General features: G+C 43.6%; 3 protein-coding genes and 1 long non-coding RNA gene across 18 annotated transcripts; 3 read left to right on the forward strand and 1 right to left on the reverse strand.

The window, feature by feature from the left end:
• Positions 1-5434: 5434 nt before the first annotated feature.
• On the reverse strand, positions 5435-24940 carry LOC119144675. The gene is made up of 5 exons (XR_005103184.1): positions 24452-24940; positions 20581-23468; positions 19441-19513; positions 11188-11625; positions 5435-11095 (listed from the first exon to the last, which is right to left on the reverse strand). It is a non-coding gene; the product is annotated as an uncharacterized LOC119144675 (long non-coding RNA).
• Positions 24941-25267: 327 nt separating this feature from the next.
• Positions 25268-41846, forward strand: PABPC1 (poly(A) binding protein cytoplasmic 1). Of its 3 annotated transcripts, none has more exons than XM_037380300.1 (15): positions 25268-26035; positions 30773-30966; positions 31068-31183; positions 33199-33338; positions 34692-34786; positions 36377-36514; positions 36614-36709; positions 37132-37404; positions 37592-37685; positions 37865-37975; positions 38842-38996; positions 39323-39407; positions 39584-39714; positions 40004-40099; positions 41405-41608. In XM_037380300.1, the coding sequence occupies exons 1-14, from the start codon at positions 25843-25845 to the stop codon at positions 40094-40096; spliced, it is 1914 nt and encodes a 637-aa protein (XP_037236197.1). In that variant the 5' UTR covers positions 25268-25842; the 3' UTR covers positions 40097-40099; positions 41405-41608. The 3 variants fall into 3 exon arrangements, with proteins under 3 accessions (XP_037236197.1, XP_037236199.1, XP_037236198.1); XM_037380301.1 differs by having other exon boundaries at positions 25843-26035; positions 41387-41846; XM_037380302.1 differs by lacking the exon at positions 36377-36514 and having other exon boundaries at positions 41405-41512.
• A 6731-nt stretch (positions 41847-48577) lies between these two features.
• Positions 48578-79351, forward strand: SNX31 (sorting nexin 31). Of its 10 annotated transcripts, none has more exons than XR_005103173.1 (15): positions 48578-48730; positions 48806-48880; positions 55190-55304; positions 56380-56444; positions 56740-56839; positions 61751-61779; positions 64588-64698; positions 67684-67774; positions 69436-69523; positions 71393-71462; positions 72010-72102; positions 72665-72919; positions 73448-73543; positions 73664-73809; positions 75369-75447. XR_005103173.1 is itself a non-coding variant. In XM_037380151.1 (15 exons), exons 1-15 carry the CDS (start codon positions 48665-48667, stop codon positions 79257-79259), a joined length of 1428 nt encoding a protein of 475 aa, XP_037236048.1. In that variant the 5' UTR covers positions 48578-48664; the 3' UTR covers positions 79260-79351. The 10 variants fall into 10 exon arrangements, 9 of the variants coding, with proteins under 9 accessions (XP_037236048.1, XP_037236049.1, XP_037236050.1 ...); XM_037380151.1 differs by lacking the exon at positions 73664-73809 and adding an exon at positions 79164-79351 and having other exon boundaries at positions 75369-75446; XM_037380152.1 differs by lacking the exon at positions 73664-73809 and adding an exon at positions 79164-79277 and having other exon boundaries at positions 72716-72919; positions 75369-75446.
• Positions 79352-80810: 1459 nt separating this feature from the next.
• Positions 80811-102622, forward strand: ANKRD46 (ankyrin repeat domain 46). Of its 4 annotated transcripts, none has more exons than XM_037380225.1 (4): positions 80811-80939; positions 94155-94503; positions 95809-95967; positions 100546-102622. In XM_037380225.1, exons 2-4 carry the CDS (start codon positions 94193-94195, stop codon positions 100760-100762), a joined length of 687 nt encoding a protein of 228 aa, XP_037236122.1. In that variant the 5' UTR covers positions 80811-80939; positions 94155-94192; the 3' UTR covers positions 100763-102622. The 4 variants fall into 4 exon arrangements, with proteins under 4 accessions (XP_037236122.1, XP_037236125.1, XP_037236123.1 ...); XM_037380228.1 differs by lacking the exon at positions 80811-80939 and adding an exon at positions 80984-81006; XM_037380226.1 differs by lacking the exon at positions 80811-80939 and adding an exon at positions 81323-81444.
• The last annotated feature ends 39736 nt before the right edge of the window (positions 102623-142358 follow it).

A 142358-nucleotide genomic window follows, 5' to 3' on the forward strand; every position in this document is an offset into this window, starting at 1 on the left:
CTCCATAGACCCTGCCCGCAGTGACCCCCTGCCCACAGACACCTCGGGGCCTCCAGAAGCTATTTCTTGCCAAAAGCATAATCTCTGAATAGAACAGAGGAGCTGTGCAGATAATAAACCCTTGATGTTTCAACCTGTCATACACACCCAGCGGAACGCTAAAGCAAAATGACATGCAAAGCTGCCACGAGTAAGTATTCAAGCGGAAAAAAGTATTCAGGGAACCTGCAAATGGGACCTGGGCATGTTCTTATCATTAATTCAAAGCTGTCTGCAGCGAGCTGATGCTATGTGCAGGGAGTGGTGCACGTCAGGACGCTGACCCCCTCTTCACCGCAGAGCAAAGGGAAGGAGCCGCAGTCGCCCGCGCGCAGCCGCCCATCAGAGCGGGTCACTCCAGTCCCAGAAGCCAGTCCTGCTGCTGTGCTGTGCCCCGTACCCGATGGGGAATGAGCTGTTTCTCAAAAAAAACAGGGTCGTGCTGCTGCCTTTCAGAGGAACTGGACTGGAAGCTCAGCAAGGCAGAAAGCACGTGTCACAACTGAAAAGCAAAAGTACCATGGCTAATGCAGCCTGATTTGCAGCCCTGCTGTGTCCCTCGACTGGGCTATTGCGGTTTCACAATCAGAAAACTGATGCAGCTGAAAACTAATTTTTATTCTCTGCTGGCTGGGGTCCCTGATCGCAAGGGCACAAAGACACCAGTATCAACACTGGGAGAGCGCGGGGCCACCTTTCTCGTCACAGCCCGTTAGGAAACCGCAGCCTGCACGCAGAGCTTGAGCCTGCAAGGGCTACGTGCAGTACTCGGCCTTTCCATCCCGTGGAGCAAAGGTGTGTTTTTTGTGGGCATCTATGACCTGAATGGGTCTGACTCATCCAGGAGCCACCCCTGCGTGAAGCAGAGGTCATGATGCAGCGCTGAACCCTGCCCTGCACGCTCGCTGCTCCTGTGTAAGAAGTAAATAGTTATCGAGCCTAAAAATGTTTACATTTTTTTCTATACCTGAAAAGAAACTAGGTTAGACAGTAAAGCAGCACATCGCTCTGTCTTTCCCCACGCCCACCCCCGAGGAGAGGGGAAGGTAAACTCTGTTCATAGACAATTCAAATAAAGGGTTTTCATCTGTGAGTTTACCTCGTCCTCGCGTTGCGTTGTTACTTGAAGGTAAACAGCGCGCTGATGAGATCTCGTAACGTTTGCCGCAAGATTATGGCTTTAGTAGCGTGCTGCTGTGACCGTGATGAGCTGGAGACAGAAGCCAAGCGAGGTCTGTAAGGAGGTACCACGACGTTGTATCGGACCACGTGTAGATCGTAGTTGCGGGGCACAGTGTTTCTCAGTGCATTTTTACTTGAGAATCTCTCCCTCGCACACGGCCAGGATCCAGGGTGAATAAACTGAATTTTACAGTTTCCAGCATTTGCTGTCTCCTACCAGCTCAGCTGGAGGACAGGGGATGGGAAAGGGAGAGCGGGGAGTTAATGCGGTGTCCATTACCCAGTGATCTTTTTTCTTAAAACACTTCACCCACCACAACCCTATTGTGCTGCCCAGAGTCCGGTGACTCTTCCAGAAACAACATGGGACTGTTCCCACTCACTCCCATTGCTCCCCAAAGCTCATGGCATGGCCAGCAGCTGCCTGCAAAGGGGGGTATCGCTGCCTGTCAAGACAAACCATGGTAACTGGAGAGAAGAAAGTAGTCTCTGGGGGTTCTTAATATTCCAAAATTCCTGAAGTACATCTGCAGTAAGATAAAAAAAGCCTAATTAATTTTGCATTTGAATAAGTCCTTTGGCGAAGAGCTTTGATTTCCTGAATCAAGAAGACTGGTGACAACTGCTAAACCAGTCCAAGTACAGCAAGATTTAGTGGCCCCACTCACTTGAGATCAAAAGACAGCCTGAGAAATCACCATTGAAAACACGGTGCTGGAGGGAAAGGTACAATTGAGACATCATTTTTCATTCTTTATAAGCATGATCATACAGGAGCTTCAACAGCTGATGTCCTGATTGCAGCCGCTCGGCAGATGCCACGCTAAGCTGCTGCGGCTTTGGGCAAGAACTGCTTTAAGCAGACCCTCTCCAAGACACCGGTGGGGATATGCTCCGTGGGCTGATGCCGTGGTGGAGGCCTGGGGAGGCTGCTGGGACGTGCTGGTGCCACGGGGTGCTCCATCACTGGCGAGAGCCGCGGCCGTGTTGCTGCACTGAGGGTTACTGAACCAGACATGCTCATATTGGAATTAAACCCAAACCATTAGCAATAGCTTACACCGCTGAAAAAGAGATCATGAGATCATCTGAAGTTGTCTTAAAACTACACCATTTGGGATGCAATGAATACTGCTCACAAAGATTTGGGCGACCGCCTAGGAGTTAATATGATTAAGGTAATTTATTCCTTTTTGTAATTCTAAGAAAGCTTTCAGGTTCATCAAGTAAGTGGCTTCTGTTTCTTTTATTCTGAAATGGGTACACCTACTAGAGCTCACTGCATGTCACTTTGACAAAACACATTTTCTGAGCCTTATCGACATGAAAAAAATCCAGATTATTATAAACATTTCTATTCACATCAAAAGCATTTTTATTTTGCAAGCATTTCTTTGTTATTTCCGACTTAGACTTTGCTACTAAATCACAGCTGCTGAGAGGGGAGCTGGCACTGCTGCTTAGCCTTCCAACCTACCGCTGCTGCACTGGTGGGTTTCGGTTCCTGCATGGGGACATCAGGTCTGCCATCGCTGGCCCACAGACATGCACATGCTCAAAATAACCCCTGGACCATCCAAGCTCAGAGCTTCAGCCCCAGGAGGGCCAGGAAGTGCTGCAGGATCCAGTGTCCCTGTATGGGGAGACCATCCTTCGCGCCCCACCACAAGCACTGATGACCAGAGGTGAGAGATGGCCACTGAGACCTCGGCAGGGAGCCAGGAGGAGAGCAAGAGCTGGCAGCACCCCGGCTCCCACCAAAATGCGAGCTGGCCTGGCAATGTGCAGCCTTCTGTGCCGGCTAGGCATCGTGCCCCCAGGCAGAGGCTGCAGGAGAGGTGCTGGCAGGCGATGCCAGCGTGAACGGGTGCTGGGTGAGAAGCCACCTTGGTGCTGAGCGCTGTGCTGCTGGGACAGGGCTCAGCCTCACGCCTGTGGAAGCAGGGGAGGCCAGAAGCTCCAGAACTTGCTCTGGCACTGGGAAGGATGAGCTGATGTGGCTGCTGGGGCCTTGCCTGCACAGCTGAGCCGCAGTCGCAGCACAGGGGTATGGGTGCTGCTGCAGGACAGCGGGGTGGCACCTGGCCTGGCCACACGACTCCCATGGCTAACCCTGGGGGAGGGTTTTGGCAGCTTTTTCTTATTCTGCCAGTAGCGTACTCGTTCGCCGTTGCATCTCTGCAAAGACCCCGCAGTCGCAGGAGATGTTACATAAATCAGTTACTAATTTCTTCAGGGGCTGAAATACCAGACAGGCTCTGGAATGGCTCAGCTAAAGGAGCAAACCTGGTGGGGGGCAGTGAGGATGAGAGACCACCCCACAGCCCAGCAGGGCAGGGGCTACAGGCAGCAGGCACTGATGGAGGCTAAGCTGAGAAAAGGGCTTCCACCTGTCCAGGGCTTGTCAGCAGGAGGAAAAGCTAACCCATCCGGCATGTTTTAAGCGTGGCTGTGAGCCTGCAGGGCACCGGGCAGCCAGGTTGACCCCGAGGCGCTCCCTGTGCCAGCGCACCGCTCTCCTCCCCCATGCCCAGCGAAGCCCACTTTGGCTCTCGCTGTAGCGACCACGTAAACTCATTGGTGCTTCAGATCCGAGCGAGGCAGGCAGGCCTGCCAACTCCCTGGGCAGAGGCAATGCCACCTCCTGCCCCGGAGGAAGAATAGTGCCCGGGGGTGAAAGCAGTCGGGCTAAACGTGGGATGGTGAGGCCTCAGCAGCACACAGAAGCTGAGCCAAAGGCTCCTGGAGGGCTGTGCCTCGCTGCCAGAGGCCATCTGCTTCTGCCTGGAGCCTCACACTGTCCTCATCCCCGCGGGCTCTGCGTGTGGTCTGGGTAAGAGGATGGATCGGTTTTGCCAGGGGTCCTGTGCAGCCCACATAGCCCTGTGACAGCCTGCCAAGGGCTCTCCTGGGTGTCTGCAGCGTCACAGACTGGCTAATAACCGAGTAATTGTACGAGGTAATTACAGGGTTACTTTTACCCTCTAAAATAAAGCGCTACCTCGTAATTAAAGATAAAGAGAATGGCAGTCCTAATTATTAGGTTTTCATTAGGCTGACAGAGGCACACGAGGCACTGCAAGGACTGTTCTTTTAACCTGCTCTCAGTCCCCACCCACACCTCTCCACGATGCTCCCAGGGAAGCCCAGGGCAAACTCTCCCACTGAAAACGGGGGGTAAGAAAGCCATTCGTCTCCACATACACCTCACCAAATGCCATGCAGATCTGAGGAACAAGAGGAACCTGCCCTTGAGCATCCCTGAAACTTTGATGCCTGCTGCAATCCAACCTGCAGGCTGCTGCCGATGCTCAATCCTCAGCCACCTTGGCAGCTCGTGGTGCCTTGCAATTTGAACACAAGAATCATAAATTACACTGCGTTTCATCTGTTCACATCCACACGGAAGATAATCATAGCCTGGTATCTCTTCCTGCTTAAAATACTGCAGCAAACAGCCCGTGCTGTTCTCAGCTCTCCCCGAGCAGCCTCAGCCCCGCACCCCTGGCAGGCTGGGGAAGGAAGGGCTGCATGAGGCCATTGCAGGCTGCACCTGCTGAGGTGCCAGGTGCAGGTGGCTTCTGCTGGAGGTAGGAGGGCTTCAAAATCTCTCTTGAGTTCAAGAGCAGCTGTAAGTCTTGCTCCCGCTAATAATGAAGTGACAAAATATTGTGTTAAAAATGCCAGTCTTGGAACCGCAACAAAAAAATAGTAAGCACTTCGGTACTGTTAGCAAAGCACTGCGGAAGAGATACCAGGCTGTTCCCTTCCAGCCTTTCTCCCTCCATCTCTAGTGCAAGCCAGCTTCAATTCAGCCTTTTGCAGTCACTGGCCGTTGCAGACCATCTCTTTACATCAAAACAGTTGGTCTGGCTCTGACCAGAGAGGTAAACCAGAATTTCTCCTTGAAATCTCTTCTTGTGTCCCCACTCCGCCAGGCCAAGAAGTGCAAGAGATCTCCACAAGCTCCAGCTCAGAGGAACCATCAAAGCACTAACAACCTCTGTGGGGGTGGTGACGTTCAGAGGACTCAGCACCCAGCAGAGCCAAGACTTGTCAAAACTGAGTAGTTCAGAGACCCCTGGCTGTCACCTGGTCATCTGTCCCCACTGAAAGCAGGGACAAGTTCAAAGTCAGACCAGGCTGCTCAGGGCCTTGCTCAGCTGAGTCTTGAATCTCTCCTAGGATGGAGATGACACCACATGTCAGAGCAGCCCCTGCCAGTGCTGGACCACCCTCTGAATGAGGATTTTTTTCCTTGTATTAGTTTGCATCTTGCCTCTTCTCTTTTCTCCATGCACCTCTAAGCACCACCTTCTCCGTGCTCTCCTTGGAGGCATCTGTAGCCAGCTTGGTCCTCTTATCTCCACCCTGGACATCCCTGGCTCTTGCAGCCTCTCCTGCTACATCCTATTCTCCAGCTCCAGAACCATGTCCGTGGTCTCCATGGGATATGCTCCCATCTATCAGTCCTCCTTTTGGCCCAAAGACCCCAACACTGGACACAGTCCTCCAGGCGCAATCTCACAAATGCTGAATCCACCTTAAAATCCCACCATTCCAGGAAAGACTTTCGCAAGCTCTGGCTCTGCCTTTCCCTTGCATGGTAAAGCTTTGGCTAAGGACTTGAAGGGCTCAAATGCACGTCCCGCATGCAAGCTCTGAGCTGCACTGCTGCACTCAAGCCTCAGGGTGTGAAGGATAAAAACGTGGCCATCAGAGGCCTCTCGGTTTGGGCAGACAGCGACTTTGCCCATGTTCTTTCACGAGTCTCTTCAGGAGTACACACAGGTCCCATTCACCCACACCGTTGGAGCTTCCCACCAGCCACACCAGCCATTTCAACTGCTCGAAACACACCAGAGCTCCCTGCTGGATAAAACCGCATCCCCAGCCCTTAGTCTGTCACAAAGTGGATCTGATGAGACCTCTCAGCAGATGGGTCCAGACCTGCAGAGGCAACTCCATTTGCTGGGACCTGGGCTGGAGACTCTGACCAGAGGAGCCCCTATGATTCCGCGCTGCAGCCAGGCACCTCCGGGTCTGTTTGCAATGCTGCAATGGAAAACAGCCAAGCAAACCTGGGGCTGCTGCAGTGCTGCCTCTGCCACCGTGCAGCTCACATCGCTTTAATTCCTGGGTTTCAGCAATTAAGTACAAACATCTGAGAACCAGGGAGCTCTGAAATGAGGTACATCCCAAAGGCAGCCCTGCGAGCCAGCTCCCTGTGGTGTGACCATGCCTCATCAACCCTTTCCCACTGCCTGACCCTGACCCTGTCCTCCCACCCCTGCTCCCCATCCTTTTCTCCCCTAGCGCAGCCCCTGCCCGGCCCTGATGCTTTCATGCTTAATTCCCTACTTAAAAGCAGCCAGGAACAGCTTACCCCATGTGTCTGAGGCCATGATAGAGGTGCACCATGATCTGAATCACTCTCTGCTCTGGTACTCAGGGAGCAGGATTAGGTTACCTGAGCTAGCTTTCCTCTGGTTAATCAGTGCTAATTGATTGATTGGGGCTCACCCCCCACACACTTGCGAGAGGCAGCACCACTCTATCTCAATGGAGCACATGAAACATATTTGCCCTCAGAAAACCACAGGCATCCTTTTCAAAGCAGCCGGGCATGTTCCCCAACAAAACAAGAAATCTCATTTAAGTGAGACGGAGGGCAGCTGCATGCCTGCCAATTAAACTGACACCTCTGCCTGGAGTGGGACCGACAGTGACAGTGCCCAAGTGCTTCTCAGGTGTGATGGCCACGTGCTGTTAAGAGCCTTGAAACCCTCTTCCCCGACCTCATGCCACACCGAGGCCCCTCAGTGCATTTAGCATGTACCACTCAGGACAGCTTTTTCCATCATCCTTCCCCTGGGGATCAGGGGAAGGTAAGGGGAAATGGTACGGGGACCTGGTGTTTCTCCCAGGGGCTGGAGGGGCACTGGGGAGGACAGCAGGCGCCCATCTGTTCCAGGGAACGGGGCAGGGAAGGGGCCAGAAGGGAGGTGGGGAAGGAAGTGGTGGTTTCCATCAGCAGCAGGAGGGGAAATCCAGCAAGACGGCTGCTGCATCAGTGCCTGAGCCTCCCAGGGGGACGCGTCATCTTGCTGAAAAAGGAACTCGTGTGCTGGGAAAGTTAAAAATTGACTCAGGGGTTATTTAGTCACTGGCCACCAGCCACTACAATGGCAGTGGGAATACAGGCGTGACCATGTTGTATCCCCAGCACTCACAGCACCCAGGAGACAGGCTGCCTTTGCTTCCGCACACCTTGTCCCCAGCAGTGTGGTACAAGGGACATACAGTTGGTAGCCCTCAAAAGGCCAGAAACCCTGCCACCGTGCTCCCCTCACCTGCCACAGCAGCAGCCGTGCCCAGCTCTCCTCTGCCTGCACCCAGCCCCGTCACCCTGCGCATCACTGGCAACCCGCAGAGATGGGGGCTGTGCCTGCCGGACATGCCTGGTGACATGAACCACTGGGCTGGTGGGAAAGGCTGAAGCATTTTGATTCAGTTATTCCTGTCCAGCTGGGAGCGATCTTGGACCTTCCTCCAGGGCACTGCATGGTTTAGAGGTGAGGCTATCCTCAAGTGCCATCATTTTTCACATTTTAACACAGGAGAGCATCCCTCACCCTGTGCCACAAGCAGACGATGGCAGGATCCCAGCTCAGCCCTCCCTGGACAGAGGGGCAGCACTGCCAGGAAAATAAAGTGAGTTAAAAGATGCAGTGGCATCCTCCCTTGCTCCACAAGGGTTACAGGACACGACCCCATCAGGGTCAGCAAAAGGAAATCAGTCGTTCTGGACAAGCTTCCCTGTCCTGCTGTTAACTTCTTTTTAAACCTCTGAAGGGTGTGAAGCAGCAGGGAGGAAGCCAGAGAAGCAGTAAAGGCTCTGATCTGAGATCTGTGTGCCGTTGATTTGTTGCCACAGAATGGGGATGGCAATTAACTGTCTAAAAAGTGGAACATGAAGGAGAGCCCAAGGAAGGAGCAATTAGCTTTTTCACATAAAATAAGCTGTTTTGAATTGCTGTGGTCACCTACATGGTGAGACATCAGGAGACAAATAGTTGGGAAAGACAACCTTCTTACACTCCTTTTTAAGTTGCATACTGCAGACGTGGCTTTTCACCCCATTGTTTCAGGGGGGTGAGCTGAAGGGAGGATTCTGCCGCTTCCAGGAGAAAGGACCTCTCAGGATGTAGGCTTGTAACCGGCAGCTTAAATTCAGCCTGTTAAATAAACGTGGGTTAGATTCAGGCTGAGGCTGTACAGGTGAAATAAGAGAGGTCTCCAGATGCCACACAGCTCACACATTCAACCTGAGATACAGCAGAGCAGAGACTAGCAGCAGATTTTGGACACGAATCAGATGTTTCCAGAAACATATGCAATTTCTGACATCCTAGCTTCTGGTGCAAGCCCACCTATAATTTATAGATCTGCTTTTCAAAAGAGAAAACAGTGGTTTTGGGCAGAGTGCCGGGCTGGAACACTTCATGCTCAGCAACAGACCTTGTATGAAGGTAGGCGTGTTTCCAGCGACATCATTTTTTGGAAGGGCTGCCCTCTCTCCTTGCTCTCAGCGGATGGTCCGCTTTGGAATACCCACTGGCTCACTGTCTGCACCTCTATTCTTAAGATTTTGAATTCAAAACACCAGTTAGGACATACACCACCTGCGAGAGCATATTGCTGTGGCAAAGCCCATGAAACTGCAGGGAGTGTTAATTAGCTAGAAAGCTCCTGTGCCAACCTTCTGTAAATGGTGTCATAGGGCTATAACTCTCCATTCAGCTCTCTGGGCAAGCTCCTGCAGATAGGATCTTGTTCCCTTCTGGATTGTTAGCGGATTTTACTGAAACTGAAACTGAAATGTTTCAATCCTTGTTGCTGCCAGAGAAACTAATAACTAGACAGCCCTACCTGGCAGGCTCTGTCATACAGCACATCAAGTTCCCCAACCTGAGTCCAGCAAAGTGATGCCATGCCCCGGATAAAGCACAGGAAGATTCCCGTAGAAGCCCAGCATAAGGGGCCAGCACCCTCCAGATCAGGCCACCAGCAACCCATGAAGAAGAAGCCATCAAGTGGCAAATGCTGCAATCACTGGATACGGTTCTTCAGAGTGATGGTGAGTCATGGTCAATTCCCAGTCCATACACCTCTGGTATGTATCACTGGTTTTCACTGCAAATATTTTAAGTTTCTCCAGTATGTGCCTCGCCCTTCTTATTTATAGAAATTAGTGAGGTGTTTCATAAAAAAAATACAAAGGTGGCTTCCTATTAAAGCAAGGAAACAATGACAAAGCAAGAAGTATCAGTGGTAAAAAAAAAAATACAGCTTGCCTAGCAAAACAGCTATCCTATTGTCGCATCAACATGGCACAGACAGGAGAAATTATAAATAGCAGCAGTAGTAATGCCTGGGAGTTGCATCTCGGTACCGCTGCCTCTAGCCACCTCCTTCTGGCTCCCGTTCACAGCGACACACGAGGGCAGGGATAGCAGCTAGACAGAAGTTCCCCATCAGTTCTCTGACCCCGGACTCTGGCAGGGCAGACCCCAAGCTGGGAGCTCGCGGGGGATGCAGGGGACGCAGCAGGCAGGCGTACCCGACACTCGATCCCAGCTGAAACAGCAGTGGAGAACAAGGCTCTTTTGTTAGGAAACGCAGGGTTTTTTTGGTGCAACTAGCTGAAAGGCATAAGGGGAAAAGCCTGGAGATGGAGAAGGTAATTGTTTTTAACCGGTTGTCCAGTTACTTGAGATGCTGGTGTATAAAGCAGCCTTGGCTACAATAACCTCTGCTCACAACAGGGAGAAAGGCTTTGTGCCATTACTACAACACTGGACTAAAGAAAGGCAGAAGAACCAGGGGAGCCGCTGTGGGCTGGCTCTCAGACCAAACTGGGAACAGAGGATATCATCTGTTCATTCCTACTGGGAGGGCTTCATCAAGAGTGTAGCTATGTTGATGGAGGACAGCGAAGGAAACAGCCTGTGCACTTTCCTATTGCTTGCATATATTTTCAAAGACGTTGAAGACATGGATGTATATGAATACTTCATTGCGTGACCCTCGCACCCCAGGACAGGCACGGACCCCCAGACCCAGCCTGGTACTCCAGAGCAGTTGAAACAGGCTCCCACCTTCTTCAGGGTTTCAGACTAGCACACACCACTGGCGGCACAACAGCAGCTCAATCCCAAGCAATGGTTCGGCTGATGGACAGAAACTCAGCAGCTTTGGTAATCTGAAACATGTTACCTTGTTCAGGAACAGGCCAAATTCAGCAGATGAGATGGAAGTTATATATAAGGAAGAAATTTTATACTGAGGGTCGTGAAACACTGGAACAGGTTGCCCAAAGAGATGGTAGATTCCCTATGCCTGGAAGCATTCAAGGTCAGGTTGGATGGGGCCCTCAGCAATCTGATCTAGTTGAAGATGTCCCTGCTTATTGCAGGGGGATTGGACTAGATGACTTCTAAAGGTCCCTTCCAACCCAAACTGTTCTATGATTCTAACTTGCTAACTTGACTGCTTCAAATTCTGTGTCCCTAGCCTAAGATCAGTATTTAGCCAAGATACTCACTCCTGGCCCCACAGCCGAGCCAAACTTTATCCCCAGCACCTATGTGAAGGTCATCTACACAGGGCATAAGGACTTTGATCTTGTTGATTGAGTGAAAAGTGCTGAGCACATTTCCTCCAGCCCACTGCAGCTGTGGGCATATGGACCTCCTCTGGCCCACTACAACCATGGGCGTATGGAGCAGTTGCATATCCCAGCAGGACTCCAGCAGCGTAACCCCGCTTGCAGCACAGTCTGGCTGTCACAGCACTGCCTGGTTGCCAGCCACTGCAGAAAAGAAACGGTAACTGGGTCAAAAATACAGGACACAGCTTATTCCCTATGGACACCTTTGCTGGCAGGTTGGTTGTGATACATACTGATGTTCAGTATGGAAATCGTCCTTAGGCATGGCTGCATGGCACGCTCCAGTTCATGACCAGCACAAGCAGGCAGTGGGTGCTCCAGCCCCTTGGTGGGGCGCAGGTTGTTCTGCACCAAATACAAGACCAAGCTCAGACCCCTCTGCTGCCGTTTTGTCTTCAAAGCTGATTTCCTCAGTGACAGAGAAAGAAATCATGCAGAATCTCCACAATGACAGTAGGAAATGCTTCAAAACAGGCTGTGGCTCAAAACCACTGGCCCGGTAGCTGCTTGCAGGTGGAGGGCTGGGGCATGGCAACCCATGTTGCACTGTACAAGCTGGTGTTTACATTCCACAGCCACGTACTGGCCACAAACCTCTGTGCCAGCAGAGTGGGGCGGTGACTGAGGGGTCCCAAACAGCCCGAACGAACAGCCAGGGATCTGCCAGGAAGCTGAGAGAGAGAAAACCCAATAATGAAATTAAGAAAACAAAAAAGGTAACTGACAACAGGAAACTCGGGTGGGGCTTTTCTTCTGACCATCTTGCAAAGGGGAAAAGGAAGATGAAGTGATTTCATAGAATCACAGAACGGTTTGGGTTGGAAGGGACCTTAAAGATCATCCAGTCCAACCCCCCTGCCATGGCCAGACACCTTCCACAGACCAGGCTGCTCAAAGCCCCATCCAGCCTGGCCTGGAACACTGCCAGCGATGGGGCATCCACAGCTGCTCTGGGCAACCTGTTCCAGTGTCTCACCACCCTCACAGTACAGAATTTCTTCCCAATATCTAATCTGAATCTACCCTCTTTCAGTTCAAAGCCATTACCCCTTCTATCACTACCTGCCCTTGTAAAAAGCCCCTCCCCAGCTTCCCTTAGGCCCCTTCAGGTACTGGAAGGCAGCTGCAAGGTCTCCCCAGACCCTTCTCCAGGCTGAACAACCCCAACTCTCCCAGCCTGTCCTCATACGAGAGGGGCTCCAGCCCTCTGACCATCGTCATGGCCCTCCTCTGGGCTCGCTCCAACAGGTCCATGTCCTTATGCTGGGGGCCCCAGGGCTGAACGCAGCACCTCAGGGGGGTCTCACAAGAGCAGAGTAGAGGGGCAGAATCACCTCCCTCGACCTGCTGGCCACACTTCCTTTGATGCAGGCCGGGGTTCAGTTGGCTTTCTGGGCTGCAAGCAGACACTGCTGGGCCATGTTGAGCTTTCTGTTCAGCAGCAGCCCCAAGTCCTTCCCCTCCGGGCTGCTCTCATTCCATTCTCCACCCAGCCTGTACTGATACTGGGGGCTGCCCTGACCCAGGTGCAGGACCTTGCACTTGGCCTTGCTGAACTTCATGAGGTTCACATGGGCCCACCTCTCAAGCCTGTCAAGATCCCTCTGCATGGCATCCCTGCCTCCAGCATGTTGCCTGCACCACACAGCTTGGTGCCATCACCGAACTTGCCGAGGGTACACCCAATCCCACTGTCCATGTTTTCAACAAAGATGTTGAACAGTGCTGGTCCCAGCATGGATCTGCAGATGCCTGTGGTGTGAGCAGTGCAAGGGCAGGAAAGGGAGGCTGTAGAGAGCCCCAGCACCAAAATCAGTGCCGGCAGTGAGCTGAGCGACAGGTTTCACCCACCCAAGCAGCTGGCTTCAGCTCTCCCCATGGCCCTTCGGCTGGCATCAAGTGCTTTCCACAGGCTGCTCAGAGGTGCTCAGAGATGGCCTGAGACTCTGCCCTGCCTGCACGATGTGCCAGCAGCCTGTTGCCTTAGCCAGGACCCAGTATCTCCAGGAAATCTCTTTCCATGTTTTCTTCCCCCACGGCACAGCCAGGGGATAGCAGTGTGGAGAGAGTGCAGGGTGCCTGGCTGCTCTGACTTCCTCTGTTAAGCTTAACGGCAAACTCTTTCCTTTGGGGAAGGGAGTTGCACAGCTGCTGTATTCCTGCCTCTTGCAGCTTCTCACCACACAACCAGCCTTCTGACAAACCAGGCGGTACGTGTCAGGGCCCCTGCTTGCTCCCCAGTCACATCCTGGCTACAAAAACGGCAGCTTTTGTGGGGGCCCTGCAATAAGAACAAAGGTGGAAAGGGGATAGGCAGGAAAACTGAAGTGGTGAGATGGGCTACAGGTATGGGAAACTGGACATCGGGTACAGCGTGGGGGTAAACCCCTTTCTAAGATAACAAAATGCAGAAAAGAAAGCCTTTCACCAGGGTGCTACAGCTCCAGATAGCCACTGTTTGGCTAGTGACAGAAGGCTACATCTACCACAAAGAATGGAAGGTGGGGTCAAACACGTAGAATTATATAGAAAATCAGGAGAGCCAAAGCTAAGTAGCAGCATAGCTTCCTATGGAGCGGTCTGTGTGGGGACGCTCATGCCTTACAGGGGTTGGTCCTTCTGGAGCAGAAGACAGGACTGTTTTCACTCTTAAAATCACCAAGATTACTCACAATGTGAGAATGAAGAGCCCTGGGAAGCCAGCCCTGTTTTTCAGCTCCACATTCCCATAGCCCATGGGTAGCTACAGATACTTCTCCCAGAGAGCTGTTCTCAGTTTCTGTGGCAATTTTTGTGATGACTTCCAGCTGGATCTGGGGAGGTTTTGGATTATAATCTAGCAACATCCTGGCTGCACTGCTGTGGAGAAATTGAGCTGTTAAGTCTGAGCTGCCCAGCCAGGTCTTACGAGGATGAGGATGGGGAGGGGGATTGCTTTTGTGCAAAACACAAACCAGCCATAACTTGGTTTTGAAGATCAGTAACCTGGCTCCAGAGGCACTGTTGCAAGGAGGCAGAGGTTGTTGTTATCTTCCTTTTCACTCCAGGGAGGCTGTGCTGCTGCCATGCGAAGCCAGTGCAGCACTAGGGAGCACATGAACTCCTGAACAAAACCCCGGTGTGAGCCCCACAGGGCAGTGCTGTCAGAAAAGACACGGAGGAGTTAGAGCTCGCCCAGTCCTCCCTGTTCAGCTACACTAACATCAGCGCCCTCGGGCTTTGTACTTCGCTAACATGATATGGAAGATGATTTTGGATCCCTGTGCTCACTGTTTACTGCAGATCCCTTGGGAATCTGCCAGCGCAAGGTACTGGATACCTGCTTATTCATGCCCATGCAGTGTGCACCATAAGCAAAGAGCCTGAAAACAGCAGCAGCAGAGCTGGAAGGTGCAGCTGGATGAAATAGGCTTGTTCTTCCGGAGAAAAATAGCCGGCACAAAATAACCCCCAACTAGTAGAAACAAGCCTATATTCATGTCTAAGCCAGATCTTCATGACTATCAAAGCCCTGTTGTTTGCCTTTGCATTTCTGTCTGTCTAAACGAAAAGTGCATGTTCCCAAAGATTTTGATGCTCAAATCCTCTGAAGCACCCGAGTACCCCTGCTCTCAGTACTGAGGCACCTTGCAAGTGTCACAGCCCACGCTGACAGCAGGGGAAGACGGCAGCAGCAGACTCCTACCAGGTGAGGATTTGCACCAGGGTGGCTGTCCCTGCACCGGCTGGACATCCCCTCTGGTGCTGCATGCACAGCTCTGTGTCACATTTGGCAAAGGTGCCAGGTGCCTCTGCGCCACGGAATGCATCTACGCGGCTCAGTCTCTGACACCCTGCAACAGCCAGAGCTATTCACCACTCTTCTGTGCTCTGAAATAATTTTTAGTCTGCATTTCATAAAGACAAGAGACCTGTATAATCCCAAGGCCTGTCTGCCTGGTTTTTTTCCTGTATCCCCAGGTAACCTCAATCAAATTTAGTCAAGATGCCTCAGATATACTGGAGTTCCCATAAATCTACTGACAATTTGTGGCCAGGCAGAGAATAGACCTCTATCAGTGACCCTGTCCATGGAAAGGAAGGCCATGCTCACCTAGTAGCACCTAGGTTTGACAGCAGATGACATGCCATTTGGCACATGCACCGGCCACCCCTCAGCACATGGGCACAGCTGGGGTGGCCATGCCACCGCCTGCATCTGGCCTAGCAGCTACATCACTGGCAGCAAGATTTAGTGGGCCAGGCAGCTCAGGAGAGGTTGGAAGCCCAGTTTTCCCTCTTGCACCACTTAACAGCTTGTTTCCTGATGCTTTGAAGAAGTGGCAGCTTGCAGTGCATGAAAACACAGTTCCTTTTCCTATGTTCATTTGATATTTCTTTGGATTGTTTTTGCAATGACATTTTTAGTAGCTGTTTCTATTTATTTTTCCTCTCTCTTTGGGTTTAACTGTGCTCAAGCTACTGCTGTTAAGAATCACGGGCAATTTAATGGCTCACCTCTAATTTTAAGCTGTCACACTTACAGTATCGCTTGTCCACAGGACTCTGCCACATCCCTGGTAGCTGACAGCTAACGTCCTGTGCTTGTTCAGGGGGTTCTGCCAGTTGTACAGATAGAGCAAGTACAGATCTGGGGGGAAGGCTGTATGTGAGCGTGGCAGGAACAGGAACGGAAGAGTTTGCCTCAGAGCAGCTCAGGATGCTCCCCAGATTATGCAGGCCAAGCAAAGACTGTATGTACCACAGCTGTTTTTAAAGTCCTTGCTTTGAGCTAAGCCTGCAGTGCTGGACTAGGTGTAATCCCCTCCATGATCCCTTTCTTCCAGTCCCCTTTTGGATGAGTTATACACAGCCCTGATGTCATACTTTGTCCTCCCTTTCTCCTCCCAGCCCTTGGCTCAGTGTGGAACAGAGCTCACAGTGCACCACATGACACCCATGCGCACCCAGCCCTGGCCAAGGCTAAGTGAGGCTGACGTTGCAATAGGCTGCTGATGACTCGCTTCTCTGGGTCAAGTCATCTGCGTCTGGTGCTCTCAGTACTGCACTAAACACATAAGCCTAGGGAAGGATGCTCTCGAGTGAGCTTGGGTGGGAGTAAAACACCACCGCAGCTAAGGGTTTGGTATTTCTTACCAAAACAGCCATGAGATGAGCAAGCGCACGGAAGGTATGGATGGACACCAAGGTATGGATGCTTAGAGCAGGATGAACATTTCTAGAAAGCAGAAAACCACTGAAACGTTCAGATGCCCTCTCAAGCCACCCACGAGCAGCATTTGCCACAGCCTCCAGCAGCCAGCGCTCTTGCTCTGCTCCTCTGCAAAGACGACTGGGACCCACAGCAGTCCCAGTTCAACGCATGCTTGACTATAAAAGCCTATTTGTTTCAACTCCCCCCCAGTGTCAAAGTAAGGCAGTGAGTCGTCATCTTTCCTAAGAGGGGCAGGGAATTTGTGCAGTGTTAGGTCACTTGCTAATTTGTGCTTTACCTGGCATTTTGTTACCTGCCACCTTTGGCACTGCAGATGACCAGACTGGTTTGACTGCCATACTAGGGGGAGCAGGGTCCCTCTCAAGCTGGGAGGAGAAGCTGTTGAGGGCCAAGGATCATCCCCAGCAGGGCTCTTTGGCCATGGCGGGTAGGAGAGCTCCTGCTCCATTTCCAGCCCAGCTCTCCTCTTCCTCCGCTCACTGACTGTGTTTCTTTGCAGACTCATACAAAGCCCAAGGGGAAAGAAGGTAGCCTGTCAAGAGGGACGGAGGCAGCTCTGAGAGTCTAAATTGATGTCCTTACAAGACAAAAAAATTGAAGTGTGTTTTATATAACGCTGATAACATGGCAGCATTGGGACATGAATTAGGGCCTTCAGAGAAGCCAAGGTGCTTAGCCAGAGACGAACATCTATTTTCCACACTGGTTGGGCCCTGCCCTTCTGTGAAGAGAAAGAGGACAGAAGCCAAACATGATAGACATTAAATCCTGCCCTAGGCACCTCTTACAGCTCTTGGTGAACCCCACCTTGCTCTGGTGGGGGTCTGCTCCCCTTCCTCTGGGCAGTCCTTGAATTCCCCTTCCCATCAGATCACTTCCCAGCCCCAGGGCCTGAGGTCCCCCTTGATGCATCACCCCTTCAATCCTTTTACCAACACTCAACCCTTTCATCTCTCCCCTTCCACTCTCCCACTTCAGGTAAAACCAAACAATTAGTGCTAATTATTCCTCCAGAATTGTGCTGCAAAGGGTATGGTTTCACAGGAAGCCGTTAAGGCCAATTAACATTTTGTCAGCACTGGAACAGTTTCCCTTTGTCCCCTGGGCCACGCACTCTGCTGCTTATCTTGTGTCAGCTCTGACAGAGAGGATTTAAGTCACTAAACTACCCCAAACTAACTCACTGCCAAAAATAAGAAAAACGCCTTATAACCGATCAACCCTTAAGAGGGAAGCAGTCAGGGCCGCATGGGCTGGAGAAGGGGAGAAAACCGTGAGGACAAGGGAAGAAGGGACCAAGAAAGGGGAATGGTATTCTCCCCTCAGTGGCAACAAGTCACCGGGCACATTCAGCTGCCAGTGGAACCACAAACGGTCAGTCAGTGCCCTCTAAAGGATGGCCAGGCAGGGCCACGCTCCCAGTCTTCCAAAACCACCAGGTTTGGCCATGTTGGGTCCCAGCTGTAACCCAAAATGCATTGGAAGCCATAGATCCCACAAAATGCACCTGCACTGAACAGTTATTATGATATAGAACAGTGGCAGTACCCTGCTTCCCACTTCTTACAGTTAAGAGCATTATTAGAAGACAGTTATTGACTGCCAGTAAAATCCCTTGGAACCGAGCGAAGAATTCTGCTGTGGTGCCATTGGTAGAGAGGGGAACAGGGTCAGCTTTGGCTAGAAAGCCCACATCACGCTATGAGCAAGCTGTCTGGCTCCTTTCACAAGTGAGGGCCACAGTCTGATGATACAATAAATTGAGCTGTAATGTCCTAAAACTGAGTTAAAAGCAGTGTGTGACATGAACTCCTCCTCACGGTGGTCCACATTTGTCCAAACAATTGTGATAGATTTACTTCATAGCAGCAGGGCTTTACGCAGGTTCTGTCATCATGCGTCCAGGCCAGGGTTTCATGCCACCTTGTACAGCTACCTAGGAGGTTGCATCATTTGTTCCTTCTTGCTCTCCACCTGCCCCTTTAACATTGATGTCACCAGTTTCCTTCAAATGCAGATCCCTTCAATCCTGTTTGCAATTTTTCTCTACTATATGCAGCTCTCCTCCTCCCTCAGACCTCAGGTCTTGTGTCCAGCTCCTCCAGATGTTTGTCCAGACCCTCATGCAACTGTTTCAAGTCACCCTGGAAAGGTGAGCAGCACAGCACAGAAATTGTGCCGGCAGTAGGAGAGGGGAGCCCGGCAGGCAGATCTGCAGGGTCCTTAGGTGGGTGCAGCATTGTGGAGCTGATAGGCATGGACCAAGGTGAGGAGTTCAACCAAGCCAGCCCAGGCTCAATGGGAGCTCATTCGAGGACGACCCTCATTCTGAGGGTCCCATAAGGGCTGTCACCAGTCAACTCGTGCTGTGCATGGGCTGTTCCTCCATGCCCTGCATGCACTCTCCTCAGCAAGCATCCTTCCCATGCCACGCTGCCGCTGCAGACCCACCGCCACTGGCAGCAGGCTGCAGGAGGCACCGTGTGGTGGCCGTGCACAGAGACTAGTCCAGCCCTGCCACCCTGCCTCTCTCTGTCCTCTGCCTGGCTCAGTTTCACACAGGTCTGTTAATCATACTCTACTGCAGCTTCGTTTTGCTTTTTGTTTTCCCTCTTTGTACTTCATCTTCAAACAGTTCTTGCACTTTCCTTTGGCTCATCATGGGAGCCGAGATAATTAGTTGCAAGCTGCCAGGGCCTGCAGGGCTGCGCTAGAGGAGCTGCAGGCTGACATTTCAGAGACAGCAGGGTTTCGGCACTGGCTTAGAAGATGCCAGGCTACTGATTCAAAGGTGGCAGGGCTATGATAAAATGGTTAAAGGGTCTCAACTAAGACCTGTGAGAAAAGTTATGGGTGAAGTATCATTCATGGAGCCAGAAACACAGAAGTATGTCCTGCATAAGGGCAATCTCAAGTCATAGTGAACAGCTAAAGGACTTTATACATAGAGAAACTGGCCAAAGCATCCTTTGAGATTTGGTCCTTCCAGTTCTCATGGCAAATTAATTAACCGCAGCCGGTCCAGTGAAAGTTAATGTTTTCTCTCAGTCCACACACTCTTATGCTGCTGCCACCAGCCTTTTGCAAAGGGAATATGCACAGAATCTCTGCAACACAAAAGGGCTGGCACCCCATCATGCATGCGGTGTGCATGTGGCAGAGCAATAGCAGCTTGCTCTGGAATAGGGATCAGCAGACTGGTACATGCTGGCACAAAAATCACTATCAAGTATATGTGCTAATTCAGCAATGCCTATTTGAAACAGATTACCTCTTCGTGCCAGAGCTCACTCCAGTCTGAGCCAGCAGCACAAGACCAGCATGACCACTTTCCAATACATACCCTGCAAAAGAGACACAGCTTTGTCAGGAGAAAAATAGTTGGGGGAAAAAAAAAAGGAAAAACAAAATGTTCTGCACTTCCACTGGGGATAGAATGAGAAGGAACTGCAAAAATTATTTCCAAGGTAAGGAGAGTAAGGCCCTGGAATAGACTGCCTTAGAGACTGCTGTATTGCCATCCTTGGAGGATTTCTATGGAAAAGCTTGAAAAATCTCAGTCGGGATGATACAGTGTTGTCACTTGGGGAAAGAATGGACTAGGACACTTACAATGGTTCCTGCCTCTTCTCCCCAGCCCCCCAAGTATGCATCTTTAACAGTCTACAGTCTGTCATAATCTAGGTGTTTGCATAGAAATGTAGCAATAATTCTTTCCCCCAAGTATACAACACTTACCAGTCACTGTGTGGCACTTCAAGGGCACTCAGGAACAGCAGTATGATACTCAAAATGTTTTTACTTCAAGTACTTTGGCTCTTAAGGAAGAAATACCGTAGCTACTGATGAAGGGAGCAAGCCTCAGAGTTAAGCAATTTGGATTCTAGCTAGTAACAGGCAGAGGGAGAGAGAAACACCTAACCTGTTTTTCACAATACCTTCATTTGGTGCTTTCTAAGCAAGGCGTGTGGGCTTCCCCCGGGCAGAAGAGGACAGGGGAAACAGAGCAGAGGATGTGGCTGTATTAGGGATAGGGATGGAGCAGCATGAAAGCTCACTCTCAGGAAAGGAAGAAGGGGTGAGAGACCAGAACCAGCAGGAGACCAGGAGCAGCTGAGCCTGTCCCACAGGGCAGCCAGTGAGAGCCAGGCACAGACTCCACCTGCTCCTGCACTGCACTGTCCCCATCCCTCCAGAGCAAGCCTTCCCAGAGCAGCTCCATCCCCAGCCCCTGCTCTAGGACTTCTTCCTCTGTCCATCCATTTCCAACCCTGCTAGTGTCTCCCAAAGCGTAATACTTAACCAGAGTTCTTAGAGCGAGGAGGGGGAGTATACTCTTGAGGAGATACGAGGGGGAAAATGCTGCAATATTCCCGACCAAAGTCATCTCAGTACCTTCCCATTTCCTCACCTGCACTTAGCAGTGGAGAAAATCCCACCGCACAAACCTCTTGCTTTGTTTGCTTCAGGCATGTTATAAAGTATCTAATCATTACCTCTCCCATGTCACGACTGCCTGAGAATGACACTTCCTTCACTGCCAAAATGACTGCTCCTTCACAAGTTCAGTAAGGGAAACACATACAGTTCTTCGTGTGAGTGAAGAAACACTCTTCTTCAAATAGCCCCAAATACAAGAAAGCAAAACTGGTTTTGCCCATATTCAAGAAGATTCAAAATACAGAGCTCTGCAATGTCTTGATGTAGGGGGTTTTTTTTCCCTCTTTATTTCTTATTAAACAAATTATTCAATTTGGGATTGGCTCTGCTCAAAACATTATCTAGCACTGAAAAGGCTATCTGGGCTAAGTAGGCTACCAAAGGCAAACAGTGTTATCAGCTAGGCTCTCAGTTTAAAGAAACCAGCACGCCCTTCAAAAGGTACACGTTCTTCCTTATCTCTTTAGCACAGGCCACCAAGGTTTTAGCTTTCACAATGCAATTTTAGCACATGGCATTGCTCTGTAGCTAAACAGAAAAGGAAAACACTGAGATGTGAAAAAGATCATGCAGTTCCTGAACTACAAAACTTTTTTTTTTTAAATCAACTATCAGCTGTGATAATTAAAAAAAAAAATAACTTCAATATTAACACTTTTCGGGTACAATTTAAAAATGTTTCCTGTGGCTAACTATAAAGCTGGGTTTGTAGAATTTCCAACAGTTTAGTGCAATCCATCATGTATCAAAAAGTCATGATTCCTAGGCAACAGAAAAGGAAATTTATTGAAGTCTGAACACATTTCAATAACTTCCTTATTTCCATGACAGCCTAGAATAAAAAACAATTGCACTCACAAATCATAATACCACTGCCACAAAAGAAAATTCTTGTATCCACTTAGAGCTTTAAGTTACAAAGGATCTTTAACTTTGGCAGAACTTATGTTTAGAAAACACCTATCTGTGTAGTCTAACATTAATCAACTGCTGTAGTGAAAAGTACTGTGTAAACTTTGCTCTTTTTCACATTTGGTAGTTCTATTAACATTTACACGAAAGGAAGTAACACGTCCATCGTCCATCAGGTAAGTCATCTTATCTGGATTGCAAAATACTTCAAAGATTTACAGTTAAAGAATTATTACCCCTCATTCAATTCCTGTTTGGCATAGGTTCCCTGAAGGTGACAAAGGAAACGCTTGTGTCTTCCAGCTTAATCTCAAGCCTGGGGTTTCAAAAAAAGCAGTTTCTGTGAAGGTGGCCAACTTCTAGGCCCAGCCACATGTGTAACACCTGCAATGACAGGGTGTACGCTCGGGTCTGGGCAATAGGCCCAGCTGACCAAGTGTGCTACAGTAACTTTTATCAGCCACCACCGTAGAACTTGAAAGCAGCAGAGCTAAAGCAGATCTTGGAGAGAGACAGATGAGAATATCAGGTAATACGCAATAAGGGCTCTCCTGCCAGGACCCCTTCCTAACCCCAAACCTCAGTCGCGGCTCTGGACTGTAGTTCTGGGTGGGCAATCAGCAGAACCAAGCATGCAATCATCTAAGTCCTTGAGACTTAGTCATAATTGATTAGCAAAATGGACCAGCACCAGAATCTAAAGCATAATGCAAATCTTGTGCCTCAGCCACAAAACCCTCCTTTTTCTTGTTGCCCTAAATTACTCAGGCCACATTTTGAAAAGTAAGTTGAGCATGTTTGTTAACAGGAGGAGGACAAGGTAATTGTTTCAGGCACCATCAGCTAATTATACCTACCTCCTACCGTGAAGAGTTTTTTTTCTTATAAAGGATATCTAAAGTTCCCGTTTAACACTTAATGCAAGTACGGGGCTTTCACTAACCATTACGTCCTTGCTTCAAGTCAAAGCAACGGGAGTGCAATCTAGGAAGACAAGATCCAAGAAGTGTAATATTTTGCCAAAAGAAGAAATACTAGACATGCTTAATTAGAACGCTCCAGTGCTTTTGAGCAAAAATTTGAACTTTTCTGGATATCCATCTGAAGTTAAGAGGGCATTTTTACTGCCCTAATAGCATTTAGTGTTAGAAAACTCCGAAGCCATAGATTGGTAAGAGGCTAATAGTGAGATCACCATAAAGTCCCTCTCTGCTAAGCAGAACTTGCAATTATTTTTTTTAAATTGAGCAAGAGAGAAGAAATGCCCTACCACACTCTGGGCTCTTTCTTGTCATCATCCAGGAATGCTGAGGACAGAAATGGAGTGATCTAGCTCACATGACAGAGAAAGAACATGCCTAGGCAAAAAGAAATACGTAATTTGCCCAGGTGCCAACGACAGAGAAGTGCAAAAAACCCAGCAGTATGAAAAAGGACAGTTTGGGGAAAGGAGATGCACTGAAGAACAGAACTGGGTGAGAGCAGAAACTGAAACAGTACATTATACATCCTAGGGAGGGCATTATAAACCAGTATTTAAAGTAGAGGTATTTTTTTCCCTATAAAAATCCAGCTTAAATTTTAACACACGTCTCAAACCTCGCTATAAGATACTGTTGACTCTGGCCATTTGTTTTTACTCATCCGACAGAAGTAACCACTGCTATAGCAGGGCTTCCAGAAGAGGACATGCATTTGTCAGCTGCTCTGAATGCAAACTCAGCATCTCAGCTTGAAACACCAGTGCGGGTGGGTCTGAATGAAGAAGTCATACTTTGCCATGAAACAGATGGGGAGATGCCAGCTCTACTGTGGGTTTGGTGATCTCCAACAAGAGGCAGTAAAACTGCAGCAGCTGCTGAATGCAAGTGGAATCCTTCACATGTGACAGCAAAATTCTGTAAGTACTCCCTCCTACAGCTCTATTTAAACCTGAGATGGCAAACGCTGGTGAAAGAAAAATAAAACAAGATAGAAAATATAAAACAAGATATTAAAATGCAGTCAATTCTTCCTCTTTCTGTTGTAACTTTATTAGAAAACAAACAAACAAACAAAAAACCCCACAAAAATCCCACACAGAAGAAAAACTACATCAAACATAAAAGAGCTGTTATTTCCAAGACTTGTGCAAATCTAAGATCTGGCTTCTTTTGTACATTTGTACTAATTGTTTAGCAGGAATGAATCACATTTGATTTGATTCTACTCTTTTGTGAGAACCTAAAACACATATAATAAAGATCCGTGGAATTCTAAAAGACAGGAATTTTTTTTTTAAAGTCTTCATTTTTTTAGGACTGGGGAAGCTAGCTAAAAATAAACCAGCAGCATCCCTTGTCACAGGTTTTCTAAAATGCACAGGATCACTCTGTCTCTCTGAAATATTCTTTACCTGGTACAAATCACAATATGCATTTGACAAGCTTCTAACGGGCCATTATTGCCTTAAAGCATCCCTCCAAATTGCCTAGAATAACGGCAGATGCCTTCACACACATTAAAACTACAAAAAGATAGCCAGCTAATTCCCAACACTGTTTGATCTACAACCAAAACTTTAGTACCATTTTAAAGCAAAATATGGCAACAAAATACATTAAGCTTAAGGAATAAACTGAGCGGAGCTTAAAATGCTGTTTCCACTAAACCCAACTTGGCCAGTCTATTGACAACCCTGCTCCCAGAGATGCAGCTTCAAATTTTCCTCCAGCCTTTTATTGCTTCTTGAGCAAAATCCACGATACCGAAAAAGGTGCGGTTTGGGTTTGCACAGCTCAGGGGGTTAACGAAAGGCACCGCCGCCCCCCTCATGAGCCAGCAGGCAGGCTTGCAAAGCTTTTGAATACCGGTGCAAGCACATCGAGCCCGTGAGGTGATGCTACCCAGCGGCCAAATCAGCCCTGGAAAGAACCTGTAAAAAAACACACCCGAACGAGGCCCGAAGCCGCGCACCGGCGGCAGAAACCTCTCGGTAATGTTAATGGCTGAGGCCCCCAGGACCAAGCCCCGGCCCCAGCAGAGGCAAGGCGCTGGGAAGCACCGGCGGGTCCCCGAAAGGCACCGATAGGTCGCCGCAGGGAGGGAGGACGCCGGTTAACCCGTGCCCCAAGCCTTCACTCGGACCGGGGAGGGGCAGCCCGGCCCAGCCCGGCCAGGCCCCGCCGCGCCGCGGCACCGCCCCAGAGCGGCGCGCCCTCACGACACCCCCACCCCCAGCGGAAGCGGCCCTCCGGCGCGTGCGCCGCGGGGCCGGCGGGCCCGTCCCTTTCCGGCCGGCACGCGACCTTCCTCGCCCGCCCGCGCCACTGGCGGCGGCGGCGCACTGCACCGGCGCACCGCACCCGCACCGCACCCGCACGCGCTCCCCGCACGCGCTCCCCGCGCGGGTAGGGGCGGGGCGGGGAGCACGCGCGCGGCCGCTACCGCCCGCCCGGCCCCGTTGGGCCGCTGAGCCGCTCAGCGCGCACGCGCCCTTTGACCCGCCCGCTCCCCCCGCCCGCCGCGCACATGTGCTCGCACGTAGGCGCACGCGCCCTGGCGCCGAACCCCCCCGCCCCCGGTGACGTCGGCAGGCGCAGGCGCGCTCCCTCCCGGCCGCTTCCCCCGGCCGCCGCGGCGCATGCGCCAGCGCTGCCGTCCACTCGGCCGGGCGCCGGCGCCGCGCGTCTCCCCGCCTTCCCCCGCGGCGGCGCCTGCGCGGTGCGCGCGGTCGGTGCGTGGCGTGCGGCGCGGTGGGGGCGGCTGGGGGCGGGGCGGGTATATATAGTGCGCGGCCGGGGCGGCGGCCTCCCCCTTGTCCCCCGGCCGCCGTCGGAGCTGTGTGCGCAGTGCGTGTGCTCCGGACACCCGGACACGCCGGCCCGGCCCCGCCGCACCATTTATTACTAAAAATATTTAAAAAGCCAAAAAAAATCCAAAAATCCTAAAAAACCTTTAAAAAAAAATAATCCTTCCTTCTTCCACCTCCCGTCAACCTTCTGCAACCGGCCGGTTTGATATAAAATAACCCGGTGAAGCGAAGCCCCCGGACCCGGCGCAGCCGAGAGGAGACACAGAGCGAGCCCGACCCCCGCCGAGGCCAACAGCAACCGCCGCCACCTCCGCCAGGCCCGGCACGGAGTGAGCCAGACCCCCCGCCCCTTCCATCCGCCGCGCATCCGCCTCCCGCCGCCGACAAGTTTCGACTCCGTCTCCGGAGTGCCCCCTCCGCCGCGCCGCCACCGCCGGCCCCTGCCCTCACGGACCGCCGGGCCGCCGCGGCCTCCTCGCCTCGTCAGCGCCCCCCCCTTGCCCTCCCGCGTCGGGAGACGGCGGCAGGATGAACCCCAGCGCCCCCAGCTACCCCATGGCCTCCCTCTACGTGGGGGACCTGCACCCCGACGTGACGGAGGCCATGCTCTACGAGAAGTTCAGCCCTGCCGGGCCCATCCTCTCCATTCGCGTCTGCAGGGACATGATCACCCGCCGGTCGCTCGGCTACGCCTATGTCAACTTCCAGCAGCCCGCCGACGGTGAGTGGCGGGGGCCGGACCGCGGGGGAGGCGGCGGGCGAGGCGGCCTGAGGGGAGAGCCGCGGCGGCCGCCGCCGGAGAAGCCATGTTTCTCCCCCGCCCCCTACTCGGCGCGGCCGCCCTCCCCCCCCCCCCCCCGCCCGCCTTGGCCGCCGCCGCCCTGCATCCATTTTCCCCGCCCGGGCGCTCCCGGGGCCGGCGTCGGTGTTGCCGGGACGCGGGCGAACTTGGCGCCGGGCGGGGGGGGCGTGCGGCGGGGCCGCCGCTGCCTGACACGCGGCCTGGGGCCGCCCGCGCCTCGTGGCGGGGCAGGGGGGCGGGGGAGAGGCGCTTCCGCGCCCGCAACCGGCAGGCGACGCCGGGGGATGGACGGGGGGCGCCCCCGCCGAAAGCTCGTGGCCCGGCGTGGCTGCCCCGGCCCGGGGGCGGCGGGGAGGGGGCGGCCGGGGGATGGGGGGTGGGGGTGTGTGTGCAGGCGGCTTTCCCACAGGCTGGCACGTCCGTGCGCGGCTGCATCAGGAATCCGGGATGAAGGCTAGCTTCAAGAAAACACCGTAGTCATTAGCACCTTTTAACAACTACGCAGGAGCTGGGTGTGTATGCGTGATTAAGAGGCCAAAAGAAGGAAGTAGGACGTACCGGGAGGGTCTGGTACTTTCATAGCCGTCCAGCCAAGGCGTAATACCTGAAAACACCAGGCCGGTCTGTCACATGTGGGCAGGGGGTGAAATTACTTGCGTCTCCCCCCCTGCTTGCTCTCCCTTTAGTAAGCTGCTTTCTCATCCCTTTCTCTTCGCAGTAAACTCTCCGACGTTGTGTGTCCCAAGTTGTGCTTTTATTAAACTTGCTTTCCACGACGTCTTGCTGGCTCTCTAAAATGGGATCAGTAAAGAAACTTTTCATATAGTTCTGGTCGTGGCTGCGTTGAGTTGGGCAAACTGGCTTGTTCGTTTGGAGGATTTCGATACAAGAACCAAATGTGACCGGTTCTAAGTTGTATGGAGTCCAATGAAAAGAAAAAATATTTCGGCCAGCTAGAATGTATTTGATTTCAAGGAGAGTTAACAGTTTCCTATTATAATGGTTTTATTTTCAACTGTATGGAAGTGAGAGGCTTGAATTACAAACTTTTCAAGCAATTGGATTAACTGGCTTTCAAAACTGACTTTAGTATATAGCCATTATCAGATCAGGCTTTGCTGTACCGATGATATCTGTATGTAAGTAGTAAAAGTTACTGTCTCATCTTTTTAATAGGCAGATATTTCACCTGTTACCAGCTCTCTCACTTCAGAGAGCTAGTAATTTAATCAACTGTTGTTTAGGATAAGACGATTTGAATGCTGATTTTAACATACTGTGCTTTCACTCGACAAAAACCTATGGTACAGTTTATTCTCAAGAAGAAAAAGAAGGGGTTAGCCCAGTTCAGTACTGTGATGTGATGCGTCAGGCAGAAGTTGAAGGTGATTCAGATGCTGCTTCTCCTTTGTAATGACAGAATTCTGTAAGGGCCACCTTTATCATTGTCATTAGTTGAGCAACCTGTTCAACCCTATGTTTTGTGACTTATTTTGCAATTTCTGGGGAAAAATACAGCTTTTTCAGCTGAGCAGTGTTTGAATTTAGAGTTTGAGAATGTCCCTTTTACAAAAAAGCTGTTACTCTAAATGCTTACAAGTATTTTTCAGACTTCAGGAGGCACACATTGTATTCTACACTTGGTCCACTTCAGCTAAAAGTATTTGTCATCAGTATCACACCTGCATCTGGCACATATCTGGAAGAACTTCTTTAAAATATATGTAAATGATATTGTGTGACTACTGCAACATTTTTAGTGCTTTATGTTCTTGGCAAATACGTCAAAAGTGGTTTTGGTGATTATTTTTTTTTCCACAGATAATTCTGTCCGTTTACTGAAATGTTAAAATAGGAGCTCTGAGGATGAATGGTTATTCTTGCAGTAATACTGGTTTCATTTTGATTCCAAACTGACTGCCTTGTCTTGGTTTAGTCTAATTCTTAGCTACATCTCGGGCTATGCTTATTAAACAGCTAGTAACAACTAGTTTGGGTTTTGAAAAAGTCTTTGAAGGTGTGTTCAACATTACCGGCTGTCTGTAAACTGGGGATCTCAAAGCTGTTCCAAAACCTAATTAGACCTCATGACACATTTGTGAGGTATGCACACATTTCATAGTTGTGACTTTTCTGAATTTGAGTCATAGTCCAGAGTAAAACCCAGGCAGTCTTGTTTAATCACTAAACTAGAAATATTCTTGAGTAATCTGAAGCTGCACTTCCCCCTTCAGATTTTTCAAATGGCTGTTTCCAGAGGTGTATTATTTTGCAGCTCTTGATAGGTATGTTTAGCACAGTTTAGCATTAAGCGTATATTCTGTGTGATTTTGAAATCGGTACTGAAGTGGACTGTCCAGTTGCTCACGACTGAAATGGGAACTGGTGACTCATTCAATAAAGGCTTCAGCAGAATCAGCAAAAGTACAGCATGGGTAGGTAGGTGTGTCCACTTGGTAACAAGTTAACTGCTGAATGGAATTGCCTCCTGCAAACTAGCGGGTGACCTATAGCAAAACTGTAATGAAAGTAAGCTAGTTTTAAGAGTTGTGAATTTTAATGAGCAGCTTGTACCTGGTTGCATATGCATTCTAGTAATGGTTTTAAATCTGTTGTGGAATGACAGTGCGGCATTGGTTAAGCAGAAATCTTTTAATTTCTCGTACTTCTGCTCCATAGAAGAGATGAGAACTGGCGAGAGTTTCTGTGCTGTCCTTGCCTTTGTGGAGAAATGGCATTGGTCTAAGATACGTGCTCACTATAAGCTGAGAGTGGTAACATTTGCGAAAGCTAGTATGGACCTGCTTTGAGTCAGATGTTTGGGAAATGTGTCCAGGAACGTGCATTTTTGAGAAGTGTCAGGATTATTCTAGAAGCAATTAGCATGAATTAGAAAAGCCTCTTTTCTGGTAAAAGAAGCCCTGTTACTACTTCTGGAAATAATGAACTGTTTGTTGCTGGCACTTTTGCTGGTGCTGGCAGTAATAATTCTAATGACTTCCAGGGCAGTACCAAAGTGTTACATGTTTCTACTGTGGCCAGTGTGATACCCAAAGTTCTTTTTTTTTTTTTCTTTTTTTTTGTCCATCTTTGGTTTTTTTCTTTTGCAATTTAAAGCCTTCCAAGTTTGTGAAAGATCTGTTAATGTATTTAAAAGACTGGCAATGCTTGTATTTTTTCATGACTTCAGCTTAAATCTGTTGTTGACTTGCTACTGCCATGTGAATATGGTAACACTATCAATGGATGATTTTTTTCTTACAAGAAAGTGTTAGGTGTCTGTCTTGTAAACTTCTACAGATGCCTTTCAGAGAATATAATCTTTAAATTCACTTTTAATCTGAAAATGTGGCAAGAAAGAGTGTGAAACATGGTATATCAGTTGAACCAGAGGCTGACAGCAAATTTTCTTTGGCCATGATATCCAGCAACATGGCTAAAGCAGCACTTAAAGAACAAAAACATAAAACAAGGGTTTTCACAGTGTGAATGGCCCTTGGTCCTCTCCTAAGAAAAGCAATTAACTGACCTGGTTACTGTTTTTAAACTAATACTAAATGAATTTCAGCCTTGCTAACATCACATTGCTCTGCCATGCAAACTGCAGTGAAGTGAGCTCATATCGACGGGTGTGACTTCAGATATCTGTTGGGACTTTTTTCAGTGCTCTTCCAGACATACAGGAGCAACAACTGAAAGGAGCTAACGTAGGAGATAAAATATGTCTGCCATACTTGAGAACTGTTGTTCTTTCTTGCTTAATACCTTGTTGACTTAAAACATCAGACACGTCTTGTTGCTTTGAAGGAACATGTGAGAACTGAAGAAGTCCTGATACTTCCCTAACGAAATACACTGAGATCTTAAATTCAGGCTTTGGAAAGTTAGTTATGGAGTTCTACTGGAAAACCTGCTCCATTGGAGTAACAAAACCTGGTTCATGTTACTTCATATTGCTGTTTTAATGCTTGCTCCTTCATTGAGCTTGTATGTTTTTATTTCATCATGAGTTTTGAATATATAGTTTCAGATTTTCAAAATTAAGTGCTAGTTTACAATCTCTTTGCACTTGTCCCTTGCCTGGAAGTCCATCGCGGATCTTTTTTGTCACTAAGGAAGGAGTTGTGTGGAACAGCCGTCTGAACCAGGCTTGAACTCCACCTAGCAAAGAAATGTTGCCAGCTTAGAGGTATTATTAATTTAGGAGGTTTTGTGTTAATGTTTGTAGAAGGCCCCTCACAGGCACAACCTGTACCCCTAAAAACATTTTTATTGATACATCTACATGATGTGAGAGTGGCCAGCTGATTTTCCACAGATGTTAAAACTTCCCGTCCTGTCGAACAGGTCATAATTGCCATCACTTCATGTGTTTTCTCTTGTCACCGTACCATCTTTTCATAGTGGAGTCCAATCCTTTAGGCTACTGGGATTTCTGCAGCTTGTTAGCTGACTCGTGCTCCTTCCTAAGTGCAGCTTTTGCTGAGGAGTTTCTGCCAGGTCTTACTTGCATAAAACAGAATGGGGTTTATTTACACTGGAGGTTTGGGGTTGCATCTTGGTGGTGATGCTGGACTTAAAATAGTAAAAAATGTTATTCGTGTGCTTATTAAGATAACTTTAGCGTTCCCTACTAATCCTATGATGTTTTTCCAGCTGAACGAGCTTTGGACACAATGAACTTTGATGTCATTAAAGGCAAACCAGTGCGCATCATGTGGTCTCAGCGTGATCCATCTCTACGTAAAAGTGGTGTAGGAAACATCTTCATCAAAAACTTGGACAAATCAATTGATAACAAAGCTTTGTATGACACATTTTCTGCTTTTGGAAACATCCTGTCTTGTAAGGTTAGTGGAAAATTTTTCGTTTGTTTAATGGTTTGAGACAAAACCTCATTTTATGCTGGAAACATTCCACAGGTGTTACAACAGGGTTTTTCTTTAAATAGGTGGTGTGTGATGAAAATGGATCCAAGGGCTATGGATTTGTACATTTTGAGACACAAGAAGCTGCAGAAAGAGCTATTGAAAAAATGAATGGTATGCTGCTTAATGACCGCAAAGTGTAAGTACATAAATACGTAGTTGGGCATCAACAGATTGAAACTCATTTTACAGCAGACAAATATTTAAAGCTTACCTAGAAAAGACAGGTTGTTATAAAACCTTACAGTTTTAAAGAGGATTTAGAATTTCAGTGCTAAGAATACTATGAATTGTATCACCTGCCTATTCTAAAGTCAGAATAAGTTCAGAAAAGGCTAATAATGGACTAGGGAAAAAATTGTTGTGTTGGTTGTCTTACAAGCCAATGCAGTAATGAGGATTTGGGAACTTCTCTGGTTTTCTGATCTTACTGGTCTGAGATAAAATACAAGCCATCAGGTGTTCCGAATAATACTTCCTTTATAAAAGTTGTAAGGTAGGCAACATTATCCATTTTTTGGATGGAACTTAAAGCTCTACAGTTACTCAGTCCAGAATAGTGGTTGGATTACACAGATGTTTTTATATTAATGTCTGTTAATAGGCATATCTAGGGAATAGGAGTAGAAAATAAAACTTAGAGAAGTATAATGTTGTAAACATTATTGTTCTATACTGTAGGAAAAAAATTATTTGGCTTCTTTGTTAGTGATATCTGTTGGGGGGGGGCGGGGAGGGGAGGGGAAGGTGAGTGTGCCTGACAGCTATGCCCAAGGGATCATTATGGTATTTGGTATAGCTGCAAAATAATAGCTCTGCAAATACTTGAGAGGGTTTGGAAAAAGGATCACAGAAATCAGCATCAGCTTACCATCATGGATTATTTGGGTTTGGAAAAAGGATCACAGAAATCAGCATCAGCTTACCATCATGGATTATTTGGGTTTGGAAAAAGGATCACAGAAATCAGCATCAGCTTACCATCATGGATTATTTTTACATGTAGAGGTGGATGGATCGAGTCACGTACAGGGAGAACATGTATTTTGAAACTCGTTTTCATGCTTGTTCTGGTCTTGACTGGCATTCTGTGGATGTTTTTACTCAGCTTCCATCTTTATACGACCTTTTAAAATTAGTAAACAGAGGTCAGCATGTAGTCATAAAAGCAAATGGTTTACAAAACTTTGTTTGGTAAAGTACATAATGAGAATTAATTTTGCTTTGAGTATCTATTCAGGCTAGACTTTTAAAAGTGCATTGAAGTGCTTCACTCGCTATCAAGATCTGCTAAACACATTGCACTATCATTCTTACCATCCTTGGTCACTGTAAATTGGGTGAAGCTGTCAGAGTTTAAGAAAATGTTGAATTACAATATGCTACTTACTGGATTTGTCAGATCTGGAACTATAAAGTTGGACAGTACTATAAAATTAGAGAGCAAAAGTCTGCTACAACTAGAAATCAGAGTTAGATATGTTACGTCTGTACTAGAGCAGATCCTTAGGATGCAGAGTGTTGTGTTCACCTTCTGTTCTTTCTCTGATGGTATGAACTGATGTTTGGTGTTCCCAGCCAATTTGCAATGCTATTTAACTAAAGATCAAGCTGAACTATGTATTTCTCTGGCTATTGAAAAACAAACAAACAAAAACCCAACAAATGCCAAAAGCAAACCGAAGTCTTGCTCTTGATATAAGCTGCAAAGGTGTGTAAGGTAGTGGGGGAGGTTAGTTAAATACCCCTTGCTTAAAAGCTGGATCAGAGAGTGGTAACTGCTTTAAGGCTGCCAAGTTTTTAGTATGGCAGAGGGATTATGCCAATATCTAGAATTTCTGTTTAGCCACTTCACCTAGTATTCTTTTCCCATTGCCCAGCTTCTGTTGTCAAAGGCTGTTTTATGAGTGAACAATCTTGCAAAGGGCTTGAAAGCGTTTTTATGCTAGTAACTGATAAGCACACTGACGTAGCAAAGGATAGTGAAATTGTTTTTCTGATGGAATTTTATTGTAAATATTTTTTCTAAAGAATTTAATGCTTATAATGAACAATAAGACTGATCAAGAGTAAAGTATACCAGAAGATTAAAGTAAGTTTTTAAACCCTGTCAGACTTGCTTTAATCTACACTATTCTGTTCTCCTGCAACTAGATTTGTTGGAAGGTTTAAATCCCGCAAGGAGCGTGAGGCAGAGCTTGGAGCCAGAGCAAAGGAATTCACCAATGTTTACATCAAGAATTTTGGAGAAGACATGGATGATGAGAGACTGAAGGAACTCTTTGGCAAGTTTGGTAATGCCTTAAACTTTAAGTTTTTATAAACACAAGTGAACCTGAGCTTCTTACAAGGCACTGTACAGACAAGATATACAAGGAATCAGCTGGCTGGCTGATGTTGGTTTGAAAAGATAAAAAATAATAAAAGGTACTGAAAATTGTACTTAATGCCAATTTCAGATTCAAAATATGGTAATATCCACTGCAGAATCTTAAATAGGCACAATAGCATATATAATCCTGCCATCTTTGTTTCTGAACTGTTTGTTTCAGAATTGTTTCTGAAAATCTGAAAATGTGTCTAAATAGTCTTTTGAATGGGGCTTGCACATGTTTTTAAGTTGCAAATGAAGTGTGTCGTATATCAGTACAGATTGATGTTACGAATTCACTACGAGTGAATTCGAGTATGACATGAGTTTGCTATTGCTTTCCTTGACCTGCAGACTTATCCTTACTCAGCCTGTCTCGATTTTCGTTATTCTGTTGTGTTGGCAAGCTGTTAGTCTTGACCCTCAGTTATGCACAGGGCAAAATTATGGCAGGCATATATATATGATCATGATCTAATAATGTGTATGATGTGTCACCATTGAAATAGGAAATGGCAAAGTCTGTAATTCAGTTACAGATTCTTGTAGTGGGTTTTGGGGCACACCTATTTTATTTTCAGCCTCAGCCATTTTTTTGTATTTTCTTTCCTCCATGCTTTTGCTGTTCTCCAGTGGATATCATGTAAAGCAAGAGAAAGCCTTGTATATGAGATACTCTATAGTATGTAGTATATCATATGAAATGCTCTAAGCAGCATTTACAGAAAATTTCTTTCCACTATTGAAGTCTCTGTGGTTCAAACGGTAGCACGTTTATTTAGCTGCTGGTATCTGTCTCAGTTGAGTCTGTGTACTGCAGTTTTTCAAAGGCTTGGAATTGCTGAACTGGGATGGCCTTTTACTGGGATAAATGGTGAAGCACATACCTAATGTATTGAAAGGCCTCCTCTCTGGCTTTCAGTACCTGTTTCAAAGGATGGAAATGCTAATGCTTCTTAAATGTTGTATTTTTTAATGAGATAACAATTTCATTCACTTTGAGGTGAAGTTCCTACCCCATTTTGGTTGAAAATAGGTTAGGAAAGAAATTTAGCATCGCTGACTTCAGGCATAATGGCTGAAGTTCAGCATCAGGGTAGATCAGCAATTTTATATTAATGGATGATGCCTACTAGATACTACTATTGAAGCAGGAGTCCTTTGTAAAACAAGGGAAATAAACTGAATGGGGTTCTTCTTCTTCTCTTCACGTTTTGAACATCCTGTTCAGAATACAGTCTGTTTACGAAGCATGAGTGTTTCATTCTCTTTTTAGGTCCTGCCCTAAGTGTGAAAGTTATGACCGATGAGAGTGGAAAATCGAAAGGCTTTGGCTTCGTTAGTTTTGAAAGACATGAAGATGCCCAAAAAGTAAGCGTTTGGACTTAACTTTTAGGAATTCTGTAACTGAGACCCAAATTATGTGTTTCATTGAGTGATTTTAAATCCTGTGAATTCATTAAGGGTGTTGAATTGGTCAAGGACACTGCAAAACCAGGTGTCTTGCTTCCTGAATGACTTAGCATAGTTTCTGTCATTTAAAATGCTTTCTTATGAGCAAACGTCAGTTGATTTGAGGAGCCTGTTAAGTCAAGATACTCTTGAGAGAGCTGGAAACTAGTATAGAAGTAAGAAATACTGAATAATTGAATAACCTGTTGTAGTTGGGCTTAAAGGTCTCAGTGAGATTTGGACTCATTCATGCTAGGCAACATGCAGGTATAGTAAATTATTACATCTCTGCAAACCTCAGATGAATCATTGGATCCAATCTGGTTGCACAAAACATTTGTGCAAGGCAGAAAGGATTGTGTTTTCAGACTTCATCCCTGCAAAGTCAGCAGGAAAACCATTAGTTTTTATGGACCATGTTTGGCACAACTATAAGAAAATAGTCATAGAGCCCTGTGATGTTGCTTTTACTCTGAAGGGTAACTTTGGAAGAAGGGTCCTTTTTAATTTGTGTATATATCTATAACATGCTGTATAACTTAATTCTTTGTTAGCTGATTGCTTTAATGTATCAGTTGACTGTGGCAGTAGGGATATAGCATCAGGACAAAAACTCAGCACCGAACAAATCAGGGCAACAAACGAAGTTTGCTTTTCAAAAGGCATTTTGGTGATTTGTCAGTACTGCAAGTGTACAAGCAAGAGATTAGAACAAATCCTGTCTGTCTTACATCTACATTGTTCAGTCTTGCATACATTCATTTTTGAATTGTTTCTCTTACAGTAGTCTGAATCACGTGTTGGGTGTTTTAAATAACATAAAATTCTGATACCTCAGTAAATATGTGTTTAATGGCTTTGTTCATGAAGGTATACAATAAACTGGTGACTACTGGTTTTAAATCAATTGACTAAATCTGTGCCAGACGTTTCACATTTTAATAGCTGTAACTCAAAACAGCATAAAGGAAAAAAGTTGTTACTTTCATACTCTTTAAGTATTACATTAATGAAAGATTAAGAATTAAAAAAAAACCAACCACCCACATCTGCCAGCTGTAGCTTAACATACATTTCTTATCTTACAGCATAAGAAAACCTTGTAGATATATTTTCAGATGTTACTTTTAAAAACAGAAGTGTGTGAATTAGAGCTTTTCATCTTAATTTGCTTTATTTTCTATGCCTTTAGCAAGATAAGGCTGGAGAAATAGTTCTTAATTATGCGACTTGATTTCCACCCCCCTCTGCGGACTTTATATGAGAAGAGTGTTTTTCATCGCTTGTGACTTCTCTTTAACCGGACAGAACCACACTCAGAAATAAATTTCCATTTTACTTTGTGCAGGGAAGTCTTGGGGTACTTTGTTTCAGCTAGTAATATTTTAGATGGATTGGGTCTTTTTCTGGAATCCATATGTAACTTGTTAGAATTTAATTACAGGGGTTTTGTATGCCTAAAAACCACTGGAATACAAAGCACTGCTAACCTGTTGTTTATTAATGAAGGCTGTAGATGAGATGAATGGGAAAGAGCTCAATGGGAAACAAATCTATGTTGGCCGGGCTCAGAAAAAGGTGGAAAGACAGACGGAGCTGAAGCGCAAGTTTGAACAAATGAAGCAGGACAGGATCACCAGATACCAGGTTCAGTTTTAATTCAAGAGGACTAACTTTATTCTGAGCTATTTTTAGATTTACACAGACAATTTGCTTTCAAAAATAACTTGTATTTTTTTTATTTAGGGTGTAAACCTTTATGTGAAAAATCTTGACGATGGGATCGATGATGAGCGTCTTCGAAAAGAATTCTCCCCGTTTGGTACAATCACTAGTGCAAAGGTAAAGTTTATAATTATGCTTGTCCTTTCTCTGAAAACGGACAGCGATCCTTCATCAAGAAAGAGTGACTTCTGTGACTAACAAATGTGACCCAGTCACCACTGCTATATACGTGGACATATGCTTTCTTGATTATTTTACATCTCAGGTTAAAGGATCATCCTGTCTTAAAATAAACTAAGTACTGATATTCATGTGAGAAAAATGACGTCTTTTTGGTGCAATAATGTGCTCATTATTGCTTCACTGAGATTTTCATCTGTATTCAGTAAACAGCTATTAAGCAATTATTTCTTTTTATAAATCAATTCTGTAAAATAAACCTGTGATCTTACTCCTGGTATGTTGCTGAAAAAAGAAAGTCATGTGAGTTGAGCAGGTATGACAATTTCTTGTTTTAAAACTAAATTTTGTACTGACAGGTCATGATGGAAGGTGGCCGCAGCAAAGGATTTGGATTTGTATGCTTTTCATCACCAGAAGAAGCCACCAAAGCTGTTACAGAAATGAATGGTAGAATTGTGGCTACTAAACCATTATATGTAGCTCTAGCTCAGCGTAAAGAAGAGCGCCAAGCTCATCTCACCAACCAGTATATGCAGAGAATGGCGAGTGTAAGGGCAGTACCTAATCCTGTAATCAACCCGTACCAACCAGCACCTCCTTCAGGTTACTTCATGGCAGCTATCCCACAGGTACGTATGGAGATTAGTAACTAAATGCTTTGTACTGCTTATAAAATCTGTTCAGATTTAACAGTAAAAATAACTATTAGCATTTGTCTGTAATATCAGCATTCTGATTTCACAGCAGAAGGGTGATGGACTGTTCAGTGCACCCTTCAAAGATAACAAAGTTACACGATGTTTTTGTATTTGACAGACTCAGAACCGTGCTGCATACTATCCTACTAATCAACTTGCTCAGCTTGCTAGACCTAGTCCTCGCTGGACTGCTCAGGGTGCCAGACCTCATCGTAAGTCACTTTGCCTCTTCACAGTGATTGCGGTAAACTCCATGGCATTTACCTTTGCACTTTGATACTGTAATGCTGTGAAAATGTATTTAAGTCTTCTCTTTGTCATGTTAGTGGTATTTTCTCACTATTTGGTGTTTCAGCATGTGACAATAACTCTGTTTTTTCCTAAAATACAGCATTCCAAAACATGCCTGGTGCTATCCGCCCAGCAGCGCCCAGACCACCGTTTAGTACCATGAGACCAGCTTCTTCACAGGTTCCACGAGTCATGTCAACACAACGTGTTGGTGAGTTTGATTTATGCAAACTTTAAGTATTAGGCTTATTTTTTTTAATTTTGCTGATTCAGAATGATCTCTCAAAAGCATTCCTAAGTTCAATATCACATGTGGTACACTTCCTTTTCTGGCTCTTATCAAATAAATAAGTAAAGTTGTATCACCTCCTAGCAACTGCTTTAAATATTGTCCCAGCAAAGACTCCTGCTGTGGTCCCATCTCTTTAGCATGAAGCATTTCTTCCTTTAGTGTCTGCTTTAATAATACTGTATGACAGCTGCAGCCATTTCTAAACATGCTTGTGGCAATTGTAATGATAGGTTGCATGTAGGAATACTGAGATGATAAAATTTTAGCTTGTAGTATGTTGTCGTAGAATACTGTGAGCCACTATCACGTATGCAGAATCTGTACATCACTGAATGAACCAGAATTGATTCTAATGGAGTCTTAATTCTCTCTGAAGATCTTAGGCAGTAGTATTTTTTAGCTATCTACTTCATGAATGCATCTTTTTTAGGATGACTGTTGACATAATGTGCTCAGGAAATCAAGTGTCCTTTGAGGTTGGAATGAAATTAAATTAATACTCAACCAAAGTTAATGTTTTCTTACAGATCTTTTTTTCAATAGCCTGTAAGAAAAGCAATTCATTAGTGAAGTGACTGGAAAGTAATATCCAGTGAACTTCAACCTTCAAACCTTCAGATATGACCAGCAATGTGACAGTTGACAATAGTACTGAGAAAAATCTGTAATACAATACCTAAATTAGGTATTTAGTTTGGGCTGGTTGGTTGTTTTGGTTTTTAACTTGCACAGTATAGGCTAAATAAAATAATTATTCACGTATGCATTTATGTTATTTTTTTCAGCTAATACATCAACACAAACAATGGGTCCACGTCCTGCAGCAGCAGCTACTGCAGCTACTCCTGCTGTACGCACAGTACCACAATACAAATACGCTGCAGGTGTTCGTAATCCTCAGCAACATCTTAATACACAGCCACAGGTTGCCATGCAGCAGGTATGTCATTTTAGGAACTGGTCCATGCTTTTGCTGATGTTTTTTGCAGAGGAAGGTGGCCTGTGTTACTTTGTATTTTCCAGTTGCTTGATACCTTAGGCTGAGTTCTCCTTGTGTTTGCTCTCTACAGTGGAGTGGTTGATACTAATCTCCAGCATCACTCAGCTCTTACACCAGCACTATTTGATTAAATTTACTTAGTTGTAATTTATTCCGTGTTTCTGACAGTGTAGGGATTGTTTATGCTGAGTTCTGGAACATGGGATATTTGAAGCTGTGCCTAACTATGGACTAGAATTTAATTGTGAAATGGTGTTAATTTGCAGCCTGCTGTCCATGTGCAAGGTCAGGAACCCTTGACTGCTTCCATGTTGGCTTCTGCCCCTCCACAAGAACAAAAGCAGATGTTAGGTATGTATGTGATACCTTTCTTTATGCCTTGTAGCAGAAGGACAGACTAAGTACTTTTATCAATCTTAAAATGTGGAATAAATAGTTTTACCAGTAGAACAAGGTGCTTTTTTCCCTTCTGTTTAGGCTGTTTGTCAGATGAGATTTGCTGCTCTGATTAACTTCTTTTTTTCTAGGTGAACGTCTATTTCCTCTCATTCAAAGCATGCACCCTACTCTGGCGGGTAAGATCACTGGTATGTTGTTGGAGATTGACAACTCTGAACTCCTCCACATGCTCGAGTCTCCTGAGTCTCTTCGTTCGAAGGTAGGTGAACTTCTGCCTTAACTAGCTTTATCAGCAATTAAATTTACACTGATTCAATAGGTGTTTATGTTGGCACAGTGGAGTCACAGCAATGTGACAGTGGCCAAGGGCAAGAGGATAGAATATCCTTTTTCAAAGGGTGGCAGTGACTTATGTTAGCGTGAACTGGAACTGTAATGTTTAATAATGCACACATTATTTGTATGTATAATTTGAAACCGTTTCATTAACTTAAATATACAGAAATTACTATGCTTCCTTTTATTGATTTTTCTTTTTTACTTAACAGGTTGATGAAGCTGTAGCCGTACTACAAGCCCACCAAGCTAAAGAGGCTGCTCAAAAGGCAGTTAATAATCCCACTGGGGTTCCAAGTGTTTAATAAGTAAGTTTTCTGAGCACTGTAGTTTTATAGGTTGACTGAGGCAATAGTCTTTTAGTCCATGGCCTTAGAAGCAGCGTGCTTTCAGACTCTCTATCGTTTGCAGCCACAGAAAGTAGCAACTATGGTTGCAGTTGTAAACAGATTTTGTCCTCAATCCAGTTCTGTAGCTCTTGGTTAGCAAATGTTACTGACGTGTCTTGCATATTTAACTGGTATTGAAACATTGTTTTTAACAGCATATTTAGCTGCATTAGTTCTAGGCATATGCGCAAAAATGGGCAGTTCTGTCAAACTTCATACTTTTTGTTCAAGAGGAACTTGTGGATTTGAAGTAAGCTTGAAATGATACTCCAAACCTATTTTTCCTTAGAAATTAAGTATCTGTTTGCACTATAATTTGTATATACTTGCCAATATCTGAAATTACACAGTAATTAAAAACTAACCTATATACTGTCTTGACTTCACATTTTGGTTAATTTAACTTTAATGTCAATTAAAGTACTCATTTTCTTTACTGCCTTCTGTGAGGTTGGTAGCTTAATGTTGCATGACAAGAAGAGGCAAATGTGGTATCCTTACAATTTTGAAAGGGGAAAATACGGAGTTGATAGTACAGGAGTCTGTTCCCTATTGAGTCCAGTTAGGTTTTGCCTGTCTGTGAACTTACTTTCCACATTTATAGCTATCAGTTGAAGATGTTTGCTTTAACATTTGATCACTTCAAATTTTCATTTTTCTTGGTCTTTCCATTTCTGTAGCTTCCCTTTTGGAGGCAAATTGAGTCATGTTTTTTCCACAGTTCGTTCTTTTTCCTTTTTTTACTAGCGACACTTTCACACTGGAGATAAACAAGCGCTGAATAAGTTGTCTGACCTAAACTAAGATGCCCAAACTTTGAGACCATTACTTTGTATGCTGCGTGATGTTTTAGGAACTGGAACTGGAAAATACTGCTGGCGTAGTTATTTGATGAGCCTTAGTATGCTGGCCTTAAGAGTAGAGGTGACCTGCAGTCAGGTTAGCTACAGTAACAAATCAAATGTGCGTTAGCCATTGTCTAAGGCAGTGCTGTGCCGGGTACTGTTTATTTCTAGACTCTTTTCTCTTGCCAAGTATCGCAAACTTGAGGTACTTTATTTACTTCAGGGGACCAGCTCGAATACACTGCTTGTCAAGAACTTTGGTATGATTGATGCCATCAAAGCACAAAGTGCTGTCAGGCTTAGAGTTGCAGAAAGCATGTCAGAAAACATAAGGTGCTGCTTTAATTTTAAGACCTAACAGTATTGGTTTTGTTTGCAGGAAGATCCGGGACTACAATCTAGAACTTCGCTTCACCGAAGAAAAAAAAAATCTAAACATGGAAAAACTATTAAATATTGAGAAAAACATTGCAAAATATAAAATAAATAAAAAAAGGAAAGGAAACTTTGAAGCTTATGTACAGAGCAACGCCGGGGCTAGTAAAACAAGTGCTAGTCCTAGATTACTTACTGATTTAAAATTTAAAAAAAAATAGTAAAATAAAAAATACAAATTAATGTTTTATAAACCCGGGGGAAAAGAATTTTCAACACAGTACAAAAATTTAAAGCATTCCTTTCTTTAATTTTGTAATTCTTTACTGTGGAAAAGCTCAGAATATCACCACTGTTTTAGTTGACAGTGAGAATTGATAGCTGAGCAAAGAAACGTAATTTGGATTATAAAATTCTTGGTTTAATAAAAATTCCTTAAACACTGACTGACTTGTGATGGTTTCTTTTGTACAGTGTACTTCTCATACAGTCATTCAGAATGCCAGGTTAGAATCCCTACTCCAGTATGTTTTAGCAGTTTCTACAGAAGATTAGCCTACACTTAGCCACCTGTTACTGCTAATACAAACTTAGCATTAAAACAAATGAAAACAGCAGCTAGATCCATATCTGGGTTTTAAATCCTTAATAGCATGATGTCTGAGCACTTGGCATTGTCTCAGTAGAAACAGACTTTTAAATACCCTACTTGGAGAAGATGGGTAAGAAATGTTACTACAAAAGGCCTGTGTTGGAATTGTGTAGCCTACCAACACGATCCCATTTGACCACTTGCCTGTGGTGCGCATTCTCACAGGTTTTGGTGGAAGGAACAGTCTCTGCTAAGTCTCCGGCTGCATCTTTAGATGACTAATGAACCCTGAGATGGAGGCAGCCTGTTACGGATAGAGGTGAATGAGCAAGGATTGGCTGCAATAGGCAAGTGTTGCAAAATTCCGTAATTATCAACATAGGAACACAAGGCATTCCTCCAACAAAAAAGGTGAGGCTTTGAGTGGTAACGTATTAAAAATTGAATGAATAGTAACCAAAAGATCATGCTTTTTACATAGTAAAAATCCTTCTGTGGACAGGAGTGCTTAATCCTCCGAGTCAGGTATTTCTCATGCTGTGTTTCCTAATAACATGGTAGCATGGCTACTGTTACCTTTTTTTCTCTCTTAGTAAGAGACCCATTAGTTTCATTTTAGCTTTGCTACATTTTGGGGTTTTTAATGTGCTGAGCAAATCCTTCTAGACAGGCAACGTTGAAAGTCTTAGTCAGCTAGCTCTTTGGTAACTACATTATTGACTTGTTACTGAAAAAATACAGTTAGGGTGCTTTAAATGAGCAGATTTGAAAACAGGAAGTGATCTGAAATTGAATGCCGTTCCTTATTCACTACAAAGGTCTTTTCAGCAACTTCCAGTTGTAATGTATCACAGAACTCTGCATACAATGAGCTTGTGCAAAACTTCGTGGGGTTTTTTATCAAATTTGTGAATGGTGAAATAAGTCTAGCAGTTTTACTGGCTCCAGGAATCTGCTGCTTCTGCGAAAAGAGACCTTCCTGGTTCATCCTTATATTTGACTGTCATTTAAAAAATAGATTTGAAGGAGGTGTGTATGCCTTTTAAAAATAAATTGCTGCTTGATCTAAATCTGATCAAGTATACAATACCATAGAAAATAATCCTGTCTGCACTTGGGGCTGATGGGACCTTCAGGTCAGCTTTGTGTATTAGTCACTAAGAAGAGATCCAAGCAAATGACTGATGGCAGCAAAAGTCAGAAGCGCCAACACTAGCACATGAGCTGTTTAATTTGTTACAGGACCTGATCGAGGTGAAGAGTTTTGCAGGATTAAAACTGTTACATGCACAATCAAGAGAGTAATGAGCTGTGTCAGCAGATACATTGAAGCTGTTCATCTACAGATGGGTTATCCTACAGTTGCTGCCTTGCTTTTTCTTCCACTTCTTTTAAGGGAGTGCTTTCTGCAGATTTGCAGAATGGGAGGCATTTGCTACCCAGTTTAGCCCATAATTGGCTCTGTAGGCTGCTTAATCAAAATTGATAATGCAGGGGGAGAAAGAAAGCAGTGAAGATGGCATGTCCTCCTTTTACAGAGAAGAGAGGAAAACCTGACAGGCTGGGATGGGGGAAAGGAACAGGTCTGTTGGTCATGAGGAAGGTGTGACTTAGCTGCTGCAGTCTGCCCGGGCTGTATGTAAAGGATGCAGTTTCTACAGAATTGCAGGGAAGGAGTTGGTGAGTTCCTTTCTGGAAAGCTTTCAAATCCGTGTTGTATGAGGACCTGTTCTTGAAGTCTTAACAGCTCTTCAGTATGCTTTCTGAAGCCCCCCCAAAAGACTATTCAAAAGTGCCCTTATTTTTCCCCTTGTGCGAAGATTTTCAGACCTGAGATTTTTCTGTTAAGTGAATTGGAGAAATAAGCCTAGCATAGAGGGGTGAAATTAATCTGGTGTAAATGAATCCCATTTAAAATCCCCACTTCACTATAAAGGCATTAGGTTAAGCTTGTTCAGTTCTTAGGTTCAGTCCTGTCCCAATGGAGGCAGGCTGGGTTAGCCTTTAATTTGCAATCTTGCTGAAGTGTATGAATATTAAGAATTTCTGAAATTGGATGGTAAATCCTACAAAGGAGGTGGTTCAGACAAGATACGTATATAAGAGGTTGAATGTACAACATTAATTTTATGTAGTGTCAACTATAAAAACATTAAAGCTTTGGAGACTGTTTTAAAGACCTAAAAATACTTAGCACCATAATAGAACTGCTGAAGAATTGGGTAAAACTAAAGGTTTAATGGAAGTTCTAAGGGATGATGTAAAGACCTCACTATTTGCAGGGGTTTCGGGGCACTAGCAGTAAGGAAAGAGCCCGCCTCACTTCTGCTCCTTTCCCCAGGTAGGAGGTGATATGTCTGCTGGAGATAACCAAGCTAATTTTTATGTTTTGTAAGGTTGTGCAAGTTATGTACATCATATATGGAGAAACTGAAAAAGGAGGAAAAGAGGGGTTCTGTGCAAGGCTTTTGTGGGTGTGTCAAGCACCAGTGTTGTGCCAGCCTGAAATGCTAGGTAATTTTTGTGATGGAAGGGAACACTGAGGCAATTCTGCTGAGGCAATCACGATGGCTTAAGAAAACAAAACCCTGGGTTGGTTGGGTTTATTTCTTCCCACTCTTGATGACATGGTAATTCCCCGCTGTATACCACAGATGCCTATTTGATCAATGTCCTTTTTTTCGTTTGTTTTTAAATCTTGGCGATAGTAAATTTATTGTTAGTGCCTCTATCAATGTATCTTCAGAGTACCTACTGTAAAACAATGCACCACACAAAAATCAATTTATTCAATAGCAGTAGAGCATTGTTCCCTTGGGTTAATAGGCAGCCTAACTGGCAGTCACTTCCTTCTGCTACACGTTCCCTCTAGCATTTGTCAGAGGCTTACGCTGATCCTCTACTGCCCTGCAGGCACCCAGCACTAAGCTGATTTTGCTGGATCCTCTGGTATTTCATTCTTTCAGTCCTTTCCCTGCCTTCCATTCTAACCACAGCAAATGCTTCAGAGTTTAGCAGCAGCCAAAAGCCTGCTCCAGCAATGAATGGCAATTTGAATGAACAGTACTACATCCACTGTCCACTTTCCCAAGCAGAATGTGGCTTTATGGGCAACCCAATCAAAGGTTTGGCGCAGAGGTAATCTGGGTTGCATGCATTCTCTTTGGTGCTCTGGGGAAGTCTAGGAAATTGGGATTCCACCGTGTCCTGGGGGAGGAGGGGGCAAGGTGGTAGAAATCAAGATGTTCCTGAGTCAGGCAATGTCATTACAGTTGCCAGTTTACACTGATGAGGTGTCTGCCCTGGAATGAATTATACCTTCAGTCTTTGCACCTGAATGCATTTCCTTCTCTGGAGCATTGTTAATGATTGCTATGGACAACTGGATGTTGAAAGACAGCCGTTTACCATTTTGGGTTAGGATTCTTGGCAAAAAGTTTTTCTGAATTCTGCTTGGAAAAACTGAAAAGAAACCCCACACTCCCAAAAAACCCAGCCGGGATTTGTATTCATTCTCAATAGGTCCAGGAGTTCTGATCCAAACTGACATGCTAGAGAATGCCACAGACTTGTCCTTGAGACCACAATTCACTAGGCTTCCATAGTTACGTGTTTCTGGCCATCCTACTTGGGACTAAGTAGGAAGCTCCATTTCTATGACTGATCCTTCTGCTGGAGTTGCTCCCTGTACATAAGCAACATTTTCATTCCCCGCCGGAGTAGTTTAAACTAGTGAACTCTTCATAGCTTCCCATGTACATGAGTTGTCCCTGAGAGGTGATTCGAGGGTAGAAATGCCTCCCAAGTAAATCCAGCACAGGCTTGGATTTACTGGAATTGGTGGCTACTCAAAAAAAGTTCCAGTTCTTCTCTCAGATTAGTTTTTATGATGTAAATGGGCACTTCGAATTAAACTGTCCTGTTTCCCTTGCCTCCTTCCCTTTTTCCCTTCGATCAACTAGTCTCTCACAAAGAGAAATACCACATCTTATGTGCAGTTACATCAATTAGCTACCTCATCAACATCATGGTAAAGGGCTAAGAGCCCTACACCACCTTTGCAATGAAAAGCCATAGGAAGGCTACAAGGTCTGGCTGGGAAATGCTGCAGGTCTTCTCTGATGGTGTTTCAAAGGCAGCACACCGACTTAAAGAGGATCTGTAGCTCAGCTGCTAGCAAAAGAGGCGAGTCTAGGACAACTCCATTCTCATGTAAAGACCTGAAATCTGGGGAATCCTTGTACACTTACTCCCACTGGCTGACGATTTGCATTTGGGATCCTGTTCCTTCTGAGCCACAAATCAGCATCTCGCTCGCCACCTCCCTTCTTCACAGGTTTTTCCTCATTTGACAATCCAGGAGGAGCACATAAAATGCCCCATGCAAAAAAAAACCAAACCAATCCACAAGATAAAATTCCTCAACGAGGCTGGCAGAGATTTCAGCACATCAGCAGCCTAAACACTCTGCCTTAGGCAACTGTGAGTCCATGTGGTATGGCTGTGTCTGCGAAGGAAAACTTTTAGTCCTGCTTACCTTCTGTAGGATGTAGTCAATAGTGATGGAAAGTAGCTGTATCCAAATGAAAATGCTGCTGGCAGGGCTACAGATCTTTAGGATGTGGCATTTTAAGTGAATACAAATTTGAAACACATGTTTTACACTAAGACCACGATGTGCACCTGTAGTTGGAGCTCTCTTTGAAGGACATGGGCAACAAGAAGAAAGGAAGAATATTTTCAAAAAGTAATTTGAAAGTTAGATTTCTCACTTGTATTGTGATTGAATGTAATCATTAAGGAAAAAAAGAAATTATAAGCTAGGCCAACATAATGGGCCTGTTGCACATAAAGTACTAAAAGCAGTATCTCTATGCCAAGTAGTCTCCTATCGTCCATGTAACCTGCTGAAGAAACATCCCATGTTCCAGCTGGCTATAGCTGTCCAGACATACATATGTTTTTATAGCTCTGAGTACACTTGAAAACATTCCATGTGATATCTGAGTGCTGAGAAAACAAAAATGAAGCTCTGGGCAGGCTAACTGGTTGTGTCACACTGCAGTAACTGGGACCTTGGGTTACATGTGCTCTAGATTAAACTTGGTCAGCAGGTAACATAAAACAGAGATTACAGTTCAAAAAGCGGGCCACAAAGATACTGCATTGTCACATCTGTAAGTGGAAGCTTGCTTGATCCTGTCTTTTGCCACTGTTAGATTTGCCACCAAAGGTAGCTCAGTTTCCCCTCCTGTAGTTTTGCAGAGGGGAACCAGATTCAGGCAGATGAGAAGCAACTACCAACCTGGAATGACAGCAGAAGTGGAAAATTCCTGCCCATGGCCTGGAGATTAGATCTTTCTTTTGTCTGCCTACACCTGACATTTTTCCATCAAACTCATTCTGCAGCCACTTTGCCTCCCAGGTTACAAGTGGAGATGTGAATTTGTGAAGTGACTTGGGATACAAAGATGCACACAGTGGCCTTGCTCAGGAGTGGAAGGAAAGCTCTTGCAGAGCTCGCCAGGATGCAGGTGCCTCATCTCCCAGGTACAACAGGGCAGCTGTGACCCCAGGAGCTACACAGGTGACTCTGTTAGGAGAGCGGTTGTGTGGGTGCTCCAGAAGTCGTCAGACTGGTCATATTTGGCTGCACAAATGAAGAAGAAAAACAAATCAAATTATCAAACATGTTACACAATCTTATTTTACTTCCTCTTCTACATTTTCTCCAGAATGCCCACAGTTAATCCTCTTGCTTGAAAAACACATACAAACCTTGTTCCACTGGGAAGGGGTTTTCCCCAGGTCAGTTGGTGAATCATGGCCTTCCCAAAATCATTTTCTTCCTCTGAAGAAGAAGAAGCCTTTTGGTGAGGCCGGAGTACTGCACTTGTGTCAGGCCCCAGCTGGCAAGGGAGGCGTTTCAGCTGCATCACTTCCATGCTGATGCACTCCTTGCACGCCTCCGGCAGCAGTGCTCGCATGAGACCGCGAGGGCTTCCACAGCGACTCAGGCGGGAAGGCCCAGCTCCCGCAGCGCCTTTCCCTTGGGGGTACCAGGAATACGCTAAGGAAGCCATGAAATACAGCAAGCGTAACTTGTCTTTACTGTCTGGTAGCTAGTGATAAACAAAAGCCCCAGGCCAGAGGTGGACCTGCCATTTTAAGTATATTTGACCTGTAGTGAGGCACTGCGTCAAAAACCGACTTTCTTTTCTTATAAATCTGATGCATACCCCTTTCACCAAATGGCCCCTAGTTCTTGTTCCTTGAAAAACAGTGAATTATGGTCACTTCATGGTGCGTTATCCGCAGTCCCCTTCCCCAAGCTGTTCGCGCCTCCTGCCCTGCTCAATGCCGGCTCTTCAGTGCCTGGCTCAACCCCGCCGGGCTGCTTCCCCAGCCCGCACCGCTTGGCGCTTATTAACCTTTAATAACCATGAATAACTCCACGTTGCCCCTTTTCTGGAGGGGCGGCAAATAAAAGCCGCCGCCGAGGCTGCGCCTGAGGGACCGTCCCGCCCCAGCCCGCGGCCTGCACCGCGGCAGCGCCCCCTGGCGCCGTGCCCGCTCCCCCCTGCGCCGCCCCCGTCCCCGCCGCTGCCGTGAGGCGCTGGGCCCGGCCCGGCCCATCCCGTCCCGTCCGGCTCGTCCCGGCCCGGTCTCGCTATGAAGCTGCACTTCAGCATCACCACCGCCGAGGAGCTGCGGGAGAGGCGCGGGGGGCGCTACGTGGTGGGCACGGGGCGGGGAGGCGGGCGGCGGGGTCCGGCGGGGCCGGGCGGGGGTCTGACGGCGCTGTGCTTGCAGCTGTACTCGGTGTGCCTGGAGGGCTTCCTGCTGGGCAAGGCGCGGTACAGCCAGCTCCGCCGCTGGGACGCGCAGGTGAGGGCTGGCCGGGGGGGGTTGGCGGGGTCCGGGGGCACCCCGAAAAGCCTGGGAGGGGGGCAGCCTGCCGGGGCGGGTGGGCGATGGGCTGTGCCCCTGAGGGGGCTGTGGGGCGGGAGGGACCCCCTGGCCCTCACAGGCCGCTGTGCGGTGAGGGCGGTGGGTTGTTTCACCCAAAATCCACGTTACTGAGGGCTGGCTCCGTGCGCCCTGCCCGGCCCCCCCGTGCTGTGCTGTCGGAGGGGCGCAGCCGCCGCTCGCAGGGCACCTGTGTTGGCAGGGTGAGATCCAGCAGCGACCGGGAGGCAAATCCATAACAAAAAAGCCAAGGGATGTGGCAGGAGGGCTGTGGTAAACTGGCTTCGTGGGGAAATGTCGGCCAAGCAGCGGCAGTTCTGGGCTCCAAGTGGGAGCCCCGCTGGGAGGGAAGTGCAGCTGCTTCGCTGGGCTCTTGGAACAGCTGTGGACAACGGTAGAAGGGGAATAGAGGTCAGCGCAGGCAAGTTGCACGGTCAGTTGCTGGGTTTTTTGGACAAGCAAAGGGTTAACCGAGTGTTGGATCCCTTGGCCTGAATTGCCTAAGCGAATACAGGCAACTGCTAGGCAATTACAAAACAGCTGGAATACAGGCCTGGAGTATTCTGAGGAATAGTGAGCGTCAGGGGATAGCATGTGGCCCCAGCTAAATGAAGTGGATTATTTCAGGGTGAATGTGCCTGTTTACCCCTGCTTTTGTTTCCTGTTGGGTCACCTCTCTCTCTTTCCTCTGGTTTTCTTAGGAAGATAAAAGGCAGCATGTGATGTTGAGCTCTTCTGTGGAAGCTGCGTGGCTACCAGCCTTCTCTTCACTAGCCTGATCTCTTTGGCTTTTGCCACTCCTTGACTCAAAGCAAAATCTCTCCCAGCTTTTCTGTCAGTCTGGGCATGCAGTCATCCCTGCTGAGCAGCCTTATTTTACCTTGCCAGCCCTACTTTAGGGCCCTGTTTGATGAATGCTTCTCGTGGTAATGGGTTAGTAGGTGTTCCTTCTTTTGGCAGCCTCCTTGCTGTGCTGTGTTGCGGTGATATGACCACTCTGGAGTAGTTTTTCAGCCAGGTGGCCCCAGATGGAGGCCCATCTCTCACATCTTTGTGTGACTTCATAAGCAGTTGGAGCTGCACAGCTAAAAGGCAGTTGAGTCAGTAGCAGGGCTGCCATGTTTGCTGAGGTGTGCTCTTGTGCCCCAGCTCTACAATTCTTTTCCCTGTGGGAGCTCTCGCAGTAATATTTTTGCTTTGGTTAATGGAGCATTTTGGATAACATATCTGAACTAATAAACCAGGTTATATATTTGCTTGCTTTTTCTTTAAGGCTTACTGTTCTGTGCTCAAGAGGTTTTAACTCCATTAATGCTCTCAGCAAAACCTTTCCCTTCTCTGCATCCTTTGTAACTGACAGTTTGCCTCTTGCTGGGCTTTACAACTCATTAGCTGATTTTTATTTTTAATTCCTTCATTCCTGCTGTTGGTAGCTGCTATACTTGGTCTTCAAGCTTACAAGTGTATTGCTGTCCCTTAATTGTCTTCCCTATACTTATGTGAGGTTACTTATCTATAATTATTTGTAGCCTGTTCTGATTATTTTGCTTGAAATACTCTGAAGGTAGAAAAAGGCACACACACAAGAAGTCTTGAACTCCAGGGTACAGTAGTTTCACCCTCTTGACCAGATCACACGTGGTGTCAATGAAGCCCCATAGATGCAACAATTCTGTGATGGATGCAGGATGTGAATTGGAAATAAGCTTCCCTCATGGACAGACTTCTGAGTAAATATACTTGACGGTATTTCTTGAACATTACTCTGGAGGATCTGTCTCTGACTCCTGTTGGATGTGGTGTTGTTGTGCCTCTGATCTCTTTAAAGGTGGCGATTTCTAAAGCACTGCTATTCCACTTCTACAAGTTCCTCTCCTAACTTGTAATACAAAATCAGGACACATGATTTTTGTTTGTGATGCTGTGCCTTACCTGCCCCTTTTTGTCTTGCTGTGCACTTTCCTGCTATCCATCACTTTATATTCTGAGAGCGCTTCTGTTGTTTGACACTCCCAAGCTCTGTTCCTTGGTGTATCCCAGGGCAGTTTTTCCCTACAAAAGGCCTGTCTGAAGGGAGCAGCTGTTCAGGGGCAGTGTAGGTGATGGAGTGTATGAGGTTTTGAATACACCGTTGAATGGAGAGATGTCGGTATACTAACTCTGAGCAACATTTCCTTACCTCTAGGTGCCTTACCTGCAAATGGGATTCTCAGCCTTAAGCTGAGCACCCAGGGCAGATGGTATAGAGGGAGGTACAAACAACCAAGAATGATATCCTGAGATCTCGCTTAGAAGGGGTTGCTTAGGCAGGGCTGGCAGAAATGCTGAGGAGAGCAATGCATCTTTAGCCTTTCTCATCTTGTGGAGATGGACAGCTGAAGGACAGTCTCCCATTGCTTGGGATGAATGCCATGCATGTTGGGCAGCATTCCTTATTTGCACTTGCAGAAGAACTAAGATTTGTGTAGCCATCTCTGCAAATGACTGTGAGCAGCATCAGCAGGAGTGTCAATGGCGGGTGGATGTGTGTTTTAAGGATTTAAGCTTTGGCCCTAGATTTATACAAGGACAGCTAGGCAGAGCTCTACTGCAGCCATGCTCTGCTCTGGCTTTAGTTCTGTGGGGACTGCACATTGACCAGAGCACCCCTAATGGAGCTGCGGGTCTTTATTCTGCTTATGGAGAGGCAAGGCACTTTTGCAAGAACATATGAGTGACAGAAACTTCTAGAGTGTGGCTAGAGATTAGCTGGACAGTGGTTTGTGCTCTAAAAATGTTACTGGATTCCCTTGAAATTGAACTGTTGCTGAAGACAGACTTCCCCTGGCTTCCACCTTTTCCACGTTTGCATTTGCCTTTTCATTTTGGCAGCTGTTTAGCACATCCCTCTCTCTAAACACATATCATAATAAACCTACCTTCTGTTGTAGGACTGAGAGGAACAGATTATTTCCTGCAATTGTCGAAGTATTCACTGGTTTGCTTCAAGGCAGGGGGTAAACAGGAAGTGCCCCCTGTAGGGTTGAGAGTGAAATCCAGCACTGGTGGGTTCTAGTCCTGATGACAACCTCTACTGAGTCGGTTTGCAGCATCTGTGATTGGTATGAAAGCCTGTTGAGGAAAAAAGTTCTAAAAAAAAAAATAAATCTGTTAATCACGATAAAACAATTGGGGGAAAAAGTAATTAAATATGGAAAACATTTTTTAAACTTCATTTAGCCAGTCATGTACTAGAAGAGTCTCACACCTTTGATTTCTTGGACAGTTTCTGCATACGTATAGTTTTATTTTCACATGAAAGATGTTTAAGTGTTTTTAATCTGAAAATTGTGTCTCTTCCTCTTCTTAGTATTTAATCGTGTAACTGAGAAGGAAATGCCCAGAGGCCTGTGCATTCTGTATATAATCCATACATAATAGCTTTATAGCTATAATGCTGCTCTATTTTTTACAGGCTAGCACTTTTGTTTCTGGTGCTGTGCCTGACCTCGGCATCTGCACACCTGTGATGGAGCATGGCCCTGGGTGAAATAGCTTGTCTAGACAGCATAGGCAGGACCTGACACCAAAACCCAAACCCATGGGATTAGACTAAGTAGGAGATAATAAATTCTGGTTGACTATACTTTAAAAATTATAATGTCTCCTGCTGAGAAAGGAAATATTTATTGCAGAAACATGAAAAAGAAACAGCACCAACTATGGCATGTGTCTTTGCTCCTCTTTTTGAAAAAATTAGGTCTTAAAGCTTAAAACTCCCTATTTAGGGAAACTGCTCTCTCTCTTTTAGGTAGAAATTTTGGAGGAAGGGCAAGTACCTCTTCTACCAGGCTGGAACATCTTGTCTGGGCTTCTAGCACAGTCAGATTTAAGCTTGTTCTTGTGATCCAGCCTCCTGTGGCCTTTCCTGCTACTTGCTCTTGAAGCTGCCTCTGTGGTGGTGAGCTGGAAGTGGAGCTGTGCAGCCTCAGTGCTGGGTTGTGAGCTGTGAGGCAGGAAGGCACAGGTGACTGCTGCGTGTTGTTGGCAGGAGCTGCATGTAGGGTCTGCAAAGAAGCTGCTCAGTCAGCATGTAGAGAGGCCAAAGGATGGGAGTCTTCCCCTTGGACAGCTTGTGGAGCAGGATGGCTTGGTAGTAGGTCTAGTTAAGTAGGTTCAGTCCAGAGAAAATGGCAATGCACAGGGCACCCTGGTTGGGGCTGAGATGCATCTTCTGCAGAGTGGCTTTAGGTTGCAGAAACAAACCCAGAGCCATGGTGGGGGGTGGAAATAGTCAGAAGCAGATTTTGGGTAGGGAGCTTATCTCTTACGGTGATGCTGGCCTGACAGGGCAGCAGGCAGCTGGCACCTGGCACCACCAGGTACAGTGTTGTTGTTGACTTGAATTTAAAATGTAGCTTAGGCTGTTGGGTTTGTGAAGACAAATATTGGCTAGTTTCATTCTGCTAGAATGAAATTTCATGCTGGTGGCTGATAGTTTGGTGGGCTTTCAGCACTGTACACAAATACGCACTTAAAGTTTATTGGCATTTTTCTTCAATTCTTTGAGATGTGAAAAAGTCCAATCAGTTGGGAGAAGTTTCTCTTCTCTGTAGCCCAGATCCTGAGGACACACAATTGTGTTTCAAGAAACTTACCAAGCAGCTGGCACTGAGATGAATTAATTATTTTAAGTAGGCCAGAGTCTTAGCTTGTGCAAACTGATGATAACAGGCGGCACCACTTTGTAGGTGAGGCATGGCCTGAACACAGAGGGAAGAGAGAGGACCTCCTTGTTGTCAGTGTGGCTCTGGCTTTCTAACTTCTGGCAATTTTTTTTGCTGTATCTCCTCAGTTTGCCTGCCTGTAGAGCAGAGATAATACTTTTCAGTCCCTGGGGGAAGATCACGTATGTGAGAGACTTTGAAGATAAACAGCACTCTATAGTAGCTATTACTGCTAGCTTCACATAAAACCAAAGCATGTAGTGTTATCTAACCCTTTTATGCTGTGTATCTCGGAGCAATTCATGCATATCTAATAATCAAGAACTTACAAATGACGGTGTGTTGCCAATGTAGGGAATGTGGAGCTGTGAGAGTATGCGCCTCTCCTGTTTTCAGCCAACAGGCAGGAAAGGGTATTGCTAACTCTTGCAGTAGTAAACTTTTCTCATCTTCAAGCTTCAGCTGCTGGAGTCATGTGAAGGACTTGAGCAGCCAGGGCCAGAGGGGAAGGTGTCATCTTTCGTATGATTTAGTGCTACTGATTGCCAAGTTGAATACTGGTGTTTCAAATTTAATTAGTATTAATGTCTCTGCATACTGTAGGAGTCTCATTTTACTGGTCAGATGCTGTATTGCTTTGATTTAGGTGAAGGAATGTTTCCAGGCGAACTAGCTGATTTTGCTGTGTTTAGTAATGTGCATATTGGGAAGGTAAACATAGCCTATCCTCCTCTTGAAATAATTTGCCTATAGCAGATTATTTTTACACTTCCAAGTGACTAACTACTGCCCAAGCCTATATTGGAGCTATCTTGCGTTAACATAAGATAATGTAATTGCAGTTCTTTAGTCCTTTCAGGCATGTTTATAAATGAGGTGGGGGTTTGTACAGAGATATTAAGCTCTTATTAGCCAGCTGATACAGCTGGAGGAAGAATCAAACTTTCAGATAGTTTACATTCCTGAAAGATTCTCTGCTTTTTGTTGGAGGTTTTTTGTATTCTTTTTTCTTTTGACAATATGAGATGATCTGATAAAAGTTACTATCTCTCATGCACAAAATAATAAAAACCTCTGAGGTAGCACAAGTCAAGGGCAGAAGTAGCCAGCTCTTAAAGTAGTTTTGTGAGCATAGATCAAAGCAATCCTGTATGGATGTATTGGGAAGAGAGGACTTCTGTAATCATATCTTGTTTGTCCATGAGGTGTATAAGACCTAGCTAATAAGGTTGATACAATCCTACTTTTCTGGCTTGGATCAGGAGCTCAGAAGTGGTAAGACTAAGAATGATAAACTCTTCAAAAGAGGTTGCTCACTTGGACTGTCATCTGTTGGCTGCCCAGTCAAAGGCTTTGCCCTTGCTGTGGGCCCTGAGGGCCATCAGGGAGGTGCCGGGTAGGTACCCCATGCCCTTTGTAGGTCATCATGTCTCGCTGTCAAAACAAGAGAGCACTGAAAGCTCCTTGGAAGCTATGAATAGTTCTTCACTGATGTGGAACTTTCCTTTTGGGTGTTTTGTAGCTCAGGCAGCTTTTTGGGAGTGCTGTGCCTGCTTTTCCTCCGAAGTATTACCTGGCAATGACCAAGTCTATGGCAGATGAGAGACAGTCACAGCTGGAGCAGTATCTCCAGAACGGTAAGCTTGGCTTAAACCTTTAAGGATATGTCTACAATTGTCTGCAGAGCGCTTTACCTTCTATGCTGAGCAAGGATGTATCTAAAAGGCTGGGGCTAAGCATTGCAGATCTGTCCTGTCTGTTGGTTCACTGGCTCTAGAACAGCAGCATATCACGTTTCTCTTATTTCTGAGGTGGTTGCCTTCCTGTAGCTTTCCCAAAATGTAAGGGTACAGTTTCACACTTAAACTTGACCCAACTTGGCCTTCTGGTGGCAGCCAGTAGTCTGGCTGTTTTCTGTTCCTCTGGATCAGTGAACTGAGCCACCCATCTCTGCTGCTTCACAACTGCCAGACCTGACATGTGGCCGGGTGTGAGAACTCATGGCTGGTGGGTAAAAAGAGGGAGGCAAAAATGACAGGCACTTGGACTAGTAGAAGTGTGGTATGGAACTGGGCTCTATATAAGCCTCTTCCCTTCAAGGGTTTCTAGGCAGACTTGTGAGAGCTATAACAAGAGCTTGTAGAAAATTTAAATCTCAGGTGCCATGTATTGTGTTATAAACCAGGTCTGCAGGATCCCTAGAATGAATCTCATGAGTTTCATGTGAGCCACAAATAAAAAAAAATATTACTATTTCAATTACCCAAAAAGAAGGGTGTGTGAGAAGATGAACTTAAAGAGGTTTTGTAGCCTCTGGCCTCAGATACTTTCTGCCAAGATTTACAAAATAGAAGTGCAAGATTAGTCTTTAGAACCTTATTTAGTGATTTATCTTTTTCACTTGAGTATTCAGCAGCTCCTTTTAGAGTTACTGGCCATGAATGACCATGGAGTTACGTGGCCAAGAACCTTACTGTAGACTTGCTTTGGGAGAACAGCAAAACTACATGTGTTTTGCACTGTTTGTAGCTTCAGTGATTTAACAACAGGGTAGTAAAGGTAGCTGTGCAGAAACCAAAGGATGAATAAAGTAGCACTGATGTTTTAACCAACAGTCATGTTGTATGCATCTTGGTTTTGGACGGTAGCCATGTTTCTCATCTTTTGGCTAAGTTTGGTTTCCTCCCTCCCCGTTTTCCTCCTGTTTTTCAGTTACTTTGGATTCAAATATTACCAACAGTGATGTCTTCATAGCTTTTTTCCGAAAGCTACAGCAGGTAAATTTTGAATTTTTCAGCCAAATACTGTTCTGTGAAAGAGTTGAAATATTATCCTACCTCCTGAGCCTCCTTGATGCTTCTTTTGCTGTCTTCCTTGCCTTGTGTTCTTAGTGCATTGGTCTGTCTTGTAAAGCAGTGAGTTCCAATGACAGAGTGCTCTCTGTGAAGCCTGGGTGGCAGTAATAATAGTATTGTTTTGTCCGTGTACGAACTTGTTTCCCACATGGAAAGAACTATTTGCTTTGTTTTTATATCCTGTGGCATATCTGATGAATCTTTTGCCTCTAAACAGCTCCCAGAAAAGTCTTTGTCAGAGCTCAATAGAAGGATTACACACATTCTTGAATTTTGCAACTGTAGATGCTTTTTGGTAGTGTCAGTGCTTTGGACTGGTAAGTGTATTGATGACTGGTGTGAAAATGTCATGTTCTCTTATCTTGCAACTGTAGTGATGGGCAGAATCTGGCATGTGTTTTGGTGGTTCCAACCTAGATGACTTTTGAAATAAGTTTTAATGTGGTCCATGACATGTATGATCTTTCTTTGGCAGGCCTGGAGCCTGGATATAGCTCTTGTGTCTGAATTCCGCAAGATGCCATATGTCGCTTTTCTTCCCTTACCTCCTCTCCACTTGCTGTGGCTCTTATGGATGGTAGTGTTTTGGAGTAGGTGTGTGCAGCATGACTCCCAACAGCATTTTCAGGGAGGGGGATGATGCTTTAATTTTCTGGCAAGTGCTTGGCATGCTGCTAGTGCTGTTGTAACCTCACTTGCAATGAGTTGTTCTGGAGAGAGGGAATGTTTTGAAGGACTGTTTTGTGACTTGAGAGCTCTTCACTTGCTATATTTGATCAAGGTATGTAAGGGGAGTTCAGAAATGCTATAGAAAATGGTGTGAAGAAATATTCCTAACAAATTCTGGAAAGGTTTTTCCTATATGCCTTGTAAATAAAAAGATACAGTTTATTTACAGTCTTTTAAATTCAGACCTACTGAAGTGCTCAAGACAGTGAATGAAAAGCCCCTGATTTTCTTTTGTGAAAACCAGTCTCTCTAGTTCTGATCCCATGCCTGTTACAGCCCTACAGATTACTCCCAACAATTACTGCTGAGTCTTAATTAGTCTTGATGAGACTGATAACAGGTCTGCTAAAGAAAGTTAAATCCATCAGGAGTGCCTGCAATTTGCCCTCAACAGTGTCAAATGACTTTTTTTTTTTTTTTTACAAAGTTCTGGCAGGAAATAACTCTTCAAAATGCATGTTTGCAGTGTTTAAAGATGTCTTTTGGCATGCCAGTATTGTGGTTTTCTCTTAACATACAATCAGAAATTATGCTGTATATTTTAAGTTTCTTTACTGTATGCCCTTTTGGTGAAGAAGGGCGATTTGGTAAGTACATGTATAATACTTGATTTTTGGATTATGTACATATGTGTGCGCTTGTTAAGGCATTTGATGACTGTGCTGCCAAAAGAAGTCAGTTATTTTGTTGAGTTCAAGGTAGGCATTGAATTATACCTTAGTTAGTGCAAGGTCAGCATGTTCTCAAGATGTAAAATTAACTCAAATTTCTGTTCCACAATACAATGGATTTTCATACACAATGTTTAGGCTTCCTGCTTGGCAAAGGCAGTAGTTCTACAGCATTTTTATTTACAATTTGAACTTAAAACGGTTACACTTACATAAATTACTGCTTCATAATACAAATAGCAATAGTGCTTTATGTGTTCTTTCATTCTGGTAAAGAACAAACTCCTAAGAGACGAAATAACTGTGTGAAAGACAGGAGTGCATCCACTGTCATTAGCTGTGCACAGTGCCCTTTAATTGGTGTAAGTGACGGCTGAGTAAGTATTCATTTTGGCTATTAAAGAATCTCACTCAAACTGGCTTTGTGCATGTTCCAGTATTTATTAGTATACTGTCATTTGTGAGATGTTTTATGGCAGAGTGACAAAATTCCTGTAACAGGATCGAAAGACATGGAGTGACGTTCATCTTTAAAGCACCTCTGTACTGTTCTTTCCTCCTTCTCCATTGTTGAAGGTGTGTAGGCAGCACTCTGCATCCTACACGTTGCTTAGGAGGGAAAACATAGGGTTGCAGTGTTACTGCTACTTAATGTTAAAACCAGGCATTACCCCAAACTTGCTGCTGTTCATGTTACATTGCAAGAAGAATGATTAATGAATAAATGGTCATTGAAATGATGAAATAACATGCTCCATGTCAATGACACGGACTGGCTTGGAGTAGTCAGTCTTGGCTACCTGAAACGAGCTAGTGCACACCTGTACAAGTGACCCGCCAGATAATGTGGGGGAACTGGCAGGTGGTGGTGGACAGGGAGCAGTCAGCCACTTCTCGGCCACCACAGCTGTTCATTGAGCACAGGTCTGTCTGCAGGTAAAATCAGTGCAGCTTTCATAATGGAAACCTTCAGGTTTGATAGAATGAGAAAACGGGAAACCAGAAGTGAATGAGATTGCCAGACTAGGGTGGTTTTTTCCTAAAAATTCTACTGATTTTTTTTTTCACCTTCACTTCTGTCTTTCATTATGAAAGAGCATAGAGCTGTCCTCTTAAGTAGTCTGCTAGTGCTTGCATCGTTTTCTTGGCTTGTCTTAAAACCAGCAGCGTTTAAGCTTCTAGCTGAAGATACTTCTGTATGTAACTGACTAAAATAGAAGATGCAAAAGAAAAATCAAGCTGGATTTAAGACTTTTTTTTTTTTGTCCTTGTCCTGTGTTTTGCTTCTGAATGGGATTGTGAAGGGTGTGCCAAGACCATGGCTTTATTGCAGTTGCCTGACAGTATTGAACGCGACTCCTCTGTATCAGGACTGTCACACCAACTAGCTATATCCTCCTGATCATATCTAACAGGGCAAACTTTTCAAGGGGGGACAAGCCCATGCAGGTTAACCCAGCTTTCCAGGCCCCTGTCTTTGTCCAGCACCACCTTTGCCTGTTGCACAAGTTGTTAATGTTTTGCTCCTTATAGCAGGCATGCTCTGGCTGTTTCCCCAGCAACGTAATCTCATGGGAGGAGTTGCCAGGGGACAGCAGGGCTCCTGACACATGGGGAAGCAGCTTGGCACGGTGGATCTCTTGCTCAAAACTAACATTGCTGAAATAATTACCAACAGTATTGTGTAGCAGAGTTGAACAACCTAACACATAACCTCCCTGTTCCTCTGCCCTTCCAAACTCTGCAAACTTTGTCAGTGACCACGCTGAAGAGACAGATTCAATATCTGCCCCACTACCTCCAGCCCCTAAAGATAAATGGCACAGTTCTTCACGAAGTCGTTTGAGATGACTGTTGTGGCTGTGTTGTGTCGTCTTTATCATCAGGAGAAAGATGGCGTGAGCAGGTACATACATCCCTATCAGTCTCATTTTAATGCAACTCCTCTATATCCTTGAATGTAATTTGAGACTACGAACTGTCTCTGTTGGGCACCCATGGAGTAACTTAGTGTATTCAGGATGTGGCTGTGAGGACAGCCAGTCACTATGCATTTATGAATAAAATTGAGACCTATTTTCTTGCAGCAGCAGAGGTTTGGAGTTGGTGATCTAGGAGGCTAACCTACCAGCAACACAGACTGGAAAAAACAACAGCTATTAGCATGAACAAAAGGATTCAGGTGCTGGTGAAAGGACAGATGAAAAGTTTGAGTACTTGAGCAAATAGAGCCAAGCAGTGCCTGGTATCAGGCAAAAAGCAGTGTTCTTAAGTGTTCCTTTATCAAAGAACTCAAATGTAAGGTGGTTTTCTTTCTGAAGAGCAAGCATGGGGCTGAGGACTGAATACCATAGGAAAGCTGTGGTGTGTATGTGATTCAGAGAGTGTAGGTAAAATGTAACCCAGAAATCTTCAGGTGTTACCTGGAATCAAAGCTGGTTTGATTATGGGCTGCATTTTCTTGAATAGAGCCCCTGTCTCTGACCACGCAGCCTCTGCTTCTCGGCACTCGCAACACACTTACCATATGTGCATGCAATGAAGGAAGGCACATTTGTAACATCCCTCAGTATTCTTTCATAGGAACTTAGAAATGTGTTCCAATGTGTATGGACATAAACAGAAGTCTAGCTGAGTAAGATTTCAGCATTGCTCCAAAAATATTATTTATTTAGTGTCAAACCTGGTTGGGCTTCTTATTTATGAACTTAAAGGTGCAGCTGGCAAATTCCCTTATTTTCAGACTTTTGTGTGCTGGCCAGGGGGGAAGGTTTCTGCCTGTTCTGAAGAATTTTATTCAAGGATGTCTATTCTATTTTTGTTTCAATGTTAACATACAGGTCAGTCCCCTGACCTGCTGTTATTTTCAAATATGTTGTAATAAGGTCCTCTGTTCTCACCCTTTCTCCTTTCATGTCCTATGCTGCTTAGCTGAACAACAAATCCATTGAGAGCTTGCTGAGGGCTCAGATTATTTTATCAGAGGTCAACACCAAAGTCACTTAAGTTTCTAATGGAAAACTGGGAGGAAAAAAGGTATCTAGGTGGTTTTTTTTTTCTATGGAGCAAATATATAATGAGTATCTTCTTGGGGTTTTTGTTTACTTTTGGTTTTTGTTGGTTTCATGGGTTCATTCTGGTGGGGTTTTTTGTTCTGTTTGTGTGGTTGTTGTTTTTTTTTTTTTAAACTGTTCTTTTCATCAAAACGAAAAGCCAAAGAAAATCCCTCACCAGCTCTGTATTATTCTGTGTTATTCTATTGACTGAACTGTGTTTCAAGCTACTGGGACAGGCTAGTGGGGGTTAGGCAGCAGTTCTAGATGTTTATGAGAAGATTCTACCACAGGTAACAGTGTCAGCATTAAGGGAAGGTTCAAATAAGCAGTAGTAAGGGATAAAAGAAAGTGTCCGATTCTAGTCACATGGTATCTTCCCTGAATTTCAGGAGCAAAAGAGTAGGAAATGTGAAAAGTATTACAGAACATGAACTGTTGCCAAAATACAGGGTTTTTTTTTGATGTTGGTGTCTGTTTTGAGTAGATGAGACTCCGACTTTACTGCCTTTTCCAAAACTAAAATAGCAGCCTGGGAGAAGATCTGAACTCTTCGGACTCATTGCTGGAAATTTCCTTCAAAAGTATTTTTCTGTCCATTTTGGAAGTGGTTGGGATTGCCTTGTACACTTACTAAATGGATTAATGCTAACACTGAATAAATGCTCTTCCGTTTGTATTTGTATTTAACTTGTGCTGGATTCACTTGTGGTGTTTTAGTGGCATGTCTGTATTTGTATTTCTTCACTTAGCACTGTCTTCTCCTGCCTTACAGACTGCACTGTTTCCTCCTTTTGTTTTTACGTAAGTAAATTTTTTTTGGTCTCAACAATACTTCACTGATAAGAGGCTAAACACAAATATTTATAACATTGAACAATGTATGGAGTTTCTGGCATGGACAATTCTGCCTCTGCCTTCTGGGGTAAAAACGTGTGATAAAAGGGGGGGGGGGAGGAATCCCCAAATGCAACGATTTGAGTTCTTACTTTTGGTTTGCTGTGTCGTAGCTGTATTAAGAGAACAATAATCAAAAGTTGGAGATAAGAAAGTAGGGAATTTGTCCCCAAGGCTGTGAAATCAAGCTGTGCCTGCAGTTCAGTAGTGTCAAATAAGATAAATTAAAGCAGTTTTTAAAAGAAGACTAGGAAAGCACTGGTTTAAGTATTTAACAGTGATACCTAATATGACCTTTCTAGATGGGACTGAGATTTTGCTTTGATACAGCCTTTCTTTTAGAGTCTCAAATTAATCTGCCTACTAATATGTTGCATGGTGTTCTTGGAGAACTCGGGCTGCTTGGGAATAGCTTGAAAGTTTGGATCATGCTTTTCTTCCCTGCATGACTGCTGAGTAGTGAGGTGGCAAGCAGGGTAGAGTGCGTCAAGGTGTGACTCTGCCTTTAAGTGGCAGAAGGGTAAAGTGACCTTTGTGTCTCTGAGCCTGGGCTGCCAGAGTGGATGAGGTGGCCTGCACCCAGGCTGTGAAAGCTGCAGGAGGAGCAGTGGAGAATCCGGCAGAAGTAGATGCATAAAGTGGTCCATGTCCTTTCTGCATTGGAGCTTCAGCATGAGCAGCCCACACCTAGAAGTGCTTACTGTACTGCATGAGCCTTTGCACTCGCCTTCACCCCCTGGCACTGCTGAGTCCTGAGTAGCAAACAGGCTGTGTAGTGACCTGCTTGCCCTTTGAGTCAGTAATGTCTTTGCCTCACCCTGATGTTTGCATCCCATGCTTGTTCCACATTGCACATATAGTTTTATCACATACAAAATGTTTCATATTGAAATATGTGTGCCAAAGGTATTTGTGGGGAAGTGTCTGCTCCTTCCTGTTTGAGGAAAGTAGTAAAGTACTGGGGTAAGCACAGGAGATGATCCTCGATGTGAGAGAGAGAGGGGCTTTTGTATCTGTACAGAAGCAAAGTTATGCTTATTTTAACTAAGAGGAATGAACTAGATCTGTCTCTTGGATAAGAAATAAATTAGTCTGGGGATAAAGATTAAATCTGTGTGGATTTGTAGAAGGACACTTCAGACAGGGCATTGGCTAGTGCCTTGAAGAGGTTCTGTTGTTCTTTAATACATGCAAACAGATGTATAGGCATGCAGATGTGTGAAATACTGGGCATCGGGAAAATCTGTGGGAAGTCCATTTAAATAAAAAGATTGTCTTGGTTTGGTTTTCCTCAAGACCTTTTTTCCCCACATATCATTCTACAAACTTTTGACAACATGTTCTTAATTTTTAGATGCGGTGGAAGAAAACGCTTCTTGTTTGCATTTGATCTGACCTTGAAATAACTCTTAATTAAGCTAGATTTACTGGAAAATGTGCTCTTTCTGACTGAAAAGTTACCAGTCTGAGTCATACGTCCTAGCATGTTCTCCAAAGCACCAAAAGAGGGGTAATGCAGCACACAGCACAAATGTCAGCCCTGCCACCCTCTCTTGCTGACATCGCAGGAGTCAGGAAATGCTCCTGTACATGGGTACCATAAAGATTCTGCAGCGAGATACTGAGAGTACTTGAAACCTAAGGGCTCCCAGGGAGCCTCCCATATGTTCCACCAGGCTAGCAAAGGTGGATACAAGCAATTAAAATCTAATATTGCATGCAGTATATAAAATTACAGCATTTTTCTCCACTATGAATCTCAAGGGACGTACCTCTCCTTAATTAATAAAAATGCCAGAAGGACCATTGCTGTCCTTTGATGCAGGGGAGTCAACAGGAAGAGAAGCTGCGGTGATGAGCTGCTGCTGCCTCATTCAGATGCATCCCCAGGGGAGTTGTCAAATTAGTCTCCATCCTCTTGAAACAAGTAACTGACTTCTCATGCATAGCAAGGCATGGGGCTTTCTGAGTTTGAGTCTTTTAGGGGAAATATAAAGTCTTGATATAAAACCAGTGGAGGTTACCCCATTGCTGTGCGCTACCTCAAAGTTAGAAAGATGTTTCACTTCTAGTCTGACTGTGTCTGTTGTCAGCTGTCAGCTGACGGGTCTGGCTTCTGTACTTCAGTTTTCCAAATTGCAAATTGCCCTTTAATTATTTAAGGCAGCTCTCTGAGGTCACTTACTTTGAGACCTGTTTTCTCATTAATATTTCCAGGTTTCTTCTTTATATCCCCTCTCCGTTCACAGTGGGTTTGAACCTGGGGTACTGGCACTGTGCAGTATTCCAGTAGCAGCGGCGCTGGTATATTAAGATAACATAGCCTCATTATTCTTACTGGAAGCTTTCATATTTATAGGTACAGGGATGCATTTTTTCCTTTTGGCAAGATTGTGACTTTGAATATTCACATGCAACTCTTCATCCACCTCCTCTTTTTTGGAGTCTTTACTCCCTAGGACACTGATGGCATCATTCCTACAAACAGTGAGACACTAGGTAGCATGTGCTCAGCTTAACATTGAAGTGACCCTCCTTTGATTCTGCAGTATCTTGCCACTTGCTGTGCTACATAGGGTTGGTTTTTTTTGTCATCTGCAAGCTTTAAATAATTTTAGTAAGTTACTGTTTACTAAATAGTAACTTCAGTTGTTCAGCATCTTCAGAAGGGTTCCAGCAGTATGGAAAGCAAAGCGTTCTGTTTCTGCCTAACAGGACACATTTAAGATCCAAACCCAGAGAGCCTTTTTGGATGTTTACCTCGCTGATGGCAGCAATATCAAACTCGATATCCAGACATCGGACACTGCAGAACAAATATTAGAGGTAATGGGTTTCTAGTATTGTGTTGAAATTTTCCATTTGTGAGAAGTGGACAAAAATGAAGATAAACTCGGTCAGGAAAGGGTAGAAATCCTTGTTTGAAGACATACAAGAATATATTCTGTGTTTTTTGAGAGGTTTATTGTACTAGGGGTGAAGGGGGTAGGGGGCATTGCTGATTTTGCAGATGAGCTTTTTTGGTTCCTACGTTTGTCCATAATTTACCTCTTAATGTTATGGGTCCTCTGCTTCTATGGCATTTGGCTGTCAAGTTCACATTTTCTTCATGTATCATAAAATACATACTATTCCTTATGGGGACACATTCTTAATGAAAGACCCCTTTGGTTTAGCATAGTGTGGGTGAAAGTGCTTCCCACTAGTCACAAATTATGGTCTAGTCTTGACTTGTGTCTTGGCTGGTACACTTTTGTTAAAACTTAACGTGCAGCTGGTACATCTTCTTTTTCTGCATGCTTCTCCTTTGTTTTGTGTCCCTTAACGCTTGCTATGAAATTGTGGGACTTCCTTTGCAGTGTTGGTGCAGTTCTAGCATTGTGGCTCTGGGATGTCCGTAACAGCTGTTGTAATACATACAGTAAACAATTGCTAGTTACATTTTGAAACCAGTAGCAACCAAATGTTGTTTACACAACTGGCTGGCTTGTGATTGAAACTTTCAGCTGAGGTTCCCTTCTTATGCCAGGAGAGGAGGAGCAGCAGTGGCTCAGCATACTTTGTGTGTTACACATGTGTGCATGAGCAAGACTGAAGCCTCTTCCTCAATTGCTCCCGTTTCCTAATCTTAACAGCAATAACAAAGCACACACTTGCTGGATTGGTACTCTTTGTCATGGGAATCTGAAAATTCATCTCATGATACAGAAAATTGTGTGGATCTCTGTGCCTTTGCAATCTGAGTTTGTGGAGATAGTTCCCAGGTGGCCATTGGTACAAGGAAACTGAACATGAATTCACTCTTAGTCTGGCTGCAGCACACACAGTATCTGTGCAGCTGCCATGAGTTGGGTAACACAGGGTAACCCCTTAAGAGTTTATTCTGCCACTGGGGTTTGCACCATCTGAGGTGATGCCAGGACCAGTTTTTCCAGGGGAAGGTAAGTGTCAGAGTTGGCCTTAGACCCTCCTAAGACAGGAGACTTGTGGGATGAGAGATGCTGAAAGCAAGTGTTGGGGTTGGCAGGGAGATATGAATTTTGATTTGGGGAGAGGGAAGCAGGTGTTAATAGGGTGGAAGAAGTAAGGAGACATTTTTAAATAGGAGACTTGCATAGGGACCTTGAGTACGGAAACGATTTGCTAATACACTTTAAAAAATACTAATAATTTGTGCTTGATAAACTTCTCAGTTTTGCAGTGGGTCGAGGTAACTTCCAAGCTAGACAGTGGTGTTGTATGTTGCTTTGTATATTGCATTTATAGATGTTTAATGTTTATGTGACAATGCAAAGAAACAGTGATATTTGAAATGCTACAGACACCATTTCTTCTCTTGTTATCTTACAGATGAGATAGGACTTTTAGGAATTATTTCGCTTTTGTCATTGTAAATGGCCTACCACATTCACTGTTCTTTTGCAGTGGAGGTACATTTTTGCAACCATCGCTCCTGAACATCCTGGTGCTCAGGCAGCATATACCAGCTTGTGCTTTGATCTGAGAAATAAAATAAGTCAAATTCCTACTGAATCCAAGATCTGTGTTTGACATTCTGGGAAATGCCATCTGGTACGCTTAGTGTTATGCTACTAAGGGATAACACGCTGAAGCTCTGTGGGCTAATTTCTAAAAGTAATTTGTGGGGACTTCTTAGAACAGAGGAGACAGAATGAAAGATGGTGCTGCTAATAACTTTTTTTTGTCTTTGTGTTCGGACTTAAACTTTCTTCCCATTATACCTGGTGTCTGAACAGAGTGTGTTTTATGCTCTGCTGCCCTCTCCGGTAACAGCCCTGATGTTAACAAGTATAAAGAAAACTTCATGAATATGTTTTTGACTTGGAACAATTCTTACCAACCTATATTTAGTTTTGATGTCTGCTTTTTTCCATGCACAAAACCATAATCTGATTTTTAAATCAGCTGATATAGTGTGAGAAAACCCTTCTGAACTGTGGAGGTGAGTGAATTTACAATGCTGTCACTGACACAGAGCTAGAAGTGTTTTGGGATTGGCACTCTTTAGAAGATGACTGAAAAGCAGTACTTCCACCTTACGCTCAGACAAAGAAAGTCCAGCTTCTCTGACCAAATCACAACTCCTCTATCAGGCTGCACAATCTGCCAGATAAGTTACGACAGGAGTATTCTCAGGGGTGTTTTCTTGCAGTTGCCACACCACTTTCCTGAGCAAACTTCAGGAGTTTATAGTCGCTGCAGAACTTAGGAATGCTCTGATGGTACTGTGCTCTTTTGGGTTATGGCTGCTTTAATTTGTCAGAAGCCTTCACACAGAATTGTAGAACCCCACAAGTAAGACTGGTGCTTTCCATAAAGGGGCAGGGCTTGCAAATGTTTCCTAGAGAACAAGAGGATTCTATCAGCTTGGAAAATACACAAATCTTGTAAACAAACAAACAAACAAAAAAAAACAACCCTATCTGTGATGCTCATGAGCAATGTTGTTAGCTCAGCACACAGTGCTCATTGTACAACAGGGTTTGAGGGTTTCGTAGTAAAGATCTGGAATAACATGGCAGATGCCTTGTGTTAGAGGATACTTAAAGGCATCATGAAGCAGTAAATGTTTTCTGTTTTATTACATTTTTATGTTCCTTTGAAACTTATGAAACTTTGAAACTCTCAAGTGCTGCAGTATAGGAACGGTTATATTTGCTTCTAAATGGGTAGTTAAATGAGACATAAGGGAAAATTTAAAAACAAGTAATTTAGGTTAACAGGTATTAAACTTTTTTCTTTATTCATGCTAATGGATAGCTAAGCTTCTGACCTTCCTTGTTTTTAAAGGTTACATTGTGCAAGATGGGGCTATCAAGAGAATTAACAAAATACTTTAGCTTATTTTTCTTTCAAGATCACGATGATGGAGTACTCTCTGGTAAGTTTTACAAGGTGCTTAACTTAGCCCTCCCTTGGCATTTTTTTTATTGTTGTTGTTGTTGGCTGCAGTTACTGAACCTGGAGTCTGAACAGAGCTTGCATGAATCTGCTCAGGCTGAAAGACCCATCCTGTCTGATAAACCCCCTCAAGCCCTCTTCCCAAATGGCTTGGAAAGTGGTAGTGGGAAACAAACTATGGCAATAGATAGTGTGGTGCATAGGTTAGACTTTCACATGTGAATATTATGTCCCTTTCAGTTTACAAGACATGTAGCAAGTTTAGCACATGGAAACTATTGAGCATATCATTCTTAATCAGATGGCCATACCTACATAAAACAGTTCTCAATTTACAGGTCACATGCTAAGTTTAACAATGGGACAGGAAACTCTTTTGTTATATTTATAAAGAATGTCTGTGGCTTACTTTCCTTGATATCATGACATGTTTCCTTTCTTAAGTGACAGAAACGTAAGTTTGACCACGATGGTACTGAGCAAGCTGTAAATCAGGCTTGCGATTCTCTTTATGGCTGTAAAATGTGAAGGGGCTTTTATGTCCTCATTGGTCTGCTGTTTCCCCTGTGGGCAGGGGTGTGGATGAGGCTGGATGCAGACCTGGCATGGGGATAGGCTCTGGCCACGTCAGGGAAGTGAATGCAATCTTTGCTGTTGCTTGGACTAAAGTTAGGCACTGCAGCCTCTCTGTGTGCCTTGACAAGTCATTTAGCTTTTTTCAGTCTTCTCATTGCCATAAATATGTTAATGCTCTTCTGAACCTTTTCAAGATGAAAGTCTGCTGGTAAACTCAGGCTTACTCAGTGGGGTAGGAACTTTACCGTCTGTGTCTATTTTAGTTATCATTGCCCTGCCTCCTTCTCTCTGGCTGTGAAAAGTACCTGCCAGTACACAGAATCCCTGGCTGTTACTATGTCTCAAATGTATCTAAATATACAGTGTATATATAAAATGTGTTATATTTTATAATCTACTGCAGTTGCAGATGGATTTATTTTTGCCTTCTATTGTGATATATTCTGATACATAGAATAGAAAAGTTCTTCAGTTGATTACATTTCTATGCATCTCTAATAAGCCTCACAAATACATCATAACCCACAGTCCACTGCCAAAACGTTTAGGTGCTCACGTGCTTAAAATGTCATATTTAAGTGTTCTGCTAAATTGTGGCACTAGCTTAGAAATAAATGTTTACAGGTTTGGGTGTTTAGACACGTTTTCATTTTTAAAAAGTTAGCAGGAAAGTAGTGACCTCTGAAGAGTGTCATGCTTTTCTTACTGTACTTCAGTTACACTGCTCTTCTCTGGTGTTCTGTTCAAGGAAAGCACCAGTCCTGGAACTTGCATCCACATTTCCTTTAAATGCAGAAATATTAGTCCTGGTTAGCTGTGTATTGAGAGAACACTGTTCTGGAAGAGCATAGTTTAAAGGAGCAGAGATGTTCTGTAAGTAATAGAGCTATGTAACTTGAGACTCAGAAGTGAAGAAGATAACTAACCTGTCACCCTACTCTACCCCAGAACTTAAGTTCTCTTCCTTCTCCAAAAGCACATTGCTAACCAGCACTGATACATGAAAGTAGCTGGGTTATTTCACTAGATCTCAACAAATGTCTCTGTTTTTTCTTCTTTTCCCAGTGGTGAAAAAAGTGGCAGAATTTGAACTTCCTTATGTGAGTCTTCAGAGCATGAAAGTGTTGCACTGTAAGCTTGGGATCAGAAAGTGGTGAGCGAGAAGCTACCAAAATGCATGACGACTGCTAAGAACAGGGAAAGAAATCCCTTGAATAACTTAAAGTCTTTAAGCCTCAACAACTTGACCGCTTTTCTGAGGCCAATTTGTTACTGGAATTGACTGGTTTCTGTGGCCCTGCATGTTTTAAACTTTGTCACTAGTATTCCTGAAGTGTCCTTTACTGCAGCTAGCTATTTATTCCCTCTTTCTTTCAGAATCCATAGAGAGGTGCTTTGTAGCTGCCTGCCTCCGATTTTTATACCTGCATAAATGCAGTGATCACAAATGGGAATATACCTGTAAACAGTATAGATGAGAACTTTGAGTTCTGAGTTGTAAGCTGCAGCTCTGTTTGAGCAGAGTTTTTATTTGAAGTGCTCATTTCTGTATGCTAATATATGTAATATCTGAGGCCATAGCTTGAGCATTTCTTCTGGGAAGTGGCCTGGCTTAAGCAGCAGAGCGCTATTCTCCTTTCATTTGCTCACACACGGTTGCTTCTCCTCAGTTACACTGGTAGAACTGTGTGGACAGACATGATGAACTAGACTGGCAAGCTAATCTGACCTAAAAATAAGTTGCTGGCTGTTTATTTTTCTTTATTTGGTTTGCTGGCCTATTTTTAGCCTGGGTCAGCCCTGCAGTTTTGTTTGCTGCACAGCAAATGGTTGTGCTAACTTGTGGGTGAGGATAAACCCCAGGGACAGGGAGTCTGGTGCCAAAGTCCTGCTTGTCAAACAGTGCCCTAAGGGTGCAGTTAGGTAGTATAGCGAGCCAGACTAATGGCTCACTGCTGTGCTTGTGGTCTGGTCTACTCCTCCCTACAATGAAAAAGAAAAAAGGGCAATAGATTTTTGCATGCTTAGTGAATTGTATTGGCTACATCAGATGAATGCTAGAGCAAGGACTATGGTTGGGAGCAGAAGAGGAAGAATGGACCATGCCTTTTGGTGGCAGCAAGCAAGGTTGCATGGCTTGAAGGTATACAGAAACCTGTTGTCTGATGCTTGTAATTTGTCTCGTTTAAATCTACTGGGCTAGCGCCTGGCTTCTACAAAGCTTTCTCTGTTTCCCTATATGTGCCCATACAAACTGCAGAACCTAGCAGCCTAATGAAAGAACTGTGTGGTTCTAAGCCATGACAAAGTGACTGATACTGCTTCATCTAGCACGGCTTTAAAGCACAGAGGTAGGAAATGACAATCCTGGGGTTGTTTGAATGTTGCAGCGTATCGCCTGTGCACTGTAATACATCTGTACTAGCCATGAAGCCCATGCTAGCCATGACAGTTCATACTGTCATATACACTTACCCAGGCTGCTTTAAATAAAATGGCTCAAGCTAGCTGTTCCGCTATGGCACTTGGATAACTGAATATTTAACTTGCTTTGTTGCTGTACTGATCTGATCCTGCAGCAGTTCTACAGCAGTTAGTACTGCAGATGGCTAGTTTAAGGTTAGGTCTTGTATGTCAGTGCTGCACCATGGCAGTGGGTGCTCTGGGAGCCTTACCAGTTTTTATGTAGACAAACCCTGAGTTGTTTGAGAAAAGGAGGAGGAAAGCTTTGGTTCTGAATTTTAACTGTTATGTTTGGTACCACCAAAATCAAAGTGGAGAGATTGGAAATAACTAACCTCAGGTTATCTATTCTGCTACAATGTATAAAGAATGAGTATGGGATGCACTTTGAAGGAACTGTGTTTTGTTCTGGTTTTGTGTTTTTTTTTTTTTTTTTAATCTGAATAATGGATCTTTCTGGGTTGTGCTCCCATGGTATTTAGCTGAAAAAACCAAAATGCCATATTTAGAACCATATCTTCATATGTTATTACTTTGTTTCCCCCTTGGCTTGGAAAAGGTATATGGATCCTTCTCTTGATACACTGCTGATGGATTGTAGAGCTTCACTGAATTTGCTGTATATGCAGGTAAAACTGAAAGGGCCTTATAATTCTAGACGTTAACTTCCCCACATTAATTTCATGTTTTACACAGATTCTTGAAATGTTTGTAAATGGTTCCTGTTTAGCACTGCTTTGTTGCACTTTCCTAAGTACTGGGTATAGCTGTCGATCATGTTCCTCCCCTCTCCCCACTCCCCTCCCTTCAAACTCATGTGCTAGAGATGCTAACTCATCTATGTGTTGTGCATGGGAAAAGTATTACACAAAAAAGGGCATATTTAGGTATCTATCCACTCTATTTTCAAGTGTCTGTATGTACCTGTGGGTCTCTAATGTGTAGGCATTCTGCCATGGTATGAGAGCATTCGATTTCTGAACTGTTGGTGTGTTGAGTTGTGCTAGCTTTGGAAACTACTAATTCAGGAGAAAAGAACAGTGTAGAGTGAAATTGTCCCAAAATCAAAGGCCTTGTTTAAAAAAAGGTTTATGTGTATGTGTTTTTGAATGCTTGTGTGTGAAAGGAAATATATTTTTGCTGACTCCTTTTGCTATTTTAAACACTACTTTTAAGGCCATCCAGGAAGTTGAGAGGAATTGGGTTAAACCAACAGAAGGTCAGATGCAGGAACTTGAACTTCTGCAAAAAAATGCACACAAAGTAAAGGTAAAAATTTTAAGACCAATTTAAGCAGATTAAAGGAGTGATTTTTTGAAGCAATGATACTAGAGGCTGTGATGTTAAATATAAGCATGATTTTGTGGGGTGGTTTGAGCTAGAGACCCAGGTCTCCCATCTCCTGGTCAGATACTGAACCACCAAACAGAAAAGGAGGTTCCCATCTCTGCTAGCACTTTAAAATATCCCAACAGAGTGACTTGGATCTCAAGGGCTAGCAAGAAGTTTTTGACTGTGAATCCTAGTCTTCTCTGTTTGCTAAACTCAGGTGTAAAGGTTTGTCATCGGGTTTAGGAAATCAGATGGAAATTCAGACTGCTGGGGCTGCCGTTCTCGGTATTTCTTACTGGTTAGTTTTATCTCTTCCCATCATCATTGTATCTGATAAGCATCCAGAAGACCCAGCTCATCTTATCCAATGGACAAAAGATTCAGAGAACAGCACTCACAGTCAAGACTTAGAATCAGTACTGATATGTTGTGGTGAACCTGTGTCCTCCCAGGAGAAAGAGTATCAATCTAACAATTTGCCTTTTCTCCAAATCACTAGGTTTCACTTGCTTTTACAGCAAATCACTCTAGTTCTATCTTTTTGCTGCAGTTCCTGGAGCTGATTCGAGAAATGCAGTTCTATGGGTATGTACGACTTGATCCTTGCATGTGTGACTATCCAGAAGAAGGCTGCACAGCTGATGTCTATGTTGGCAATAATGAGATTAACTGCTGCATAAAGCTGCCTACTAACCAAATCAAAGAGGTCAGCTTTAAAATCAACAGGTTAAGAAGCTGGCAGGTTACTTTTCTTGTAAGTACTTCGCTGACTTTTATCTGAATTCACTCTCTTTTCCTGAAAACTAAGGTTGGTCTAGGATAGGTCTAGAAAACTAAGGCTAGGTCTAGGGAGAAGGTGGTGGTCTGTTTTAAATCACTCCCATTTTCCCATATTCCCCTCCAAACCTATTCTGAAACATATCCCCTTGGCAGCCTTTACAGCAGTAAGCCATCTAGCCTTAGTCTGCTATGTTTTCTCCCTTCCCTGGCATTCTGTGTCATACTTTACCTGTCCCTTTCCTTTCCTGTTAGAGATGGTTGTCAGTTTTGTGGGGGAGCACAGGAACTGCTTTAACCAGCTTTATGCTTATAAAGACTCTGCCTTCCTACCTCCCACTTGTACCAGAACTCTTCTGGGGGAGGGAACACGTTTTCATCTGTTTTACTTATTTACTGTATAAAACGAACCTAATTGACTAATTCTGAGTTAAAGCTGAACACCTTAATGGTGTTTGTAGCTGTTCTTTCTGTTCATCGGCTGTTTATTTTGGGTTTTTTTCAGGGTGCTACAAAGGGTGGTGAAGAAGACACTCTAGAATTCAGATTTGAGTACAATGATTCAGGCACTTGGCAGTGGATAATTTTGTACACAAAGCAGGTTTGTTTTCAGTCCTTTTAGGAAAGGACTCGGAGTAAAATGTAATCTTACAGCCATAAAGGATCCTCAAAAGTGATTATTCCATCTCTACCAGAGAGCAACGGTTTTGTTTTCAAGCAGGTTAGCCTGGGGACAGTTATCTGGGGAAAAGCATTTGAGCTTCTAATATAAAGGGAAGTGAAATTTTTGATTGAAGAGATATGTCTAGCACTCAGCAGCAAGTCTGGGATGGAGTGTGGAGAGGTGCCATTTATTTATTGGACTCAGTAAGTATCCAAAATCACCAACTGGTCAGACTCACCTAAGGTCAAGGGCTCCCATTTTCCACAGTAAATCCTAATGTTCTAATATAAATCTATGCTATATTAACACAGGTTAATGGAGGGTGTGGATATGTGACAGAATAAGTATAATTTTTTTACATATAAAACCTTGTTTAGGAATTATTTATAGGGTGCCACTTCTCCCACTATTTTCAGGCAGCTCTTTAAAGAGAAAGGTATCCAGGAATTCAAGTCATTCATCTGTGGTTATGCTGCCTAGCAAATAATCTAGACTCTGCAGTATCAAAACCAGCACCAGTCTCAATTTAGGTATGGAGCATCTATAAAAAGTACAGAGGCTGTTATTCCAGTAAACTGCTGCTTTTGTCTCTGAGATCCACCCAGCAGCAGACAGGATTTTTCAAGCAAAATCAAAATGCTTAATTTCTCACACATGACTTCTCAATTCTGGGGTGATGATGCAGTCCACACAGCTGTTCAGTAAGTGTTAATTTCCTGCCACGCTTAAGTTTTATGAGAACATGAGCCATAGCAGTAAGCTTTCCAGTTTCTTTGCTGTTGGAGAACAAAATAACCCCAGAATTACCTCTGTATTAATTCTCCTTCGAAATCTATTAGGGTTATGCTTGATGTAGTGACTTGGTGATTAGAAAACCTGTGTCCCCCTTTCCTCAGAAGTGCGCGAGAGAGCTAAAGGTCAGAAATGTGCGTCTGTGGGGAAGAAACAAGGGTTTGATCCAAGACCCCACTGCAGAAAGTGAAAGACTGGATGATTTGGAGCTTAGTCAGAGATGGCTACCCCCTCCATCACTGATCAGATATTTTGGTCTTATATTCATCTCTCAATACTTGACAACCTACCTGAGATGCTTCTTTTTGGAGAGTAAGCAGTGAGGTGCATCTCCAGGGTGCGGTTAAGACCTTAACTTGGACTGCATTATCCCAAGGAGTTGTACATGCTCATCAGACAGCACAAGGAACTAAGAACAACTCCCCTCCTCTCTGAGGTGCCTCTGCTAGATACCTAATATGTGGGATGAATGCGTACTGCTCTGCTCATATTCACCGCACAAGATGCGACCTTGAACTGGCCTACAAACAGTTGCAGCTGTCTCCTGTAACCATGGGGACTTTTGACTGTGTGAGTGGCTGTGAACTCCAGCTTGCTTCATTTGTTGAAGTGGTTTTGATGCCGATAGTGCCGCATTTGATTAACCTGACTTAGCCTTTGGTGTAATTTGGCAGCCTTTAAAGTAGGAGCCACAGACAACTAGAGAGAATAACTTGCCTCACAAAACCAGTCATAAAAATACTTATTCTCTGCTCTGAGCAGTGCTGTGAGGGTTAGTCACGCTGAGGCTGGGCTTTAAGAAACCGCAGCTAGTTTGGTGCACTGTAAGGATGTTAAGCATAGAGTAAAATTAACTGAATCGGAGAAGTAATAGTTCCGTAGTTAGGGACTCTGATTTTCTAGTGGAGGAAGAGTCAAGTACATCTTTTAATAGAAGAAGTCAGAATGTTCTCTGGTTTATCCTCTTTAGGCCTTTTTGCTCAGCAGCTGCTTGAAGAAAATGATATCGGAACACATGACGAAGGCAGCCAGAGAAGGCCAAGAAATGGTAAGCATATGTGTACGTTGGTATCAGAATCTGTATTTAAAAGAAATAAGCCTGCTCCTCTATCATTCTTTCAAATGTGCTGAGAGAAGCCCCATTGAGGAAAAGGATCTTGCACGTTCCAACACTTCAGTACAGAATTAATTGACTAAAAAGTGCATCTTTGCTCAGTTTTACTGAAATAATATTCTGAATGTTAAAGATGGTTTATTACCACAGTTTTAATCTGTTTTGCATTTTCTCCCTGACTTTAATTTTTGCTGCATATGATAAAGGATATTCGTGGCATAATTTTTGTATGTTCTGTACTACCCTGTTGTATCCATTTCTGGCTTTCACTTTTCCCCCACTTCACTTTCTTTCTCCATCTGCTGCAATGTTAGACTGATTTGAGATCTGTGACATTCACACTGATAAACTTTTTGGTTTTAAATAGAAGTGTTAATAAAGGCAAAATCTGATTTGTAGCTAAAATACTTCTGCTGTCTTTTGTGTAGGCCTTTAAGGATGAAAATATATTTAAATACTTGTTATATCTAAAAATAATTTCCAGCATTAATAATGCCTTTGTTTTAACCTTATACCTAAAGACTTTACATGTCTGCTAACTGAAAACTTCTGTAGGAAAAAAAGGAAAGGAACACATGCGATCTTCTAGACCAGTGCTGATTACAGTGAGCAATGAGGCAATGAACAGCATGTTATTTCATAGCTTTAAACTACAAGTGATTCAGAAGAAAAGACCAATTTTCATTTTAGAAAAATCTGATCTCTTTCAATCTAAGTTCATTTGTAATGCAAGTATAGTATCCCTTTAATTATGAAGATGAACATTCATTACTTAAATATTCAGCTGTTGGTAGTGCTCAGGTAGCTTGGACTAAAACAGAATTACAAGAGAAGAGTAACTTTGCCAGTTAATTTCCTAGACTGTTTCTGCTGGGTTTAACTGAACACTGATTTGCTCAGCATATTTTGTTAGAGTACTTGGGGGAGTATTTAAGCTTATTGTAAGTTTCAAGTTTTTCAATCCATTTATGAGATCAAGATGCCTGAATCCACAAAAGAATGGTAAGAAATACAGCATCCAACAAAAGCAGGTTACAGAGTGAGAAATTGTCTCAAAAATGTAAATACAGTGTGTCTTGCTTGCTGGTGGTGTTTAGCCCAACCTCTCCCTTTCTGGTTAGGGAGACTCCTAATAAATTAAATGGGAGCTTTGGGTAGGAAAAGGAACTAAATTTGAATTTTAAGAGGAAGAAAAGGGCAAGAAACACCCTGGAATAGAAGTTTATGACAACTTGCTTCATCTTACCTGCTTTTTGCAAGTGTTTCTGAATGAGACATTTGAAGCTTACAGAAAGCCAGAATATATACAGAGATCAAGTGTGTATATTCACATGCAGCTGCTGACATAGTTTACAGGCTTGTACTTGGATTCCACACTGGGATTGTTTTTGCAATTATTTTTCCCTGTAGTTGGGAATTCTAACCATTTGGAAAGTCTGACATGTTACATATCTATACATACACTTTCCTATCATGTCTAAGATGTTCATTTGCTGGAATCGGTATTCATAGCAAATAGTTCCTGCACAGTTAAATGGCTAAAAGATGTGCTTTTCCAACTTTTTATTTGCTGAATGTGAGATAAGTAAATAGAAAGGTAATGATGTAAAATGAATGAAATACCTCTATTGTAGCATGTGATTAGCCAAAAGAGAATAATTTCTAAAAGAAAACAAAAATGTAATCTGAGTTCAGAAAAAAGTAATGTTGATATATCTTTACAAACAGCATAAAACCAGTCACTAACTGCTCTTCAATAAGCAAACTGGTTAACCTGTGTGGTGGGTTTTCTTGTCCCTTTCTTTGAAGTGCTCTGTGCTTGTCACTGCTGGAGACAACATTCTAGGCTAGGTGTGGCCTTCAGCATTCACAAATAACTTGCAAATGATAACGAGAGACAAAATTTTCTGAATAGACTTGCATCTGTGAAGACTGAAGGATGCGGTTTAGTGGCTTCACTGTGGTACAACTTTAGCAAGGACTAAGCTGCTTGGCAATCTGGGCTTGAGGCAATTGTTCTGACTTGAGCATACTTTAAAATACCTTATCAATTGTAAGCCTTTGGAGCAAGGCGGACTGTGAATGCTCTCTGAATTTTTGCAAGGAAAGGAGCCTTGGACAGGGTGACATAAAACCACTGAGCTTATCAGCTGTGTCTTGCTGATGCAGTGTCTGGCTGCTGATACGAAACTCGGTGAACTAAGAAAAGTACAGCTGATAATTAAATGGAGTTGTTTAATGCAACAGCATACCTTGACTTGCCTAAACAGTGATAGTGTGGCATGCTGTGCCTCACTTCATACAGCAAGTTTGAAGCAGTTTAGGTTAGGTCTTCATGCAGCAAGCTGTGTTTTTAGGCAGAATTAATATAAAATCTTAAACCACGCTTTAGCTAACTTCTAAATGCTGTGATTGCAATATTAAGGTTCTTAAGCCTTCCCTTTCCTATTCCTCTATTTCTCTTTGCAAAGTGCTTTAAAATGTATTAAAATTTTATCTTAACACTTTTTCAAATGAGAATGTAGTTTGAGTTGGGTCTTTATAATTTTGCCATTAGTATCCCCAATCTTACAAGTCTTTGCATTGAGTTGACAGAAAGTTTAAATGACTGTAGTCCAAAGACTCTGAAAACTTATGCCAAGTATCTTCTGCAGACTCATGAGAAGAAAAAGTTAACTTTTTTGAGTTCCTGTAGGAGTATACTGATACTATTAGATCAGCATAACAGCCTGTAAATTCTTGTTTGAATAGATAGTCTAGTGCAGCAGTAAGATTTAGTAGGAAAATCAAGAACAATCTTTTGAATGGATAAAAATGATTTAACTGGTATGCAATAGGTGGACTCTGCAGATAGTGAGGCTGTGCTGTAGAATGTGGCTGCATCTAGGCAATTCTGCTGTTATGTCATGCAGAAATCCTGAAAAAAAAGGTATGAAATAACTTGTACAGAGATAAATATGCAAATTTTGCTTCCAGTCTCCTAATGCCTTACTGTTAGTTATTGAAGCATGGTTGCCATAGCTTTGTGATACACACTTTTAGTAGGCTTTTTCAGGACATTTTACTTAACATGATATTTTCATATATATGTTGCAAGAGGCAGAAGAAAAATCTGTGCCATAAATTTTCCTAGTACAACCAAAAACTGCAGATAGATGTAATGGAACATTATAATTTGCCTGCTTATACCCACTGGGTGATGTTGTGTTAGGAAGCTTCAGATAGTACATGATACCCTTTAGGAAAAGTAGAGTTGAAAGGTATAATTTATGCAGGTGCTATGGTTAAAGTTAAGAATGTGTAATTAACAGTAGTCAATCCTATTCAGCAGGCCTATTAGGCAGTTAAGGTACCTGTACATATGTCCTTGTGGTGACCGTAATGCCAGATAACATTGATGTTGGCACATCTGGAAGTGCTATTCAATCTGCCCCGCATTTAGTACATTGCAATCTTAAGAGCAGAAACATCTGTTCTTGTGTCCTATTCCAGCAGGAGGAAAACAAAATAAATCTGTTCAGTCTGAAATAATTTCAGAGATCAACCACTGCACCTGAACAGTATCATATCAGGTTTTCTAGCTTATGCTTGTATCTACCTAAATTATCGAAATGCATATACTCTTGTAACTGTTTGTTTGTTTCTTTGCAGGTAGTTCATTCGGGTTTTATATCGAGGAAAAGATTTTTGGTTAGGCCAAGTGAAGATGACCGTGTATTTGAGAAAATAGGAGAAGAGGACCTGTGATAACTTTATTGTAGATACTGCCTTTCAAAATTGTTGGATAATAAACCATTGTTAAACCTTGAATTATAAGGGAAAATATATCTTCAGTGTAATTTCTTGCCTTTGCAGTGTTCTTTATAGTATTTACAACTCTAGAGAGCCAGTTCAAATGGGCACTGAAAGTCTGGAAACATTCTGTATGTATGCTTTTTTTTCCCCCCACGGACCTGCAGTTGTTGAGGTAGAAAGGGGAAGGTTAATTAGGAAAAGTGCTACAATATTAGAGGAGGAAAAACTATTTATATAAGTTTATAGTTTGTCTGTGAGTATTGGTGTAATTAGTGTGGTGCTGAGCAGCCTATTGCAACCTAGCCATTGTCTGGAGAAGGCATGTATTTGCTATGATCATTCATCTTCCCCGGACCAGTCATTCCTTTGAAGTGGAACAGACTTGGGGTGCCCTTCTTGACCTGTTGTCCATCAGTGCTGATTCAAAAGCTGCCACAGTTTGGAGAATGAAGGTATTACTGTGCTCCCTAGCACAGCAGTGCAGCAGGCTATCAGTTGAATGTATGTGACCACATCAGAAATTGAGCTGGTTTATACTGATGATTCTGGGGTAAACAAGGACCTGATGTAGCTGGATAGAAGCAGGCACGCTATTAACCACATCACCAAGTTATTTGCTATTGCAAGAAGACTAGGGTGCTATATTCCATACTAGATCTTTGATTCTTCTCCCTGTCCTCACTTTGGATGGCAGGATCAGTGCTGAGAGCAGGGGCAGGAAGTGAAAATAATAATAATAAAAACCCTATACTTATTTTTTGGGGGGGAAGTCTTATAACTTTACTTCACACACACAGACACACACACGCCCCTTCCCTCCGTTTTCTCTGTTTGCTTATGGTTCACGTACCCCTGCTGCTGAAGAAGCTGCAGGTGCGGAGGAATCTGCTGATTTTTGTGGTGGTGTGGCAGGAGCGCATCCAGCACTGTCAAAAATAAAGCTCCTTGAGAGCCAGAGTTAGGGCAACTTCATGGCATTTCCTTTATTTAATGAAAACTGCCAACTGCTTAAATTTTGGACATTTTTTTTTCCCCTCTATAGAGCCGAGTCCCGATTCTTCTCCTTTAAGCTGCCGCCCCTTCCTCAGCTGTGTCTTCCCGCCTGGCCAGCACCGCACCCCTGCGGCTCCCGGGGCCCCGCTGCCGCCCCCGGGCGCCGAGCTGGGGCGCGTCCCGTCCGCCCCACTCGCTCCGTGCAGGATTTATTTCCCCGCCGCCGGCTGCCAACGCGCCAGCCGAGGAGCGATCCAAACCACGGCAGCTCCCGCGGGAGCCGGAGGCCGCGCCTCACCCAGCCCGGCCCCGGCGGGCGGCAGCCCTGTGAGGAGCGGAGCGGCCTCCTCGCCCTGGCCCTGCCCCCTCGCCGCTCCCCGCCGGCCTGCGGCGGGCGCTGCCCTGGGCGGTGCGGCCTGGCGTCCGCTCTAGCTGGCAAAGCGGCCCGGTCCCTCCCGGTGAGAGGAGCGCCGGAGGCAGCGGGCGGGCGGGTAGGTAGCTCGGCCGTAGCGGGCCCCGGCCCCGGGGCGCCCGGCGGTGGCCTCCGCCCAGCAGGGGGCGCGCAGCCTCTCCGCCGCGCCTCTGCCTGCCGCCGTTCGCCCGCCCTCTGCGTGCCGAGCCGCCGGCGGCCAGGGGCAGGTACGGCGGGGAGCGGGGGCGGCGTGTGGGAGCCGCTCGGCCCGCGGGGGGAGCCGTGGGGTCCTTGGTCGGTCCGCGGGGAGGAGGGGCGATACCGGTCGGTCGGTCGGTCGGTCGGTCTGTCTGTCTGTCTGTCTGTCTGTCTGTCTGTGCGGGGAGGAGTGGGTCGGTCGTGCGGCCTGTGAGGAGAGGAGGGGGGAGGGCCCGGGCCCGTAGCGAGGTGCGCGGGGGCTGAGGAGCAGCGCTGGGGGGGGGGGGGTTGCGGCAGCGGCACGGCCCGGCCGGGCCCGAGGCCGTGAGGCGCTGGCCGGAGCGGCGGCGAGGAGCGGCCCGCGGCGGCCCCAGTGCTGCCCCCGGGGCGGGTGCGTGGCCCTAGGCCGGGAGCGGGGCCGCAGGGCGCCGTGGCGGGGACCCGGCGGCGGGGCGTCCCGGCGGGGGCGGGCACCGCAAGCGGCGGCAGGAGCGACGCGGGGCCTGGGCAGCGCCTGGGCCGAGGCCCGGTGAGGTGAGCGCCGTCGGTGCCGGGGCGTTGGGCGGGAGAACAGCGAGAGGGCAGCCAGCCTTCGTCCCGGGAGCGGGGAGAGCAGGCCGGGGAGCGGCTGCCCTCCGGAGAGGACATCGGTAGGTGTGCAGCCCTGTGGCGTGATGCTTTGGGACATACTTTTTAGGCCAAAACAATGAAGATAAATGAAACTAAAAGGCAACATGTATTTTTGCCAGAAGAGATTTTTATAACTTGTCCTCAAAACTGTCTTTGATAAAATAATTACTGTTTTTAAGGGAAATGGAGTAGTTCTGCTTTTTTTCCCCCTAGACAACACTAAAGTTTTTGATCAGCTGCTGCAAAGGATGTGCTAAATATGAGTTATTGTGCTGAAAAGATAGGGGTAACACCTGAATTGTAAAGAGGATGGGGAAGTAGCCAGAGACAAACTATGGTGAGACTATTGAAAAGAAATTCCATGAAATCTGACTATAAAATACTACAAAGTTAGTTCTTTGATAATCTGCTTTGAGACTAGTCTTATTAAATATTTAATAGACATCTTGACTTTTAATTCCATAGTCATGGGGAGTTGGGAGGCATTGGCAATATAGAAGATGGTTACAGTACTACACTGAAAGAGTTGGGTGATCCTGAGAACTAGAGTACAAAATAAGTACAACAACAATTTGAAGAACAAGGGTTTGCAGCTGCAAACCTGTAAGCACACAATTTACAGAAGAAATTCTTACCAGTTGAAAGCAACACAAAACCAAAATAGGTGTTAGGTAGTTGCAAGATGTACAGTCGTGGAAGAATGAATGCTGACCTGTGATGATCCAGAAAAAGATGTTACTGTTAGCCATGAACAATTATCTAGAATAGTTTGTATAATGTTAATCATTCTCAGGTGAAAAGGTAAAGTGGAACAGCTGCAGGAAGATGTGCCTAGGACAGGCAGGGAAATTAAGAGTCTGTTGAAAGAAGCATTTGGCTTTTTCAGTTCTGCAGAATAAAGGCCTTTTATGCTTTCTATTGAACCATCAAGGTAAACACTGTAAAGGGCATAAATTGAGCTGAAGAATGATGTTTATATATTAATATTTTAACGTAGATTTTAAGATTAATAATATATGACAATTTCTAACTGTCAGAGAGCACTGATGTTCAGGAGCAGCCTTCTGAAAGGTCAGGGAGGAGCAAAAGTCCAACACTTTTTGAATGGAATGTGGCTGGTTTGTAAAAGTAATGCTTTTGTTTGCAGCAGCAGGGGGTTAAGTGTTAATCTGTAGACTTTAGATCTCTTTTTTTTGTTTGTAAAATGGACTATTAACAAGAATTTGTTAAATGTGTACTTCAGAAGAAAAAGATTTATAGTAATGTTTACAGTCTGAATAGTAGGATAGGTGACAATCAGAAAATGACACTGGCTAATTGTGCTCTTTGAGTTGAAGAGAAGGTATTGGAGAGTAAGTTGAGTCGAAGGCTGAAGTGTAGTATGTGTACCTGCCGTCATCTTACCAGAGGAACGTTACTTTGCCTCTGCAAGAGGAAACTATAAAAAACAGTTCCGATCTGCACTCAATGATAGGTTTCCTCTCAGCAGGTTTTGATATATGTTGTTTATAAAGTTGCCTTATCAGCAAGAGCAAGGGATTCAAAACAGTGCCTAAAGTTGGCTGTATTGTCCCACCTTACATGCTTGTGCAGTTAATTTCTGAGTACTTTGTGGCATTGAAGTCCTTGTTTGCAGCCCAGGACCTGAAATACCTGATCATCCAAGGAGTGAACTACTTAGTGGCTCTTTCAGGGATTTGGGTATGCTGGAATTTTGAGGGCTGTTTCATTTTTCTTTTGATCACTCTGGCAGTTGGTTGGCTTCCACATGATCTCGGTTGTGGATGCTCCACATCCAGATGGGCCACTTAATAAGCACATAAAATACTTCAGAGGGCATTGGTTTATACACATTATGTGCAGTACATGATCCCTGATGCATTCAGCTGTCTGCAGGGACCATCGCATGCTGTTAGTGTAGATAACAGGCTGATGGGTCTGCCTTGAGTGCATGGACCCGTTTCCCCAAATTTCAGTTGTTGGTGTTTACTGTTAATATAACATCCTGTTGTTATCTAAGTCAAGAGCACAAATAGTTCAATGTTCCGAGTTGTTGTGGTTTGCTTTGCTGTTTAAAGGCAATACACTAAATATGTGGAAAAAAGTTTTATCTCATATAGTACCTCACTGAACTCATATCTGTGCCCATGGAACTTAGATTCTGGCTTCAGTTCATGTAGCAACACCGCTTTTCTAAGCAACGTTTCTTTCTTTTACTCTACCAATAAAATTCCCGTTGACTAAGTGGAACAGAGCTGCATAAACCTTTTTTATTCGTCACTCAGCGAATTTCTCACATCCAAGTAGTGCAGCTACATCAGCTGAATTTTATAACATAAACTTTAAAGGCGTAAGTCTTCTGATGTTCGTTGGTGGGGTTGTATTCTCCAGCATGCTCAAGCTCTGTCATAGTGTCAGACCAGCAAATGGATGGCGACAGAAAAAGGACAGCAGTATATTTCAGGGAAGGCTTCTGGTGTATGCGTTTCCCGTGGATGGTGTAGAATGCTTGTCTGTTGTCTTCACCTCAGCATTTTTTGTGCAGAGAAACGCATACCTGTCCTTGCTGTGGGTTAGTAGGAGAGGGACTGATTCTGCCTGAGTTTGGATACATTTTTAGAGGTTTGCTACATTTAATGCTCATCAGCTTTTACTAAAGTTTACTGAGAAGGATTGTAGTTGCAGATGATATGATATATACAGTCTATTTGGATTTTCAGGAAACAGTAAAAAAAAAAAAATGTACCCTGCCAGAAGCTCTTGAGGAGACTGGTACTTAGAGCATAAAAGAGATTTCATACATGCAGAAATAGTTGAGTTGAAAAATTAAAAAGAGGGCAAAAAATAAATAACCAAAAAAAGGAAGGGAGCAGAAAGGTGGCACGTGAGCTTCAGTGTACACAAAGGTAAGGTGATGTCTTGGGTAGAATAGTGTAAGCCATGCTCACATGGTGCTGAACTCACAACTGGCAGCCACCACGCAAGAAAAAGCTCTTGGGGTCACCACTGACTGTTGCCTGAAAACCTCGGCTCGGTGTGCCGTGGCAGCCAGAAGGCCAGGGGCGACTGTCCTAGGGAGGCTGCCGAGATGAAGGCAGAGGGCACCATTTTGCTGCTTCAGGTTGGCGCACCCAGCTCTGGGGCAGCGTGTGCGGTTCTGGTCTGTGCGTCTGAGGAGGGATTCAGCGGGTTAGAGAAGGGCAACCGAAAGGGCCGAGGGGGTCAGCTTCCTTAAGGGGAAAGCCAGGATTGTTCAATTAGAGAGGAGATCACTGGCGCGTGATCAAGACTCGTGAAAAAAAGACAGTGTATACGGTGAGAGTTACTTATCCAGTCTTGCAACACTGGAATAGGGGCTGCTTGTTGGGGCTGGTGGGAGAGTGGTCTCGGATGGATATAGGAAAGGACTTCAGTGGGGGTGACAAGGGAGCTGTGGAGCAGAGAGTGTGGGCAGGTTCAGGAAGGGATTAGAAAAATTCATGGACAAGAGGTCCGTTGAGGGGCTGCTAAAAGGACTAGTCAGGGAGGTCCCCAATATAACAGTACTGCTGCTGGGGTATGTTTGGGGAATGGACTGCAAAAAGCAGCCAGACTCATGTGCTCTCCCAAAGAAGGATCCCTGATTGCCACTGTTGAACAGTGCAAGGCAAGCTGGATCAATCTGATCCAGGACAGCAGGTTTTTGTGAACTTACGATCAGTCTTTTCATTGGAAGAATTTAAATTCTGCGGGCTTCACTTCTGAATTCTGAACTGTTAGCATTTCAGTTGAATAGCCTAGAAAAGGCAGTGAGGAACAAGGTCATAGTGTTTGCCATTGACATGGGTAGTAAAGATAAGGTCAACTATGAAAAGCTGCAGAAGGACCCTCTAAGACCGAGTAACTGGATAATATAACGACACATGAATTCAGCATGGGTAGAGTGATTCAGATAGCGTAAAAAGAACCTGAACTTCCATTATGAAATACCGGGCTCTCAGTAATGAGCAGTATTTTGTAGTTATGATGAATGGTTCTATGAAAATGTAACCACAGTGCTCATCAGCAGTCAAAAAGGTAAATCAGATAGTAAAAATTACTGAGAAACAAGTAAAGAACAAATCAAGGAATCTTGTCATGCCACTGTCTTAATCGATAATTGATTCACCTCAAACGTCCTGTGTGATTCCCCTCCTCCATCTCCCAGCTCAGAAAGCATATAGTAAAAATGAGTGAGATTCAAAGAAGCAAAACAAGTATTGTCAAAGACGCAGACTTCCTTCCATGTGAGGAATGACCAAGAAAGCTGGAACTCTGAAATGCGTCCTGGAAAGGGATGTCTGAGGAAGAATATGATGAAGGCCTGTGGGATCATGAGTGGCATGAAAAGAATGGGCAGGGATTGACTGTCTGTTCTTCCAGCAGGAGAGCTGGGGGGGTCCACAAGTGAAGCTAGTAAGGCCCTGATTCATCAAGATCAAAAGATAGGGTTCTTCACAGCTAGTTGAGTTGGAGAACTTACCACAGTATCTTGTGGGTATTAAAAATGTATGCGTTGAAGGGGAGAATGGGCAGATTCACAGTGGTGTGCGCTGAGGGATGCTAAATACACAGGACCCCCATCCAGCCGAGAGATTTTGAATGAAAAAAGCAGTATTGCATATGCTTGCCCTATTTTACTTTTTTTTGTTTCCTGGCCTTTGCATTTGGCCACCATTTGAAAAATTGTTAGGCTTAAACGGACCTTTGCTGTGATCTAATATGACTACTTTTATGTTGGCGTCTTACTCACAAGAGTAATAATTGACATGGAGTTTCTTCTGTATGGTTTCTCTTCACCCTTTACCAAATAGAACTGGGTTACCACCTCTCAGACCTTTTCAAAGAAACATGGCTATTGCTGTTCATTGTCTGGACACCAGCTTTCATGTTGAACATGGAGTCTTTTACGGATAAGTTACTAGCATTTACTAAGTTACATAAAGGCGGAAGTTTTCCCTTTACAAGGGATGTCTTTTGTTTCTAGGCTCAGCAGGAGGCATTGATGCAATTGGTAAACACCATTTGAGCTGCACCACTCTCGGGTTCCATAATTAACCATTTCAGATCCTTTTTACATCTTTCCAGTCATCTTCTGTTACATTTTTGGTCAGTTCCAGCCTTTGTGCAGATCAGGAGCTTAAGGGTGGCCTCCCCGATTCTCCTCAGACTTGCCAGTTGTCCTCGGAACCTGCAGACTGCCGATTTAGTCCCTTAAGACACGGTGTTGGGCAGACAGTGGTACTGCCGGTTTGCCTACATGGAGAAATTTTTTTTGAGCTTAAGCATGCTGAAATAACTATTTATGAAAAATAACATCAATATGTATGTATTAGTTAGAAATACGACCTTAATAGTTTTACCATTTCATCTTACCATGCCACATAACGTGATCAAACATGATACAATTAGGTATTTAAAGTTGTGCTGTATTGATAGAGATTTAGAATACTTGGAAGAAGTAAATCTGTCAGTTAACTGTTTGGCTTTGATAAACTGGTTTAATGGTTTGCTGTGTGAACATGAAAATTCTAAGCAGAGGTATCTGTATCCAGCAGTTGTAGTAAGAGTTGTGTATCTGACAATGTTAGTTGTCTTATCATTGGTACTATTTGTTGATATAAAATAATAAACTCTAATCTACAAGCAGAGCAATATATTATTTTGAGGTCAAACATACAAATGATTTACAAATTTAGGAGATGTCTGTTTTTTAAAGGGACCTGCTTCTGTTTACTAGCCACGAAACTGGGTTTGATGTTGCAGGTGTTTCTAAGGCCACGGCATCAAAGTTATACATAACAGAGCATATAAGCTATTATATACATTGTAAGAAATAAAGCAAGGAAATATGGACTGTATAGTAATTAGCAGTGTAGTGGCATGTTCTTGGTTTGCTTTATTGCTGGAATAAAGCTGACTAAGCTCTGACTTGATGATTCCTGGTGGGCACGAAGTTTTTCCCATTTTAGTAAATTCGTCAGACTTACTGTTTGTCTTGGTAAAGGCTTTTTGTATGTGTGTATGTTTTGGGTTTAGGTTTTGGTTTTTTAAGAAGCAGGCATAAATGCATGCTTTTTTTGAAGGAAGGACCTTTGTCTTAGAACTCAAGCCACACACTCAGGTCCTCGCTTTGCTAATACATGGTCAGCGCTTAAACGAGATTGCCGTGCGTGCCGCAGGGAGCGGCAGTTTGGCTCTCAGAATTCTTTTGCATCAGGTTTTTCAAAATCTTATTTTCAAGCCTTCCAGCACCTCCTCCTCAGGGAGCCAGACGCCGCCAGCAAGTAGCAGGAGCCGGGGGGCGGGGGGTCCCGCAGGTGCCCGCGCGGTGGCGGTGTTCAGCCGGGCGCCGCTGCGGGGCCCCCCTTGCCTGCTGGCTGGCTCTTGCTCCAGAATACAGGCGGCTTCAAGGTCTGCAGAAAATTTAAACACAAACACTTCATTAGAAGCGGAATGAATTCTCTCTAGTCTGTTAAAAAAAAACAAAAAACAAACAAACAACAAAAAAAACCCAACAACCCAAACAAAACCAGATAAACCAACGACAAAACGATATGCGATAACCTTTAATATTTTCTTGGCCAGTGTATGTTAGCACTCTGTGTTCCCAGCAGAAACACAGAAGGAATTTGAGTCAAGGTTTGTGGAGAGGTTGGTAGTTATGACCGATGTAAGTCAATAACTTTATATAAAACCAGATATATTCAAACCGACCACGATGATCAGGGAAGCAGTGCAGTTATTTACTGATTTACCTGAGACAGTTGTGGGGAATTATAGTTACAGATGATTTGAAGAAATCTTTAAATTGCTCTTCTTCCTAAATAGTTCTTTTGCAGGAGATGAAAAATGAGCAAGATTAAAAAATACTTAAATGTGTATTTGATAGAAGTGCACTGAAACATGTAATGCAACTGAGTGTAGTAAGGATGAAATATTTGTGAATCTGCTTGTCAATAAAGGTGTTTTAAAACTATGATCTCTTCCCTATTATTCCTTTATTTTGTGTACATAAAGACACAACACATGTACGTATTATCTAGGGAAGCATTCTACAAGCCTGGATTGGCATTTGAGATCTTGCTTGGTTTTTATATTGTAATGTTGATGTACTGTGGAATGATGTGCAAAGCCCCCTGTTGCCCAGTGCCATTGTCTGCTGATCCATAAAAGAACAGCGGTAGTTACTCTAATTCTACCATAAAGCACTTTGCAGGCTGTATGTACAAAGCACTATGTATATGCAGTGCAAAGTTTCTAATTACAGGATGGTCCTGACATCAAGAGACTATACCTGTATGTTTCATGTCTGCAGAAGGGAATGGCTGAAAACGAATGGCATAAATATAATGTTCTTGTATTACCACTTACCCAGATCTGGCTAGAGACCTGAAAGGAGAGGTAGAGCTTATGAACCTGCTGTGATACCTTGAATCCAGGAACTGTTGAAAAAATAACTAAAATTACGAAGGGAAAATGCTGCAAAATACAGTTGTGTGTAAAACAGACATCATGCTGTACTGAATCTGAGCTGCTGCTTTTAGCAGCAGATCCATATTAGTGGTGCAATAAAACTGTTGCAGTTGGACTGAATAGGTAAAGGTTTTTAACAGAAGATACAGAGCTCTCAGCGGAACTTGATGTAGGTAACGGAGTTCTTTCCTGAACAGAAATGACAGCTCATCATACAGTTTTTTACTAAATATAACATGTATTCAGTTGAATGACTTCTCAGTAACTTACGCGTAAATACAAATGTGCATGAAAATTTACCGAGGAATTTCTCCTTCAGCCTACTTAGAAGGGGATTGTTGGGTTTACATTTCAACGTCGGATCAGTGTTCAGAGGATAGACAAAAGCAGGGCAATAATATGGTTCGGTTTTGTTTTTCTTATTAATTACACTTTTTTTAAAAAATTATCTTGTATATCCAAAGAGAGCTTATCTTCACATAGTGTTTTTAAGGGAACAATCCCATTTGACCAGGAAACGTTGCCTTCAGAGATCACAGGCTTACAGTTTAAGTGTGAAGTACTGGAATGTTTCTCATCCATTTAAAGGCTGAAGAGGAAGAGCTGTGCAAGCCGCTGCCACTGAAGTACCGTCAAGGTGCCTCACAGAAAGAGGAAGCCGTTTGCCCATGAGGGCATGAGATTAAAAAAATCTTTTTAATCAGAAAGATAAATCAAACCAGATGGTCCAGATTTTTTTATTTTTTTTTTATGAATGCATTTGCTTAGTCCACAAAACAGGCATATTGTGTGTTTTGCTGGCCTGGGGTGGGGGATGTTACTTTTTCTTGGTTTTGTTTTAGTTTCTATTTCTTGGCAGTTTCTTTAGTGGTAGTCTTACTGATGCCTAGGTTCCGGATGTTAAAGTATATATTAATGTTGAGGTCTCAAGTACTGGGCAAGCTGATATTGTTCCATTGTCCCGACGTATTGTTTTAAAATAGGGACAATTACTTCATTTTTTTTTTTTAAAATGTTCTTGGAAATACTGTAGTTTTGCAGAACTGATATATCCCATGCAGCAGTGACTGAGTAATTACAACTCGTCAGGTTCATTAATATTTTTATAGTAGAGAGATGGGTCCCATTAGTGATTCTGTCTCACAGTCTAGCCATTCTCTCCTTTTTCTGTAGCTATTTGGTAGCAGTTGAACTTGATGAGAAGGCAAAGACAACAGCATATATTTACTGTAAAATAAAACTGTCCACAGTTAGCGCAAATTTAGGACTAGTTTAAGAAGCAACAGAACTTGCATCTTGCTCTGCGGTTTGAATTATTCAGATCACTCCTGGCTTTTGCAGGTGTGAATGTATTATACAACAGATCAGCATGTGACACTGAGTTACCATTGTATGCAGTACAGTGAGAGACAAATGACTTCTAATAAGGAAATTATTCTTACAGAATCAATGTAAGCATTCCTGCGTTCCTTTGGAAAACAGAACAGTTCAGTTAAATTTTCTTATCCTGGACCAGCCCACATGTGTCATTGATGAAGTGGCTTACAGCATCATTTCTAAAATTATTCATAAAAGTACACTGTGCTTAGGCTATATCAGTGTTGTATAAGTTTAGGGAAAATGTATTTTTATATTATGTCTTTTTAATGGGAATCCTTCTTGCATGGGAGGACATCTTTGAGTTTACTTTTTTTCACAAAACTAGTATTCTATGGAAGTACCAAGTTATTTACAGCAATTTTTTTTTTAAAACAAAACCATTTAAAAGTAGTAGTAGTAATTTAGAGGGATATTCAGAATGCTTGTTTTGCAGTGCTTTTGTGTCTTATTACTAATGCAGGTCCATTTGTCCTAATTTGTACCTATGACATTAGTGCTTAATGGTGGGTATTCCAGCTTTTAGGCAGGTTCTGATTCACCTTTCAGAAGGGATTTAAAGAGAATGGCTAATGCTTTGGAATTTTGTTTCAAAATCCACTGCATTAGATATTCAGTATAGCAATAAGTTTTTTGATCAATACTATGGACAGAAGTGTAAACAGTTCATTTATTCAAAAAGATCTAATTAAGCTGACTATTGTAAATTTTTTCTGAGTTTTGTTAGGAAAGTTTGCTAAATTGGGTTAAATGTAAGGCAAGAATATATCATTTGGCAACTGTCATTTTATGGATGGTGTATAGTTCAGCCTTGTATGCAGCTGGTATCTGGCATAGGTTAGGTAGCCATATGTGAAATAGAATTGTGTTTGTAGAAAAAAATCTTTTTAATCACAAAGATAAATCAAACCAGATGGTCCAGATTTTTTTTTTATTGTGAATGCATGTGCTTAGTCCACAATCTTCAAGTGTTGGGAAAAGATGATTTGTTGGGCTTGTCTTTCTTACTGTGAAATACTACTTCAGCTAACTCTGCACTTCAGCAATCACTTCTAAAAAGTTCTACTGGTAATAAATTCTGAATCAGAATTACTTCCAGTTACACTTTCTGACAAATGCTAATCTTTCTGTTTCCTTTCCTGAGAAGGCGGTGATGGGGTTTTTTGGGGGTATTATTAGCTAATGTTTCATCAGAGTTGTATGTGAAGTGATGAGCAATTCTGTAAGGCTTTACCAGACATACATGTCTGGTATAAAAATACAAACATTAGTTTACATTTAGCAGAGCATGCCATACTGTTTCTCAAATAGCATACCTCTCTTTGAGTATAATATTCTCTTGTTGATTTATGTTAGACCTAGTTTTAGTAAACAGGTTTAAACACTCAAATATTATTTTACAAATTAATCACAATCTTTTTATGAAGTACAAGTAGGGTTTTGTGCTGTTGATATGCTGTTACTATGGCTGATAATTGGAGTTTTAAAAATTATTTATAATCTTGCTTTGGGGAAGGTTTAGTGTGGAATGTGAGGGTCACAATCACATCATATAGAAACTGGGCCCAATGTTTTTCTCAGCAAAGGCTGGGCTAGCAGAGTTGAAGAATTCTCATATCATTTATGATTTGGGTCAGAAATGGGCAAGAAATTTGAAATTGCTGTCAGCTGAGAATCCTAGCTTTACAACATCCAGGGGTTTTGTAACATATTCATCAGAAATATGAGCAAGTACATTGTCCTTTCGTCATGTGTGGGATTATAAGAAAGCTGTTAGTGCCCTAAATGACGCCAGTCTTCCATGAAATGTTTTCCAGTGCATTGGTGAACTGGCCTTTTGGTCTTGTAGATGATTGTGGAAAAGGGTGCTTGAGCCAGCGATACATCCTTACTTAAAAGCATACTTGCAGCCTAGGGGAATGTACTCTGCTTAAAATCTTGCCTTATGCAGGTAGCAGGATGTAGAAGTTACTCCTATCTCTTCCTCTTCTGTGTCCAAGAAAGAAAGAAAAGTTGTGCATTCCTGCACTGGGAAACTAGATGGTGTTGATACATGCAGCAGAATTTGTCCAGATAGGAAATACAACCTAGTGAAGTTTAAATATGATTTATTAACCTCAACAGCCCCAAATGCTACAGCTGTTAATCAGACCAGTGTGTAAACATTTTCAAATTACTTCTTCAGGTACTTTGATCTCGAATTTGATCTAAAACACAAGGGAAGAGCTATAAAATAAAGACATGACAAACTCTCAAAAAAAGGAGAGGTTTTAAATCGAATTCTTTGGCTGCTGGCCATGTTTCCATTCTCCCAGCTGACTGACTGCACTGGTGTGGAAGGATACCTTATATAGATGAGAAAATTTAAATCGGTGTATAGCAGTCTTACTAAGAGGTTCAGATAATTAATCAGAACACTGCTACATCATGAGCCCAAAACACAAACCCTGAGCAAGTGAAATAGAAACTCTTTCAATAGAAATTTCAGTTCAGTTTCCATTCAAAGCTTATCTAGTAAAATCACCTTTCCTTCCTGTCACTTGAACTCTCGTGTCTCTATTGAGATTTCTTCTAAGGATTGTTACTGGTTTATATGATTTTTTTTTTTTAATTTATTTTTTGCCTCCTCTCCGAGACAGTGCAAACTATCACTGTCCAGTCTCCTAGATGTTTTCATTTCTTACCATTGCCTCATACACATTACCACCTTCTTGCATAGTCATTTTCTTTTTTTTTTCTTAATTGCTTTCAAGTAAATTTTTTTTGTGTCCTGTAAGCACACAGTGTCATCATACCGTCATTAATTTGACTCATCTTTAAAATATTCTTCTCCAAAACCTAGGTCGTGGTTCTTGAAATATTCTATATCAAGAAATCCATAGTGAAAGAACATTTATCTTCCTCTTTTACATCCTGATACTTAAAAGGACTTAATCCTTTATTTAGTATTAAACCAGAGAAACTACATTCGTGCTTCTCCATATTGGGGTTCTAGTTGAACCCCCAGTAGCTCTGTACTTGTTTTCACTGTTGTCTTCCTTGTACCCATTTCCAGTTTTCACTTTCAGGTGGGCAGTTGCACATAATACATTAAGTTTTCTGTAGTCTCTATTGCTTTTCTTGTTTGTTCAGTAAATTCTATGTCTGTGGCACAATAAAAATAACGTTCCGCAAAGAGTGTTGAAAAATATATTTCTTGCAGCATCAAGGAATTAGTATTTATAGTAATCAGGCATTTTCAGCAACAGACTGTACTTTGTGCATTAAAGTTCAAATTCAGATGGTGGAAATTCCACTGGAGTAGCTTTGCTTATAGGTAGTAAGAACTGCAGTTAGCGTCACTGCATCTGTTAACTGAATTGTTTGGTTTCCTGATTTATGAAAGCTGGTTCTTTCAGTTCTGATCTACAGTGTTTTGCCCTTTCATATCAATGCTACTACATGTGATCTCTTACTAGGTGAAAGCTAATCACCTGTCTTGCATTTGCGGCATTGATCTTACCAACTTTCTGTAATAACAAAGCTTTGCTGGTGTCTGCAGAGGTGTAAGACTAAAAGGAGCTCTTTCCATATGACCAGAAGTGAATGCAGTGCATGAAGTTGACATGTACAACAGGAAGATTTCAGAGTTGGTTTATAAGCTAGTTCGCATTCTTGTTTGGGAACCTGAGCAACCTTCCGAATAATTGCATTGAGTTTATTTGCCTGGTTTCACCATCATTTCTTCCCACTTTTGCTTGCAGGTTAGTCATCTGCTCCAGCTCCAGAGAGAATCAGAACAATGTCCTACGTTTTTGTAAACGACTCTTCCCAGACAAATGTGCCACTGCTGCAGGCTTGCATTGATGGAGATTTTAACTATTCCAAGCGACTGTTAGAGAGTGGTTTTGACCCAAATATTCGTGACAGCCGAGGCCGAACTGGCCTTCACCTTGCTGCAGCCAGAGGAAATGTAGACATCTGTCAACTCTTGCATAAATTTGGTGCTGACCTACTAGCCACTGATTACCAAGGTAACACAGCTCTTCACCTGTGTGGACATGTGGATACCATCCAGTTCTTAGTTTCTAATGGCCTTAAAATTGATATTTGGTAAGTCACCTTTTTTTTTTTTGTTACAGTACATATTTTATAATATATTAATCTTCTGTTACCAGAGCCTTGCATGTAAATCTGCTGTTGCTGAAATGCTACATTTGGTGCAATTCAACTTTTTTAAGGTATCACTCAATAAAACCACAAAATAAGAAGGCAGGAAGACAGTAAGAGGCCACTTGTGCTAGTCTGTGCAACAAGTAAAGCAAGTAAAAATAGCAGCTGCTGGTGTGTGCTGGTGTGTCTAATTCTGCCTCACTGATGACACTGCTACCCTGGTTTGGCCAGACAGCCAGGTGTGGGTGGTTGGCACCAAAGAAAAAATCACATTGACTACTCTAAAAGAATTTCCTCCACCACAGTTCTATTGTTTTAATTGTTGTACTGTATAACACAAAGAAAATACAGTATATGTGTGTGTCAGTTCATTCCCGTACTCCTTTGGTAACAATGCTTCCTTTCAGTATTTTCCCCTCCTGCAAAGTCTATGACTCAGTCCTTCTTTTAAATATTGTATATTCTTTTCCTTCTGGCTTCCAGCAGCTGTCAGATGCCAGGACTCAGATGTAAACTCTCAAGCTGCAAAATAACTAGCTGTTTCATTGCAGTAAATGAATTATTTTGTTTATGGAACTTTCTGCATATTCACAATGAATGCAAAAAACAGTAGTAACTTTGAAATCTTGGGAGTTTTTTAAACTGTCACTTTTTTTACCTGTCCCTCATTAATGTTTTCAACTCAGCAAAACTGGTTATTGGCAGACCAGTTTCTTTATGGGTTGTGGCTTGGTTGGGTTTTTTTCCTAATTTCAAACAACTCTGGTGAAAATCCCTGGTCTAAAGACAGTATTGGTCCTGTTCAGTGTTAATTTAATAGTAGTAGAGGGACCATCTGTATTTTATTTCATTTTTTCCTGATGTCCTAATACCCACATGGAAAAGGAACTGAGGAACCAGATTGCACAATTCCTTCTTGAAATTAAGCTTAAACTTGAACATTGCCATAAGTGTACTGTTTATTTTTTGTTATAACACCCAGAGATTCCAGTTAGGTTAGCGTACTAGGAATTTTTTTTTATTATTTAGAGGAAAAGGAATTGTGCAATTTCAGACTTGTACTGATTTTCCTCTATAGCCTATTACACTGTAACTTGTGTAGAAAGGAATTTCTTACTGTCTGACAGAAAGTAGTTCTGAGGATTTACTAAATTATAAAGTGATAAAGTGTTATGCCGAGTTGTTACAAAATTTCTGTATTAAAAGTTTCTTTTCTTCTTGTGCCCTTTTGTGGGGTTATTTTAGCAATCACCAAGGTGCAACACCACTTGTTCTTGCAAAACGAAGGGGCGTGAATAAAGATGTGATTAGACTGTTGGAATCTTTAGAGGAGCAAGAGGTGAAAGGATTTAACAGAGGAGCTCACTCAAAGCTGGAAACAATGCAGACTGCTGAAAGTGAAAGGTATTTACAAAACAAAAATAATTACTAGGAGAAATAATGTTTATGGCTTTTAGGTTTTTGTGATTGACTTGATTGTTTATTCCTCAAAACAGATAATATAAAATTCGGCCTGGTCAAAATAAAATTTTAAATTTTGGAAAAATCTCTTTAAACAGATCAAATGTAAGAAAAAAAGAACTTTTTCTATTGAGGTTTCCATTTTATGGTGGAAATTTAAAAAAATAATTACTCATTTTCCATTAGACTTCCCCAGATAGATACTTCTATGACTTATCACAAAGCCAAGGGGAAAATGGGGTGAAATGCAAAATGTCAGTATCACAGGCTGACCTAACATCCTTTTGATAAGGTGGACTGTCTGTGCAAAGAAGTGATAGCAAACTTTTCATCTATCTGAACTTGAATAAAGGATTTTATATGGTCCTATATTTGTACTTTTTATCAGTAGTAGTCCTGGAAAAGATGGAGAATAAAATACGAATTTCGTGGTTGCTGAAGAGATAGTTAAAGGAGAGCTGAAGATTTCAGGAAAATTGCTGACAATTTCAAGGAAAGTATTAGGTTAGAGGAAAGTTGCTAATGAATTCCTAAAGGCCTGGTTCTGGGACTGTGCTTTACACTTTTCATAAATTATACTGTCATAGAAAGTAGTTAGTGTTAGTGATACTAAGAAGTGAGATACAGGCAGCCCAGAGGAAAATGCAGATGGCATAGACAAAAACCTGGAATGACAAGGGAGAGGAAATTGGTAGGAATAAATTGTGATTCAGTAGCACAAAATGCAACTTCATTTACCTAAAGCTGTATGCTGTAAAATGGAAGTTCCTCAGTGGAAAATGAGAGTATGGGAGAAAAGGCTTGATGTATTAGTCAGTTCCAGGAGTTGATGCTACCCTCAAAAAGACAATGAAGTCCTACAAAACGCAGAACGAGGTATTTCCACTACATAAAGAAAACTGTCAGTGCTGTTGTTAAAAGCAACAGTAACTTTTGATGTGTAGTACATTTTATAATACTGTTTAGCCCCATTCAGAAAAGTTTAATTTATCCTTTAAGAAGCATGGAAAAGCACTGCTTCCGTGCTCAAGGGAACAGAGCGTCTCCTTATGAAAGGAGGCAACTAGAGCTCATTTTAGCCTGGCAGAGTGAAGGCTGAGAGATACATGGTTGCTGACAAGAAATACTGGTTTTGAACAACATAAAATAACTGAAGACAAAAAATAATGATAGCGCACAAGCCAAAGAATACAGATAAACGACAAATACTTCTTTCGATTGAAAATTGGGAGTGTTTTTTTACAATGAGCTTCCAAGACAGCCTTCTTGTAGATTTCAATGAGGCAAGAAGCCTTGCAGGTTTCAGAGGAGGCTAATTCTCTTGCAAAACTCATTGAATTGCCAGTAAACATGAAAGAACGTGGGACTGAGATTAATAATGCAAGAGATCTTTCCAGTACTGCTTTGTTTGGTTTTGGTGTTTTGGGTTTTTTTAATTGTTATTTGTATTGGAAATAGGATACTAATATTGTTTGAAGTACTTGTTCTTATACTGAATTTATTAAAAGGTATGATTTTTTTTCTATTGTCTGATAATGATCATGAACTGTGACCGCTGGAACATTATATCACAAAAGACAGGGAGTTTTGTCACATAGTTGTTGCTCAGTTTGTGTCAAAATGTACACAGCCTGTTCTGTAAATGAGAATTAAACTATGTAGGTGGACTTTTTATTTAAATTGAGTAAACAGAAAAGGCAAACCCCCCAAAAATTACAGAAATCATGCCATATACTCCCAGTGAGCAAACTGGAAGTTCTTTCTTACACATCAGGTGACCCTACACATCAGAGAGACTGTTTTAAGCACTGAAATAGAAAATTTAATATTATTCTGAAAATTACATGAGTATAAATGATAAGAATTTTTGCATATTTCCTTTCTGACTTAACTAAATTGTATTGAAAGTTGCTTGTCACACAGAAATGCATTTATGCTGGTTTTGTTTAAACATATGGGCCAACAGCTCAGCCCCATTTAAATTCCGATTTTTTTATTTGATAGTGTCCCTTTAATGAACATAGCTTCCTTTCTGTTATTTGACCTTCATAAATGTTACATTGTTTGCTTTGGCAAGGAAGTCAGCAGCTCTCCTTGGGGAGAGGCACAGAGACATAAACAGTGCACTACCCAGCTTGTTTGTGAACTTGTTTAAAATGTCTGAAATACATTACTTTTAAAATAACAAATAGCAGATGCCTACAGCAGCAAAAGCAAGCGAGCTTGTGTGCTGTTTGCTTTGTAAATAAATAATGTCTTTGTAACAGTTGGTTTTTCAGACCTCCACAGTTTCACTCCTCCCTCTTAGTATTATTTTCACATTTTAGAGACACTTAGATGAATGTCTTCTGTCGTCGTTGTCCCCCACCACCCCAACTGTCTTACATTATGTATGAACCTACAGAGAAATAATGGTTGCTCTTTCTAAAAACAGTCTCTGACTTAAGTTTTCGGCTCCTTATTACATGCAGTTGCTGCTGCTCTGGAAGCAGAGGCCAAAGCTAGGTTCCCAAGTCCAATTTATTTTCACTTGCTTTGCACTCCTCCCGGTGAGGAGTGGCACTGTGCTGGCAGGAGGCAGAGCTCGCTCTGTCTTTCAGCACAGAGAATCGTGGCCATCTACACAGCCCAGCACAACCCGTGACTGTGCCCACAAGTGCAAATGTGTACATCCAAATGTGAACTTCCATGTTGTGTGGGAAACAGAAGACGACATCTGTCTGGGCTCTGTGGCACAAACTCTTCTGTAGGATGCATTACTGCATTACTATTTCTTAAGCAGCTGTAATTCGTGATAAGAAAAAATATCTTGAATAACGTTGATTTTAATTGGGTTGTAATATAAAATCGCAAGTGTTTTCTGTGTACCCTTTTCTATTTAATGAGTAAGCATGTGATCTTTTCACTTAAACTGCATTGCACCTTTATTTAACCTCTCTGTGGTTATGTATTAACTAGTTAGTACTTAATGAGTGAGTAGTTCTGTTCTGCACCAATGGCTGTCTTGTATTAAACCCTTCATTTTGCTTGGGAAATCATAATAAGCAAGGAAGATGACTAAATCCTGCAGCTATGGGCAAGCAAAAATAGCTTTACAGCAAAAAACAGTTAAAAACCAAAAAAGACAAGCTCTTTAATAGGCAATTTCAGAAATCTTCTGCACGTGATGCTGCAATACTTAACAAGCTATGAGAGTTTAGGCTAATTATTCTTCAGTGGCTGTACTTCCTAAGAAAAAATACCACATGAATAGCATGAAGTTTTCCTGTTGTGTAATCTTAGATTCATAAATGAGACCTTTTTGTGATAACAATCATTTGTCGATTTATAATTGCCACTAAGAACAACAGCATTTCTACAATTAGTTTTGACTTGGACATTACTTTTCCCTGAAATGTTTTCTTTTGTTATTGCTATAAGAGATATCTAGTAATATGGTAACTGAAAGCAATTAGAAGGGAGGGGAAAATTGTTTTTTTCTGCTTACCTTCTGCTATTGACATCATTGTTACGTAGCTGGTTTCACTATTTCCTTTCCATGCTTGTCAGAGCCCAATCCTGTAAACACCTGTGTATGTAATTTCACTCAAGTGAGTAGTAGGACTGTGCAGATGGCTAAAATTTTTCATAGGTGAAATCAAGAGATGAGAAAGTTTTCCTGTTTTTTCTGAGCTTTTTCGTACAGCAACAGAGAAGGTTTCCTGTTATAAACCAGTTGTGAAACCAGCAAAATTGGGAGGGTGATGCAAGAAGCCATGCGGTATATGAAACAACTTAGGTTTGCCAAGATGACTGCCTCATTATAATTTTGTATTTCTTTCTCATTTGAAAGTGAGAGTTCCAGTCCCTAATTTATATTCAGACAATTTGAGGGGGCCTGATGGGTTGGTAGTGGAATGTTAAAACATCAAAGCAGTTGCTGAACGCCATATGGCAGAAAACACAACAGTGCCAACTTGTCTTGAAGATCAGAAAGTTTCTGAACTATTTGTTATCCAGATTTATTGTTTGCTGTGGTATTTTTATGCTAGAGAAGAGGCCTCTCTAATAGACTTGCAGATCACTACAGAGTTCAGAATCTAAATTATATGGGTTAAAGTTTCCATTTTATTCATCGGATTTTATTTTTGAATCATAATTTGTTTTATTAACAAGAGCTGTGACCCTTGAGGTTTTAGCTTATACTTCATTAGATGTCACTAAGCCATATTTAGTAGGAATTAAAGACTGACTTTTGAAGGCTTCCAGGTGGCAAGCCTGCAAAATTTACTGCAGTTATACAGATGCAAATACCATTCTCTTTACACAGATTAATCAAACATCCTTTCAGCTAAAATTAAGTTTCAAGTTAGGAGTCTTTTCCTGATTTGCTTTCTCTTGATTTAGCAGAGGCAATGCTATAAATCTGCAGGTGGTTTAGTTTTTAACTTGGAATGTTGCAGTTGCTCTTAGTAGGATTACTGTCATACTTAAAGGTGCATTCTTTTGCTCTGATGTATTTTTAACTTTAATCCTTCGTAGTGCGATGGAAAGCCATTCCCTCCTTAATCCAAACCTACAGCAAGGTGAAGGAGTTCTTTCCAGTTTCCGCACAACATGGCAAGAGTTTGTGGAAGACCTGGGCTTCTGGAGGGTACTGCTCCTCATCGTTGTCATTGCTCTTCTGTCACTTGGAATAGCATACTATGTTAGTGGGGTGCTTCCTTTTGTAGAAAACCAGCCTGAGCTGGTGCACTGAAGCAAATGCAAAGAAGTGCACCATGCTTTTCCCTGTTCTAATCTTATTTTGAGTTCTTGGAATTACTCTTTCGGTGCAGGCAGTGGCAGCTGTATATACTGTTTGCCTTTTGTACTTCTTATTAACCCCTTCGAAAGGGATTAATTCATTTCAAGTAAAACACTAAATTCTAAAGCATTCCTAAGCTACCTCTGACTTACCTTGACTTGCAAGCAAGATGAAAGATAATTCTCTCTGTTGATAAAATAATATGATTAGGGAGGGCCTTTCATAATGAATATTAAATTCCTGGGCATGAAAATTATCTCTTAGTACGGAACCAAATTGAAATAATTTTCCCCATGAAGAGAGGTAAATCTATTGTTGGATTTTTTTGTGTGTGCTTCACTTGAAACAAAAATACTCTTTTAAAAGTCCTCCTCAAGAAATCCGAATAATATAATAATGCATTCTGATACATAGACAGTAACAAGCTGCATAGTTCTTTTAATGCCTCCCCATAGTTTTATATCTGCTAGTTTATAAAAAGGACAAGACATAGTTCTGGTTTTACTATGTCTTTAATGTATAGATCACTCCTTTATTTATTAGGTTAATGTAGTATTTCTTCCCCAGATTAATTTGATGTTGTTAATACCTGCCTGAAGTAAATTTTGTAGAACAAAGCTGTTTGTTGTGCTTTGGAAGTAAAGTTGTTTCAGCCTTAGGCTGAAAATTTTTCCTTTTTGTTGAAATGTTACTAAGCAAACCTTTGTTTGTAAGGGTGTTTAAAAAATTATTTAGGTGTTCTGCTCTGTATATAATAATTCTGTAAGGTGATTGTCTTTGTGAAATACGTCATGAAGGAAAATTTTTTCTTCATCCCACAAGGACCAGACTGAGCTATATAATTGTATTGTTTTCATGTTTGTGGAGAGGACTTGATTGAATAGAATTCCTTTCTAGAATTGTTTTCCATTTCAGTTTTTCTCAGACAGCACTTACAGGCTTATGAATTATTTTCTGAATATGCAGAATTATAGTATTTAAAATGTTAATATTTAGGAACACTGTATGAAATGAAATCTTGACCTATTCTGTACTTAGCTGTGAAATCCTTTGTTTGTGAAGACCCTAGGGCTATGAATCAGTTAGATACTCTTATGAAGGCTTGAAAGGTACTAGTTGGAGGTTTTCAAAGAAAGCAGATTCTTTCCTCCCATGCTGAATAGACATCTAACTCTTTTTGTTTCCATTGCCTTGAAAAAGCCAAACAAAATGAATACTGCAAACCTAAGGAATCAATTTTATTTTTTATTATTTAACCACTCCTAAATAGTTGCTACGTAACATCAAACATTTATAAAATTGTAAATGACAATAAGTATTGATAGAAGTAACCTACTTCTCTCTGTTCTGCTATATTTTTCTTTCTTGTCATGGGTTTGAGTGAGGAGGGTTGTTGTCTTAGTTTTGATGTGTGAGCTGGGTCCCATTCTAAATTGTGTCTGAATAATTTTTTATCTCATTTCTTAAGTTAGAGGTTAATGAAATGATATTTTTCTAGCAGCGGCGATGCTGCAGAGAGGAAAGCCTCTTAAAAAAACCCACAAAACAAAAAAACAGAGTATACTCCTGAATATTTCAGTTATTGTACATCTGTTCATGAACAGAGAAAAACAAACTCATAGTATACCTAAATTTCATAGTATACCTAAATAGACTGAAATCTAAATAAGTACAGTTCGGATAATAATACTCTGTATCTTGAATAATCATGTTGTCTTTCAGTATGTATTATCTGCATAATTTGTAATTGTATTCTTAGTATGGATGAATGCCACAAATAAATATATGTAGTAAATGTGTTTTGTTTTATTACTACAGTAGTGCGGTGGTAATGATGCTACCCCATTTCTCTGAGTTTATTTTTCTGTTGTGTATTGATAATGAACATTTCAGAAGCAGGGAGGTTCCCTCCCTGAGAAATGGCAACCACGCTGTTTGTATAAATGAGGTTTTAGAGCAGTTTCTTTAGATTTGCCTGTTTTATTTTCAGTATTGTTACTACATTCAAGTTGCTGTCTGGCTGTCTCTCTCTTATCTAAGACTTCAGGTACTGAATATGTGACCTAGAGACCCCTCGAGATTTAAGACTACCTATGAGGGGGTACAAAATGTAACCAGGAAAACCAAGCTTGAGTCTTAAGTAGCCTTTCCTGCTTGCTGTACTCAGTTTATGCTGTATGCATAAGCAGTTTGAGCTACGCATTGAAAAGATTCGAAAAATCACATGTATGTTCCAAATTAACGTGTCACTTTTTAAACCCAAAGAAATCCAAAGCACTGTTTGAACTTCACTGTGTAATGACTGCTACTCTTTGAAATAAGGACGTGGTAAATGTCTGACTAAAAGAGGAGTTTGTTCTGTATACACCTCTGTTATAGAAAAAGGACACCTGCGCCTTTCAATATATTTATAAACATTAATGACTTCCTTTTCAAAGGTTGATTCTAAAGAATGACTTTACCTCCTGTACATGGGATTTAAGGAATACAATCTGTCTTACAGGAACAAAAAGAGGAGTTTAGCCTACTTCCTCCCGAAGCTGTTGTCATAGGGAGTTTCACTGTTTCAGCATAATGACACAGTTCAGTTCACATTGTCTGTAGGTCAGTAAGATTTCTTTTATTTATTATTGCAGTTGGTGTCTAGATACCTTGATCCAGGGACTCCGTTTTGCTAGGCGCTCTTAAAATCCAAGACAGATTGTTGTCTTGAGCTGTGTTCAGACTAGTAAGCTGAAATCAATGTGGAATTGAGAGAGAAAACAATCCTGGAGGGCTGAAGTGATTTGTTCCCAGTGTCATGAAACAGCTTGGTAGACAAGATAGTGCAAGGTAGACCAGAGTGTAAAATGGATACACATAGGCCACTCTGCAATGGGCCGTCCCTCTCATTTGGTTTCACATTTATTCCATGGCAAGATCATACTATCTTACTTCATAGTGATTTGTTCATGTAGCGTATCTTTTTGTCTTCAAGGATTTCTGTTTTCACTCATATTGGTAGTTTGCTTTGTGTAGAAGGGGATGATCTGTTGCGTGACTGTCATGGGCAGGTATTGTTTCTGGTTGTCACAATACAACAGGTATTTCATTACTGGACGTGATCTGGCGCTGTGAGGTATATATCATCATGAAAAGCTCCTGTGAGAGAAGGAACATGGTTTCACTTCAAAGTATTGAAACAGAAGATCTGGGCAGTTTCTGCGTCTGGAGCAGATCTGGAATTTGTTTTTAGCATGAGTCAACTAATCTCTCTGGCTGTTTTTATTACCGTAAGTAAGTAAAACTGATCAACTTGCCAGTGTATTGTAGATGGGCTAGGTAGTTCTTTTTCTAATCAAAATATGTTTGGTCATAATTCATTCGTGTGATGCAAATTAAGTAATTTATTCAGAAATTCCATCGCGTCATTTTAAAGTAGTACTAGAAAGTACAAATTGCAAGTGAAAACTTTCCTGCAAACTAAAAAAAAAAAAGGTGATAGTGTTTGTTGTCATATTCAGAATTTTCAAAAGTCTAGCATATACTTACATGTTATCTGAAGTTGACTTTTAACAGAATTAATTTCTTCCTCAGCTGACACACAAGTTAAGTTGTTTCTGAAGTTGTTCCCATTTCTGAAGACAGTGCTTTGTTAAATTAATATTTAAATTTCTGGTTAGAATAAGTCTTAAATGATGTGAGAATTAGGTCAGAATGCTCTTCCTTTGTTCAGTGTTCTTTTCTTACATCTCAACATTAATCCTTGTAGATTGTAAAATTTCCAAAGTGATCCAAAATGTTATGGAAATTGTTGTTGCCAATTGTTACTACATTTCTCATTGCTGGTGTCAGGGCTTTCTAGAAGAATTCAAATGTCTTTGCAGTTTCATAACCTGCAGTTCTCTGTGAACTTTGTAAGTGCTGAAATACCGCTGAATCATGGATCTGGAATCTATGTTAATATTATGAAATTAATTTCTGGTGACAGTAGAGATAATTCTGTACCTGCACTTGCAGGTTAGTATAATGCACCTGTTGTTATATTTAAGTACTTCAGCTGACTTGTGTGTTGCCTGGCTCCTTCTATGCTGCTCTTGCAAATGCTTCAAAGGAGGAACACTTAAAATACACAGTATTAGGAAATGCAACTAATTGGTAGTTCTTTGCTATTTATTGCTGGGAGGCGAAATGTTCCCAGGGTCATGCTGCCAGAGAAATCTGAGAAGAAAACTAGAAGTCTCCGACTGACAGTGATCTGGTCTAGTCTGTGCTTTTATGCAAAGCAGAACTAACGCTCTCATGTTGCAGCTGAAGCAGTCTGTTTGCAGAACCCTGAAAACTGCGTCTCTGCTGTAGGCATTTATATTTTGTAAATCACTGTTGTAACTAGACATTAAGCAACCAATATTTCCTAAAGACTGTGATGAGACAAAGCTATTGTTCTTCATTGCTGCCAAGGGAATGGGGAATCTACTGGAAATTGCCATAACTAAAAAGCTACAAATCAGAGCTTCTCAAGTCAAAATGTGAATAAGTCACAACCGTGGCTTCAAGTGACACGTTCCTTCCATTTGTGATTTTAAACTACCTTCTGGATAAGGAAAAACGAGGAGATGTTTGGAGCAGAATTTGTTCTGTGGTATGTATGGTTTGCAGAAAATAGGAGGGAAGTGAATGTGGTGAGCCAAGACGGACAGCAAGGGAGGCAGAGCAGTGTGATACCTTCATGAATCACTGTTTAAAGGCCAATCCCAATGCTTTTAAGAAGTGTGAGGAGTGACCAGTGATAGCCTCCTAGCAGGAGAAGCATTTCACTGGCTTGTGATTACACCATTTCACAGGGGTGGCTGTGCAGCCCCGCAACCTGAGCTGGTCCTTCTTGACTTTCAACGTCTAGAGTGCTGCTATTTCAGACAACTGCATGTTTGAATGGGTGCCTACATTAACAGCTGCTCATGTGGGAGCCAAACTGGTTCCTCTTATACGAGAATCTTTCTGCACATAGGTTAGCAAAAGAAGTTTTACCAAATGTGAACAGAAGCTCTTTGTAAAACATTAAATATTTCTGGTGTATTAAATTATGTTTATCTAAATATCAGAAGGCAGGAATCCAGATGAAGGATCAAGTATATGCAATAATACCTCATTTTCCTTGGCCAAAGAAAAAAGAACAGATATTCTCTTAATGCAGAGCAAGAAGAAAATGATAGTAAATCTGTTTTGAACTGTAGAATATGAATTCCTTATTGAGCCGAATTCCTTAGTATGAAGAATTTTTCAAATAACGTTATCTCTGGCAGGTAAGTTTTCTAGTAGAAGGGCTCACATAGCCTTGCAGTGGTGTGAAGGTAGTGATGTTTAGGGTTTGTGCTGGCTTAATGAAGCGTGCATATTGAAACAAAACTAGTTAATAACGATAGTGGATTTCTGCTAGGATGTAAGAACTGAAATGCCATATGCTTGTCCTCATGTTGTTGTCTTATTGCGGGCTGAACATCTGGCTTGGTTTGTTTTGGTGCAGATATTTTCCGACAAAAAATGAGGTATGTAGACATCATAGATTTAAGCTGACAAGCACAGTTTCTGTGGTGGACATAAAGAATAATGGACTACCCCACTGAAAGTCATGGCAACTTGTATGGGGACTGCTCAATCCTGCCAGACGTTTTCCTTACAGAACTGGTGTTTTTCCCATTTATGGTATTGGTTTGAATCCTTGTCTTAGTTGATGAACACCAGTGGTTAACATGGGGCTTGAACTGAAGACTGTTTTCAAAAATTTTAATTGTAATAGAAGTGAAAGCTTTAGTCTTTCAAAGTTCAAGGAACTTTTTTTTTAAAAAAAAATCTAATGTTTACTAGAATTACAGCCTGCAAATCCGCACAGATGATGAGTATGTGTGTGTCCTTACTCTGTGCACTCCTATGCCAAAAGGAGGTTTAGGGATAGCAAGCAAGGCTTCCAGTGAGATCAGTTTGAAGTAAGTCTGATTTAAGGAATTCTGGTTTTTGTCATTTGTCATCAGATTGGTATTTAGTATACCATGAGCTCTGTTTTCACTCGGTTTACTGACTTACTGACATATTTGCTTTGTCTCAGTGATACAGTTTGGGAAGTGTTGATGACATTAACTACCTCGCAAAAGTGTGCTTCACCCACCAAGCGCCATTATTCTGATAATAAGTGGGTTCTTCAGTTTCAAAACGTTAGTCAATTCTCTTTGGTTTTTAGTTACGCTGTCTGCTTTGCAAAGTGAGCAACTGATTTTCTACCATGGTACAGTTTGTTTAGTTAAGGACTTGGTAGTTTTGTCCATTTTTCATGTGAAATGCAACAATAGTTCGGTGAACTGTTGGCCTTGGCTTAACCTGGTTCTCCGGAAAGCCTCTGTAGACAGAGCAAACACTTGCAGAATTAAAAGGCGATCTGGCACTTAAGAGAGGTGTCTATTCCCTGCATTTTCAGGCTTTTCAGGACCCAGGGAATTTCACATTGGGCATTTGGAGTCACTCTTCCAGAAGGACAGAAGCTTTGTAGAAACTTTTGGCCTTTATGTATGTTCTGAAATTCAAAGGTGTACAGTTTTGAAAGCTCTTCTCTCCTCCAGGCAACAAGCTATGCTGCAATAGAGCAATTAGGAATACTTTACACATATTTTTAAGGCAAGAAAGCAATCTAGCTGCAAGTCAGTTTTTAAATCTTAACTAACGTAAGGGTACAAGGCCACAGTCTTCACCTCCTGCTGGCACCCAGGCACCTGCTACTTTATTCCCAATGTGCTTCCCTGCCTGGGCACTAGTGCTAGCATGCATCTGACCCCAAGGATCTGAATTGGGAAGCTGTGCCAGATAGCCCCACCAGAAATTTACTCTCACACCCACTGCATTCTTCCTAACTCTGCCTCTCCCCATCGTTCCATCTCCTGCCCTCCACTCCATGCCTCTGTTGTGCTTCATGTAGGCTTGAGATTTACCACATTTCTTATGGGCCAAGGATTCTCTTCATAAAACATATTTCTTCCCTATAACTTCTTTCCATTTTGTTGTCTTGGTTGCTTACAGCACACTGTTCCCCATCTTGAACCATCATTCTTTACCAGGTATTTTTATTTGCCTAGCCTAGTCTATGCTGAAAGCTCTTTATGGGATGCAAGACACCGTATTTTGAAGAGAGGGTTATCATCTGGCTCTAATTCACCAGGTCACTGCTGTAAGTAGTTGTTGTCTTTTAAATTTACACTTTTCTGTAATAAAGATACAAGAAGCTAACCTTGTTGTATGCACCTTGTTTTCAGTTTTACTTCCTTTCTCTAATGCTGTACGTGCATTAACTGAAACTAAGTAATGTGTGGATTGCTTCAGATTTCAGTAGAAAACGTCCATAATCTGACCTGTGAACAATCTGAGCTTGGTTTAGGTCAGTGGAGATGAGGAGTCTGTGCACCACTTGTGAGGACAGTGGGACTGGATGGAGACCAGTCTCTGCTCCATGAACATTGTAGCTTTATTACTAACATTACAACTCTGCTCCATTGTAGCCTCCGGACTCTTGTCGCCTACAGCAGCGGCACAGATCACAAGAAGGGCATACAGCAATGCCCCAGGTTTACCACCCTTCTTTTGGCTGCGGCTCTGTGATAGACTTATGCTGAGCATATAGAGGATGCTGAAATAGCCTCTGGAGCGGACATACACCACTGAGACACTCCCCTTCTTTTACAAGACTTTAGATGTAGGACAGAGAGCCTACTGAGGCCAAAACAGATGTTAAGAGATGAGACCAGTGTGGTTGCCAGTTACTGCCAAGCATCAGTGAGCTGGTAGCACCAGCTGCACATCTAGCATGGTTTATGAACATACCTCGGCTTTTTCAGCTGTGCCTTGTCGCTTCACAGATGAGACAAGGCTGCACCTGGTACAGCCGTGGGAGGAGAGGAAGAGGAGTTGGTGCTGTGCAGTCTGTTATCTCTGCACAGGCAGTTAGCAAGCAGTTTGGAGGCCACAGACCATATGTGGGAGCCACTGGGGCACAAGATTAAGCATGTTTTCTTCATTAAAAATATTTTATGCTAGTAAGTTCACTCAGTTTGGGGTTTGTTTGGGGTTTTTTTGTAGGCAAGCAAGCATTAGGATCTGAGGTTCAGTGTGACTTTTTGGCACATGAAGGAAGAATGCTGCAAGTAATGAATCAAAAAAAGTCAAGAGAAAGATTCAGAGAGAGAGATTAGCAACTTCCTTAGAAACTGCAGATGTTTCTGAGGAAAACTGGGCAGACACAGACATGCTCCTGGCAAAAAGAACAGTTTTGAGAAAATCTTTTCATTTTCATTCTTCCAGTTATAGATACCTAAGTGTCATTTTACCGGAGCACTCAAAATGAGCAAAACATGCCCAGTTTTGTAACAAGAAACATAAGCAGAATTGGAGGTTTTCCTCTTGACTAAAACTGATAAGGTTTTTGTGAATTTTATTTGTAACATCATTTAAGGTGTTTCTGTATACTGGGACTCAGAAGGCTGTGGCGCTGAAACGGTAGTGCACAGCAGGAGTAGCATCTGGTTCTGACTTAACTACCCACAGAGTAAGTTTAGAATGTCAGGTTCTAAATTAAGTATCAGAATTTGTGATTTCCCTATCTATTTTTTACGTGTGGGTATTGGATCAGGAGCTCTTTCAGCTGCTTGACTTTAACCAAAGCCAGGTTCAAATAGGGCCATTCAGTTCTGTATTCTCTACTTTTGGGGAGTGTGTGTGGGGGTGTTGATATTTTGTGCCTTGAATCTCAGTCTGTACCTCTCCTTCAGTTCAAAAAAAATATTGTTGTGGGTACTGTGTTGAATCTGCCAGCAGTAAGTTGGGATTTATCCCATGACATAAGCTGCATAAGTGTAAATGAGATGCAGTTGGAGGAGGGTGCGTGGAGCAGGCAGTTTGCAGCTTGAACTGCTCAGTGCATTTAAGGCCTTTACAAGCCCTGTCTGATTATTCAGGAGCTGTGTCAGGTTGGGCATCTCCCTTCTGTTTACCTGTAAAGGGAAATGAACTTTTTATGGATGGAGACTCTTAATGGAATGGAAATGAATTCTTTATTCCCACTCCAGAGCCAGATTCCAGACGGTCTGGTTATAGTATTGTCACGTAATCAGTACTTGCTTTCACACTCATCTTGGTTAATGTCTGGCAAAAGATCTTTGAAATTGCAGGGTCAGTTCCTTTTAATATTCTTAGTTTTCCTAAAATATTTAAGAGGAGTAAATGAATATTTAAATTCTTGACTTGCTTAAAACAGGTTTGTTTTTTCTAAATGTTCCAGTACATACAGATATGTCAGATACTGAGGAGCAGTCTTACATGATATAGAGCAGTAGCATAGAAACACTCTTCCAGAGGCTGGAATAACAGTACCACTACTGGTTTCTTACAGTCTTGTGGGTGCAAGGATCTGCATGGAAAGGAACAGTTCTGGCTTCTCTGAACTTTAAAGCTACCTTGGGATAAATCTCCATAAATTTCATGTGAAATCTCAATCACATACTAGGTTTTCTTTGTACTAGAAATCTCATGATATAAGGTTGTTGTGTCTTTCACTTTTGTTAAAACCACTGTCAGAACAATTTCCCTTGTGTTATTCTAGTGCTCTTGTTTCTGGCTAATGCACTGGTGAGGTATGACAACTTCAACAGAAGTTGACTCTCGTTTTTTTGAATGGCTGAAACATTTCTGCTTTAGAATTAATGCTTACTTTATCTGTACCTTTTGTTCCTTTTGCTTCCTCTTGTCCCTTACGAGCGTGCTGGAAACATGCATTCCACAGTGAGTCAGCATGGCCTGATGGCCTGATTGTGAGTTATAAATCTAAGCACTTACTTGCTGTGTGGCCTTAAAAAACTTACTTAACCTCTGCTTCCCCACCAGTAAAATCAGTGTAATCTATCAATCTTTGAGCGGTGTTGCCATTAATATGCATTAAAAGATATTTAAAAATAAATATTGGTACTGATAGCCTGTACGCTTTTTTACTCTAAGTAATTATATTCATTTTACCCAATATATTCTAAGCATAATCTAATGACAAAGGAGTATAATTCCTTGATGTGTCAGTTATTAATCTCGTTTCCTATTCTTTAGCACTCTTAGGCATGCATGACTTGTAGACAAAAGCTCTGATCTTAGATCATCACTCTCCGGCTGAGACTCCTGCACCAGTGTGTGAAATCCCGTTGATTTCAGTGGCTGTGGGTAAGAGCAGTCCAGAGATGATGCAGATCCAGAATCGCAGCCAGGTGTGGGAGACCTGCCTGTTTTCAGCTAGGCATAATAGAAATGGAAGACAACTGAAATACAGAAGCTGAGCCAGGTGTCTGCTGTTTTAAAAAAAAAAAAGTTTTTAAGAAACCCATTCCCAGGGTCAGTGCCTCTGGCTGCAATTCAGCTTAGGCAGATTAGGAAGGATTGTGACCAAGGCACTTCCCTTTCTTCTTTCTGGTGGATGTAAGGGCTCTCGCATTTCCCTGTTGAGCAGGGGATCAGCTTTCATTCTGGAAACAAGTTTGGCAGCAAGAGGATGTGTGAGCTATGGAACTGGAGCTTTGGAAGCTGTTCAGTGACATTTCTCCACTCTTAGCACATCATTTAACGACAGCGCTTGATGGCCAGGTCCTAAATCCAGCACCCAGTCTCAGAAGTCAGGCCAGACATTGCATGTTTGTGTGCAGGAGGCTAGGGGAGTGCTCTCCAGCCGTGTCTTGGACTAGCTATAGAGCTCCTTTGCTCAGACTGCTCCAATCCCACAGTTACTGTCATTTTCACAGGGTGAAGATGAGTTTTTGCAAAGGGGCTTCGTTCTTTCCCATAGCATTTTCAAGTCTGCTCGCTCGGTTGCCGGTCCAGGCCCTCACCCAGGATCATATCTTCAAGGTCTGATTCAGGTCCTGTACGGCCCTTGCCAGCACCTGGTCCTGTGCAGTAGAGGTTAGTGCCAAAACCCCTCACAGCTACGGAGGAGGCAAGTATTTGTTCTCAGAGCAGACAGGGGCTGGTGGCCCAACATGTCTCCGGGTTTCCAGAAGGAACAAGTTCAGGGAACTTCAAAGGGCGGGAGCGGGGGAAGAAGAAGCAATCAAGAATCCACTGAGAGACAGGAGGGAGGAAGAGTAAAGGGAATTCAAGGTCCTGATGGCAGGTAGCACTTTACAAGGCTTTATTTTGGCTGCAAAACTCATTGCTTTCACTATCACTGTGCATAGTGTTGGACTCTGGGAACAAAATGCCGGTTTTCAAGCTGCTGCATTGTAAAAAGCTGCCTGGAAATGTTGCCTTGATTTTGGTGGGGCTCTTGATGTAACAGAGCTAACATCAGTGACACCTATCTAGTATGGAAACAGCCAGACTAAAGGGCATTCTTAGAGCTACAAGAGGTATGAGTTAGGCAGTCTTAGAGCTCCTGTGTAAGCTTCATTGATTTAGATTTTCTACTGTGCTGTGCTTTATAAAATATCCTTTACCACAGATTTTATTGCACTGAGCTGGGGCAAGATGAAGTGTAAACGTCTCTCGCTGGGTGTTCGTGTCTTGGCCTCTGTTGGGCACATAGACCACCAAGAGATCTGTTACACTGATTGTTAAATTTAAAAATAATAGTAATTGTGATTCTAGAAAAATCTTTCTCCCTCTGCAATCAAAGGTACATCTTCTTTTAGATCAGTTGCGTCCTTTGCATTCCCTTACTTGGCTGCTGGCTCATCTTTCATGAGGATAAACATAGAGTTTGAGGGAATTTCCCAGGTGGAAACTCCCTGTTCTTTATGAGAACACTGTGTGCAGTGTTAACTGTGTGTAACAGTCACTTCACTTTACTTTTGGTCCAGTATCATTTTTATTAGCCTCATTCTTTTTTGGGGATGGGGGTGGGTGGGCACGGTGTGGCAGGGAAGGTGAGAAAAGGACTTGCTAACTCCCTATTAGTTGTGCAGATTGCAGTCTCGCTTTCCCCACTGTAAATCCGGAGTAACTCCACTGAAGCAACGTTACTCCAGCTTTCAACTATGGAATTGCCCGTCTTCATTGTCTTGAGGCTGGTTGTACACAGAGAGATCAGTAGAGATTGATAAAGCTATCTAACAAACAGAACTGTCTTTCAGCTGTGTGAATTGCAGGCAACTCATCAACCATTCACAGTCCAGAAAAGTATTTTTGGATATGAGCAGCTCATCAGTTCGTCAGAGGTACTGCTGTGCCTTAGCAATACCTTAGGTCACTTATCCTGTCTTAGCAAGAACTTAGGTCACTTATCCAGTGGATTTTGTCTTACCAGTTCTGTGCATGTAAATATTTGGTTATAATTTATGATAGAAACACAAAAGCATGGGAATACTGATTGACAGTTACTCTGGGAATTTGTGCAGAGATGGGTAAGCTGAGTTACATTGCTGAAATGCTGTCACCGGCAGACTATAAGCATCTTTAAAACCCTGTGAAAAATGTAGATTCCTCTTCTAAAGAGATCACCTGTTTCCTTTTGCAAAATACTCTTCCAGGAGTTGTTACAATTTGTAAACAAATGAATTTCTTTACCATTACAAATCACCAGCTCAGGCAGATTTTAGTCAGTGTGTCCCCTCATCAGCCTCCTGCCCTGTCTGTGTGTGAAGTCACACACAACAGCTGGGTTGTTGTTTTGTTGGGTTTTTTTAATGAACCAGCTCTAAGATGAGGTGCTTGCCTGCCTTTGTGAGTCTAGATGATAGAGTTGGTTGAACTGTACTGATGAGCAGGCTGAGGCTTTCCGAAAGCTCTTTCAGTTTAGGTTCGTTCAGCTCTCTGCAACACCAAAATAAGCTTAAGTTTTGGAAGAGGTGGTTTTACAGCCAAATGATCTTACTGCTTTCCTAAGCAATTTTAAGAAAAGAGCTATATAATAAGTGCAAGCCTCTGGCCTGTTCTTTCAGTCCTTGCAGGTGCAGGTACTAATGCGCGGGAATTCAGCAACAGTGCTTCTATTGGTAAAAACTGCTTGTAAAACTAAGAGGTGCAAGATAATTGTTAATGCATTGGAACTTGGCTACTCAGTGTTCAGTTATCTAGCTAAATTAAATACTGATTAAAACGCTTAGGCTCTGCTTGCAACGTCTTCAGTTTTAACCTCTGAATGCATTTTCTTTGTATCGGGAAACAGGAAAAAAAAAAAGTTATTTGGAATTTTAGTAATGAGGCGGTTTGAAGACCAAGTCCTGAAAGCAGGAAAGTTATTCTGCATAGCGTATTGGAAAGCAAATGAAAGTAAAGCCAGCCCTCCATAGGGAAGAGAGAGTTGATTAGCCATCTCAGCTAAGTAGAAAACAGAAAGTCTAAATGAACCAGACTAGATGTGTGTTTCTATATAACAAGTGACTTACACCAAATAAAAAGCCGTGTGATCAGGCAAGGAAAAATACTGTCACATTGGGAATAATGAAGCATGATTCTTTTTTAAATAAAATTAGAATTCAGTTCTGTAGTTCCCTCGCCCCATTGTATTGGTACCTCGCCTCATGAGTTTTCAGGGGCTTTGTCTTTACTTTCCATGTTTATTCCTAATTTTTATCACTGAATTATTTAGAATTACAATAAATTATAAATTGTAATATATTTATATGACTAAATTACAGTAATGTAATAATATATTGTATTACTGAAGGCCTTCTTGTGAGAAAGAAATGTTATCCTGCCACGATTACTTAATGGATATTAAAAAGGGAAATCATAAATTCTGTGCTGTTTTCTTAATTCATGTACCCAGCAACTTTTTTCCCCTATGCTAACAATGAAGGACAGAGTCCAGCACAGACTTTGTAAGTCATAGGCAGTGTAGTTCCAAAAAGGCTGATGTGCATGAGGTTGTCATCACAAAAGACTTTCAGAGACCTTGCAGGTACTGGATTTTTGAGAGGAGCTGGCTCCTGTTCCACCTAATGGCAATGCAATCTTTAAGGACATACCCCAGATTCCTCTGTCAGTGGGCGCATGCAGTGAGCTTCTGGAGCTGTGTAGCATAAATGTTATGGGTCAAAACCAGAGCTTTGGATTGTGAAATGCACAATAGTAAAAATTCCTGTAGCCACATTGAAATCCACCTTCTGAACTCCTGAAGAGTAGAACTGGGTTGTGCTGGTGGCAGGTAGCACGCTGGCAGCCCCAGCTGCAAGATCTGCCGCTTGGTTCTTAAGCTGCTTGGATAGCTAGACTCATCTGAAAACTTTCAGTTGTCCTGAGGTCTGAGTGCAAGGATGCCAGTCAGTGACCATCACCGTATAACTGATCTGATATTGTTCTTTTATCAGAAAGACTGTCGTTGACTTGAGGGACAATAGATCCAGCCCACTAGCTATGAGTGGTGTCAGAAACTACACCAAGGCACCCCAATTCTTTGTGCTGCTTGTTTTAACATGCCCCCCTTTCTTTGAACCATTGTAGTGACTTGGGGGAAAAAAGATGTAACAGGAGCTTTCTAACGCTGTGAGAGAGACTGGGATGTGTGAAAACAAGGTTGTTTTGAGTAGACAGTATTTATGTGCTTAACTGTATTACGTTTGAGAAAAATACAGGGCAAGTACAGAAAGAATGTAAACACGGATGTGAATGGAATGGACTAAACCAGTGCAAGTCTGGCTGGTGGGTCTTGAGAAAGGATTTTTAAAAAAAAACAAAAACAACAACAACAACAAAAAAACCACCAAAAAAACCGGACAGGGGAAAAAAGAAAAGGAAAGTACAGCATGGAAGATCAGGGGCCAGTTCTGTCAAACTACAATTAGGCAAATATGACATAGATTCAGTGTTGATGGAGTTACTCTGGATTTAAATATCCATTTACCTGAAAGCTGTATCTGGCCTTAAGCAGTGACTTCCTGCTTCTCTACAGTCTTCTGGTTCTTGCCTTCTTCCTATCAGTAGAACATGATTCACCATTTTACAAAGAGTGTCCATGTTCTGCAGAATGTGTAGCCTAGTGTTCCCCAGCTGAGAGCAGGAACAGTTTGTGTTAGGCATAGCCCAACTGTCCTGTTCCTCCACAGCGTGCAAACCCTTTTCAGACATTCCTCAAGTATTAATCACCATGGTACCCTAGAGCTGAGACTGCTGATGGCAAGGCTTGGTAATGGGTGGGTTATATCTTCAAGAAGTGCATCGGGAAGTAAATTACTTCTTGGAGAGATACCAACTGACATTACAGGAGTTTGAGCCATAGCCTGCAGGAGTCAGCAAGACATTTTCTGTAAATAGTTCCTGATGAGAGTTGCCACTTTTCACACTAAACAGAACGAAAAACACTGACCAATTGAGCTGACCTTAGTATTCCTCATTCTCTGACAAGCTTGTTGTATGGACAATTGTCATTTTCCTCCCCAAAAGTTACCTCAATCTGTTTCCTGTCTATGGCATTAATTTGCAATAAGCTTTGGGATCTCTTCTAAAACATACCATTGATTTTTAATTTGTGTATTTTAAATATCACAAAAATATTTGCATTATCATTGAATAATAACCATCACTCATACTATCCTGCCAACAGGTACATGGCTTGCTGTGGGGATCATCCTCACAGAGGAAGAACACAGTAAGCCATGGCTCTCTCGGGTCTCTCTGTCTCAATGTATGTTGTAAACTCAGTAACAAAAGCAAGAAACTATTTTTCATCCTAAGATACACCCATTTGAATGTACAGCCAAGCCAAATTTTACAAAGCTTTCATTCTATATGGGCTTTTCTGAGTAGCCACATCCCCATTATCTTTGAGTGCATTCCAGTAATGCCTTAAGCACTGTGCCCAGCATCTGTCTAGTGGGGTTTGTTCTTTCACTGTTGTCATGTGTTCATGCTTTCCATTGAGCTTTTCAACAAAAAAGCATCAGTCTCTCTCAACTCTGCTTCCTGCTATTTTTGCGCAGACTTCCCTTCCTCAGATAACGCCCATCTTCATCCAGATATCCAAAGCAACATAGCAGGCTACTGAGTAGCCTCAGTAGCTGCAGTTGCTGTGTGGGTAGATACAGACTTTTTTTTCTCAAAATAGCTCTTCTGTGAACTTGTGTGCTATTTCCTTTTCCTGCCTCCTAAGACCTTGAATAGTTCTCTAATTTTGGTTGTTGGAAAGCTGTCACTAAGCTCTTCTCATTGCCTAAGCAGAAACAAAACAGAAATTTCAGTATGCCTGACCGTTTCAAAACCAGCCCCTGCTATGAGCCTGCCGTTCTGGGATAGCTCTTCTGACAGCAAGACTCAGTCCCGATGGTGATGGCAGTGGTCAAGCTGCATTGACTCCACTGTGTTTGACCCATTTGGCAAGTGAAATACTTAATGTGTGTCTGTTGTAACATGCAGGGCTTTCCACCATCCAAACCTGCCCCAAATGCCTCCAGCTAGTCCTCTAGCACAGAAGACTCTTCTGGAGAAGTGGATGTCTTATTCTTGGAAGACAACAGCGTCACCAAAAGCCCTGGCTGCCTTTTTGGCCCAGTAAAGATCCCCCGAGCTTTCTCGATAAGTTTTCTTCAGTTTCCTTGCAAAAAGCCTTCCCTCTTCAAGTGCAATTTTTCCATCCCCCCTGCTGTCCCATTCAGTGTTAGGAATGAATCATGGTTGTGAAGTAAATTCATCATCTGTTCAAATAAAGTTCAAAGTTTCTCAGCATTGTAAATGAAACTAATTTTTGCTGTTGCAAGGATAGCCTGGCCTAATGTGAGAAGGAAAGGAATAAAGGGAGAGATTGGGTGGTCCTGAAGTCAGATGTGCTGCTTCTGCCATTGCCAATGCAATGGGAGCAGGGGAGGGTAGTGATTGTTGCAGCTGCATCAGCTGTCTTCATGAACCACAGGTGGCACAGAGAGGAGCAACGGGCATGGAGCTGTACAGGCAAATGGAGAGAAACCTGAATAACCACGTAATCCACTACGACAGGCAGAAGTCTTGTGGAAAATCAGTGCATTAAGAGTCTTAGTCACTATAGTTGCAGTTAGTGAGATTCATTAGGAACAGTCACTCACAGTTATTCCTGCAGCATCCTGCAGATAACCATGGGATTGCAAAGCATCTACCAGAAAAAAAAAAAGCCACTAAAAAAGCCCCAACATTTAAAAGGTTTTGAGCCCCAAACCAGTACTCCCCACTTAGTATAGATATAAATAAAATTGTATAAAAAACCCCTCAGTTAATTTGCAAAGTCAAGCACTCAGAAATACTACAAATATATTTCTGTCCAATTTTATTGTGTTTTTTTCACACAGAGGCTGCAGCTTTCAGAGCATCTTGCAAACACCCAAACAATCCACTATGCCTCTGTAAGAAGGTGAGATATGGGACTGGATAAGTGGCAATAAAGTGGATAGAAAATTGGCTGGACTGCCTGACTCAAAAGGTTGAGATCCACAGTACAAAATCCTTCCGGTGGCAGGTTACTGCTAGTGGTGTCCCCCTGTGACCAGTACTGGGGCCAACACGTTTAATACATTTATTAACAACTGGAACCTGTGGATGATACCAAATTGCAGGGATGTGGTTGATATGCTGTAGGGCAGCACTGCTATTTAGGGGGACCCTGGCGCTGGGAGGAATGGACTGGCAGGTATCTCGTGACAATCAGCAAAGGCAAATCTAAGTCCTTCACCTGGGATGAAATAACCTTGTGCAACGGCTCAGCCTGGCCAACTGTCTAGAAAGCAGCTCTTTAAAAAAGGACCTGGGTGTCTTGGTGGACCTCAAGTTCAACACGTGGCAGCAATATGCCACTATGGCAAAGACCAACCATGTGTTGGGCTGTATCAGCAAGAGTGTAGCCAGCAGGTCAAGAGAGGTCATTCTTTATTATTCCAAACTTGTGAAACTGCAGCTGGAATAATGTATCCACTTTGGGGTTCCCCAGTTCAAGAAATTGACAAACCAGAGTAAGACCCATGGAGGGTCACCAGGATGATGAGGGGGCAGGAGCACCTGATGTTTGAAGAGAGGCAGTCACAGCTGGGTTTGTCCAGTCCCGTGATGAGAAGGCCAAGGGGAGATGGTTTTGCTCTCCACAACTCGGTAACAAGAGTCAGACTCTTCTCTGTGGTGCATGCTGATAGCATGAAAGGCCATGGGCACAAACTGCAGGAAGGGAAATTTATTTGATGTTAGGAAGGTAATTTTCACCAGGAGGTAGTTGAACAGGCTGCCCAGAGAAGCATGTATCCCAGCAGATACATGAAACTTGACAAAGTCCTGAGCCACCTGGTCTCACTGGACTGTGTGTGGGAGGAGGGACAAGATGACTTCCCAAGGTCTCTTCCAACCTAAATGACCCCAATTCTAAAGGAAAGGGCTGCTGAGAGGAAGTTCAGCCTCACTAAAATCTATTGCTTGTGATATGATACCTACTGGTTGAGGAGGATGTGAAATGCTTTTCATGCCATCCCACGAAAACAATTTAGATTTTAGAATTTTCAAATTCTTTTAGTAGGTCGACACCAAGTCCTTTCTGGGTTTTGTCTTGTTTGGGTTTTGTTTTTCTAAAAGAATGTGAGAAAAGATTAGCTATTTGGTAATCAAATAGTAATTGAACCTGAACCTGGAGCTCTTTCCTCCAAGAAGAGTGCCCTGATCTACAGGCCAGAAAGTGCTGGCCTCCCTCCACCTCCCCTGGCACAGCAGATGCTCTGTCTGAAAAAGTAGCGCTGAAAAGGGTGAGGCATTTTTGCAAGGAGAATAATTTAGTTAGAAATTTCTGACCAGGTCTATGTGGCCCCTGCAGTGCAGGACCACACAGCAACTTTAGAACAAAAAGTAAAGAAAAAACTCACATTGTGACTGCTGTATTTCTGAAATAGAAGAAAATTGTGAAGACAAAAAAGTTGGCCAGTAATTTGGGATTAACACCTCTGAAACATGACATAGGTCCTAAGACAGATTATAGTTATAAATCATAGAGCTTTGCTTTTGTGTCTCATGCAGTAATGATATATTTGATCTGAGCAGGGAGTTCCCACAGAAAAAAAGCAGGAATGAGACTTGAGGCTTTCAGCTCACATGGTCATCAGGCGTCTTGTGACTGTGATGCTTTCATGTGTTGCAAGAGGGCCAGTGGTAACTAACCAGTTTTGGAGCAGACTTCATGAGCAACTACAAGATTGAAATGCTTTCAGTGATAAGAATTGTGGCCTTTATCTTCCTTGCATCGTTGTGCAAAGAAATGTAAATCTGTCCTAAGTATCACATCAAATCTTTTTTGGCTGCTTTTTCACCACCTCTTTTGCCAGAGATGTTAGTTACAGTTGGAAAGCGCTCTCATCTGCATGATAATGTCCTGGGCATCATCCCGTCAGCCCAGTCTGAGAGAAGTGAACATGGGGAAAAACCGCCCCTTGTGATTCTTCAGCTGAATGCAGACCACATTCAGATGAGAATCTGATACTTTATCTTTCCATTTTAATCTTCCATTGCAGCCTGGAGCTCTTCAGGGCAGGCATTGTCTCTGCCTGCCTGACCAGTGCCTACCACAGCAAGTTCCTGGCCCCTGGGCGCTACAGCGAGAGAGTAATACTTACCCCCAGCCATCCAGATGTGGGCACAGTTGTACTGTGGATAATGGTGATAGCAAAATGAGAACCAGGAGGAAGTTATTTTTATGCTGCTGGTAATTACAGGGCATTTGGGAAGAGCATGTGAAACAAAAAAAAGCAATGCTGTCATGCTGTGTGTTAGCTATCAGTGTTATACTACATTGTCCTGAATGTTATGAAGCCCTTTTATCCAGTTCCCAAATGGCTTGGTGAATACAGGGAAGGTTATGCTGAATGGATTTGATGGGCAAAACTTGACCATCCTGACTTGCAGCTGGCTGGCACTTGGGTGAGGCCCAAGAAAAAAAAAAGCTGCCCTGTGCCATCAGAGGCACATTTGGGGGTTCACAAGGGACCTAAGAGCATTTGGCTTCCCGCAACGCCCAGGGAATCTCAGGGAATCTTTTGTTACAATGTATCTGCTGTCTTGATTCTGATTCTGCTCAAACAGGGATCCTGGACCCTTGCTTTGACTGCTGGATCCCACTGCTCTGCCTGGTTCCTCGTTTCCTGCCCCGCGCTGCTCCCCCGCACCCTCTGTTGATGTGGAGGGGCAGGACATCCCTGCTAGGGTGCTAACAAAGGTTTTCTCAGAAAATGCTTCACCACGTCCAAAGCCAGGATGTATCTCCAGAGAAAAACATCGCTTTCCTGAACGGGGCCACTGTGTTCCAATTGGGCAAGGAAAGTTTTTAAATAGCTTTAGCAAAGCCTGTTTACCAAGCTTGTGAACTCTCAGGCCATGAGAGGGAGCTTTTAAAATGTTCTTCGCGTACAGGAAAGCCTTTTGTCTCCAAGAGTTCAACACAGGCCCCTGTCCCAGCCGCACAGTCCTGCTCACCAGCAGGCTGCCACCCTTCGCCCCTCTGCCCTCCACTGCGTGCTGCAAGGAAGGTGCCAGCAGTGTGCGGTGCTGCAGCAGCCCGGGCTGGGAGCAGTTCTTATCTGCTGTCCATGCTCTCGGGGTACAGTACACGGGGGGCACAGGAGAAGCCCACACCAGATCTGCCTGCTGGGGCTGGTGACAGAAAATGTGCTGCCAGACACATTCAGAGGGGCGACTTAAGTCAAAAGGGTTTCATAAGCTTTCCGTCACCCTGATGTTTTAATTTCTTCTTTCCCTTTTAATAAATCTTCAGGTTTAGAAAGACATTGTGTGTGAGTGGCTATACCCGATTTGGCAGGGAGGTGTTAGCTGTTAAACTGTTATCCTTAATAAACAGTTTTATCTCACAGTGATAACGCCAGTATTTCTGATAAGCCTGTGGCAATGAACATAATAAGTCCCATAACCACAGTTAAAATAATGAGAGTTTCTTACAGCTCGGAGCCAGAGGACAGGGTCAGGCACCCAGCCACCATGGCACCTTACGTTTGAACCAGTCAGCTGTGCCCTTGTGGTAGGTGCCACCCGGGGCTGACATTACACACAGTTATTCTTTCCTGTGGCCTCGTTTCACGTCTCTGTAACCCTGGGGTCTTCACCAGAGAATAAACCCATGTGATACAGCGAGGAGCATGGCAGAGTTTAAGATGCGTGAGTTTCTTAGTTGTATTTGTAGATTATCCAGTGTTCAGCATTGGAGGAGATGGTCTTATTCGAAGTGTTTGACTTTCAAGTTTCAGAATTTCTCATTTTCAAAACAACCCTATCATGTTGTTTCACATTTTGTCCCTGTCAGAAGATACACCTATACAACAATTTGAGGCCCAGATGGATAGACTATTGTTCTTGAGCTTTTGGATGGAAATCTTCCTGAGCTTTCTAATATATATGCATGACTGGATTATAACACGTTGATATCTGGTCTTGTTTTTGGAAGGTGGGTTGGAATGCTTTATCTTTTAAGTCTGTAATTTTTCTTATTGTGCAAATCTCCCTAGAGGAGGTAGATTTAATCTTTTTAAGAGGCCACCTCAGGCTTGTAACCACTGCAGGCTGCATCCTATATGGGGACCCTTTAATGGTGTCTTGGAACATTTTATCTACAGAGTTATCAAAGCTGAAATATCTGATCAGTTTCAATATAGACAGCCTCTGCTCACATGCTCCAGCATCCATCCAGTACAACTTGCTTCTCCTTGCTTTGGATCAATAATGGCTAATAAGGATGAAGGTAACACATCAAACTCCTTCACAGTACTACTGCTGCTTTCTGACAAGCTTCTGGCTGAAAAGAGGGACCCTGCAGGCAGTTTCTGTTAAGAAGAAAAGGTAACAATAATCCATTTTTTAAATGCAGTCCTTTTCATTTACAAAGCATGTGCAGAAGTCTGTTTCTTTTAGAGCAGAAGAAATCGAACAGGAGTGACAGCATCTTGGAGCTGAGAACAAAGATGTTATCTTTCAGCCAAAAGTTTGTACCAGGGTGGGGGGATTTTCCCTGCTATGATGACTTCTGTGTTTGTCGACACTTAGTTGCTATCGTTTTTCTCTGCTGTGTCTGCATGTCTTTTACATACACAGAAACCACTAGAGATAGCAAAGGAGCCACTCTGCCTTTGTTCTGAGGAGAAATCTTCATTGTTTGAGCAATTTGGTTCCAGAAAGGAGCCTAAGCCTTTCTGTAATGGTGGGAAGTGGCTATGTCCAGCCCCTGACATTATTACCACTGTAATAGCTCTGAAGGTCTGAGGACACAGATAAGAAGAGGATTGTAAGTCTTAATTTTTCATGAGAGCAACCTATGCACTCCAAAAAATATGCATAAATCTTTGGCCAATCAAGTTTTTTTTATAAGTCTGAGACAGAAACTGCAATTTTCATGGTACTGGTTGGGAATGATTGCTTTGAGATCAGTTTACTTTTAATAAAATAATTGTAATAGACTAAACTAATGACACCCATGGGCCACAGCGGGTGTTGACAAGGGGAAAGGTGATACGCTTGGGGGGTACAGTGACAGGTAGGGAGCACCTGAGGACTGAGAGGGATTAGTGGGTGAAGGATCTGTGAAACATTGCAGGATGATGTGAAGGAAAGGTTTCTGCTGATCTGCAAATTTTTAGTAGCTAGTAATGGTGAAAGTGATTTCCTAGGTTTCTTTTTGGTAGGTCTTTCTCAAGAACTGGTGAGTAGAAATGGGCTAGTTGTTTTGTGAAAAATGTTCTTTCACAGGAAGCTGGTTTAAAGGTTGTCTGGGAGAGGTCATCGTGGTGGGTAGTGGTCCTGGGCTCGCTTCCTCAGAGGCTGCAGCACATCACAGCCAGACTCTTCCCCTCCTCAAAATCTGCACTGGGAAAAGCAGTAATAAGAAATCCAAAATAGAGTCATGTGAGTTTTCTTGTGATTTTAATATGTTTTTTCTTGTCGCCTTGTTTTGTCTGATAAACTTGTCCAGCCCATCCCCAAGTCGTTTTGAGTATCTTCTCTGACACATGGAAAAAACCACAGGACTGATTCCCTTCAGATTAGTTTAGCTGTGAGAGAGCGTGTGGTTCCATGTGGGTGTGGTGCATGCATACGCTTATCAAAATCAGATAACACTAGGAAACTAATTACAACTTCTAACTATTGTTGTGATTTCTTCTGTGGAGCAGAAGTTTTCACATGAATATTTCTTGCATTAGAGGTGAAATCAGATCCCTGTCCCCGCACTTACTGTGTTTGGAGCGTTGCCAAAAAAACTCTTTTAAAAAGGCATTCCTACTGGAATATGTCACGGACTATTCTCGCTCCCAGCTCTGACGGGCTTCAGATGGGGAGCTGGAATGCAGACCTCCCAGTCACACACAGGAGTGGCGGCTTTCAGGGGGCTCACGTTGCAATCTAGAGAAAACAAGCATCAGGGCAGGGGCAATATCACATGAAAATGACAGGGAGAAATAAGCAAACACCATGTGCTGTGTGCGGGGAGCTCGGCAAATCCGCACTCTACAAATCTGCATTTAACACTAGCCAGAGCTTAAGTCAGTGTAATGATTTGCTGGGATATACACATACGTACGTCTACTAAAAAGTTATTTTTATTGCTTTTAAAGGCAATATCCCCAGAACAGAATGGGCTGCCTAAAGAGCAGAGTGAAAAGCAAGGGGAGAAGGAAGCATCTGAGCTGAGTAGGGTGAGAATTAGATCATGGAAAACTTTAAGGCAGAGCATTAGATGAAGAGTCCTCTTCATTAATCTTCTGGTTAGCCCATCTCCCTTAGAAGGGACTACCGTGCTGGAAGGAGAAAGAAGTGTAAATATATTCTGTATATTCTGAGCTAGGGGTAATTTAATTTTAGGTTCTTTGTTTCCCAGGTTTGTTTTTAAACAAGCAGACCTAGCCCCTCCCAGTAAATATTTCCTACTTCCTTTGGTGTCATGTCGGATTAAACCTGGAATATCTTTTAGAGATCATGTGAAAATGGTTCTGTTTTTGCCGGGTAACTGTCGTGAATATCAACCTACCAAGTAGAACGGACTGTGATAATAAAAATATTGAACTCTGTGGCTGCCGAAAGAGCGACATTAAGTGAATCTCACTGATACTTAATTTGTAAACTGAACTGCACCTATTTAGGCAGGAGAAAAACAGCAATGCTCATATTGATGAGAAAATCTGCATTTAAAACCACTCCTTATTAATGATTCAAAACATACCATTCCTAGGAGCTGTAAACAATTTCAGTATTCTGCACCCTAATCCATAACCATTATCATATGTAGAGAACAAGAAGTTACTCACAAACAGATGTTCCCTCTGCCAAACCCATTCATTTAATGCACATTTTACTTTCCAAGTCGTAGTTAGCAACTTTCTGTGGTGGGCGGATTATATGAAAGGATGGAAAAGCAGGGATTAGTTCGCCTGCAAAGAAGAAACATCTTCATGTCTGTTCTGGAGTCTTTTCCGTCTTGTCTTGCAGTGGAAGAGTTATTCATCCTGGGCTTGCTCTCACTGCCCTGGGGGGCACTCAGCTTTATGTTTCCAGGCACTGTGAGGCACTATGAGATGCCAAACTTTTCTATTACCGAGACAGCTGCGTCATTAAATGTGCTCTCTGCACTGGCTGGTAATGAAGCCTGGCATTCACAAATGCATATGCCAAGAGAAAGCAATTATCTTGCCATAAGTTACAGGTGAGCTCTCAGGGAAAGGTATGCCAAAAGCTTAGGGTAGAGGAAGAATTACTGCTCAAAGCATAACAAATTTTGAAGTCACTTCATGTTTCTCAGAGCCTAGTTCAGTCAGGTGTTGAGTACCTCCAGGTACAGAGATCCCACCACCTTTCTGGGCAACCTGTTCTACTGGTTGAGTACTCCGGTGAAAATTTTTTCCATATGTCCAGCTGGAATTTCTCTTGCAACATGTAACCACATCTACTCTCCTTTTGCTATGCATGTCCAAGAAGCACAAAACTCAGTCTTTGCTGTAATTCCCTCTTAGGTAGATGTAGGCAGCATGAAGACCCTTCCTCAGCCTTCTCTTCTCCAGGGCTAAACAAACCCAGTTTTCTCAGTCTCTCCTCCCGCAGTGTGTGCTGCAGCACGGTGACCACCTCAGTGACCCTCTACTGGACTCTCCAGTGTCAATGTCTGTCTTTTACTAGGAACCCCAGACCAGACACAGTATTCCGAATGCAGTTTTGTGGGTACTAAACAGGGTGGATCCTTACATGGATCGTTACGAGGAGAAGGACTGTCATGAATTAAAAACCTGACCAGGCTGTGCTGAAGTCCCTGAGAACTCCATTTCTACAATTACTTAAAGGGGGCTTATAAGAAAGATGGAGACAGACTTTTTAGTAGGGCCGTAGCGATAGGACAAGGGGTAATCATTTTAAACTGAAAGAGGGTAGATTTAGGCTAGATATAAGGAAGAAAATTTTTACTGAGGTGGCACAGGTTGCCCAGAGAGGCTGTAGATGCCCTATGCCTGAAAGCATTCAAGGTCAGGCTGGACGGGGCTCTGAGCAACCTGATCTGGTTGAAGATGTCCCTGCTCATTGCAGGGGTGGTTAGACTGGATGACCTTTAAAGGTCCCTTCCAACCCAAACTATTCTGTGATTCTATAATTCTATGATTCAGTTAGCATGTTGCTAACCCTTTCTCTTACCTGAATGCTTTCTAAGCAAGGCAAGGAAAAGCATATGGAGCCAGACTCTTCTCAGTGATATTTAGTGAAAGGACGAGAGACAGTGGACACAAACTGAAATGCAGGAAATTCCATTTAAATGTAAGAAAAAGATGTCTGACTGTGCAGGTGGTCTAACACTGGAGCAGTTTGCCAGAAAGGTTGTGAAGTCTCCATCCTTGGGTATACGCAGAACCCAGCTGAACACAGCCCTGAGCAACCTGCTGTGGCTGACTCTCCTTTGAGCAGGTGCGGGTTGATGAGTGCGTCTCCAGATGTGCCTTCTAACCTCAACTATTCTGTGATTCTGTGAACTGCTAAGTGAGATGAAAGAAGCTATACATTTAGGGCAGATTACAGGCGGAGGGATCCACATTTGGATCGATGCCTTATCAACATGAGATGCAGAGACAAAATACATGATTGTTTTTTAAAAAAACAAAACCCAGCCATAGAACCCACAGAAAGATGCTATTCTGGATTTGTTGTGGGGGGATGCACAGCACCTACTTTAGGTAGGTTCTTAATGAGAGAGCAGTTCTGTGATAATAATGACAGTAGTTAGGTCAGTGTTGCAACGGGAAAGAACAACCCAAGCATATTCAACACATGGATATTGAGTTTCACAAGAGGTATTTAATCAAAATAGATTAAAAAAGAAAGGGAAAAAAAAAAGTGAGCAAGAAAGCCTTAAAAAGAGCAATCCGAAAACCAGCTTAGGTGCTGTTAAAAAATACTATATTAAAATCCCAGGTAAAATTTGTGTCACAATTTCAAAAGTAAACAATATGATCAGAAAAGGCCATTTCAGAGCTCAATAGGAACATTAAGGATGCTATCACAGGCAACAAGTTGATGTTTATAAAATGGGAAGCTTACCCAAATTAGGAGAGCAGGAAAGCCCATAAAATACAGCAAGTAAACCATACACCAGAAATTAAAAGGGCTAAAAAAGAATGTGGGTTGAGCCTTGCAACGACTGATAGTAAATAGCTCCTTACAGAGCAAAGGCAGGAAGCCAACTAGTTTGATGACAGATGTGTAAAAGGGCACTCAGGGAAGACAAGGAAACAGCAGAAACGTTCAATGAGTTCTATGTACCGATCTTTCCTGCTGAAGACATAAGGGAGAGCCCCAAATCCACATATTCTTGGTAGCAGTTCATCAAAAGAGCTAGACCAAACTGAACTGAATTCACAGGACATATCAGACCAGACAGACAAGCTGGAGGTCAGTAAACCAGCAGGACCGGGCACCGTTTACATGATAGTTCAGGTGTGAAGCTGCAAGAACTGCTGGCCAAGGTGTGTCAACTGTCGTTACAAATGGCCTCTGTGCTGGAGGAGGGCAGAGTTGCCAGTGTAGCTCCCAGATAGAGGGGTCTTGGGGAACAACAGACCAGTGAGTCTGACTTCCATCCCTCCTAAGAGAGCAGAGCCATAAGACCACTGTACACATGGGGGAACATGGTGTCAAGGGAAGCAGACAACACAATTTCTGTAAGGGACAATCCCGTCTCACCAGTCTGCTGGACTGTTAACGTGGGAGTGTTAACAAGTATATAGATAAATTGGACATAATGTATTTGGATTTTTCAGATAGCTTTTGATGGTTTCTCCATGAAGGCTATGAAGCTACTAAGTCACCACGGACTGGAGAAAAGGTCCTTTTGTGTTTTGAAAGTGGAAAGGAAAAATTAGGGCTCAACAGTGACTTTTCAGGATGGGAAAGAAGCAGCAACAGAACACCTAGGTATCGGTTCTGGGTCTGGTATTATTCAACATCTTTACCAGCAGCCTGGAGTCTGTGTGTGTGTTGTGGGATGCCCAGGTTTGCAGTCAGTTGCAAGTTTATTTGTCTGGTGGAGTGCTGAGCTGTTGGTGAAGAACTCCGAGAGGACTTAACAAAACAAAGGGAGGGGGAGAAAGGTGGCACGTGAGCTTCAGTGTACACAAAGGTAAGGTGATGTCTTGGGTAGAATAGTGTAAGCCATGCTCACATGGTGCTGAACTCACAACTGGCAGCCACCACGCAAGAAAAAGCTCTTGGGGTCACCACTGACTGTTGCCTGAAAACCTCGGCTCGGTGTGCCGTGGCAGCCAGAAGGCCAGGGGCGACTGTCCTAGGGAGGCTGCCGAGATGAAGGCAGAGGGCACCATTTTGCTGCTTCAGGTTGGCGCACCCAGCTCTGGGGCAGCGTGTGCGGTTCTGGTCTGTGCGTCTGAGGAGGGATTCAGCGGGTTAGAGAAGGGCAACCGAAAGGGCCGAGGGGGTCAGCTTCCTTAAGGGGAAAGCCAGGATTGTTCAATTAGAGAGGAGATCACTGGCGCGTGATCAAGACATTTTTGTGAACTTATCTTTCAAATAATAGAGGTGCGTGCAAAATCCAGTCACCTGGCAGTGAGGAAGTAACTTGCTAAAAAGAAAAGCAGTTGTTTCCAGGAAGCCAAAGGCTTTGTTAATGGTGTTAGTAGTTCCCTAAAGGAACTTGTCGCAGACACCAAGATTGCTCCTCTGATCTCATCACATTCTGTGCCGAGGAGGCTCTGCAGATGGCTGAGCAGCTTCCTATGTTCTTCAGGGAGTCAAGTTTTTGTTCTGTCACTTCTGAGCCAAGGACTGATCCAGTCCATGGGTGTGCGGTAGTGCTGGAGCTTCTACTTGAGAAGCAGAGGTCCTGGGATCAGCAAGAGGGCTGAGGCATTTCCATTAGAGCCAGGCATCTGCTCCAGTCATCTGGCCAACTTGTTTTGAGTGTCTTTTGCCATTATGTGGTTTGCAGTTGTGTCCCAAAGGAGAAGAAGTTATATGCATGCCCTTTATGCTCTTCATAGTACGTTAAAAAAAAAAGGGAGGGGAGCGGGGGAAGCCTTTTTTTTTTTAGATTCCTTCCAAACCGGATTTTTTTGGTTGTATTTGGATTTTTTTTCCTTGTTTTGTTTTACTGGTTAATGTCATCATTCATCTTTCCTGTTTTTGCTGTAGGACTTCTTAGATGGTTCACAGATGTGCACTGGAAATTCTCTCACTGGAAATGAAAAGGTAGCATGCTGAATCTTGAACTCAAATAATCTTCATTTGTAACTTGGGTTGTTATTGTTTACAAAAGCAGGCAGAAAAGAGATTTCACTAGATCTTGCTGCTTTGGTTTCCCTTTTCCCTGGAATTTTTAAAAACTGCCTCCCAATACTTGTGCAACCCCCCAAAAAGGTTTTTTACAGTAACATCACAGCTCAGTTGGCAACATTCCCCAAAACAAGTCTTGCCTCATCCCATAATTTCTTCAGCCTTTTACTAAATGCAGTGGGACTTTCTAATCAACAAAACCTGGTTTTTTCTTTTCCTTCATCTCCCCATTTAAAGCAGCTTGTTGTCTTGTTCAATTTATGCTGTTTACTGCAAAAAGCCAGGCTGATTTGTAGACACATTTCTCTGGTTCTCCCTATCAGCTCTTCTTCTCAGGATTCCCTTTGTATTTATTTCTCCACTCAAACTGGTACTTGAGCTCCTAGACGTGACCCTCTCTCAACTTTCCAGGTCTAAGCAGAGGAGTTTCTGCCACATCTGCTCCACATACTGAGCATCTTTGGAGATGCTGAACCTTTTACCATTTCTGATTTTGCATCTTCCTGTTTCAGACAGGACATCCTCTTTTGAGCAGAAAGCTATGACTCTTGGGGCCAACAGTGACCATCTGGCCCGGTAAAATAGGATTCCTAAGTATTTCTATGTGTGTGTAGCATGTCGTATTTTCTTCATAAGATGTGGTAAAAACCACTTGGTTGGAATGTGAACTATTCACTGGAGATGGTGGCAAACATACCCATGCCTGCTGTCCCACCGAGTGTTAGTTAATCATGTTCCGGTGGAGAAGCTGCATGACTGTTCAGCAGAGAAAGGTGGCTGAGCATCAAGCATATCAAGCATCTTTGGAAATTGTATCATGTTGTTTTCATTAGTTTCCGACCTTGGTAAGCTGGGATTGACTCTGAGGATGCTCTGAGGGAGTTCAAAATGGGAACAGCTGAATCACAGCAGACTCACTGGAGTGATCGAAGGCAACTGCAAGCAGAGATCTGTGTGAGTCATCCTAAAGAAAGAGGCCAGAGAAGAGGGTGGGTATGCTTTGTACTGAAGTACATAGCTCTTCTGGGAACATGAACTTCTCAGGAGCTTCTCCTTTCCTGTTCTGGTGTAAATCTGGAGGGAATCTGCTGATTCCTATGAATTGTTCTAGATATGGATGGGCTCTGCTGGGAACATGAGGTACAGCCCAAGCTCTTACACCTATGCCTATTCTGTCCCTAGACCTGCCTGTTTATCACTTGCTGCAGATCCACATATGTGTGAAGGCATCACTCCAGAACACAGGTCCAGGGCTGAGCAGGGACAATACTGCAGTTGGAGGTATTACAGGACCATGACCTCAGCTTCTTCCAGTGTGATATCCCAAATGTGTGGAGAAAAGGAGCTGCTCTTCTTGGGCAGAGGCTGGGAGCACAGTGCCTCTGGCAGCAGAGCCGTGCCTTGCCCTCGTGTTGCCGCTTTGCACAGCCTGGCTTTCACACCCTGTCTGAGCGGTCATGCCATTCACCCTTCTGCATCTCCGGTGCTTGCCAGCCCAGGCAGGAAAGAGGACTAACAAGAGCTAGTTGACTTGACAGAGGGATACATGGAGCTTTTTGGTATTTTTTGTGTGGATCGAGCGAATGGCAATGCCACCAAAGGGTGTTGGTCTGAATCCCACACATCAGCAGTGTCCCAGCACCCTCGCGTTTTGACAGTAGCTCTATGGTCTTTGTAAAATCGATGTTGTCTGGTTCATAGTGAACAGCTGCCTGGTAAATACAGCCACCACCAAGCCTTTGCTTGAAATCCCAGAAGGAAACTAACTCCCCATCCTCTACATATCCCATGGTTGTTTCTAGAAGGGCATGTGGTACCCTGCCATCCCCAAACCAAATAATAGTTCCCGCTGCTCATCTTTGGTGGAGACTGCTGTCTTTTCAACATGCTGAGCTGCTGGTGAGACTGCTCCCAGGTGACCTTCTGTCAGAATGAACTGGGTGAGACCAGGCAGCTTAAATCACCTGTCAGCTTGTTAATTTGGCTGCTTTTGACCCCAGAAGGTGAAGGATAGCCCAAATGAATAGCTGCCTTAGCAGGCTGCCTGTGCGTGGGGGCTGAGCAGCCAAGTGCTCCCTCACATGCTTCCTGCCATGGGGCAGCCGGGCAGCTTGCTCGGGGGACTCCTTCACAGCAACTCCGAAAGCTCCCTCTGGCCAGGCTCCTGCTGAATCTATTCAGAACACTGTTATTCACCCAGCGTCGAGCTTCTGCAGCATGGTCCGAGCAAGGATCTCAAAGCTCTTTGTAGATGGAAATGAGCGCCATCTCAGCAATGGCCTTCCAAGAGGGTGAGGCATCAAAAGCCTCAGCTTGGAGCCATAGTAATGGAGCTGTTTATCTTGGTCCAAGGATGCACGACTGTACCTCCCATCAATGAGGAAAGAGCCAAGGGCATTCAGCACACTGGCAGAATGGGCTCCCAGCCTGGCAGGGAGAAAACTCAGGGCAAAACCTAGCCAAGCTGTCAAAAGCATCCCACAGGTTACGCTCCCACAGAGGTGTCCACAGGCAAACCTCAGCACCTGTGGATACCTGTCCCTTCTCTGAAGGAGCAGCCAGCAGGGGTCCAGGTGACAGACACAGAGTCTGTCCTCTGTCCCGCTCCCCCAGCTGCTCCCATAGCTCATTTCCTCTTTTCCTGGCTTTGTCTTCTTGGGTTTGTTGCTTTTGCTGCTCTTTCTGTTTGTCACAGGACGAGTGCCAGCGCAACCATAAATCTGCGTTCCCCCGCGGTGATGCGCCTTCACATTCAAAGGAAAAAAGTCAGGCTAATATTTACAAGAAATATTGTAATTCCAGCATGTGAAACCATCATCTTGACAACTTCTTTCTGTGGCTAAGCACTGAAATGTTTATTCAGACTGGACCAAGATTTATTTCATGTCAAAACTCCACAGTCAGATGTTCTTGCATCCTACAACAGTGTTGCCTCAGGCTGACTGTGACAGGGCAAAGCTGGCTGTAGCTGTCTGGGGGACGGAAAGGTCCTCCCTGCTCATACATCGTCCCCTTGTTTCTGAAAAGTGATGCACAGTGACAGTCAGTGGTGGCTCAGTACCTAAGAAGCATTGCTGCTCTGCATGTGCATGAGTGCCTAGCACTTCCAGGAAACTATGAGATGGGCAGTTCCCCTTGTTAATGCTGATGTCCAATAAAAATATATATGGTAAAATATAGGAACCAACTGTCTCCACCTAAGCATTGGATCTACCTGCATATTCGTACCAATCTTGAACAGCAGAAAAATATCTCCTGGGAGCTTTCTTCATTTCTAGTTTCTCTGTATCTCTATTAGATGTCTCCCAGAAAGTTTCTCCTTGTGATCTTATGGTATGAATACTCTTTGGGGTATTATGGTGTGCATCTTCCCAGACTAGTCCAGGAAATGTAACCAGGTGAACAAACAGAAGTATAATTACATATTCTCGCACCTTCTATACATGTAAGGGTCCAATAGGTGTATAAAAATACAAGGCTTGCATGTATAAATATGGTAAATGCAAAACAAAAGGATATTCTCTGCCTACAGACACTGCGGCGAGAAATGAAGGGACATGTATGTATCTCTATGTGTGTATATTGTGTCTTCCTGTTCTGGAGTATGGTATTACTAACTTGGAAAATAATCACACTTCATTAAAAATGATGAGATTTTAAAAAATTGATATATAGTGATTTCTCAGTCTTCCACTTTTTCAGCTTTCAGGTTCTTCTCTGGGATATACATTCAAGCTTAAAAAAAGCATTGTTGAGATTTCTATATAATCAAAACAGGGCTTGAAAGATACCATTTGTCATGAGCCACACACTGAAGCTGTGAGAGCTGGCAGCAGTGACAGTATTACAATTAAGAATAACATTTTTTCCAGACAGGATAAACACCATTTGTCACTTCATCAGCTTTAGAATTTGAAAATGGAACTACAACTATTTCCTTTTGTCCTCCAGATGTAGATGATGTTGCTTCATCTTCTGACATCGTAAGTATTTGTAGACATGATTAAATGAAATTAAAAGCCTCCTCTCTTTCAGCTCCCCTCCCTTATTCTCCAGTGTTGACACTGTTTTCTTGAGCATTGATGTAGAAGATACCCAAGTGCTATACTACTGATTGCCTGTGTCGCTTCAGACTCAAAATGTGCTGTAATACAAAAAAAAAAAAAGAGAGCCAGAAAGGGTGGCAGAGAAGTGTGTGGGAATACTCAAAGTTCTTCGTACCCATACTGGAAAAATCTGGTATTTGTTATGGTAGTACATTTCAGAATTGCAGGTCTAGGGTCTGTATGACAGAGGTAAATTTGCAGCTAAATTGGATGCCTGGGTATCTTTTTGTTATGACAGTTGCATCCTGTATAGAAATGTCAATAAAGCTGTTAGCTATTCATTCCATATGTCAGCGAACAGGAGAGGGATGTGACTGCATCCACGGGTGCAGCTGGGAATGCTTACTGCAGCACCGTGGAGCAGAGGAAACCTATAAAAGATCGCAGCCTGGATTTCCAAATATTCACAGTGCCATAATCTGGTGCACATCACCCAGGAAAGCTGTGGGAGTGCTGGATGTATAACAGTTTTAAACACCTATGAAAATCCTTCAGCCAGAAGAAGTGTGCCACTAAATGAAACATAACTGCAGGGTGCTGGATAGACCATTGTTTTTCTTAGCAAAGTTAAAAAGGGATGTTTAATGACCACAGATAAATAGGATCCAGGTAACGCCTCTTGCTCCTGAAATGGTGTAACAGGGTGTCCCACCTAAGGGACACGGTGGAAAATAAGGCAAACGAATGGCCAGCAGCACTCCCTGTAGTTCTCATGTCTTTCTGATACCTCTCTCCTCTCTCATGTGCCTGGCTTTGAGGCACAGGGGGGATCTCCAGGCTCCCAGGCTGCAGGGCTTCTCACTTTACCTCCCTGAGTGTCTGTCAGAGCTCTGTTTTCTGGCATGCTGTGCTCCTGCCTGGGCTTTGGGCACTGACAATTCATAACCTTTCCAACTGTTTTTCTTTTACTGGTCTTGGTGTTGATGCTTTTTCCCCAGTCAGTGCCCTCCAAAGTGGTGAGAGGCAGCCTGGATGGGGATGGCCAGACCAGAAGCCTCTCCCCCTTGCAAAGCTAAAGAAAATGCGTATTCCTTTGCACTCATCATGAGACACACTTCTGCCCACCCCTGCCCTCACACTGGCAAAAGCCAGTGTCCGTGTTTGGGGAGAGAAGTGCTGCAGGACACTTCTTCCAGGATGCAGTGTCCTGCCCTCCATCGTGGACACTGGCCTTCCTGGGTCCCGAGTCAGTGCCCGTGTTAGCCTGCACTTGATACTCCAGCAAAGAAGAGCATAATGTAAGTATCCATGACTCAGTCCATCTAAAGGAAGGTTAACTTAAAAGAAGACACTGCATTTAGTTATGGTTCTTGAGAGAACAGTCTGGAGCGACCACTAGGAACAAAGCAACAACTTAGTGGGGGACAGAAATCATATGCCATGTGCAACAAGATGAGATGAAAAATTGTTAGAAACTGCAAAGTGACATAACCCAAAAAGCTAAAGGAGATGCTGAACCACCTCAGCTTAATTTTATGCATTGCAATAGTCTTTCCCCATGTCATTGCACATGATGCCTTCAGCAAGACCCCAGCACTGTGGTGCGCCATGAATGAGAAGTGCCGTGCCCAAGCTTCACCCCGTGGTTCAAGGCCTGTTCCCTGCCCCACGGGCAGCCCCAACCTCACCTTCTGCTCCCACACGAGGAGTGTCCTGAACCAAGGACCCCTGCTTTGTCCCCCATACACTATCCCAATTCTGAGGAGAATGGGGACCAGCCAGAAGGATGGACCTCTCAGCCTCCTGTTCCCAAAATACCTCATTTATAACCTTAAAACATTCTTTATAACTTTAAAACAGCCTGGGAACTTGGCATCTCCGTTGTCTTTGATCCTCCAATTTCACTCTGGCTGCCTGCAGTTTCCAACCTGGGAAGCATGGAAATTTTGTGACAGTGCCCCTCTGTTTAAGCACATGCCTGCCTTAAGATTGAGTCATACCTGGTGAGATGATTTGCAAAGCCAAGCCTTGTTGACCTGAGTTCATTGAGGGTTGGCCATGTTGCCTTGCCACACTGCCTGGCCCCCTGGGCCATCAGAAGAACGCTCACATGTGTAAGTTGGTTCATGGTGCACAAGCTCAGATGCAATGGAAAAAGTGTTTGCCTTGCATGTGTCAAGTGTGCTAGAAACAGATCAGCATGCGGCAGCAGCGAGGCAGAGGTGCCTTCTGCACAGGAGAAAAAAGGAGCGTTACAAGCCTTTTGATGTGTCTCAGCAAGCAAGCAGCGACATCAACAAAGACAGGGAAAGATTTAGAAAAGTGTACTTGTAATAGCTGAACACAAAAGTGCACAAAAGTGACAATTCTGATAGCTTCAGAGATCATCTGCTTTGTGTTGTGCCTGATTTGCCCGTCATTTCACATAATATGAAAACTTGAATATAAGGCACAGTCTAAATGTTCTGGAGAAGTAAATGGCCGCTTCGTTTCCCCAGTGCTAACATCCTGCCTCGGGTGAACTGACTTCTGCAGCCAAAGCAGGGAGGTGTCCATAGGCTCCAAGGTGTGGATGGTATAGGCTATGTTATTCAGGGCACTTCTGAGTGAGAGGAGAGACAAAGAGATGGGAACAATCCTTCCCTTTTACCTGAAGTCTTTCTGCTTGTCCTCCCGCACTGAAAAATCTCCACAGCCATCACTCACCTTCCACTGGCTTTGCTATGACCCTGGTCTAGGGATGCCTCAGCTGTTTAACCAACAAAGTCAAGCAAAGCAGAAACTGAAATGAAGGACTGTGACTAATTAAAATGTTATCTTGTGAGCACATTCAGAAAAAAAGTTCCTGGGAAAAGAACATAAAGATCCTAAGTAGCTGCAAAGTGACTCCTTCCACCAACCTTAAAGCACAGTACCACATAATAACTCACAGCTGTGCATATTTGATCCTCACCCAGCAGCAGCTCCTGAATTATTTACATCCTTATTACTGGCAGTAGAGCTGGACAGAAGTGATGGTAGTATCTGTCGCACCTGGTGGGAGACAAGCATTTGCATAGCTCACACTTGTTGCTGAGCATGGCCCAGAAGGGCAGGGGAGGAAGAGGGGGGAAAGCAAGTGAGTTTGAAGAAACCTTTAGAAATCAGAAAAAAGGGAAGAGGAGGCATGTTTTGGAGTGGGAGCAGGCAACGGCTGGGAGAAAGAAAGAAAACTTGCTCACTTTGCCTCTATGCAGTGCTGCAGCAAGGAGCAGGTGAAGTGAGGAGAGGCACAGGTGGAAAGTCCTGCAGGATTAGCAACACATGAAGCAACAGCATGCTCTCAGTGAGTGAGCTGAAGTGCTTGTTGGTAGTGTCCTTTGATTGACACTTGCTGGCCTATGATAAAGGTGAGGGGGCAGGCAGGTTTCTTGACCACCAGCCCAGTCAGGGAGCTGCTCCCAGTTCAAAGATCCGTAATAGGCACAGAGGGCCTTAGTGGCCCCTACAAGAGGCAGTGAGGCACATTGCACCCCATGGCACTCAGGCAGCCTCCTACCATCAGGAGACCCAGGGCCACTGTCACGTAGCCTGGTTGCGGAGGTGGCTGGTGGTGGCTTTTGCATGGATGACTGCCCAGGGGGAAATGGATGGACACCACCAATTACACTCCTGCAGAGCACTTGACAGCTGAAAGCTTCCCTTCCTTTCCAGTGAGGTCAAGAACAAAACCATGAAAAGCTGTGTTTTCTGTGCCTCAAACCCATTTTGGCTCCCGCAATGCTGTCCTGCGGGCAGCCTGGAACAGATTTATTTCTGCTGCCTTTAAACCACTGCTCCAAAGTCCTTGCTGGACAGCAGGGACAACCTTCCAAGACAGGTTGTCAGGCAAAATGGTTTGGCTTTGCTGGTGCCTCCTGGTTACCACCAAAAGGATATTCCAGGACCACATCCAGCTGTAGGCAGAAACAGGCAGGAAGCTAGCACGCAACCTCCCATACACCATCTGCTCCAAAAGCTGGAATCAAAGCCCAAAGCAGCAGCCCTTCGGTCAGCAACATGACTAAACCCAGGTCAGCTGAAGCCAAATTCTCCGTTTCAATAAGCAAACCTCCAAGTATTACTTCTGTGACAGACACGGTAGCACCACGCTGGATCATCAGACACAAGATGAAACTAGCCCTTCCCCTGCTGTGAACCCTAAGTCAGAGGCAGCTTTTCAATGAATCATGGATCAGTCTGTCCAGCTGTGTCTGATCCATGTGGGTCATGCAACAGGAGCACCACGTTGCAAAAGCTCACTGTTGGCCTAACGTGAGGAAGGAGTCAGCAGCGTGAGGCTTGCGTCAGGTCACGTTCCTGTATACATGGAAGGTTTAAACTCAAGTACGCTACCAGCTGCAGCTGCACAAGGCAGCCAAGGCTCCAGGACAAGCAAAACCTTTGTGGATGTAGGTCACAAGAAGAAGTGAAGGTCCAGAGTGTACAAAAGCACCCGGCCCATTTGGAGGACCTTTGAGCAGTGGCCCCCAGGGGAGGCATAGCTGCCAGTGCATGATTGCCAAGAGTTTTACAGGGAAAAACCCACAGCACAGCATGATTCTTGGTGTTGCCCAGATCAAAGCAGCTTTATGGTTTAGAAAACATGTCATCAGAGGGAGGGGAAAAAAATTAATGAGAACGTCTTCCAGGACAGCCTAGTAGTAGGTAAAGTGATAACCTGCTTGGTACAGACACTCCGTGTGGGATTTGTAAAACCCTCACTGACAGCCTGGAAAATTGCCAGTGGCCTTCAGAAAAGAGTACAGCATGCCCCAGTCCGAAAACAAGCTCATGTGCATGGGCTAGGTTTGCAGGCTACACCACATTGCAGCTAGTTCAGCTGGCTTCCCCCTTCTAGGGCATCTGGACAATTTTGCCTGGTCTTGCATCTTCTGTAGTGTCTTACAGTGATTTAGAAAAATGTCAGGAGACATAGCCTCAGCCTTCTGGGAGCCTGCCTTGCAAGGTAGCCCTGCACAGGACAGCTATAGGAAAATTCCTTATATTCCAGCCCCCCCTCCCCAAGTTCTTCTGTGCAGGGGTGAGGTAGAGGTGCACCTCAGCATTTGCTGCTTGGAGACAATCCCACACCTTGAGAGCTTTTTCTGGCTCACCTGATTTGTCCTAGCTCCAGCATGAGACTGATGTGAGTGGTAGGGCAAGCCTGGTGTGGGGGAATATGTTTGTTAGCACATTCCATCCATCCAGTTGTCCACAGATGCTTAATGAGACCCAGGAAGGCAGCCACGAGGCTGGGCAGCTCAGACCTCATCCATAATTGCTTCCTGTGCAGCAAGCTGCAATCATATGAGAACTACAGACATTAAGACTATTGCCCCACCAGGAACACAGGCAGGAGGAGAGACCTCCCTGACAAACTTTTAGTTCCAATCATCTCAGGATCCATGTGTGCTATGAGAATCACAATTCATGGGCTAAATCCTGAAGGCTTTGCTCAGTATTTTTTTCTGGAATTGAAAAGCATTTGTGGAAGCTATGAGAAGCCTTACCTGGCTAAATGCTTTGAGACCAGGTGTCCTGCTTTCCCTCAGCAGGTATCTAGCACCACAAAAGCCTGCCTTGCTTTACAAAGCACAGAAGAGAGAGGGATTCTCTGCACTGAGAAATTCATGATCTAGGAGGTGTCAGTATGAAGATGAGCAGTCTCTTAGTGTTGTGGTGCATTAGTCTCCTTTAATCTTCAGGTGTTTCAGATTTTGCCGCTTTTTGAAATGGCAGTGTTGTGAATCTCTTTAGAAACCAAAGGTAGTGGACCGCTCCTGCATGTGTACTGGTAAGACTTGACAGGAGCAATGGCAGAGCAGCTTCGGAGATGTTCATAAAGTGGTGGCAGGTGCTGGGGGTGCATTTCTCAACCCTACCAGCAGGATGGAGGGAGATCTGGGAAAGAACAGGCCCGTGATTCCTTGTATTAAAACAGACGATCAAGTTCTACATGCTGCGTGTTCTGGCAATGCCTGCTGAACCCAGCGAAGGCAAGGGGTCCTGTCGTATTCAGCACAGGTACTCAGCCTAGTAATAGGCTTCCCCATCACTTCTTACAGAACAAGCCAAGAGGTCACAAAGAAAGGTGTCTCCTCTGTTCAGTATTTAGCATTAGGGCTGAAGCTTGTTCAAGGACTCCCTGTCCTCCCACCCCTGAAAGGTCAAATAAGGTCAAATGAGAAAACAAATCTCACTTGAATGTCAGAGATGATTAAGAAGGAAGATAACAGCGATGTGATAACTCATGGGGAGGAGACTGCTTAAACCAGTTGTAAAAATGGAGAATATGCTAAAGAAGGCAGCAGAGCCAAGGCAGAGTGAAGGGGTTTGCACTGCAGAGCAAAAGCCTAATCTGGGTGCCAGTGCAGGAAACTTTACTATGAGCACACTGGTCACTGCAGGAGGGCTCAGAACATCTGCAGGGAAGTCACCATCTTCTGGCATCCGAATGCTTCTGGGATAACTTCCAGAGACACCTGTGATTTCATTGCGTTAATGTGTTGCATTGCATTCCCTGGCATACAGATTGTCAGCCTGGACATGTATCTAGCTGAACTATCTGAGTGGTGGTGGTATGTGTCGTTAAGAAGTTTAGTTCTTTAACACTGTGGTTGTGCAGCAGACCAGAAATACAGAGGGAGAGAAAATCCCCACGTATACACCATTTGCAGGATTACAAGGACAACTACAAGGGCCACAGCTTCCCCGTTTCCTTATTAGCATCAGCTGCTGTGGCATACATGCTCCAGGTCAACCAGGAATGGCCATACGGCTCCTGTCGCTCAGATTACAGTTGTTTCCAACCCTACACATGTTTGCACAAGAAAAGGCTGGAGGCTGAGGCGGAGGGGGAAGGGAAAGGCCAGGCACAGTACTGCACTGCTTTATCAAAGAGAGTAGGTGAAAGGCAGGACAGGTTTTACAATGCCCTCTCAACCATCCCAAAGCACCTCTCAGCAGAACTGAGAGGTGATGTAGTAGGGGTGAAAAGCACATCACCCGTACCCCAGAAGAAACCAAGGGAAGAGCTCTTGCTTTCTTGGCTCGTGATTTCTTGCTTGTGCTGCTTCCGAGACAGTGGCCCCGCATGATGCTTCAGGCACAGAACAGGCCACTTCACCCCAGTCTCAGCCTCATTTATTGCCCTGGGTTCCAGTTCATTATTGTGAAAGAGCTGGAGAGAGCAGACCCTGGCAGCTGAGCCTGGCACACCCTTGGGCCCTTTGGGTACTGTGCCCATCCCCTGTACGCCCTGCCTGGGCACTCCCCTTGGCACGCTCTGCCTTTCCCTCCCCAGCCGCACCAACGCCCGCCTCTTCCCCAGCACCTCTGTGCCACACAAGACCTGTGGGTCTCCAGTGAGCCAGTGCCACCACCTTGGCCGGGCTGAGGAATAAACAGCAGAGAAAGCAAGTTCTTTGCACCTGTGAGAGGGTGTTTCTATGTAAACTGTCCGTATACCGAGCTGTATTGACACACAACCCTGGCACAAGTCCATGCAGCTGTAACCTACACACAACAGAACTCCAGGCAAGCTGATCGTGGGAGTTGGGGTCGTGGCAAGGGAGCAGGTTTCTGGCCACCAACATCAGAAATCTGTGTTAATCTTTTATGCCAACAAAGCTTCCATTTTCATTTAAAGCGCTCTCTCATCTTTCTGCCTTCCTACTCTAAACCGAACATGCTTTTACCTACGGGAGACTTACTGCTAGTGAATCAGATGAAAAAACCATTTTTTTTGCACTGTCACAAAGCCCCATTCTGAGGCAACTGCATATGTGGAATTTTCCAGGTAGCTGCGATAAGCAGCTCATGCGTACAGAAAAATAAACAGTACGGCTTTTAGATGCTAGTCAAATTGCCCTGGATTATTTCCGCAACAACTGTACAGGCCCTTAACCAAAGCCTCTGGCTGCCTCCAGGTGAAACAGGGCATTCAGTGCTATCAAGATGACCAAATGTCCAGCAGAGAATTTAGAAAGTGTCAGCATACAATACTGGACTTGTTGGGATATTGAAAAGTCTCAAGTAGCTGTAGCCAGATAAAGTACATAAAAGGGAAAGGCAATTAGTTCACAGTGGTCCACACCACTGATTTAATGCACACAAACTGGAGAAGCAGGTGCGTAAATGTCATGCCCGTGGCTTGCTCCTGAAGCCCAGGTAACAAATGTCCAGTTTGTTACCAGAAGGTGAGGTAGAAAAAAAAAAAAAAAGAGCAATGATTTGCTGCAGGGGCTGTGGAGTCAGGTAACTCCAATACGAGGGGTTATTTTCTCTCATCCATAGACAAATTAAACTAAATCCCCTGCCTCTATGTACGTATAGGAAAAAGTCCAGTTCCAGTTCAGCTGCTTCCCTGCTGTTTTCTTGGATATATTTTAATTTTCACATTTAGCTGAAATGTTTCTAATCGGTGGTACAATACGTAACTCAGTCTTACCTGAAATCAGAATTTCACAGATTCCTTAGTCCACTCCCACTCTTCTTAAAGCCAACAGGAATTTTGTTGATGATCAGTAGAACTAGCTCCAGTGCAGATCCTGATCATGAGACCCAGTGTACAGCCATCAGCAAGGTGAAGACATTTACATGGGAAACCAATGTACCTCTGTCCACACCTCTGCTTTAGCAAAAGACACAGAAAGGGCGTACGTAGCAGTCAGTCCCGCTTCTGGGCTTGGCAGGGATGCTGTTTGCTATTTGAACCTAATGCACCCAGCTGAGGTGTTACATAG

The sequence above is a fragment of the Falco rusticolus genome, chromosome 3, assembly GCF_015220075.1.
Source record: "Falco rusticolus isolate bFalRus1 chromosome 3, bFalRus1.pri, whole genome shotgun sequence".
Lineage (NCBI taxonomy): Eukaryota > Metazoa > Chordata > Aves > Falconiformes > Falconidae > Falco > Falco rusticolus.

Bases quoted from the DNA above. Each gene is read 5' to 3' on its own strand.
- ANKRD46 (XM_037380225.1), top strand. From the start codon at position 94,193: ATGTCCTACGTTTTTGTAAACGACTCTTCCCAGACAAATGTGCCACTG. The intron at 94,504-95,808 runs GTAAGTCACCTT...GGGTTATTTTAG, and splicing joins GGCCTTAAAATTGATATTTG to CAATCACCAAGGTGCAACAC. The intron at 95,968-100,545 runs GTATTTACAAAA...AATCCTTCGTAG, and splicing joins CAGACTGCTGAAAGTGAAAG to TGCGATGGAAAGCCATTCCC.
- SNX31 (XM_037380151.1), top strand. From the start codon at position 48,665: ATGAAGCTGCACTTCAGCATCACCACCGCCGAGGAGCTGCGGGAGAGG. The intron at 48,731-48,805 runs GTGGGCACGGGG...CTGTGCTTGCAG, and splicing joins GGCGCGGGGGGCGCTACGTG to CTGTACTCGGTGTGCCTGGA. The intron at 48,881-55,189 runs GTGAGGGCTGGC...GGTGTTTTGTAG, and splicing joins TCCGCCGCTGGGACGCGCAG to CTCAGGCAGCTTTTTGGGAG.
- PABPC1 (XM_037380300.1), top strand. From the start codon at position 25,843: ATGAACCCCAGCGCCCCCAGCTACCCCATGGCCTCCCTCTACGTGGGG. The intron at 30,967-31,067 runs GTTAGTGGAAAA...TTCTTTAAATAG, and splicing joins GAAACATCCTGTCTTGTAAG to GTGGTGTGTGATGAAAATGG. The intron at 31,184-33,198 runs GTAAGTACATAA...TCCTGCAACTAG, and splicing joins CTGCTTAATGACCGCAAAGT to ATTTGTTGGAAGGTTTAAAT.